Consider the following 137,705-nt stretch of genomic DNA (forward strand, 5'->3'; position numbering starts at 1 on the left):
ATAGTATTTATCAACAAGGCAATTAGATTCCTCCGCGGTCAGGAAGATCCACGACTTGGGTACAGTTAGATTTGTGAAAACCTGCATCAATATAAAAACCTGTTTATGAAACTAAGATTAAACATTTACTTCATTTCTAAGTTACATGGGAACTTCAATTAGGTCTACTTACCCATGTTGCGGTATCTATTATCTATACATATAAAGTGGATACTTGGACACATTTAGGTATTTTTAAACATAAAGCTTATCCAAACTACTTATTTTATTTTATATTATTTTAACTCAGTTTTTATTCTGTTTTTTAGAGTTATTGTTCACTAACGTATAATGTTTTGATTTGTATCATTCTTTTACATGTATATATGTATATGTATATCCTGAAGTATCAGTATCTCTGTACCCACATTTTTTTAAAGTTACCTTATCTATAGCCGTGCTCAAATGTCAGCCATCAGTTTCATGTTTCCATCTTTCTTTTGCAGGCCCATCAAATACTGGCAAAAGTTTCTGGAGTCTGAACAGTGTCACTAATCCAGTTTCATCAACCAACCCCCAAATTTGGAATGGGAAATAATTTCTTCTTCCTCTCTATTCCGGATTATAATTTCAAAGCTACGGTTCTGGGTCATCAACGGAGATGAAACGAGAGATCCTGATGTTTATGACAGAGTCATTTCTTTACTAAACTAAAAAGATGATGGTTTTTTGTGGTTGAAAGAAATCACAGTGTCGACTCTTTTGTGAATGAGCACTGGTCCTCTGCCTTCCCAGATTTCACACAACGAGAGACTTGAAAAGCGGCGCGGGAGGTTACAGCTTACAGTTTTACCTTTCCATCCCCGAGTCCCGGACGACGGTTTCCCATCTCTCCGCCGACGTTAGTAAGCCCCATCGCTCGCTCTCTCTCTCTCTCTGTCTCTCTCTCTCTTGTGTTCTACACAACTTTTAAGCTGCCCTTCCTTTTTCCTTTTCTGGCGTTCAAGGAGAGAGCAAAAATTATGAAGGTGAAGCTCTCTGATAAGCAAATTAGTCGACAAATCTGTGCAATTCTTTGTAGAGTTCGGAGTCGTTTCCTTTTATCCTTTCTCTTTAGGTTGTTCACTTCCGTTTATACGGGAATTAAGTTCATAGAACTGGCATTTCTGAATTTCCAACCTAAATCACCATTAGAAGTAGAGAATGCGGGGACATTTCAGTAGAGGATTATGAAACAAAAAGTGGAAATTGGGAAGCGAAAGAAGGTTTGTGAGCACATGTATATATCTTCTTGATTATGGAGCTTCATGATTGAATTCTAGGGTTTAGTTAAGACGCAAGAAACAGAGCAGCAAATCTCACGGGGGGGTGGGGTGGGGGGCGGGGGAGGGCGGTGTGGGAAGCGGGTAGAGGGACAATTTGGAGCGAAGCTGAGGTGAGAGCTCGACAATTGAGCACTTCCCTCTGCGCTATGTAGCGCCATATATGGTACAACTGTCTAAGCATTGGCTTCTTTGTAATTTGGGCGCCGTGTGTTCATTGGCTTGGAGGATTCCTTACTTCTTCCTTACTTCTGTTGTTCATTTTTTCTTCTTAGACAAATTTTTTCCCTCTCTCTTTTATCGGTTTATGCTTATGTGACTCAAAAAATTGATGGCATCTTTTAGGGATCTGCAATGGAAGCAGAAATTGTAGAAGCTGATATTCTGCTCCCTTCTCTTCTCCCTTTTAAGAGGACCCAAATGTCAGAGAAGTACCCAAAAGGGCATGCGAGGGGCAGGCACTGGAAGCATCTGAAGCAGATTCTTCAAGCCGAGAATTATCAAAATTTTCCTGCCGACGAACCGAATTGTGAGTGTTTTATTGTGCCTATACAGTGGCATTTAGTATGTCGAGTAGGAACAGCCCGCTATTCCCTTTCTTCCCTGCTCCTTAATGCTACTTGTTCCCGTCAGAGTTTCTCTTGAAGTGTTGGTTTGTTCGGTCAACAATAGCTATTTTGCACATCCTTAGTTAAATATGGTTTCCAGGAACATGGTACTGACCATTCAAGTTAAAAATTAAGAAGTTCTTGAATGAGTTATCCTTGTAACGTATATAATCATTGTTCTCACATTTTCACATTTACGCTGTGACGACCAAAATATGGATTAGACGAAAAGTGATGAATTTTTTGGCGAAAAGCTCAAGGATTTACTGTGGATATTCTATTCACTAGTTCATGAATATTTCCTTGCTTTTCTTTAGTAAGCACAAGATTGGCCTTTTAGGTTTTCTCTCTTTTCCTTTTTTTCTTCTCTCTTTCTCTCTACGTATAAAATCGACTGTTTGATTTCACAATGAATCCCTCGAAGGAGGTGGGTCAGCTGCAAACGCAATGTTTGCCACAATCTGGCATCTCATTGGGTAGTGGCGCTAAATGAATAGGGAGACGGTGGAAAGACCGTAGGCAACCAGAATTCTCCATCATTTCAATTCTTCTAAACCATGTTTTTGTCAAAAACCCAACATGGTCTGACTGTTTTTTTCTGACGAATCATAACTGTACATTCCACATGGAAAGTAGGAGGAAACCAATTTCTCTCTCTCTCTCTCTCGATATATATATATATATATATATATATATATATATATATATATATATATATGTAAAATTTATTTTTTAGGAGAGGTAATTTTGTGACTCATTAATTTTTCAAACATTAATTTTGGAAGTACCTAGAAAGCCTTGTTACATGTTACAATGCATAAGCCAAACCTCATCCCTACTAAAGAAATCATGTAGATCACTTTTATGGTCATGTGCAACCTAAGCTAAGTCTATGTACATGCATGTATGCTCTTGATGTCATTGATCAGGTGTCCAAGATTGTATCTAGTGGAAGCTTAATGTTAAAATAATTATGCACCAGAATGCAGTGGGAAAATAATGTAGAAGCATTATTTTTGTTGATCATATCATATGTGCAACATCTGTGTTGGTCCATTTAAAATAATCCTGACATATAATCTTTGCTTATGAAGTGGTAGATAGTATGAGAATTTGTGCATCTGGTGGAACCTTGATCAAACGACCTTGGTGACTATTCTTTGAAGAGGAAAGCTACAATAGGAATTATGCATTTTGGAGGGCAACTGAGATTCTATCCCTCTTTTTGTTTAGACTAAAATGTGGATTCTGTAACTACCACCTCCTAAAGGATCCTAAAGGTGGTAACCGTCAAATGCAGGGTTTGATGCCTCCTGTTTCTCCAAATGCATAAACTCCATTCAGCTGTCAGCTCCCAAGTAGAGCCTTACACTTCTTTGTCGTACATGAACTAATTTATGGAGTCTTGTCTTCGTCATTTTACCTTTTCTGTTTGAATTCTTTTTCACTGAATTTGATATTTGCCTACTTGGGTGCTAACAAAATGATTTTGTTTTTCTCTTGCAGATATAAATATTGAATCTCCTCCTTCTATGTACCCTGCTAAGAAGCTTTGTGATATTACAGGGTTTGAGGTCAGCGTCCATGTTCTTTTAGCAGGCATATGTGATGTTTCTGCTCGCATTCGTTTCACTACCTTGTTATTTTAATGATTGTCTGGTTGGGAACTTGATTTCAAATTTTAAAAAGTTAGAACTGTCACAAACAGTTACATCTATCACTTGATATTTAGCTAATAGCTTGTAGTTTGCTGAAAGTTTGACTTCCTTGTCACCTAATATTTCACATCTATCTATCTTATCCTAACAATAAAGAAATAGTAAAGTTAACAAGAGAAGATAATACGTGCATATAACATACCGATGTTGATAATATGCTTGTAACATAAAGTAAACTACCTAAAGCTTTCTTATCATCATGAGAAGCTTGATCGCTCTAAAGCTTATCGTGTTTAGAGTGAGTCTGACCTTACTTGGATTTGATTATATTGTCAAACGCCTATTTCACTGGATTAATTTATAGATATGAGGTTGATCAGGAAAGAATGTAAAGCTTAAGAATGCAATAAACATTGACATCATGAAACTTTGAGATCACTCTGTTTGATTATTCATGAATTCTAGAAAGTCTTCATGATCCACAAAAGCGCCTAATTTGGAGTTCAAATCTGTACAGCAAATGAAAATGGCTTTAAGTTTTCCTTGCATTCTGGATAGACATCATGAATGATGAGATGAACCTGCAACTTACCTAATATGAACCAAAAGTAGAATGTGCAACCTAAGCTACATCTATGCCAACCTTAATGAAGCATGTCTACTGGTGGACTTTCATGGATTCTGGAAAGAAGGCATCATTGCGCAAGTGCTCCTAGATGGAATTGCACACTGACGTAGCCTGAATTAAGCTAAAACAAGTTTTAGATGAAAACTCTAAGTGTAACTTGATGATTTCATCAGCGTATGTGAGAGATCCTTAAGGGATTAGATGAAAACTCTAAGTGCAACATGGTGATTTCATCAGCGTATGTGAGAGATCCTTAAGGGCGCATTGGATGGCCAAAAAAAAAAAGGAACGGTTTTGAAGAGCTTCTAATGTGTTCTGGACCTATTTGCAGGGACAAAAGAATAGGTTGTAAAGTGGAAATAAGGTCCCCAGTAAGTGTGCCTGAAACTTTTTTTTTCCTACCATCAAAACGTGCCCTAATTGTTTCTATTTTCCATGATATCATGCTTATATGATTATGCCTTAAATCCACGTTTTCTGTCCTTATACTTGCTGCCTGTAAGATGATGAAGGTGAAAAACTTGAGCTCTCTTGTAAGTTCATGATGTTAAAACAAACGGGAGGATGAATACAAGGTGTTGACACAGAAAAATAAATGGCTAAAGTGAAGTGAAGTCGGAGTGCATGGGGACATTTTAGGGAAACTTAAGTGAATTGCCAAATGCATAATATTTGAAAGGGGGGTATTAAGTAAACGAGAGCAAATCAATGTGGATCCTAAGCATGTACACGTTCAGAGAGGTAGCAAGTCAACTTAGAACAAACTAGCGTGGATCCTAAGCATGTGCAAGTGCTAAACTAGCAAGTATCCATGATATAACTATGCTGCTGTGGGCGCATGATGGCGTGGAATAAGTAAGTTTTGTATGGAATGAAGCTAATACATGCGTTTTATAGTTACTGTTTTTGTAAGTCCTTTATGCTTTGATATATAGGATTGCAGCCAATTACATTGCTATAGAGCTATCATTTGCTGTCTTCACTTTATCCTGGTCCGCTTGAGGTTGTCTCCCAATTTCACACTGTTTGTAGTTTTTGCCTTGGGTTTTGCTATATCATGTTTTTGACCTTTTTAAGAGGCCCTCATCTAGTGTGATCTTCATTCGCAGGCTCGATACACAGATCCAAGGACAAATCTGCGATATGCAAACATTGAAGTTTTCAAGCGCATTAGGTCACTACCTAATGAGTATGTGCAGAGATACCTAGCTCTAAGGAATGCTGCAGTGGTTCTGAAATAGTATCTTTATGGTTTACTTGGTGGGTGACTGATAGGGAAGTCATTTAGCACGAATATTAGGAGTTCAAAGGCCATGCAGTCTGTGTCCATCACAATGCGCGGGGGAGTTCAACTGCCATTAAATGTTCCTTCCGTGCTCACCACAATTTTTAGGCTTTACGATGTTAGACTTTTTATTTTTCTGCTCGAAGAATCATAAACATGTCTTCACGCTGTATGTACGCCATGTCGTCATGGATATGTCATCCCAGTTGAATATGGCAACATTGAACATTTATTTTTTGTGAATAGTGGAACGCGACTTCTGCATGACGTGTTTTCAACAATCAATGGTTGGTACACATACGCTATTCGAATATGCAGATGTTCTTTTTCGTCTGGCATAAATTTCCTCCAACGCGCACTTACATTTTAAAAGTGCGAGCAGCTGCATGTCCAATATTCAGTTTTGGCTTGCATGGTGATTGCTACTTCAAGTTTCCACGCTTCTTTATGTATGTTGAAATTATCTTGATGGTCTGAAGATGTATAATGACTGAATGAGTGAGCTGTTCAGGAGAAGTACTTGGAGGGGCTGTGGCCAGCATGGAGCTGATTTCATGGAAGTGGGGAAGTGTTGTTATCAGATTTCACTAGAGGTGGAACCAAACCTCATTTTATTAAGTGAATACAGTTTCTAACCAAGTGGTCTACAACCATAGTCACAAAAAACTTTCTGTTCTTCTCAAGTATAATACGGTGGGCTTGAAAAAAGAAAAAGGAAAAATTCGGAAAAAAATTTGTTAAATTTTTAAAATTAAAAAAAAACTAAAAACAAGGAGAAATTAAATAAGTGAGAAAATAATAACACAAACATAATAAATGAGTGGACGTGCAACAAATAAAAAGGTAAAAAATGTGTTTCTTTTGCGTTTTTTTCATTTTAACTTTTTTTAATGGGGGTTTTTTAAGTTTACACGGCTAATTTGTTTAGTGCTTTTTTTTTTTGGAAAAAAATGTTCTTTGTGACTATGCTACCAAGTAACGTGGTATACTATTCATGAATTATGTGCCAGTGCATCTCATCTATCCATGAAAATTTTAGGAAGACACACTTAACTTTGGAAGGAAGAAAGGAGGAACCTGCTCAACCTTATGAACTATTGGGACATCTGAGCTGTTTACGTTCTGCGCATGCTTAGATGTGCTTTTCCCACATCCTGAAATGTCAATAAAACCAGAATTCTCGTTCATCATTTGATTAGGTCTACAAGGGAACACAATGCCAGCCTGTTGCTGATCAGATATATAACTTGCCATAGATGATATGGCTACCTTTGATGGTCATTATTTTCCTTAAATCTCTATATAGTAGGCGTTGGCATATCATTTCCTAGATGTAGCTGTTAACTGACCAGTTCCATCATTCATGCCTGTTTGACCCTTTTCAGTGTTAAGACTGCTGGGAATAAGTCCCACACTGTTATTAATGACAAAAGATGCTACCCAAAAATGGCGATGAGCCAGGTTCCCCGTTCCTAGGAAGTGGAAATTCAACTCAGTGAAGAGAGCCCAGTTTAGCTTTCTGGGTTTTAGTTCCACATAGTCGACATGGGAGAGTTTTAATTCATACACACTCCTTTGGAGGGATGCAGGAGGCAACAGAGATGTGCAGTCTGTTATGGATACACTGAAACTGCCGGTCTAGTCTTCTGTGCCCCGCAAAAATTCGTGTCAGCCATCTGTTAAATACCTGACCAATCTTGATCCGAACAGAGACATGCATTATCATGCATCGACTAAGGAACTCGAAGCAGGTTTTCAGTACACAGTCCATACGACGGCGTTATCTTAGGAGAGCAAATGTCGTAAAATTTGTCAATCACGACTAGGGAAAAAAAAATGGATTTCTCAATGGCCCATACCAAGAGATTCAGTTGACAAACACTGGCTGGGTGGCTCAACCATCCATCCATCTGCCCCCTGAACACAGGATGCAGGAGATGGACGATATCATTGGCCCAAGATATACCGTAAAAATGATCACCAAGTTCAGTCGTTCCTCAAGCTTACATCTATTGTCTTAATACATGAACAAGTAGACCAGAGCAACCATCAGTTTCGCTAGCCCATATTGCTGAACAAGTCACAGACCAGGAGCGTAAATAGACCAGGTTGAGATACGTTAAGCTCATACGGTACTTCATGCAAACCTGTTTCAAATCATTGGAACAAACAGACTGACAAGAAACTGACTGTCATCATATGGAATAACCAAGTTTAACAATTGATCTAACCATTGTCCAGATCTAATGTTAAATAGTCGAAACTCATAACGATTTAACCTGCGCGTCACTCAGGCATCTGCGATACTAATTTTCGTGCCCAAGAAAACAAAAATTCTGGCCGAACTCAAAAACAAGTTTAAAAACTCGAGAAACGCAGCAAGTTTCAGAATCAAGATCTAGGAAAAATAAGAGGAAGCCTGTTTCAGCATTTACTGTGTTATTCAATTTCCCCTGAATGAAAGCAGAAAATCCATCCCAAGTCCAAGCGCCACCAACAAGATGCAAGCTTGCATCCTTATGGGAGCAGAAGCACAGGATACCAAGTCTCTAACCAAGGTAGAGCCAATGTGGCACAAAAGAAACTAATCAGACAGGAAACTAGAATAAGCAGAACAAATAGAAACAGCCTAATAGAGCAGAATCCACAGTCCAGCAAAAACGGCCCCGGTAATCACAAGATGCATCATCATCAACCACCACCATTCTTAATCATACTTTTCGGGTTCATGGCTTCCACAGGATGGTGGTCTCAGCAATCATGGAGGTGACCACATATGGGTCCATGTTGGAGGCTGGCCTCCTGTCCTCGAAATAGCCTGTCAAGCACAAAAAAACAGGATCCGCGTCATTCTTTTCTGCATAGGACAAAAGCATCATTGCTTCTCATTGTAAACCAGACGAATAATAATAATAATAAAGTAAAAGCAAATGCAGCAAAAAAGAAGGAAAAAGAATCAACCAAATAAAACAGAAATAACATTCACTTAAGAAATTAAACGTGAACCAGGTATCCACCTGGTACACCAAGGTAAAGCCCCCTATAGAGAGAGAGGGAGTAGTTTTTAACTTTTAACACAATTGATCGACGTCCTAAAAAAGTAGTATAAACAAAGCAGAGCTGATGCCAAACTTTGTCTACTGTCCGACTACCATCGATGGATGTGCCTTGATTCCGGGGGGCATGCAATGGCAATCCACAGTTCCGAGCACGAAGAATGGATGCACATGCCTCGTGACGTGGTATGTCATAAAAGATTAACCAAACAGGAGATGGGCCTACCATGAACTGCCCACCTTCACCACAGGAAGTCTGACAGTGACATGCCAACGTCAATCTAATCGGTGATAATATATGGTGATAATGTATCGGCCACTATACTCGAACCTCATCAGTCTTTATCGGCCTATTTTCTTTGTTCAATTAAACATAATTAAAAATAATTTAAATTGATTTAGAAATAAAAATATATCAGCCTGCATAGGCCACAGTCATATCCGCAAGTGGCCGAAACGCTCCATGGACACTTGAGAAAAGATCTATTCGCAGCACCAATACTTTTGCAGAGCATTTTAAAACAGTACTTGGTAAAAACCCGGGTACTGCTTATAAGGAATTAGAAAGGCGTGGTGCGTTTCATCCAATCATCTCGCATAGACGCAGCAACTAGCATCAGAAAGATTGTAATAACTTTCAACATTGCTTACCTTTTCCTGCATGTTCAGTGTCACGACCGACGCGAATTGAGGCACCACGATTTGCAACACCCTACCCATTAAAGGAAGAAAAAGCAAAAACAGAGGAAAGATTTACAGTCAAGAGATGAATCAACGAGCATAATACCGAAAGGTAAAGACCAAATTGTGAAGCATGTAGCCGATACTGAATCGACCAACCGCTTTCACAAACACATGAAGAAATAAAAGGTTAGTTGCATGCATACCCATGAGAAAGTATGGATATCTGCTGTCTCATGGCGCCCTGTCAATCGCCTTTCATTACCCTCTCCATAGGCAGCAATATGTTCCTTGTGTCTCAAGCCGAGTTTCTCAATTGCCTTCTTGATAACATGGATACCACCATCGCTTCTCATGGACTTCGTGCTAAAGAAGCAAAGCAAATGCCATTCAGAAGTTAGTTGCTATAAGTGGAGTAGATAACATAAAGATTTTAGCAGTACAGTCATGCTTGACAAATGTCATCACATGAAGAATACCAGACAAGTTTGCCCCTGCCGGGCACAAGAAAAGAATGCAGGCACTAGGCAAATCTAACGTCAAAAACAAGAAATAAAACAAATGTCATGGGAATCATTATAAAGGGAAGATGCTAACCTGTAGTTGGTATGGGCACCAGCTCCATTCCAGTCACCCTGATGTTCACCAAAAGGAAAATCAAAATATTGCATTTTAGAGCAGAAACCAAAACAAAGAATATTTATGCAAAGTAGCAAACTGCATTGACATTAATGTACGGTCAGAAGTACAAAAGATGAACAATATTTTCCCCAAAATGCAGCATGTGTGTGCATGCGTGTGAGAAAGAAGGGCCAAGAAGAATGTAACATTTTACAAGAACTGTAATGAAAGCAACAACCTCAAATATGCTTAAATCAAAGTTAAGCAAATAAATACATTGCCAATATGAAAACACACATAGAGCACGCTAAGAATAACATGTCAAATGAAAAAGGAACTGAAGTGTTCACTTGAAATGGAACTCATAGTAAATGTATTTCACATTACCTGAATAGGTTTTGGGTCAAAAGAGAGAACGACTCCAGCAATTTCTGTGATCCTCTGTGTTATCAAATAAAAAAGGGTATATCAGCATACATAGAAGTGAAAGAGGAAAAGAGAAAGAGAGGACAATTTTATGAGAGATACGACTCTATATACCTCAAGGAGGTAACGAGCAACCCATAACTCATCTCCAGCAGAAATACCAACAGCAGGACCAACTTGGAACTCCCACTGTCAAAACAGCAGAGCAAATCTGAAAAATGAGAGACAGACATAGGCGAGCAGGAAGGAATTGTCCACGACCAGTGTAGAGGTCAACCTGCCCAGGCATAACTTCACCATTGATGCCGCTTATGTTGATTCCAGCATAAAGGCATGCCTTGTAATGTGAATCGACAATGTCACGGCCAAAAGCCTTGTCAGCTCCAACACCACAGTAATAGGGTCCCTAATCCAAAAGATCAGACTATAAATATCAGTATGATTCCCCATATATCATCTGATAGCTTCATATGGACAACTGATTTTGTAGTTTTATTTCATCCAATTAGCAGGTCAGCACAGAAAACTTAGCACCTGTTACAGTAAAATCCCAACAAATTTCAAAATTTTATTTGTGAAATGGAATTACAGAAGGACGTTTTAACTGAAGATGGTTTCGATAGGCTTGCATATTCTCCTGGTATTAGTTAGCATAATACAATTTGACAACTGGACCGTAATATGGCTATTAAACAAGCAAAGTGAGATTGTGATGTTCTCTGTAACTAATGGGCCCAAGAAATGCTGATATTAGTGATTATGCTGTTCGGAAGGTGGCGATGGTAGGGAAGGGCAGAGCTATATCGTGATCTATGATGATGATAAAGCTAAACGACGGTGGTCAAGGTTAAAAATGCACTATGGTGACCAAGTCAAACGGTGGTGGTGCTGACGGACATTAGAAGCTAGAAAAGGTGAAAATGATGAGCAGAGTATTTCAAATAGTGTTCTGAGAGGGCAGCATGCCTGAGGACCAGGGAAGCCACCAACGGGCCATCCGATGGGCCAGTGCACATCCTTCTGAAGGAGAGTGTATTCCTGCTCAATACCATACCTGAAACCCAAAGACATGGTAGAATTAGAAGGGAATCCCAAATGGAGAGGAGAAATAAGGACAGAGATAAAGAAAGCAACAGAAAACCTAAAACCCAGCAATAAACGGAAAGCTCTCCTTTTTGGCCTTTCTTACGAAAGTTACCGAGAAAGATGCTTGAAAGAGGAATGAAGGCAACCTTATCTCGTCCTCTTAGAAAATTTCCACAGACAGAAAAAGAGAGATGTACAGAGAGAGAAGGAGAGAGCGAAAGAGTTATTACCATGGCACTTCAGCTACAACTTCTGGATGGTTGAAGATCTTGGCAGCACCATGCCTCTTGTTTGTAGGAATTGGATCTCCTTGAGGCGTGTAAGTGTCGCACATAACCTTGACAAAGCAAAAAATTGACGGAAAAGCAAAAACCCATCATGATCCTGATCTTTATGACTAGGCCACCATATAATCACCATCATAATTAGAAAGAAGATGAAGAAAGATGCATACCAGGATGTTGTTTCCCCGCCTAAATGGATCCCTGAAGATCGCTTGAGGACTAAGGTTCAAACGCCAAAAAAAAAAATCCACATAAGAAAAGGATTAAAAAGTCAAAAACAGGGGATGCCAACAAAAGTTATTTACATTCATAGGTAAAAAATACTCACTAAAGGATGACCTCACTGTCATCACCAGGAGCTTGATTCGTGCTTGAACCATCATAGTTCCACTTTGGCAGCTTTGATGGATCGGTCACGGGCCCAGGAAGTGTCTGTCAACACACCATACACACACACACACACACACACACAGAGAGAGAGAGAGAGAGAGATTAACAGAGATCAGAACAGGAAAAAAAAAAAGAAACACAGACGGAAAAATAAGATATCATGCAAACGGAACACCAGAACTACATCAAAAGCGTCACTCACCCTGGCCTTGCTTCTCATATCCATCCCAGAACCGCCGATCCTGTTTCACAAAACCCACATGGAAAAAGTTAAAACCAGGCAAGAAAAACGCATTAGAGCACTCGGATCTACTCTGACAAGCGCTCCACAAATCCATAAGCCAAAAAAATGTGGAAAGAGAAGGAGAACCAACATACCATATGTATTCTGCAATGATCTTTTCCGTCGACTCGGTGAGGTTGAGGTTAACGAGATCGGAGAGCAGAGACATCCTAACTCCTCAGGGAACGAAGATTCGGTGCTGAGGGGAAACACTCGGAGGAGGCAGGGAGAGCGATGAGACTGCGAGGGAAGGAAAACCTTGCTTTATAGCAGGATAGGAGGCAGAAATAATTAAATGTAATTATTATTTGCACGTTATTTAAGAATAAAGAGAATTGGAAATGGAAAGCTGACAGAAAAACATCGATTGGTTTTACAAATTAAATTTGTACCCGGATGCCGCCGAATTTATCATACTTATGAAACCCCTCCCTGATTTGCAGATATTATGTTCAGCTTCCACTTTCCTTTTTCTTAAGTCTTTCAGCCTCATTTAGTCAGTAGAACCAGAAAAGGGCCATGCTTTCCTAAGCAAAGCTACTGCACTGTCCATTTGTCAGTGTATTTAAAGCTTTCCCAAACAATCCAGAAAATAGGATGATGGTTCATTTGTCAAGTGAGTTGGGCAATCCATCATGGTCTCTGATTCCTCTGGATTCTTAAGTCTGATTAAACGAAATTTGAATCTTAACACTAACTGGAACATTTATATCATTCAAAGAGGCTCCTGTGGTTACTGCTAACAAACTTTCTAATGGAAAGAAACCATTCTTTATTGCCTGCATGGGGCGATTGGATGTAACAAAGAAAAGATTGGACGGGTAAATGGAAAAAATACAAAAGCGGAGGGATTGTACGGATAATATGTAGACTTTTCATCCGGAAAAAGAAAAACAGGGAAAAGATCTCCCGTATTGGAGGGAGCACTTCGTTTTAGCTTTGTACACATTGAAAGAGGAATTATTTTTATCGGGAAATCCAGCGGAAAAGCCGACTCGAAGGGTGGCGGGGAGGAGATCCTTTTTCTTTTTTTTTTCTTTTTTTTTACCGCGGTAAACACCGGGGTCAAAACAAAACAGGAAGCGAGAAAATGTAAAAAAAAAAAAGAGAAAGCCGTACAGAGGAGTCGTGGGTGACCGGTTGAGGAGGTCATCGCCACTTTGAGGGACCCCTGCTGGTGACCGACACGAGTAGGCGACGGCGTCCACGACCTTTTGAGGTTGGCGGAAATACCCCAGCAGAGTTTCACGATTTACCGAGCTGACCAGTCTAATCTTTTTGGCGTGGGCCCCACGCGAGGAGGAACGAGAAGCACGGGAGGCTTGGATTTTTTGCCCTCCCTCTGCGCCAATCACAGGTCACAGTGGTTGGTGGGTAACAAACGGAGGAGTGGCGGAGCGGTGACGGAAGCCGGCAGAGTCGTCCACCCCGTCAAACCGATACGCCGGGCGCGTGACGACGTCGCTCGAACGAGGAAAACGAGACATAAAATCCGAGTCTAATGCGATTTCCCACTTTACAATGCTCGAATCCCAGTTTAGACACGAATAGGAGTTAGATCTGAGGAAGGAATCGTGTTTTTAATAATAAAAATTCACTTTTTTCTTAATCTAAAACAAACTATCGTGTTTAATATCATGTTTGCGCAATCGGAGGTGCAAACAAAAATTTGGAGCATTTTAAACACTATTTCAACTACCGTTCAAACACGCCCGGAGATACGTCGTCCCAACCACTCCATCCCAGTAGTCCGTAACTACCGTGGGCCCTTCCCTCGTGGGAAAGTTGGGACAATCGTGACCGAGAAAAGGATGCCAAATTGTCCCACCCCTGAAAAAGCCAAATCCTTCAAAACATCGCACTACTTTTTTACTTCCGGCAACTATGACCAGAATATGTTCCATTGGAATTAAGAGCTTTTTCCCCTCCCAATACCTACTCTTGCTGACTCTTTTTCCCAGGACAAAAAAGTTCCGGAAAAAGAAAGTCCTGCACCGTGACGCTTCCAAAGGTTAAGGTTAAAATAATCTCGCAACTAAAATCAGATTGGAATTGGCTTTCATAAGAAGACGGGTCCGAGCTGAATCGAAGAAGAAAGAAAAGAGAGTGAAGTTCATTTGAGTCCAATGATTCACGCTGCTTTTACTTTCGTTCTAAACAAAAACAAGTTTGAAAATAAATTATATATTTTTATTTATTTTTCTCTTCTTGTCGAAGAAATAAGAAAATGTATCGAGATGAATTGCCGATGTTCTACGCTAAGGACTTAACTCACCTACCAAGATTGGACAAGCGAATGAATGGAAATTGGATGACACTATTTGTCAGTTGACTTGACGAAATTCATGCTTTTATTTTATCGGCGAAGACTTGGAGCTCCGGCGGCGGAAAGGTGTCGGACGGCGACAGTGGGCGACGACTTGACCAGGAGCAGCAAATCCGCTCCCCTTCACACCGAGCCCTCCTCTTAAGCACACTCTCATCATCTCTTTCTTAGCTCTATACAATCTCTCTCCTGTTTCTTATAAACGACGACCAGAATTGTATCATTTGTCTCGATCCGGCGACCGGTAAAAAGCTAGCTCCTAGCTTCGTTTTAGTGGGCGTCAATATTTTGTTATTTAGTTTTTTCAAAGCTGCTTTAGATTTTTGTCGATTTAACTGGTTCTTGATTTGATTTTTATAGTTTTTAAATTTTTTTTTACGCAAAACGAACCAGCTTCAGACCCCGAAGACAATGGAAACTAGAGAAACCTTGACTTTTGGTTTCAACAATTGATTAAGAAGAAACTATTTTTGTGGAAAGACTTTTTTGGTGAAGGGATTCAAATGCTACCTAAGTATTATTTATTAATTCTCAAATGATTCAGAGCATTTTATTTTTTATTAATTAAAAATAAAAAATAGTGTGAATACGGGCAAATGGTATCTTCCGGTATGTCTTTTTGTCTGGGGGACAGAAACATATGAAGGGTGAAAAGACAAAATCTAACAAGCTGCACTATTGATTGCTTCATCGACAACAGTATAAAACTATAGAGAAATGAAGGCAATAATGAAATGATGTTGGGCACAACAGTTTAACAATCTACGATTGCCTCCTCAAAATAAAGAATATATTGGTTTTCGTTGTTTAAGAAGCTGTACTGATGGTTGCCTTTTTCAACAGTGTTCATCAGGAAAAAAGTTGCACGTCTTTCAAATCCAAGCCATGTATTGGAAAAAAAGTTCGAGTAAAAATTTGTCTTATTTGTGGGACCTGGGAAAAAAGATTCTCAGTGTTTGATGCTAAGAAGAAAAAACTTTACAATCCCGAAGAAGTTTTTAATTTGAAGAGTGTTTTTCTTGTACATCAAACGTGTCCTAAAGCAAGGGAAGACACCATAGCGGAGCTACATGTGGGCTGGCGTGGTCCATTGACCACGCCAGCTAATACCAGTCCTTGAAAATTTTTATTAGGAAAAAGCTGGACTTGGGTCCAACCACATATGGTGCCCAGGAAAGGCTCACATCAATGCTTTATAGGAACCCAACCCACTAACGTAAATGTTTTTTTGATAAGATTTCCTGGCTTTGCCACTAGAAGATACTTCCCTGTATGCTTTCATTGGTAGATAGTAACTTATACTGCAATCAATATAAGACTCTTGTTTGCCAATGCACATAAAACAAAATGTCTATTTAATTGACCAATGCATATAGAACAAAATGTCTATTTAATCGAAGACCCAGGTAAGTGAAAACATCGTTTTTACTTTCATTTTCATATAAATTGGTAAAAACCAGACACCTAAGTCAGGGATAAAAACCAAACCCATTGATTCTTTGTTAAAAAACTATTTTAAATAAAATATAAGCATCTTGATGAAAAAACATGTTTTGGTTCAAGCTGTTTTATTATGTCATGGGGCTGTTTATTTTTTATTATTATAGAAACACCATTTAAGTTTAAGAAACGATCAACTTAATATATGTCAACCTATTTTTAAGATCATATCAATAAAGCTTATATTACAAAAAAAAAAACATTTTAAAAATCAAAATTGAAAGGTATTGCTTCTATTTCTAACATAAGTATCCGGTTTTTATCTATATATACATATATATATATATATATATATATATATATATAAAAAGTAAGCATGGATAAATCCAGGGATAAATTTGTATTGGAAAATTTTAGGTGAAGATGGGTTGGTGGTGTGGTTAGGAAGTCACTTCCATCTAACGCGCTTCTTGAATTTTTGTGCCCATTTTATATTGGCTGTCGGTTGCAGTTAAAGTGGGGGGGACGAGTCGACCCACCCAATCATACAACGCCTTAATGTTGGAGCCTTCCCTCTCATTGGTCCTCACTGTGGCCGTGTTTGACGAAATCTCAGCATGCATTTAATATTTCCTTCTTTTTTATTTTCCTTTTTCCCCACACACTGGCCGGTTCACCCTTGTCCCTTGGGATGCGACAGTACCTCGGGTCTGTTGATCCGAAGCAGCATCCCTCGTTATTTGGATCTGGTTCGAATCCAAACTCGTTTAAAACATATTATGGATCCACCATCCATTTGGGGTAATATGGATATCGGATTGTCTTTAATAATAGTTGCTGCTGCTTAAAGCTAGAAATGACTGGCTATGGGAAGATTTAAATTGCGGGGTGTGACCTGGGTCCAGTGAGGGCAGGACTTGGGTCCAGTGAGGGCAGGACCTGGGTCCAGCTTCAGAACCCACATGCCCCTGTGGGTAGTTGCCTACACGTGACCACGTGGAGCAGCCACTGGCGGTAGGTATCGACGCTTATTCAGATTCATCTCCCACTTGGTGCTGTCTGGATCCGGTACAAATTAATCCGACCCCAAGCGTCCCAAACAGCACACGGAATCTTATCTTATCAGGCCCAAGGTTTGGATCTGGATCAAACTCGACCGATTATTATTTATCTTAATATGCTGTTGGAAACCAAAAAAAGTTAAAGAATATTCGCATTTTTTTTCTTTGGGTTGAATCCTGAGGACCAATAAGAAGGGAGTCAATTTGGAGGTTAACAAACAAGCAAGCTCACAGTCACAGGCTTTCTCAAAAGAAGTTGCAATCGGATAAAGGTATATCTGATCCACTCAAACGAATGATAATAATAACCAAAGAATTAAATTTATCTGCGTCACACATTTCTAAACCAGCACCGCGTGGAATTTGAAGAAATAATTGTTGTTTCTTTTCATTAAGATATATATATATTATATTATATATGTGTGTGTGTGTAGAAAAGCGAAAGCCTTCTTGAGAGAGAAGGAAAATTATTTAGGCGGACTAAATATGGATAACTGGGTCGCAAGCAACAGTATCGTTCCAAAAATGAAGTAATTTATTATGTAGACGAGTCATGTGCTGCCCCCTCCGACGTCTACAACGTCAAAACAAAGAACATATTGAGAAGCACAATATCTGCTTTTTAAACCATTGTGGGCTTGCTGTAAGTAGCAGAGGATAGGTGGATGCGACATTTTCTTTAATTTCATGCATCAAAAGGAAAATGGTCGACCGGCATTAGAATATGCATGATCCTTGCTGTTTGTGCAAAGTTGTTAACAATTAATTAGCACGCTAGCCGATAGGAAGTTTGATATTAATGTTGAGGTGTCTTGGCAAACAGCTGCTTGAAGTTCAACCAATTTACAAATACACACTTAAATCTTCACCAGTAACTGCCCGAATAAGGAAATGTTTTTCAAATACCCACTTAAACTTTTAACCTTCGAGTGAGCGGCTTTGGCACCTTCCCCTCATCTTGGGGGGGACTTCAGGGCTGCTTTGAAATCTTGGTGGACCCATGGTACACTCATTAATTAGAGTGTCACATCATTTACAGTTTAAAGAAGTAGCACCTGCACCAGGCTCTAACTGGCCTGCTACGATATGCCCTTTAACCTTGATTCCATCCTGGTTAACTAAGGAAACAATTTCGACCATTCTTGTCAGTACCACTCCATGAAACAAAAGTAATTAGGCATCAACATTAAGAGTTGATGAAAAAAATAATCGCTTTGTTTTGGAAATAGCATCGTCTAAAGCCCAATGAGAACTCAAAGCGGTTTCACAATGATGTCAACTTATAATGAGGGCATGTTTGATTTCCCAGTTAGTGGCTTAGTGAGTCCTAAGTGTACTTCCACTAAGGTGCTTTTGGACCTAAAAAATGAGTGCAGTCTGACCCCTCTCCCACTTACTCTTTTTTCACTTAATTTCAACTATGAAAGTCTTGGCCTTGTTCCAAAGACTGCACCTTTACTCACCATCTGTTTGATTATTTCAAGAACCATTTAGGCAATCAATCGTCATCTAGAATCTAGCAACGCAAGTTGCTTCTAAAGCTATTAATTTTTTTGGCGACGCAATTCGAGTTGAAGGAGTTGGCACAACGGATGAGGTGCGGTTAGTAGGCAATCAGTTTTTGTTTTGAACTCATGTACCGTCCAATATTGTTAAATGAGATGAGGCCAAGCGAAGCACTAGCCTGTGAAGCGAGGTGAAGCTTTCGAGGCAAAGCAAAGAGTAAGCTTCATGATAAAAAAAAAATCATAAAGTATATAGTATCCATTAAAATAATGTTGCAATTAAAAACAGCTATTAAAATAACAAATATGTAAGTAAAGAACAACATAAAAACATACTTGCTTATGTTACTTGTCTCTCTGTGTGTGTGTGTGTCAAGATTCCTATCAACCTATTAGTAAACAATGTGTGTGTCAAGATTCCTATCAACCTATTAGTAAACAATGGAGCAACATCAAAACAGATTAAATGAATCAATCCAAGGTTGTCTAACACTGTCAATAAAGAAATAAAGAAGATAAGAAACAATGCATTCACAACAGATTGAGAACCAGTGCCTACTTTGAATTGAAAACCTTCAGGAATTCCTTCAACAAAATTCAAAGAAACCAAACAATACTGAAGGTTATAATCACCAGCATAAAAACAACAAGTACATCAGAATACACACAACAGTATTCCAAACTCATATAATCCAATGTTAAGCCAAAAAGGCAATCAAAGAAACAGACTGGACAGGGGAACAAGTTTCTATAATCATAATGTGATTCATGAAAACAGCCTTGAGACAAGCTGCCTGAAGTTCATGACTCAGAGACAAACAATATGAATGATATAGTGTAGATAATGTTTGAATTTAGACAAGCAACATAACTGCACCAGTCATTCCATCCTGGCAACCTTGCACATCATGAAAGTTAAAAGACCAAACATGTTAAACGACACAGTCTTCTTAGTTTCTTTTTTGTTTCATATATGATTTTCTCTCAATACATCCAAATAACCAGTGACTCTCTAACATAGGGAAATATTGATGACACTAATTCTGGGTCAATGAAACCTTTGAAAATTCGTCGGAGAAGGGTGTAACCCATTCAACACGTCTAATTTGGAGTCCACGATTTCTGGGATGAAGAAAAGGGAGGACTCTTAGCCAAGTGATAAAATGAAATACTCCTTTTAAGTGATGGTTTCTTTGACACAAAATTTTAAAAAAATGTTCAGAATTGTGATAATTTTCAACATCGTTCATCTAGAACTTGGATTTCTAAGGAATCAACGTTGCGATTCTTCGCCACTTTAAGCTGTTATTGTTCCATAGACTTCTGAAAAAGAGTTTGATGTTTGGGTGTGTGCTTTCTATGTCCACAGATAACTATTTCAGATCTGGGTACCTAAAAATTCTACATATGTCATAAAAATCCAAGTCTATGAAAATTTTCTTCCTCTAAAAGAAAGAAGTGCACGAGTAAAGATACGGTCACGCCCAATCCGTCTCAAGAGAATCTAAATCCAAACTCTTTGAACTTAAGAAAGAGAAACCTTTTGGGCAGAAATAGTAAGCTCCAATATAGACAGATGCCAGGGGAAGAATAACTGATCAAATGAGTTTCAAGGCTTCTGTTTACATCATCCTTTAGAAAGGCTGACCGGCCGGCTGCTGAACCGCACCGTATAGTTTGGCAAAGAGGCCCACCAGGGGCGCAGTATTGTAAGTTGTGGCCTCGCTCTGGTCATACTCCCATCTCTGGTCTACATAGTTGTCGTTCTTGTCCGGACCACCGACCAGAGCTCCGACCAACACGTTGGGATCATTCCCGGCACGGTTGAACCACTCCTCGAACCCTTCGGTGCACCCAACCGGCGATGCGAGCTCAGCCATCGACGTGATCGAAGCTCCCCGGTGATGGACGTGGGTGGGGAAGTTGTTGCCATACCCAACAAAGTAACTCATGGATCTGGGGTTCTTCCCCAGGATGTAATCAGCCTGAAAAAAATATAATAATAATTGGCATGCAATCAGGTGCTATTAATTTCAGTCATGATTAACATATAATAGGCAAGAAAGTTTTGGGTATTTAGCTCTGTGAGCTTTCATGGTGGTTGTACCTGAGATTCTGCAAATTTCAGGAGATCCAAGGAATAGAGTTGGCCGTCAGGGCAACTGAGCTGAGTGTTTGTTGAGTTGAGGTAGTCAGAGTAGACAGCTACAAGGAAGGAAGCGACGGCCACATATTGCATGTTATTCCATTCTCTCCAATACAGCAACCCTCCTGCAAGAGCGGCGGTGAAAATTTTATTTACGCATGGCGTCTTGGTACAGAAAAATTACATAAACAATGAGGTGAACTGGAGATACCTTGGTGGCACCTTCCAAAAGAAATAGTGTTATCGCCGAAATCGCATGTTCATTTATGTATCTTAAGTATTAATTGGTCTCACCTGTAATTGCTTGTAGCACGTAGGCAGGTTCTTTAAACAAAATTTCGAAATAAATTAGAGAAATGTCTTCTTCCTACCAGAGAATCGCAAGAAAAATGTCGGGGAATATGAAATTTCAACAATTCAAGGAAAACTTCAGGACATTTTTTTTGAAGTTCTGATCAAGTTGATTACTCTTTTCTACTGCCATTTTCCTGATGCTCTTTGTGCTGCACTTCATAAGGTCTTTTGTGAACGGTGAACCACAATGACAATGTACAACTAGCATGTACTTTTCAACTTTTTGGTGTCTCAGGGGTCTAAGAAGAGGTGAGTTGAGAGGCCAACCTGGAGTCAAGGGAACGTTGTAGCCACCGTTCTTCTGTAAGCAGGCGCAGAGGAAGTATGCAGCCTTGTCTTGATACTGCTTCAACGTTGGGACGTATGAACCACCCTGTCCCTCCATCAATACCTATAACATATGCGTGTTCAGCACAAAACAAGGAAGAACCACTGACATTTGGCATCAGTAGCATGCCATAGAAAACGGGAAGAAGTCAGGCGATCGCCCGGTGCTGTAGCGTATAAGTAAATTTGAAACACCATTACCATCGTTCTTTTCCTTGTGAATGTTTTAACGCATTAGTAAGTTGTTTGGTATATGTCTGTGCTGCTTAACGCAATGGGTGTTTCCATGTCTAGGGGGCTTTAGTTTTGGCCCTTCCTGTTGGTTGTAATTTCAAAGACGGACCCACATTTCGAACGAGTAGTTAGTACCTAAAAGGTTGGGTCAATAAACTTTAGATGCAAATATGTATCATTTTCTGTCTGAAAAGTACATTCTTTGTGAAATAAGCCAGTACTTGGCTTGTTATGTTAGCTTTCTTTAAGAGTTTCAGGTATGTTTTTAAGTATCAAACCCAATCAGACTATACATTAGATAAGCCGCTTGGGTCAGGTTTGAGTTGGTTCATTGTAGCCAGTATTAGTGTTAGAGCATCATGCTCAGTTCACATATTTAAAGCCCAACATGCAAGCACATGCATTTCTCAGAAAGTTAGATGATAACAGTCAAGGTGTAGGAATAACTTAAAAATCCTCATATATATCCAGAAGAAAAAAAATCATTAATGGTTAATTAGTCTGTCACTATTTTTATATTGAATCATAAGCATCTAGAAGCATCATACTAAAAAGCCACGGTTCCAATGGGGAACTACCAAAATAAGACCTTGGTTCAATTTTGATGAATAATAATTGCTCTGTACTAGTTAAGCCCTTGCATCAAACTCAAAACTCCTATTAAGTATACTGAAAGAAGATAAATTTAAGAATGAATATTGTACCTTTGAGAGGAGGATTTGAAGGCCAGCATATTTGTTATCCCAGGAGAACTCTGTGATCGCAATCTGGGTTCCACCCATCTCAACTGCATTGTTTATCACGTAGTTCATATAGTAGCTATCCCCTGTAGCCCTAAAGAGCCAGGCTGCTGACCAAAGTAGCTCATCCTGCATGCACCCAACATTCATTTAGTACTAGTTACATGCATTGCAATGCCTTTCATCGCGGTGAAACGCGAAGAAGAGTTCATAATCAATCAATGCCTTCCACGCACTACAGGCATGTTAAAGTATTTCCTTCAAGTCCGTCGTCTCTTCAGTGGTCTTCTCCACGAGAACACACCGATACCCTGAATTTGCACTTTTCCAGTCAAGTCAGTCATCTCTATGTTGGTCTTGTCCAAGAGCAACACAGCTACCCTGAATTTGTGTGTTTCCAAGCCTCATTGTGCAGTATCTGCTCTGATCGGTTCCATTACAGTGATCTCTAATATTCTTGGGCTCTGTGTCGGCTTTCGCTTCAATTCAAGCTAAGGGGTCGTTTGGTGACAGGGACACATTTTTATTGTCCCATGAATCTCTTTCAAATTAGTTCCAATGCTTTATCAATTGGTCTCATTTTTTGGGGCAGATTCATGAGAAAACAACAATGAGTTCCTGCTGCAAACGTCCCCTAATGGATCGAACTTGTCCAATTACAAGCTCAGGTTCTGCATTGGCTTGTGTTAATCCATGTTGTTTAAAACAAAATCTATTGTTAGAATGGGTGCCTTTTTCCATCTTCTCCACAAGGAACAAAAATATTGAAAAAAAAAAACATCTAATCGGACTTGTAGTAATCAGATTCTCTTCCAGTTCTGGATTTCAAATGTTAGTCCAACGGACACCCAATTCCAAATAAGAGGAATCTGATTAAGGAGATTAATTAGTTAGCATTGCCTGGAGAAATGTGCTAACAGGTATGTGTGAGCCAATAAATATGAATCCCTTAATCCTTGTCAAGTAAGCCCCTAACAACTGCTGCGCACAGCTTGATACTGGGGAATATATAGGTGCAGTACAAGCAGAGAGAACTTAACTTTATCCATGTCGAACAGTGATTAGCATTGAAAAGCTTAATTAGATAGCGTACCATATATCCAGATGTGGAAGGATAGTAGTCCTTTACAACAGGGACGCTGTCATCATATGAGCCTCGAAACTGATCTGCAAATTCAAAGAGCTACGAACACAAAAATTGGAACCAGGCATAAATAAGCGCATACTTGACATCCAACTAATGAATTTCCTTTCTTCATATTTTTTCTAACTAATAATGAGCGTCTTGTGCAAAGTGGTGCTTGTTTATTGAACCATGTTCATGAAAACTAGGCCCTGCCTAACGTGATTCTGTAAAATAGTCCCTAACTCAGTTTAATCAGTTTCGATGTGTGTGTGTGCGTGTGTGTGTGTGAGAGAGAGAGAGAGAGAGAGGGGTACCTGTTTTGCATGTAAGAGAAGAAGAGCAGAGTACTGAGGGTCATAAGGCTTGAAAGCTAGAGAAGCAGCAGCCAAAGCAGCTGCAGTCTCTCCTGCAAGTTCGGAACCTGGGCTGTTTGAGTCAATCTTGTAGGCAGTCCTTGGTGTTGTCATGCCCTCCGGCCGCTCCCAACAATAATGATCCGTGCCACCATCACCAACCTAAGCCATTAAACCCCAAAAAAGCTTAGTTCATACCTAAGGTTGTGAAAAATCTTGAAAGATTTATAAATAGAGCTTGCTTGCTCTGCTTCTTGTAGGCTGGATCCGCCAAACCGACACTCTCTGTCTATCTCTCTATATTTTCAGTATTTTTTCTGCGAATAGCTAATACAATTGGTGTGTGAAATGAAATACGTTTTTTCTTATAAACATAGAAATTCTATGACCTTAATTCGGCCATTCATTTAATCTGCATGCACACTTGTTTATGAGTCCAACCAGGCAATCTAATAAGCAAAGATTCTTCTAATGGTGCGCTGATAGATTTCATTATGCATGTTGAAGTAGCCATATTTCAGATGCTGTTAACACCAAAAAAGATTATCAAGAGGGCGAGAAGACCTAACCTGAGCCCACAAGGTGTATGGCTGGCTGTGTGCCTTGATGAAGTAGTCTGTGCCCCATTTGATGGCGTCGAGGGCGTAATCTAACTGATTGGTTGCACCCAATTCCTTGGCATATTCAACGACGCTCCATGATAAGATGGTGACGGTGAAGGCCATCGGGAAGCCGTACTTGACGTGATCACCAGCATCATAATAGCCCCCCACCAAATCAACCTGGATTTTCATTTATTCAAAAGCGTAATCAGAATAATTATAAACTAAAAAATTCTGTAAAATTTAGATAAAATTTTGTGCTACATGGAAGGGTTGAAGATAATATAGGAAAGTTGGCAAAAACCAGACTGCTTGGGTTAGAGACAAAAACCAGACCCATTAAAAGTAATTACTAAACTAATTATTTGTGAAATCTAACCTTATAAATATGATTTTAAGAGTGATTTGGTGAGAATATATTAGTTAGTATTAATTTTTAATGAGCAGCTCTTAGAATATCAATATTTTGATAGTAGGAAGAACATTTTTTTTTACAAAAATAATTTAAATTAAAGCATGATTTGTATTAAACTAGCATTTATAAACACACTAGATGGTTCACATTTTGTTTAAAACACTTTTTGCTTGAATTTAAGAGGCCTAATTCTTATCCTTTAACCAAATGGTTTGGTATCTCTCTCTCTCTCTCTCTCTTTCCCTATATATATATATATATATATATATATATATATATATATATATATATATATATTTATATATATATATATGTGTGTGTGTGTGTGTGTGTGTGTGTTATAAAAATCAGCGAGCATGTGAGCTCTCACCCCTTGTTGGAACCCATCCTGCAGCCCGGAGTCCCCCCGCCACTTCACTCGCTGGTTTGCCGGAAGCTTGCCGGAGCGCTGCGCCTCGAAGAACAGAAATGTCTTCCCGAGCGCGTCGTCGTAATCGAAACCAGCTACCACTTGTGTGAAGCACATTGAGCAGGCTAACAATAAGAGGCAGCAGCATGACAAGGGGAGGCGGCGGCTTTGCTTTCCCATGTTGACTGCCGGCGAGTCAGGCATCTGGTTGTTGAAGAAGAGCACAGTCCAGGTTTCAGGCGCTCCTTATAGCAGCAGGACTGAAGGAGGAGGCGTGGTTGGCAGTAGGGAACTGGCGTGCACGTTCACCATGTCATGCAAGCCACGAGCGATTTGGCTGCCGGCATTCCTCTCTAGAGTCAAAGTCAAAGCTGTTGCAAGTCCAAGATACGTGCTATACTCTCTCTCTCTCTCTCTCTCTCTCTCTCTCTCTCTCTATATATATATATATATATATATATATATGCGCATTTAAGTGCATTAATGTCCTCATTTCTGAAAGCAAACACATACAAGTTTTTTTAAAAGTCTAACTATGAATTTTAACATCTTCTAGCTGACATTTTTTACAACCATCTAGCATTATATATACATATATATAGAGAGAATGCATAATGTGGCATAAAATGATAAGTAGAATTTGTAAACTTTATAGTATGTTGGGTTAATTTACTGTCTCAATAATTAGGGTTCCAAAAATGTGGGAATTAATTATAAATCTAATCAAGTGGATTGTTGTTTAGATAATCTCTTTAGAAAAGTAATACTTGACTATGTGCAAATTTTTTTCAAAAAAGTAACTAATAACTAATACTCTAACTGACTAGTGGTTTGAATTCTGAAAATACGTTTTTTTACGTATTATATTATGAATCATATCTATATACACAGTCATCGTGTTTTTATAGTATGCGTATTCTAACTTGTATTTATATATTTCTTTAACTATGTCATTTACAAATGTGAGGGTCAATTCACAATTATATTAGGCTTTTTTATAAATCTAACCGTGAATGAACTTGAAATATGCCCAAGCTTGTCGGAATAAAAAAATTCATGACCATTTAGATCAGAATTTTATGAGTAGATCACGATGTTCACACATTCTCAAACAGATCCAAACACCTTGCTGTTTAAGTTTCATTTTTTGAACTTATCCAACATTATAAATGTGAATTTATCATTAATTTAGCAACTAAAATATGTCAGATTTGAAAGTTTTCATGCTTAAAAGTACTTTCAAGCGAAAACAGCCAATACAATGTCAAAAGTTTTCTATCAAAATTAAATTTGCGAAACTGATGCAGAGTATCTCGGTTGTTCTTGTTCCCGCCTTCACTTTTTATAAATTTACCTTAGTTCTGCTCACGTGATCATCGTTCTACAGCCTTCACAGTTTCAGGGCATGCGGAGCTCGGGAGACTGGTTCCTGCAAGGCAGTTGCAACACCACTTTCACTCTGCGGGCGAGGTAATGGCACCAGAATTTCAAGGCCGAGACCCTTTTGTTTCTTTCACTAAAGCAACTGTGCAATTGCTTCCTAGATAAGCTCGCAAGGGTTTGGAGGATGTCCTTATATAGGTGTCTTTATTACATAAACATGTTTTGTAGAAATGTACATCCCGAAGGAATGATTTTAAAATCCAATTCTTCTTCTATCCCATAGTTTTCCATGAAAGAGAATTTCATTTGTGAACGAAGTTTTTCTGCTTGGATGCCAGACTCTTTGGTGCTCACTCACCAACCTCTCTTCGGATGAAAAATGGTTGATCCCGTGCTTGGTAAGCATGCTTCAAATTTCAAACATGCTAAGGCAGCCTTACTGATTTGATCGCCTATGGGATCTCAAACGATTGATTGCAGCGGTCCATCCGGTGTCACACATGTTTCTCCCTCCACGAGCGGGCTCAGCTCAGTGGCGGAGCTAGAAAAATTGGTTGGACGGGCACTCGTTTAAAATTACTCATATCTAGTTTGGTACTTATTTATATATATATATATATATATATAAGGATAAATGTTTAAAGATGTCCATTTAGAAATAAAAAAATTTTAAGTGACTGGTGTGGCAGTTGCCCACACCAATTACCATGTGGCTCTGCCACTGGCTCAGCCCAATGCCTGGTGTTTGTCCTGCTTCGATATTCTGGCACTTTTCTAGTGCTCATATCTTCTGCAAAAATAGCTTGTATGGTCCAGAGCCAGTGGGTTGATGTCACGCCTGACTACCCAAGAATATGACCAGTCTTTGCCTCTATAAGCTAACATTCTACTGTTTTGGATTCCGCCTTCTTCAGGCAGTAGTGTTTTTGGCCACACACTTACACCAATCCGCTTAACTTAGGACTCATCCTGAAGATAGGTCAACGCCGTGATGTTTTTATCTCTCATCATTTTTCCTTCTTATGCTCCCTTTCATTTATCTTGCATCTTGGTAGCACGTAATTAAAGAGTTTGGCATTTGGACTGAGATAATCAAAATACTCGGTCGATCTTAACAGAGAATAAAAACCAAGATTCCAAAGACGTCACGATTGTTCGCGTCCGTATCAAGTAACAGCGATTTTGCAAATAACAGTTTGCTTCTGAGGGTTTTGTTTTTAATTAGTTTTGTTAAAATAAAAATCAGGCTCTTGATGATTCATCAGTATTTCGGACCCGCCCAAGCATAAAGGATTCATTGGTGCCAACACAACTGCAGTACGTGAACTAGCCCGATTTCAATCTTTCTTTTAATGGATAACTCACCAGCTACTCCATTGCCTCACTTAATGCAGCTTCGCCTCTGCGCACTGACGCATTGGCTGAAAACTATTTCCAATCTCTCTTTGAATGTAATTAAAAATGATTAGCAAAAAAGAAGATTTCAGAGTTCGAACATGAAAGTGAAAATGAAACCATTAATTTACAGTCTCAAGTTACAGCAAGTCACCGACCCCCATAAAAGCCAATGGCTCAGCCTTCAGCCACCATCTGAGAGAAAATAAAACCAACTTAGTGACTGGACTACCTTCCATAAGGCACATTTGAGGAATGGTCTTGTAAAGCTTGAATGCAGTTCCTCCTCACCAATAAAAGTGCAAATGATCATGTCTTAAAGAACTATACCCACAGCTTCTATGCCAGCAATAGTAATCACTATACAAACCTGATGAATTACATTAACATCCTAACAGAGTTTCACAGAAAAACTAACAATGACAATATCAAGCCAAAAAGCAAACAAATTATATGAAATAGTAAACGCCAGCTCGTAAATGGGTGCACGGTTTGTCCAACTTTTATTAGAAGGAAAGCCAGCCTCTCACTGTCTGTTGTAGTAAGGATTGCCTTGCTGAGGGGGATATGATGGAACGTGGTAGGGAGGTGGTGGATGAGCCCCGGATGTTGTGGGCGGTGGAGCCGCAGGCTGCGAATGAGGATTGTAATATGGTGGGCCCCTCCACCCAGAATAAGCAGGTTGGCTGTACTCGAGATTTGGCTGCTGAACAGTTTGTGGCGGCTGCTGATACGGACCAGATGGTTGTTGCACATGGTATGGAGGTTGGTGCGAAGGGTACGAAGGATGAGCCTGAGGCGGGGCAGGTGGTGACATATAACCAGCAGTTGATTGATCAACTGAACGGTAGTAAGGTGGCTGAGGATATGAAGGATGTGGTGCGCTTTGTGGATCAATTTGTTGAGCACCTCTCTGGTTGGGCTGTCCAGCTGATGGGTACGCATAACTAGTTTTCTCGTCTGTAAACTTGAGTCCTGCAACTTGTCTCTGCACATCTTCTATCATTTCCTGACATTGGATGTTTCTGGTCATCACAAAATCACTGCACTGCTGCTTCACATTTTTAATTGCATCCTGTCAAGAGAACCCACAAAATATTAGAAGCCCAGTATTATTATGTGGCAAGCCGCCCTACAAAATGAGTAGATTATTCAGCAAAGACAAAAAGGCAGGAAACAGAATGAAAGATAGGTAGGACACAGCTAAACATGGAAAAATATATTAAAATAAATACCAATCCACATTAGCTGAGAACAAGAAAATACAAATTGGAGCAACGGAACAAAAAGGTCAGTTCCTGAATTGCTGCCAAAAGGCAAAACAAAAGCACATGGATAGTCTTGGCCTAAGAGCAAGGACCATATCAACGTTGAGTTTTAAAGGAAGACATTTGAATGACACGCTTTCACATGGGCGCCAAAAAATTCACAGTCCACGGAATTGAATAGAAGAAAGAAGCTAGTGCATTAAGACTAACTCAAGAAGTGGGAAAAAGAAGAACACATACCTGAAGAGTAACATAAAATTTTAACCCTTCATTGATGTTCTCTTTTATTTCTTGAATCTTTGCTACTGCAGCTGCTATTTGTTTATAGCTTTTCTCACGAGCAGCTAGACAAAACAATTTGCTAAATATTAAGAGTATATACCCAAAAAAAAAAATCAGAAGTGCAAATGCAAATAATTTCCAACATAACACATACAGAAACCATAATGGTAAATAATCCTAATAAAAACTGCTTATTAAACCTGTAACTCGATATTTGATATATTCCTCACTCCTATTTTCTCCCTTGAGCAGGTTGAGAGATGATTTGTCAAGTAGATATCTTGCAATTTGGAGAATGGAATCTTTCACAAAAAAGTATATCTTGCTTCAAAGAAGAAAATCAGATCAAAGTAAACCTGCAGAAAGTCCCAACAGGAACCCCTATGCAATCATAAACGATCAACACAGGCCTTTTGTAGAGCATCTCAGTTTTTGCCAACTTCGCAGACCATAACCTATCCTTAACGGTATATATATGCAGCTCAGCTCTATAATGAGGGCTGCCCAAGCCACCCAGGGAGCAACCTGGGTAGATTTTTCAATACTTTTCAATACATGAGGTTATCCAATTGTCCTTGTCACATAGATGTTTGGCCTGCCTTTAACCTGTCAAGTCAACAATATGATATTTTAGGCTGTCTAAAATTCTAAATACTAGTCTAGATTACTTTTATATACATAAGGTTATCCAATTGTGTTGGTTACACGGATGCTTTTGCCTGTCTTTAACCTTTCAAGTCCATGTCGTAATATTTTAGGCTGTCCAACTAGGTATATTTTAGTGGTTTCTTTGTTGAGAGAAGATATAATTTCCCAACCATAAAATAAAAAAGGAGAAAAAAAATTAGAAGATGAGCAGAGAAAGTAATAAGTATGCTCAAGAAATTCAATAAAGAATAATGGAAAAAACTAAAAGAAAGATATTGCAAGGAACCTATATGTAGATTAGCTATTTGATAACTAGCTGCTCTTTCTCAGCTGCCAGTTAAGTCCCTGTAGGCATCTCCTAGCAATATGAGCACACAGCCCAGTATTTAGATGGGCAAACTCTTAAGCTTCTAACCACACACGAGTAGAAAAGCAATTTCAAAAAAACAAAGATGTGGGGACATGAGTCCAAACTAGATGTGAACCTTATACTAAATAAGACACTATATGTATCGCTGTCAAATGATTTTCGCTAGTGCCTACATACTCTTATGTGACATATCTCTATACTCCACATCTTTCCAGTATTTTGCTTTTGGCTTCTTCAAGTGATGACATAATCACCCCTTAGATGAATGTAATACTTGTTGTCTACAATAAAAGCAGCCAAGAATTCTTCCAGCTACTTTCCTTGACTAGTCAAAAGTGCACTTGTGTCATCTTTTGTTCAGTTTTAAAATGTTTATTTTATCAGAAACTATGTCTATTCAAATTCTAAACAGTTGTATTATGTGTCCTTACTAAAATTGTTCACCTTAAATACTGATTTTCACACATTATCATAAATATCGTTTTCGGGAAAATAACGGCAAGGTTTCTCTTGGGTATTTTTCGTCGAAGTTTTTCTTTTCGGAAAAATTTCAGGAAAACCTTAACAATTTAAAAAAAATAAAAAAAAACAAAAAACATAAAAAATTGTAAAAATTAAAAAATATTAAAATCTCGGGAGAAATCATGACATTTTCATGTTGGTGAGATTTCTCCCAATTTTTCATTTTATTTGATTTTCTCGTAAATATCATGAGATCTTCAAAAATCCTGCGATATCTGTGACACTCTCACAACATTGGTTCGGGAAACTCCAAATATAGTTTGTTCTTTCAACTAATTCCTTTCAAAGATGTCTTAGTGAAATTAGGAATATTAACATCAAGGCTGCACCTAGGCAAGTTTTGATCTCTTAGCAAAAGGCTTCTGCTACCCGAAACCATAATGATCATTTAAAGTTCTTTGTTCTTCTTAATCCTGTGCTTCTCCTCTTCATGCAAAACAAATTTTAACATGTACCTGAACAAAATATAAGCAGAAAGAAGAAAGGAACTTTTGGAAAGCTCTCTATAGAAAATCAATCACATAGAACATATGACATCTCAGAATACTAACCTTTGTAATCTTCCAGATTAAAAACAGCAGCAAAATTGTCATTTTGTGCCTGAAAGGTGAAATGAAACAAGAGAGTAGGTAAATAGATGAAGTTAAAGCTAAATTATTTACTAATGTCATGTACGAATTTCACTAGAAACTATAACACTTAATAAAGTTTTGAATGTAACAGGCTAATGATTCTTTAAAATGAACGGAAAAAAACAGGACAGCAGCATAACCTCTGTCCCATTGTAAAAAAGATTGAGGTTACCCCCCCCCGGAGCAAAAAAAAACCCCATTTTCCATATGACCCCACTCTATTTATCGAACACAAGATTGTCTTTTCTTCCAGAATATTCCAAAATCATGAATTGGACCTCACCATCTGACCTTTTCCAACCTGGTGTAATTTGGATCTACACTTATAGAACAATGGTAAATTATTCTTCATCCAGACTTAAAGAGTTAAACAGGACCCCCAGTTATGATACCAGTCACTCGATCAAGCACAGCCACACACAGATACAGAGACACAAGAGAGAGAGAGTGAGCGACTGACTAACTAAGGGGACACTATGAAAGCTAGAAAAGTACTGCTGATGAGTTTGGAGAGAGCATTGCATGTTTGGGGTCAAAAGCACGGTTCACGTGTTCAACCCCTCACGAGCCACCAAGCTACCTTTGCAAAAAACTTTTTTTTTTTTTTCATTTTTGTCCTCATAGAAGGTAGTTTACCAACGTGCTATTTGTGTAAGGGGCATTTTCTTCAGTTCAACCACTCAAACACTTTCCTGCTTCAATGAGTTTGTTGTCAAGATAGTCAATAACTATTCCCTTACAAGAGAGAAAGAGAGAGGATGGGGAAGAGATGATATAAAACACAGACAGAAACTTTCAGCATAAGCTACATTCCACAAATCATTAGCTTCTTAATCTAATCACGCTTCAAGAGTTCAAAACATTAGTATAAAGAGAAAGACAAAAAATAGGACCTGAATCTGCAGCAACAGTTGTTCTTGTGCTTCAATATTTTGAGCTATTTCTTGACAAATACTATCATACTTTCCCAACTCCTTCTTGAAAAGATCTTCGTATGAACCACTTCTAGCCATTAATTTTGGCAGTATATCATCCTGGATTCAAATCCAACAGAAACCAATACATAAGGCATTCAGCATGCTTGTCAACATATAATGTAGCTCATATAGACAGAACTATAACCAACGCTCTATCGCTCTCTCTCTCTCTCACTCATATATATATATATACATGCATCCATGCATACACACACACACACACACACATACATATAATGCACATTTCAGTGGGGGTTTTTTAGCTTTTTCATTTCTTATATCTAATGCTAAAATGTGACCTACAGAGTATATTCAATGGATATTAGCTTTTGAACTGCTGGCATCCAGTGCACAGCCATACACCAATGATTTTTTGCGATCCAAAAATTCAATGGCTGAAAAAGCATCAAATTTGGCTTCACAAACATATTCTTTGGGTCAAACACACAAAAAAATAGCTAACAGGTTTTCATCATGCTGAACACATCTACACCAATAGATCAGTTCAAAACAAATTGAATTGTAAAATCCAAACTAGACTGCAAATAGAAACAATTGCAGTAAGTGTGTGTGTGTGTGTTGGTGTGTACGGAAAGACAATAGAGTGCATATGGATGGAGATAGAGAAGTGGACGAACAGAGAAGGCACAGATCTCTCTCTCTCTCTCTCTCTCTCTCTCTCTCTCTCTTTAGATATGAATGCATACATACATGGTATCCTATTTTGTTTGCAGATATTCTTTATCTCATTCTGGAATTTGGTGAGAAAAAAATGGAGCAAAGATAATTCCTTTTCCCATTTCACTCTCTCCCTTCCCACCGATTTATACTTTCTTTCCATCCCTCTCTCTCCCCCCTCCACAATCCCCTCCTCCTCACCCAAAAAAATAAAAAATCCATCTCAAACTCCTCCCTCTACCCATGCTCCTTTTCTCTTTCTTACATCCCTCCGTCCTATGAAAAAGCTACCAATAAGTTCCCATAGAAAAGGCCAAGCCAAGATATCATGTCAGGCACACCTTTCGTTTCATGTCTTTTAGCATGTCTTCAAGACCAGCTCTTTGAGCCCCAAGGTTCTCCAACTGCCTCTGCAAGGATGACAAAAACTGGATGAGTACAACATCTTGGAAATAAGTAAAGGGTTTTCTGAAACATAAATAAATAGAAACCACAATTAGTAGAAGCTAACAAGTCCTGGCAAGGAAGCTAAACATGCATTTTAAAGAAATGGAAACAGGGAAAAGATATAGGTCCCAGTCGCCTGTTTTCCTGTTGACATGCAAGAAGGCAAATGGAAACAAGGGAAGAAAAAAAGATCCTTTAAGGCATGTTTTCTGCTGACATGCAAGAAGTAAAAATGTGACATGGAAAACCAACTTTACTGTTTGATAAAATCAATAAAAGAGGATAGCACAAAAGAATAATTGAGTAAGAATTTTTTAAGTCAGAAAGACTAACCATCGTGTGGCATATCTCCATGACACAAAAACGATAAAATGATGCCAAAAGATTAGGCAGGAAACAAGAACCATATACAACTAATAGGAAGTGAACAAATGAGTTGACAGCAAAGACGACCAAAAAAATTATCAAATTACCAGGCTCTGTTTAAGCTCTCCCACAATGGCATCCTCATTGCTGTCCAATGACATAATTGGCCTTGCAAGGTTGGGGACTGCAGATTCTATCTGTGATCAGAAGTACAATCTGGAATCAGTATGTCAGTGGTCCAATCATCTATTCAAATTGATACTTGGCCTGTTAGAATCAGGCGAACTTGAGTGTTCAATCACATTGATATAACAGCATAACTGACAAGAGTGAGCTCATTAACACATCGTGCAATTCATAATCCTGGTAGTTGGTTGATGCATGAAAAAGAAATCGTTATGCAGCAGCTACGCAGAAGCACCAACATTCACCCAGAAACTGGAATCAAGGATAAGAGAACATGCAAGAAAGGAGGAAAAAGAAATACAAAAAGAGAAAGTAGCGTACAGGTTTGCAGTCAAGAATTGCCATTAGTGCAGAGTGATCGCTCACTGCACGTTCAATCCGTGCATCGCTTTCTGCAGCTTGTTTCAGGTTTCCAGCAAACCGGTTTAGCCTATCTGACAAGTTTTTTGTCAAAGTACTAGACTGTGGTCGAGTCCAACGTGTTCCAAACTGGCTTCGGAACTGAGCATCCTCTCTTGCTTCTTTCTGCAATAGCTCCTCTGTCTGAACCAACATCTCCTGATTCACCCTCCTCAAATCCCTCAACTGCTGCAGCTCTGCTTCTAGGCCAGACGGACCCCCAGAAATTTGTACCGCCTCAACATCTTCCTTGAGCTCAAGAGGTAGGGTGAAATTCCCCTCCAAGGCAAGAATTGAATCAGGAAGATCCATTTCCTTGAGCTTCACCCTGGTTATCTCACTCCCCTGTTGCAATTTCTCAGCTTGCGTCCTTATTATGTCATCAACCATTTCAGTGTACCGAGAGAGGGCCTTTGCGCTGCTGTCAGGAACGAGTGCTGCGAACATTTTTTCCTTGCTGGCGTCGAAAATGTCATCCATGGGAGTAGGTTTAACCAGGGAAGCAGCTGGGAGAGGAGCCAAGGAACTGGAAGGAGGAATTCTCATGAGATACACCCTGTCATTTTCCTTTGTGGCCCTCTCTAAGTTGCGATTCAGATTTGTTTCTAGCCGGTTAATGGCGTCGAGTAGCGAGCTGGCAGCACCTTTGGCAGATTTCTTCGCATCTGCAATAAGAGCAATTCCAACTTTGAGTCTGGCAATCTCCTCAGCAATTTCTTCTTTCTCATGCAGTTCCACGCTAAACCTGTAGCAAGCTTCAGCATTGAACTGAGCTGCTTTTAACTGGACGTGTGAAATCCAAGTCTTGTCAAAATGCTGGTTCAGAGGTTGAAGGCTCAAAGCGGAGTAAGCTTCCTCGTAATAAACGCCAACCTGCCTAGAGACCTTTGCGCACAAGCCTGGAGGCTTGCCATCGGCGATGACCTTCTCAAAGAAGCATTCCTGCGCCTGCGCAAGCATGAGCCTCTCCAGCATCCCAGCACATTCCACCGATATGTCGACGGTCGACGGCCCAAGTGAGGCTTTCATGGAGACGTTGTCCCGGATAAACGCATACACGCCGGCAGCAGCCTGGAACGAATTGCAAGCCTGCTTGAGACCGAGCGGAGTCGTTCTGTCAGCCGACAACGCAATTTGGCTGTGAATCGCCGCCAGGTTGAAAAGCACTCCAGCTTTTTCAAAGTGGATGTTCTGCTGCGAAGCCTTCTTGTTCTGCTTGAAAGTGTCGTACCACGTGAAGGTGATAGTATTCACGTGTTCCCTCTCAGGGGAGATGGGGAACCTCGACTCCACGGCACAAAGAGCACGGAAGTACCTCTGCAGCAAGTCGCGACGGGCCTCAAGAGAATCGACAGCCTTATCGACCTCGTTCCTCATCTCCTTCAGGCTTTGGAGATCCTCCTCCATGTCCTGCGCTTGCCTCTCGGAGTAGTGGTAGGAAATATACTGCTTGATGGGCCGGTATAGATCAACTGACGAGGTCCGCTTCTCGTGAATCGCAAGCATGATATTCGTCGATGCTGTTGGAGCAGCCATGTTTCTTCTCTCGCTCTCTAGCGCCTTCAATTCAGTCTTAGTCTAATGAGTTCACTTTTGTAAGATCTACTCTTTGTTAATTTCTTTGATGGGAAGGAAGCAGAAATGCGCGATTATCAACAGGGCCGCCTAAGACCTTCTATCTGCAAATTCGATCTTAGTTGCAGGTCGAAATGGCTCAATTCCCCCGGACTGCATTAAAAAACGCGCCACGAAAAGAAGAAGGGTGGAGGATAAGAAGACAGTGATGAACATGATCATTCCATCAGGGATACATCAAGATTCAAACCGAACGGCTAAAAAACCCGGCTTTCTGGTTTGGTTTTTCTTGCTAAAACAGTGAGATAAAGGATCGAACGTTTACCTGTTTGGAAGAATAATAAGACTGAATCAGAACCCCAAATCTTTTCTCCTGATCTCTACTGGAAATACTTGATCAGTTGGCGTTCTTCTTTTCCAAACCTGCCTTTCAAAAGTCTATAGTTGGGCAATCGTGGGTCGGCCTTTTCTCTGAATCGTCGTAATTTCCCTGGTTCTTACATCCCATTGTGACCGGAACCTCGCCCCTCTGGAGTGTGCGAGAGAGATGAGAAAGATCGGAGGGTAGTCGGAAAACTCCACCTGCGACGCGTTCCTTCCCCTCTAAGAGTCTTCTATATAATTACCAGAAGTGGCTTGAAACCCTTAAAATCGTTGGGAAAGGCTTAAAGTTTACTGAATTCGATAAAAGTGCTCTATTTTCTTCAAATTTCTATTATAACCGGTAAAACTACTTTGAAGAAGGCTTTTCACTGCGGGAAGACGTGTTCCTACGTTCCAATATCCCGGGACTTTGTTTGCTTGTGTAATGGGCAGGCGTCTATAAGGTTTGAACCATATTTACAAATAACGTATAAATTTTTAAACTTAAAAATGGGAGAAAAATAAAATAAGTGATAAATTAATAAAAAAACTATTAGCATTAAAAAATGAAAAAACACAAAAAAAATGCACTAAAAACATGTTTTTCAAAAGATATATTTTTTTATTTTTAAACGGTCATTTAATTTCGTGTTTTTTTCGAAAAAAATGTTTTTTCTATGATTATGATTTGAACTAGTGCTGCCTACTAGCTGTTGTTCCAACTAAGTGTGCCAAACCCCTATGCACGTTATGTGCTACTCATATTTTTATGAAGAGAATGAGTCTTAAATGATCAGAAAAAATGGGTCCGGATCTCTTACAAGAGTGGTTTAGAATATCCAACCTGTGCATGTTTAAACTTGATAAGTACATAGTGTTTCACAAAGTTTCATTTTTAACTATCTTCTTTACTGTTAGCTCTAATTTTTTAAGCTTTTAATGTGAACATGATTTGGTGGGGTCATAATATGTTAGATATTTTTTCTGTAATACTTTGAATGGAAGAAAATGATAACTCTTTAAAAGCATATTAGGAAGCGTTGCGAGAAACTTGGCGTCCATCCGCTTTTGTTTATGGGTACTGAAAAAAGCTATGAAAGTTGTATGTACGCGTTGTTGCTGGACTGGACATGTGGTGCAAAGACTTTCAAGCTCAAAAAATATTGTTGATGGATGCATATTTCTTCCTGATTTATTGTCAAATTGGTGTTCAACTTTAGTTGTCTTCACTATTACAATATTGGTCCAAAGGGTTTCTCGAACTTCTAGTTTCATGCAACAGCTTTCATTATTTTCAAGCTGTGTCAATCCATTGATGGATCTGCCACACTTCGGCTCATTTCAATGTTGTTGATTGGCAATGGCTATCAGTTTTTATAGGCTCGTTTGGCAAACAGAACAGTATGTAACTATTTCGTAAACATGTTCAAGAACAAGGTAAATTAACGAGGCACCTTAAAAGTGTTATATGAATAAATGGTTCATCCCTTCCATTAACTCAGCACAATAGGCATAAGAATACAACTTGTAAGTTCGCAAACATCATGAGAAAAACCATAGTTTCAGCACAAATAATCCAAATGTGGCCCCGAATAATGGACAACATGGTAGATAATCGGGAGCACTAATGCAAGTGTAAATTATCAATCTTGTCAAAATCGCCTATTTGTCCGCCTTGCGTTTAAAGTTAGTTTTTTTGGTTGGAACTTTGGCGCCCTTGAGCAAGATTCATGGCAATAAGTTAACCATTACTTTAATACAACTAATTTTTGCAAGGCATAATTCAAATATTTGTTTGTTATTTTGTTTGAAACAAAAAAATATAAAGAGGAATGAGATATGGTAGTTTTATCGGGATAATATTGAGATTGGAGGAGGAAGCTCCGAGTAAATCATGTTAAGTTTGTGGGAGGGCAAAAGTGGAGCTTCAAATCTGGACTAACTCATGCATGCGGGTTTGCTCATCCTCTTCTTGCTTTCAACAACATATGTCCCACTTAAAAATGAATATTTATTACACATGTATGGTAACCTCAATGGGCCATGTGTTTGGTTAATGGGGCCATCTTTGAACGGCAGTTGAGCTTTCATCGAAATTTCTTACCATTTCCATCAAACAGGTTAATATATTTTCCTCGAGGCAATTGTCTCGTTTTCATTTCAATTTTATTGGATGTCTAATTTACTTCACAACAGAGACATACATTTACATTTTCTCGATCTGACAAACTGGAGAAAGGAGGGCAAGTAGGAGCCATTGATTTTTTTGAAAAAACAAAGATTTTTTTAAAAATTAATAAATTCAGAAATTATTATTTAGTGGGTGGTAGACTCGGAGTCTCCGAAAGCAAAATCCCAACTCCGCCCCCGTATTTCGTCATTAAGAGATTGGAAGTCGCAAAGAGATAAAAGGGCGATAGCCGTAATGTCGGTGGTTGATGACGAAACAACCACGGGAGGGAGGGAGGGAGGGAGAGAGAGATTTTTTTCCTTTTTCTCTATCTTGTGATGGCCGATAAATTTCGCCGTTGGCGGGCTGTTGGACCCGTCCCTCGCTTCCCGTGCTCGTCGATCTCGGGTCTCCCTCTGGAGGGAATCGCCTCGGGAGACGACTCCCAGGACCTCTCGTATTCGGGATATTGGACGGTTGAAAGAAACGATTGGATGGTGGCGGAGGTAGACCGACAATTTGCCGCGAAATTTTCTGCATGTACGGAATCTTTCCCACGCGAGTCCTGCTCTAACGGCGACGAAAATTCTTTGATGATATCGTCTTTTGGGAAACTAGGGTTTGCTCGTTTTTCCTCAATGTGGTTCGTCGCGATCGATGACGATCTCTAGTGTTGTTTTCGGGATTTCGATGCCATCGGTTTTGCCGTAGACGGGAGAGAGATTTTATTTTCTCTTACGTGGATGCACGAGAGGTGGTTTGGTCAGGGCGCTGGGCCGATCGGATCCGCCGGAGGTGCGAAGGCGGGATGGACTCTCAAGGGAGCGGCTCGCTGTTCATGGAGGATTTCGGCCAGAAAGTCGACTTGACGCGAAGGATACGCGAGGTTCTGGTGAATTATCCTGAGGGGACGACCGTGCTGAAGGAGCTGGTCCAGAATGCGGACGACGCCGGCGCTACGAAGATATGCCTGTGTCTGGACCGCAGGGTGCATGGAATCGACTCATTGTTGTCGGAGAGTCTGGCGCAGTGGCAGGGCCCGGCGTTGCTTGCTTACAACGATTCAGTATTCTCAGAGGAGGATTTCGTGAGCATATCTCGGATAGGAGACAGCAAGAAGCAGGGGCAGGCATGGAAAACCGGGCGTTTCGGGTAAGTTCCTTCCTATGGTTGGGACAACTCTAGCTGGATGTAAAGTGATTTGGTTCTATAAGCAGCTTCACATACAGTAGTTATCGGTCGTTTCTGTACTGGGAAGTGGACAAGGCCTGACGTACACTTGCAATAGGGTAGTCAATATCTCGTCGTTGCTACTGATGTACACAGACGCAGCAGCAGTCGCCAATCGTCCTCCTTTTTGCAGTAGCCGCTGTTCTATTCTTCAAATTAAGTCATGGTCCTAAAAGTTTTAATGGGAAGGTTATAGTTACTGCAGTATATCTGGTGAAATGAATGTCATCTTCATCATCGAAGTTCAGTACACCAGTGAAATTCTTTTCGAACAACCTAAATGACAACTATAGCTCCTTGATTAGGATACTCGCTTGGAAGTGAGTAGTGCTTACGGGATCCATAACTAGGAAAATTAATCAAGCATCCTCAGTGGTAGATTAGCTGCTAAAAGAGTAGCGTAATTCTTTGATACCAATACCGTAATGCCACATCCTTTGAATATGATAGTTGATATGCTGCTAAAAGAGTAGCATTATTCTTTGATACCATAACGCTGCACCCTTTGAATATGATAGTTGATATGTCTTGGGACGTAATAGTTGTGGTTTTTGATGCCAAAACCTTTGTACATTTTGTTATGATCGTCAGTTTATCTTGGGTTGTGAGAGCAATTACTGGCCTTTTAATTTAGCATTGAGCATCTATTTTTGGTCAGGTGCATTGCTTTTCCGAATATTCCATAAAAAGTGTGATTTTTGGGATCTTCTCTATCATTATTCTGGTGCATTTCATATACATATTCATATTTTATCATGTTTGTTTTGTGTAAATTTAGCAAAATGGATGTTATGTCTTTATCTCTCTTTCTTTTTGGCAGGGTTGGCTTCAACTCAGTTTATCACCTCACAGATCTACCTTCTTTTGTGAGTGGGAAGTATGTGGTATTATTTGATCCGCAGGGGATACACCTTCCAAATGTCTCAGCTGCTAATCCAGGAAAACGTTTGGATTATGTTAGTTCCTCTGCTATTTCTCTTTACAGTGATCAGTTCTTACCGTATTGTGGTTTTGGCTGTGACATGCGGAGGCCTTTCAGTGGAACATTATTCCGTTTTCCTTTGAGAAGTGCTGATCAGGCAGCTACAAGTAAGCTCTCCAAGCAGGTGTATTCTGAAAATGACATCATTTCCATGTTTAATCAGTTCTATGATGAGGCTGTTTTTTCACTGCTTTTTCTTAAGAGTGTTACATCCATAGAAATGTATACTTGGGATGCTAATGCTATTAAACCACAGAAGCTATATTCATGCTTTATTCAATCACCGGCTAATGACATAGTTTTTCATCGTCAGGCAATTTTGAGATTGTCTAAGTCGGTAAAATCCTCAACTAACCAGATAGATTCCTTTTCGTTGAACTTTTCAAGAGAGAGACTTTGTGGAACTAGCCTGGAGAAGAGGACAGACACATTCTATATTGTAAATGCTATGGCATCTTCATCAAGCAGAATTGGCATCTTTGCAGCAAATGCAGCAAAAGAACATGGTCTACACCTTCTGCCCTGGGCAGCAGTTGCAGCATGTATTACAGATGGATTGGCTGAGGTGGGTTGGACTACCTTTTTTTAGCTGGAACTTCAAATTTATATATGTTTTCATGGTTGGTTGTTCCTGTTTCATGTTTAACATGTATTTTAATTTAAATTCTTCAGACAATTGTCAATCTTACAGTTCATTTATATCCTTGCGGTGTCAAATATGCTTTAAGGTTAAGCATACTTTGCCGTTCAAAGATGTTAAAATGTTATGGTTTGACCTCAACTAGAGCTTGACATCAAATCTACTTGTGTCAGGATGACTCTTTTAAAGATGGTCGTGCATTTTGTTTCTTGCCTTTACCAATAAGGACAGGATTGACAGTGCAAGTCAATGGTTATTTTGAACTTTCATCGAATCGGCGAAGTATTTGGTTTGGGGCTGACATGGATAGGGGTGGAAAACTTCGATCTGATTGGAATATGCTTTTACTGGAGGATGTTGTTTCTGTGGCTTTTAACGAGTTGCTGCTCTCTGTCAGGAAGTTTATGGGTCCTACACAGGCATATTATTCATTATGGCCATATGGTTCATTTGATGAACCATGGAATATTTTGGTGCAACAAATTTATAGGCACATTGTCAACTTGCCAGTTGTCTACTCTGGTGTTGAAGGTGGGAAGTGGATGTCCCTATCTGAAGCTTTTATTCATGACAGAGGCTTTGCTAAGAGCGAAGTGCTTTATGAGGCTCTCATTCTCCAGGGGATGCCAGTTGTTAGTTTGTCAAATTCCCTGGTTGACATGCTATTCAATTATGCTGCTGAGATTCATCAGCGTTTAGTTTCACCTAACACAGTACGCCACTTTCTTAAGCAGGCAATGTGCTTGACGGCATTACCTAGAGATTACAAGTTAGTCTTGCTGGAGTACTGTCTTGATGATCTGATTGATGCTGATGTTGGAAAGCTTGCTTGCGGGCTGCCATTGGTGCCTTTAGCAAGTGGAGAGTTTGGAATCTTTTCAGAGTCCAGCAGTATGCCATCTTATTTTATAGGTAATGATTTAGAATATGAGTTGCTTGCCCAAATTACTGATTTTCTGATCGACCGAAATATTCCGCTTGATCTCTTCAGTAGATTGTCCAATATTGCAAAAACTTCTGGGGCAAATGTTGGTTTGTTCAGTCCCAATTTTTTCCTTCATTTCTTGGACAGATTTATGCCTTATGAATGGAAATGCCAGGATATTGTCGTATTTGAACCGGAAAACAATGTAAGCCAGCCCAGTGCTTGCTGGTTTGTGATTTTTTGGCAGTATCTACGAGAACAATGTGATGACCTGTCGATCTTCCATGAGTGGCCAATATTTCCAGTGTTACCTAGACATTTATGCAGAGCTTCTGAAACGTCAAGATTGACAAATGCAGCAAATCTATCTGATACTTTGAAGAACATCCTAGTTACGATTGGGTGTAAAATACTAAACCCCGAGTACCAAATAGGGCATCCCCAATTGACTCTTTACATTCATGAAGCAAACGGTGCTGGCATTTTGGATGCAATTTTTGATGCAGTTACTTCAAGCTGTGAGGGCTTGCTGACAATATTTCAAAAATTTAGTCCAGCTGAGAAAGATGAACTTCGGCAATATCTTCTTGATCCAAAGTGGTACCTTGGATATGGAGTTTCAAAGTCTTACATCAACAAGTGTAGGATGATCCCAATGTATAGGGTTTACAGTGAAGGATCCACTGATCTTTGTGTATTTTCGGATCTGGAATGGTCTAGGAAGTTCCTACCACCCCTTGGTGTTGCTGACTGCCTTCTTGGTAATGAGTTCATTAAATGTTTGTCAAACAGTGAAGAAGACATCTTGTCTAGATATTATGGGATTCAACGTATGGAAAGAGCTTTATTTTACAAGCAAAAGGTGTTGACAAGGACTGCTGAACTGCTGCCTGAGGTTCGAGATTCTTTGATGCTCTCAATTTTGCAAGATCTGCCTCAACTTTGTGTGCAGGATCCATCTTTTAGAGAAACCTTGAGGAGCTTGGAATTTGTCCCAACACTAAGTGAAAATCTCAAGTGTCCTCAGGTGCTTTATGATCCACGCAATGAAGAGTTATATGCTCTTCTTGAAGATTCAGGCAGTTTTCCCTGTGGGAAATTTCAGGACCCTGAAGTGCTAGACATGCTTCAGAGTTTGGGCCTGCAAACGTCTGTATCTCTTGATGCAGTTGTTGAAAGTGCCCGCCAGATTGAATTGTTGATGCATGCTGATCCTATGAAAGCATATTCAAGGGGCAAGGTGCTTCTTTCATACCTAGAGGTAAATGCGAACAAATGGTTACTTAATAATAGTCCACTGTTACTCAACAAAATGCTTTCAAAGGTTGCAATGACATTCAAGTCTGCTTCCACCTCTCAAGAAACTAATTTGGCAAAATTTTGGAATGACCTCAGGATGATAAGCTGGTGCCCTGTTATGGCTAGTCCTCCTTATGCAGCCTTGCCATGGCCTAGTGCAACTTCAACAGTTGCTCCACCCAAGCTGGTCCGCTTACAAGAAGACATGTGGCTTGTTTCAGCAAGCATGCGTATATTAGATGGAGGATGCTCCTCAACTTCATTATCTGTTGGTCTCGGTTGGTCATGTCCTCCTGGGGGAAACATAATTGCAGCCCAACTACTTGAACTGGGAAAGAACAATGAGAACGTGACTGATCAGATTCTTCGACAGGAACTGGCATTAGCAATGCCAAAAATATATGCAATATTGATGGCCATGATTGGCAAGGATGAGATGGATATTGTGAGAGCCATCCTTGAAGGGAGTCGTTGGATATGGGTGGGAGATGGGTTTGCAACAGTTGACGAAGTAGTTTTAAGTGGTCCTTTCCATCTGGCACCTTATGTACGTGTTATTCCTATTGATTTGGCTGTCTTTAGGGACTTCTTTTTGGAGCTAGGAATAAGGGAAACATTGAAGCCTGCTGATTATTCTAATATACTTTCTAAAATGGCCACAAGAAATGCTGGAAAGCCACTGAACCAACAAGAGCTCAGAGTGGCACTTATGGTTGTGCAACATCTTGCAGAGATTCAATTTCAGGATCAGAACCTTCTGACCTATTTACCCAATGTGTCATCAAGATTAATGCTTGCAAGTGAGCTGGTGTACAATGATGCTCCTTGGTTACTTGACAGTGAAAATGGTTCACTTGAGGAAGATTCAATGGCCTTAACTGCAAAATCAAAGCTTTACAAATTTGTGCATAACAGCATATCCAATGATGTTGCTGGGAGATTTGGCGTGCGGTCTCTCCGTAGGCTGCTACTTGCAGAAAGTGCAGATTCAATGAACTTGGGTTTGTCTGATGTAGCTGAAGCTTTTGGACAGCATGAGGCCTTGACAACTAGGCTTAAACATATACTTGAAATGTATGCAGATGGGCCTGGTATCTTGTTTGAGCTTGTGCAGAATGCAGATGATGCAGGAGCTTCAGAAGTGGTGTTTCTCCTAGATAGAACTCAATATGGAACTTCATCAATTTTGTCTCCCGAAATGGCGGATTGGCAGGGCCCGGCTCTTTATTGTTTTAATGATTCTGTCTTTAGTCCACAAGACCTTCATGCAATTTCACGAATTGGTCAAGACAGTAAATTTGAAAAGCCTTTTACAATTGGAAGATTTGGGCTTGGATTCAACTGTGTTTATCATTTTACTGACATCCCTGGATTTGTGTCTGGAGAAAACATTGTCATTTTTGACCCTCATGCATGTAATTTACCTGGAATTTCCCCTGCAAACCCAGGGTTGAGAATAAAGTTTGTAGGGCGAACTATCTTAGAACAGTTTCCTGACCAGTTTTCTCCATTTTTGCATTTTGGATGTGACTTGAAGCATCCCTTTCCAGGGACCCTCTTTCGATTTCCTCTAAGAAATAAAAATGCTGCTTCCCGTAGCCATATAAAGAAAGAAAGCTACTCACCAGAGGACGTCTGCTCACTCTTTTCATCGTTTACTGAAGCTGTTGTCGAGACATTACTTTTCCTTCGAAATGTGAAAACTATATCAATATTTGTGAAGGATGGCCTCAGCCATGAAATGTTACCTGTTCATCGTGTTTCCAGGCACAACATCCAACAATCTAGCAAACCCCAGTCAATAGACCCATTGCTTGACTTTATCCATGGAAAACAGCAGAATAGTTTGGACAAAGTCCAGTTCTATGAAAAGTTGAGTAAAGTTGTAGACATAGATTTGCCTTGGTACTGTGAGAAGGTCGTACTAAACGAGCAAACTCCTTCTGGTGACAAATTGCATTTCTGGATAAAAAGTGAATGTTTAGGTGGTGGACATGCTAAGGTTTTATCTGTGACTTCAGAAAACAGATCTCTTAATTTCATTCCATGGGCAAGTGTTGCTGCATATCTTCATTCATGTGACAGAAGTGCGCTGGAAGATTGGCTGGGCACTGAAAGAGAAATCAATGGCAACCTTCTGCACCAATTTCAGTTGCCAGCAACTTCACTTCAGAGATTAAGCAAGTTTGAAGGCCGTGCTTTTTGCTTTCTCCCACTGCCCATAAGCACTGGTCTCCCAGTTCATATTAACTCATACTTTGAGTTGTCATCAAACAGAAGGGACATTTGGTTTGGTAATGACATGACAGGGTGTGGAAAAGTTCGATCTGATTGGAATATTTCCCTTCTTGAAGATGTTGCTGCTCCTGCCTATGGATACTTGCTTGCAGAAATTGCAAAAGAGATAGGCCCCTGTGACTTGTATTTTTCATTTTGGCCCACAGAAGTAGGACCTGAGCCATGGGCATCCATGGTGAGGAAATTCTATTCATGCATCACAGGTCTGCAGCTCCATATCCTATATAGCAAAGTGAGAGGTGGCCAATGGGTATCAGCAAAACAGGCTGTTTTTCCTGATTATACTTTTTCTGAGACAGTTGAACTTTCAGAAGTGCTCTCAGAAGCAGGTTTACCTTTGGTTAGTGTGTCTCAGCAGCTTGTGGAGCATTTCATGAGATCATGCCCAGGGTTGCATTTTCTTACACCTCAACTGTTAAGGACCTTGTTGATTCGACGTAAACGTGGATTTAAAAACCATGATGCAATGATCTTGACCTTAAAATACTGCTTGAGTGATATACAAGAACCAATTGTTTCTGACAAGTTGTATGGGTTACCGTTGCTTCCACTTGCAACTGGTCAATTTGCAGTTTTCACTAAGCGTGGACAAGGTGAAAAAATTTTTGTTACCACTCAAAACGAGTATGACCTTCTCAAGGACTTTGTACCTCATCTTTTAGTGGATCTTAGCATTTCAGAGGAGATATTTAGAAAGCTGCAATCAATAGCACAAGCTGGAGATTCAAGCCTTTCCTCACTGACATGCTATTTACTTGAGGAGCTTTTGATTAAGGTCCTACCAGCGGGGTGGAAACAAACAAAACAGGTAGTTTGGAACCCAGGACATCAAGGACACCCAAGTGTGGATTGGATGGGATTGTTGTGGACCTATTTAAAGTTGTCGTGTAATGACCTTTCAATATTTGCTCCATGGCCCATCTTGCCTACTGGGAATGGCTACCTTTTTCAAATTGTTAAAGATTCAAATGTTATAAAGGATGATGGGTGGAGTGAGAACATGTATTCATTGTTGCAGAAGGTGGGTTGTATATTTTTGAGGTCTGACTTGGGGATAGATCACCCTCAGCTGTCAGACTTTGTGCAAGATGCGTCTGCATCTGGTGTTTTAAATGCTTTTCTTGCAATTTGTGGTGAGGTACACAAGGTTGAGGAACTTCTTGGTAGTGCATTGGATGGGGAAAGACGTGAACTTCGAAGTTTTCTGTTGCAGTCAAAGTGGTTTCAAGGAGATCAAATGAAACCACTTCACATTGATCTAATCAAGTCTCTTCCTATCTTTGAAACATATAGGAGTAGAAACTTTGTCAGCTTGCAGAATCCTGTTAAATGGCTGAGGCCAGAAGGTTTGCATGAGGATCTTATGGATGACAACTTCATTCGTTCAGAATCTGATAGGGAAAAGGCTATTCTGAAAAGTTATCTGTATGTCAAGGAACCATCAAAAATTGAGTTTTATCAAGACAACCTGTTGAATCGTATGTCAGATTTCATCTTGCATCCGAATATCCTCTCAACAATTCTGCATGATATAAATCTTTTTATTACAGAAGATTCTGATAGTACACTTTTACTTTCAGAAATCCCTTTCGTTCTCACAGCTAACGGTTCTTGGCAACCTCCTTCTAGGTTTGGTCTTTCTATCCATGTCTCTCTTGTTATCATTAGTATATCTTAGAATATGGTTTCATGTTTTCCAGATTTGTTCACCTTCGATGTTACATTAGCAAACCAAATTGTAGTGGATGGATCCACACAATCTGCTAGTCATCTCACTGATGTATTTATGCATGATATTCAACAATATTCACAACATGCAAAATGCGTATATGAAATCATGCCTATACTTCAGCAGTAACAATTAACTCATGATGCAATTTTAGGTACAATGTGCTGCAGTGGCTCTTACTTGGATCATTGTTATATGTTTATCTTGATTTCCAACAGGTTACTAATCTTTTTCTATTTTTATTCTATTTACTTTCTAGAAAGTAGAAACCAACTCAGATAGATTAATTGAACTTAGGGTTGTCAGTGGGCCCATTTATTAGTAACTGACTAGTGACTTTGAGAGAAAAGAGGATGAGAGAACTTGATTGTCACTGACCAACTAACAATGCCTTCGGTTCCTCATCCTCTGCCTTCAAGTTGTGCAATAAGAGTGATGGCTTTCCTTATACGCATGCACATAAAAAAAAAAGAGAAATAGACCCACTAACGATGCCTTCAGTTCCTGATCATCTGCCGTCAAGTTGTGAAACAGGAGTAATAAAGCTCCTTGTTTGATTTATAGTTTTATACAGACAGACAACCAGTGACATCAGCTGGAAATACATGTCTTCAAGCTTTCAGCAAAGGAATTGGGTTCTACTACGAGACAGTGGGGATGGGCACTTGGAGGGTTGATGGCAGGAAAGCTGATGGTGGAGATGCTTGTGTAAATGTAGAAATATATTTTGTGGAATAGCATTAAAACATTGGTTCTAGGATGGAAGTTAGATTAGTTAATATATAGTTGAATTTGAAGTTAGATTTACAGGAAACTGTCAAAGTATATTCATTGCTTAGGCAAAAGTAGAGGTCTACAAATGCAACATATGGCGGCAGTGAACATTAATGAAATTAAATATATGGTGAATACCTTTTTATATATTTAAATGATGATAGAATCAGGATGTGACTGGGAAGAACCTGAAAACGCCTCCAAAAACTGAGTTACTTTTCACATACAAATGGAAAAAGAGAAAGCATTAAAGGTGGTTGGCCATGTGTTGTGGATTGAATATCTGACCAGACTTTGACTTCAAAGAAACTGCCAAGCTTTTAAATCAGAGTGCACTGCAAAGCTCATGGAGTGGTGATAGACTGATGCTAAAGAAGTGAGTAAAGCATTTTTAATGATCAGTTAGATTTATACTAAGATGAGGTCATGCATAAAGTAGTGACAACTGTGTCAACCAAGTCTCAGTCATTTGGATTGTCGAAATGTGTAGCTGAGATCCTCAACAAATGGGAGTCTTTCTTTTCTTTTTTAGGGCATTTCACCATCTCATAAATGGAGCTCATATTCTGACCTTTTTTTTTGCTTGGGCCATCTCATCCACACATCTCCGTGCATCCAATAATGAATATATATATATATATATATATATGAAAATTTTCATGCATGACAAAATAGTAACCTTTTCATGCATTAGCACTTGAAACAAACCTTTGTTTGTGAAAGCTACTGATTGAAGGCTTATTTGCTAATGTTTGGTTTCCTTACAGGTTATTATCCATGTATCACTGATGCACTGTATATTTTTTAACATTTTCTTTGTCCAGTCATAGGTACATTGTTATAAGTTTTAACCTACCTATGCACTTATGGATGTTAGCTGAATTCTTGTGTATACCTTTACCCATATTTTTCTACCTGCAGGCTGTATGATCCACGAGTACCTGGTTTACTGAAGTTATTGAATAAAGAAACTTTCTTTCCTTCAGAGGAATTTTTGAAGGCGAACGCTCTTGATACTTTGGTTAGTTTTGGGCTTCAGACATGCTTGAGCTTTAAAGGGTTGCTTGATTGTGCCAGGTCAGTGTCTATTTGTAACCCAGAGGATATTGAAGCACTGCATGGTGGAAAAAGATTGCTCGCTTGTTTGGATGCTGTTGCTTTTGAACTTGAAAAAACTAAAGAAAATAAAGGTATCAACAAACTTCATGATCCAATTTCTCTGCATGAGACTGAACAATTAACTACAACAGAGGATGTTTCTCCTGGGAAAGTATATGAAGCTCCACCAAGTGGGTTGGATTTGGATATTCAAACTTGCCTACACAGTATGGTCTATGACCAATCAGAACAGGAATTTTGGTCCGAATTACTTGAGATTTCTTGGTGTCCTGTTTATATTAATCCGCCAGTGGAAGGATTACCTTGGTCTGCTTGCAGCACCCGAGTTGCACCACCGAATTTGGTGAGGCCCAAGTCACAGATGTGGCTGGTTTCATTCACTACTCGAATTCTAGATGGCGAATGCTTTTCAGAGTACCTTCAAGAAAAAGTTGGTTGGTCCAAAGTGCCGGATATTAGTGTTTTGTCCTTTCAGTTGGTGGAAATATCAAAGTCCTATTGTCAAGCAAAAATGCAGTCTGATGGTAGAAGACAGATTCCTGATGCTTTATTACAGGAGCAGATCCCAACTCTTTACTCAAAGTTACAGGAGTATGTTGGAAAAGATGATTTTGAAGTCTTAAAATCTGCTTTGGATGGAGTCCCATGGGTTTGGATTGGTGACAACTTTGTTTTGCCTAATGCTCTGGCATTTGACTCGCCAGTGAAATATCATCCTTACTTATATGCTGTACCCTCTGAATTGTCTAGATTTAGGGTTCTGCTTTCCAACTTAGGTGTGAAGGACTCCTTTGATCTTTTAGACTATGTTCAAGTTTTGCAAAGAGTGCAATGTGATATGAATGGTTCACCGTTATCAGCTGAATGTTTAAGCTTCGTCCATCGTGTCCTTGAAGCTGTAGCAGATTTTTATGCAGATAAATCATCTCCTGATGCACTGGTGACTTCACTATTGGTGCCTGACTCTAATGGAGTTCTGACACGTGCAGCAGATCTAGTCTACAATGATGCTCCCTGGATGGATAAAATCGCTCTCGAGGCTAAAAAGTTGGTACATCCAACTATCAGCAATGATCTAGCAGGCCATCTTGGACTGCAGTCCCTTCGGTTTATGTCTTTGGTTAATGAAAATATGACGAGACATTTACCATGTATGGATTATGGAAAGGTACATGAATTGCTGGAACTGTATGGGGATGATAAATTTTTGATATTTGATTTGCTAGAGTTGGCTGATTGCTGCAAAGCGACAAAGCTGCATGTGATATTTGACAAACGTGATCATCCCAGGCTGTCCCTTTTACAACATAATCTAGGTCAGAATAATCTTCACGCTCTCTGTCAATTAATGTTACTTTATTTCTTGACTACTTGTCTAGGTGCAGTTTTTACACACTTAAAACATTATCCTGTGCAGCATGTCATTGGCACTTACTTTATGTCTTGAGTATTTGTTTAACTGCAATTGTTTACACACTTAATTATCTTGTGCAGCATGTCATTGGCTTGAGAACCAGAAGTGTAGACTAACTATTGGTTAATGTATCAGGTGAATTTCAAGGGCCTGCTGTGACTGTTGTCCTGGAAGGGGTGACATTGAGTATGCAAGAAGTATGCAACCTCCATCTTCTTCCTCCTTGGAAGCTTCAAGGAACCACACTTACTTATGGTTTGGGGCTCCTTAGTTGTTATTGGATAAGCAATCTCCAAGTCATTACTTCTGGTGGTGCTTTGTACATGTTTGATCCTCACGGTTCAGTTCTCAGTCCAAGTCAGACTTCGTCTGGGAAAATGTATTCTTTGTTTGGTACGCAATTGAGTTCCCTTCTTTTGTATTTAGTTGCTACAAGGATGAAATGGATGTGTTAGACAAACACGCTACACATGCATCAGTTATTTAATGCTTGGCATAATTTGGAAATCTCCCCCTTATATGCATCAATCTAAATTTTAAGTTACCTTGTGTAATGCAAGCATGTTTATATGGAGCTACAAAACTTTTTAATGAGATGTTAAATGCAACAAGTGTAACAAACTAAACTAAATAGGAAATTGACTGAAGGACAATTATATATGCCGACCTTGGATTTAATTCTTCTATTGATACAACAGATATAGCTAGGATCACCACGGCATAACAAGAGGGCAAAGGGAAAAACACTTCCTTATGTTTGGGTAAATCAACTAGTGAACCGATCCAGTTAGACTTCACATATTGTTCATCATGAAATTTATTCATGTCTGCTTTTGATTTTTGAATTGTTGATGAGATGTGCATATGTCTGGCTGAGACTTTTGATTAATGTGTCAGTAAAAATTTTGCAATTTAGAAGTTCAAGTGAATTTTTCTTGCTTTTACATGTGGTTTTCTAGATATCTCCACAATTTTTACTCTGATCTGTATATCTACCAAGATTTTCAGTTCAGATGTCTCCAAAACTTTCGTTTTAATCAAATATGTTTAGATAGTTACCAGTTGGAACTGGTATTATGCTAGTTTGCTGAGTCAAGTACCATAAACTGTTGGAGCTGAATCTGTCTTAGACACTTTTCAGCTAAATTTTCAAGCTTTGGTATATTATTTGAGATTAACACATGCTTTCAATAATCAACTTTATGTCTTTATCATTTTTGTATTTGAAGAAAAACTGTGTTTTTTGGTTTATGTTTATTTGTAAGAACGAGGAATCTTTAATTTATTTTCATACTAAAATATAGGTTTTTGTTTAAGTTGGATATGACATGAAAACAAATAGTAATTGAGGTAGTAAACACAAGCAATGAATGCATCTTCCAGGAATCATATATATTATTCACTTTTTGTTTAGTAATAGTTCACGTTCTGTTCACTTCCTGTTCATCTTTATTTTGGCATACATCTAATTTAGTGGGTTGTGAGTCTTTTGAGTCTTTGTTTCATGCTTTAGAAGCTGGATCACATTGATGTGCTAGTCAAGCTGCTGAACCTATGTTCAATAGTTCATTAATGTGGGTGCTACTGCAGCTTGGGTGCATAAAGTTATGTGGTGCACAAACACAAAGTATACTTTCATATACATGAATAAAGACATTATATATGTTGATGTATTCATTTAATGGACATACCTTATGGGCTATGTATCTGGTCAAGTGGTGTTGATATTGGTGTTGCATACCTGATTTAGATATGCTGGATATGTAGGAATATCCATACTGCGGGATACGAGTGTAAGACAGCATACTAACCAGTCTATTATTGATGAGTTAAGGTAATCCAGGATATTACAAAGGGCTTAGTCAGCAATGATTGGTGAGTCCATCTACTAGCTACTTGTGGGTTCATCAAAGATGTCATGCTACCCAAAAATTCATTTTCTTGTTAATCATTTCCTCTGTTGCCTTACAAGAACTCACTCCATAGATACCTCTGATCTTAGGTATCCTTGAACCCTTGATGACTGGTAAGGATCTTCTCAAATGTTCAACATCCTAACTTTCCTTGTCTTACTCAAAAGCTACCAGGCAACATGATAGTAACCAGAAAACAGATTTGTTCTCATGCACATGCATTCTTATAATGCAGTTATTTCTCTAAGGTTCGTGTGCGATCTTTTTAGTGGCATCCGCCGAACAATCTGAATGGGGTTTCAACTGAAAATGGTGGTGCAATTGTCTGAATTATATTTGAATACATTTCAAACCCTCAATCCCTCTGTGCAGTTTTTGGGATGTCTTCTGCTGATCTTATTATGCCACTTCTGTGTATCTAGAAACTTTTTAGTAGAAGTAGTTGATTATTTCAAATATACATGATCAAACAATCATGCAGGAACTAATCTGATGGAGAGGTTCCGAGATCAATTTCAGCCAATGTTCATCAATGAGAAACTTTCATGTTCAGCGGCAGATTCAACTATTATTCGCATGCCCTTGTCATTGCAATGCATGTCAGAAGGTCTTGAGTCTGGTTCTAAGCGGATAATGGGCATCTTTGAGAATTTCATTGCTCATGCGTCATCATCTCTGTTATTCTTAAAGTCGGTTCTTGAGGTATTTCTATTCTGCTGCTATTGTAATTTTTTTTCTTATTGAGGCTGGTGAATGTGCATCTTCTCTCAGTCAACTTGCTATGTGATAGTTTGACATGGAGCTGCTGCTGCTGATCTCTTGGGATTATTAATTAATTTCATTTTCTTGCACACTTGGAAATGATGCGCTCCTCTTGGATACACCATTTGGATATTTTGTGGATAAAGACTAATTCTGTTATCTACTACATTATGCTTGATATTGTTGACTTTTTCTCATGTTTCCAGCACATTCTGATTTCAATGTTATCATCTATTGACTTCAGGTCTCATTATCAACATGGGAAGAGCCAAATTCGCAGCCATGCCAAGATTTTTCTGTTCATATTGATCCGTCATCTTCTGTATTGAGGAATCCTTTTCCAGAAAAGAAATGGAGAAAGTTTCAAATATCTAGGTTGTTTAATAGCTCAAGCCCTGCAACAAAGCTATACACCATAGATGTACATGTTTCTCATGGTGGTAATGAAGTAACTAAGAAATGGTTGGTAGTGCTTAGCCTTGGTTCTGGACAAACAAGAAATATGGCATTAGACAGGTATATTTACAATTGAAGCTAATGCATTTGTAACATGGATTGGAAACTCATGCTCTGATTTTTTTTTTTTTTATGTAAATAAGGTTGTGCCATTACATTTTTTGTGGTGTTAGACAAAAAGCATGCTCCTTATTGCCCTTCACAACAATGAAATAAAATATTATGTATATATATGATAAGTTAATTATGTTATCAATGATTTAGTATTCCCTTGGATAAACAATGTTACAACCAGCAGTTTCCAGGGAAAGATCCTTCATGACAAACTCCCATATGACGTGGGTGGATGGATCCATGCTACTTACTATGGTTTATTAGGACTTAGGAGTCATACTGAAAGAGCCAAAAGGACATACTACAGAGTGGTTGTAGTTGAGACTGCAGTTGCCTAAGTAATTTATGTTTTGATAACCAATTGCAAAATAAATATCTTTCAGCAATAATTGTCTTTTCAATTTTGGATGTGGGTTTGAATTGGATTTCCTTGTCATGTCTTCCCACCATTTTAGTGTGAAACAATTTCTTGGGAAAATTCTATATGTATTGAGTTTGGGTGTATTTGTGAATCTGTGTAATGAGAGTCCGACATTATCATCGGTGCAATACGGTGCCCTCTAATGTTTTAAGAGAGCGCTTGAAATTCAAGGCCTCTAAGCTTGAGAGTTTCTTACTTTTTGCAAACCATTACATCACGGGTTTTCATAATTTCTTCAGAGTCTCGCTGTTTTTTTTGTCTATTCACTAGCAGTGGCTATGAGTAAAAAGAAAATGCAGGAAAACTGCATTCTTGAGTAGTAAATATATTATGGAAAGACAAAGATTTTGGGTGCAAGATGGGAAAACACATGAATCTTGGTGGAGCCTATCAATAAATGTGACTTGGCTATTGATCAAAGTTCAAACCATTGGAATAGGGCAAGGACTTGCATACTTCTTTCAAATTTATTGCTTTATCTCAAGAATCTTTTTTACAAAAGACCTGCAATAAACTTATTTCTATTAACTAAGCTACAAATGTTCTACTTTGGAACCTCCACAAACTTGTTGTTGTCATTTGTTATTTATACTGCAGCTTTCTAATTCCTTATAATGGTTGTCAGGCGTTATCTGTCATACAACTTAACACCAGTTGCTGGCATAGCAGCACTTATATCTGAGAATGGACAGCCTGCTTCTGTACATACATCCAGCTGCATTTTGTCTCCTCTACCCCTTTCTGGCTCTATAAATATGCCAGTGACTGCTGTTGGTTATTTCCTTGTGTGCCATAATAGTGGACGGCATCTCTTCAGATCTCAAGATGGTCCTGCTTTGACTTTCTCACAATTAGATATGGGGAACCAGTTGATAGTTTCATGGAACAAAGAACTGATGTCTTGTGTCCGTGACTCCTATGTTGAAATGATTCTAGAATTTCAAAGGCTTAAAAGGGATCCTTTGACTTCCCTTATGGATTCAGGGTCAGCTCATGCTGTGAGTTTGGTTTTGCATGCTTATGCAGAACGTGTCTACTCATTCTGGCCAAGGTCATGGATTGGTGTTTCCTCTTGTAAGGGATCAGAAACTGCTAACTTGAAATCACTCAAAGCACCTGATGCAGTCTGGCGTTGCTTAATTGAACAAGTGATATCACCTTTTTATGCACGCCTTGTTGCTCAGCCGGTTTGGCAACTTTATAGTGGAGGCTTTGTCAAAGCTGAAGAAGGTATGTTTCTGTCACAGCCAGAGAGTGGTCTAACTGACCCTTTCTCCTTAACTACAATATATAGCTTCATCAAGGAGCATTATCCTGTGTTTTCTGTACCTTCGGATTTGGTCCGAGAGATTCAATCTGTTGGCATTTCAGTGAAAGAAATCAAACCCAAGATGGTCAGAGATCTGCTGAAAGCTTCCTCCATCTCTACTATACGATCTGTTGAAACATATATTGATGTCCTTGACTATTCTGTATGTGATATTAAGCTGGACTTACCTAGTTCCTCTGATGCTGAAGCATCTCGAGAGCGAAATACACTGCAACAGATGAATATGGAGCAGCTACCAGGAACTAGCAATTCAAATAGAGATGTTAATGCTCCCAGGTGGAGTACAAGCATGTCAACGTCTCATTATACAGTTACTCGGAGAGCTAGTGGTTCTGACGATGCATTAGACATGGTAACAAGTCTTGGAAAAGCGTTGCTTGATTTTGGTAGAGGAGTTGTTGAAGACATTGGCAGGTCAGGCACTTTTTCAGTGGAACGAGAGGGTATACCACCAGTAGCTGCTGAGCTGAAGGGGTTGCCATTTCCCACTGCAACAAGGCATCTGGTGAAGTTAGGTGCTTCTGAACTATGGATTGGGAACAAGGATCAGCTACAATTGATGTTTCCATTAGCTGGGAAATTCATCCATCCACAGTGCCTTGAACGAAAAACATTGGCATCATTTTTCTGTGAAAAAATCATCCAAAGATGTTTAAAACTCCAGGTTTTCTCCCCTCTTCTTTTATCAAGTCATTTAAGGTTAATTTTTGGGGATCCATGGGTTAAGTATGTTATGGATACATGTAAAGATCCTTGGGTTATCTGGGGAGGAACTACAGAACCGACAACCTGGGGTCCATCATGTGATTGGATACAGCTTTTCTGGAGAAATTTTAGTGGATCTCCTGATGACCTTTTACTTTTTTCTGATTGGCCTCTCATCCCTTCATTTTTGTCTAAACCAGTTCTATGTCGGGTCAAGGATAATCAAATGGTGTTTATACCGCCCATAACTCAACCGCCTTCTGTCGATGTGAACTCAAACCATTCTACTGAAGGGAATGATATACCGGATAATCCTGTTGCAGTTTCTTCTGAAGGTGTAAATGTGGAAAGTTACATCATATCATTTGAAGAGATTAAATCTAGATATCCTTGGCTATTGCCGCTGATGAATCGCTGTGGTATACCTGTATATGATATGGCATTTTTTAACTGTGGTGCACCAAGCTGTTGCTTTCCAAAGCTTGGTCAGTCACTGGGCAAAACAGTTGCTTCCAAGTTGGTAATTGCAAAAGACGCTGGTTACTTGTTGCAACCAGTTTCTCTTGCTGATGTTGACAAAGATGAACTCTTCTCCCTCTTTTCATTCGATTTCACTCCTCATGGCTCTTCATACAGCAGAGAAGAACTGGATTTGTTGAAGATTCTCCCCATGTTTAAGACAGTTACTGGTACATATGTGGACTTGCTTGCACAGGAACAATGTATTGTATCATCTGGTGCCTTTTTTCAACCTTATGATGTGAGATGCCTTTCCCAGTCGATAGCTTCAAGCGGGAAACACTTTCTATCTGCACTTGGTGTACTGGAGTTGCATAATCGGGATATCTTGGTGAAGTTTGCACTACCTGGATTTGAAAATAAGACTGAGCATGATCAGGAATATATTTTGATGTATATTTATTTAAATTGGGGTGACCTTCAATCTGATACTGAAATACTTGATGCTTTGAAAGAGACTAAGTTTGTTCAAAGTGCTGAGGAAAATGCAACAGAACTATTCAAACCCAAGGAATTGCTTGATCCTAGTGACCCTTTGCTGAAGTCTGTTTTTGCTGGAGAAAGAAATAAGTTCCCTGGTGAAAAGTTTGCTGCGGATGGTTGGCTTCGTATTTTGAAGAAGACAGGCCTTCAGACAGTGCCTCAAGCTGATGTGATGCTTGAGTGTGCGAGGAAAGTGGAATTCTTAGGCAGCAAACTTTCAAAAACTGTTGAAGATCCTTTTATGCTTGATTCTGAGCTTTCCAAAAGTGATGTTACACTAGAAATATGGTCTTTGGCTGGGTCTGTGGTGGAAGCTATCTTGAAACACTTTCCTGTGCTATATGGGAATAATTTCTGCAGTTTACTCAGTAACATTGCGTTTGTGCCTGCTGAGATGGGTTTGCCAAGCATTGATGGGAAAAATGGTGGCAAAAAAGTCCTTTCTTCTTATAACAATGCAATTCTATTGAGAGACTGGCCTCTAGCATGGAGTTGCAAACCTATAATTTCCAGGCGAAGTTATCTTCCACCAGAGTTCTCCTGGGGAGCATTACACCTAAGAAGCCCCCCTACATTTTCAACAGTCCTGAGGCATCTACAGGTAATTTGCACAACCACATATATTGTACGGTGCAAGCCCTACCAAGATGCATTTACATTATGACCACATGCTAAAAGAAAGACGAAAAAGAAAGAGAAAATTGTAAAAATAGAGAAGAGAACCAGAATCATGGCTCACAACCACGATAGCCCTTTCTAGTGTATCATAATAGTCACAATGTGTATAAACTCATGAAGGACAAATAAATTTCACAAGTGATACAATGTACACAAAATAATCAAGGAGGCTTTCTCATATCCCTAAAGCATTAGAAACAATGCTAGACTACAAACAAGAGAGGTCTCTTATTTATAAGACATGAAAGCTAAGTCACACGTATGGTGGCGCACCCGCACCCATACCCGCATGGGTGCGGGTGCTGGTGCAGCTCAACATGGCGTCAAATGAGTTTTGGCCGAGTTTTCATTGATATATCAATTCAAGGTAACCTTGATAAAAAAAATTAAAAATATAAACAAATAAAATTACTTATATAACAAATAACACACACACACACACATATATATATATATATATATATATATATATATATATATATATATGTTCTAACCGCACCCGCACCTAATTTTTTTTGGAACTTGCCTCATTCCCACCGGCATCCGCACCCCGCACCCATGTGACATAGCATGAAAGCCAACTAGTAGCGATTACGAGTGCCAAAGAGCTGGTCGGCTAGCTGTGTTGGATACTCCCAATGGCTAGCCCCAAAGCATTTTGGTTGATTACAGAGGAATGGAAAAAGAAAAAAAAAACAAAAAAGTAGAAAATCATAAAAGGAATATGTGCATGTGAGAAAATATCAGTGAACATATAGATGCATGTATGTATGCATCTATGCACACATATACACATATATGTAGTTATATATATATATATATATTTATAGTTTGATAATTATTATCTTTAGCAATTTAATAATATAGTAAGTATTTCAGGTTTTGGAACTTTGGAAGCAACAGTGAGGAAGACATTCTTGCATTGTATATAGTTGGATAATCGTTTATCTTTAACAATTTAATAAAGTATTTCAGGTTGTTGGAAGCAACAGCGGGGAAGAGACTCTTGCACACTGGCCAACATCACGTGGTGTAATGACCATAGAAGAGGCTTCATGTGAAGTATTGAAATATCTGGACAGGGTTTGGGATTCCCTCTCAACTTCAGGTTTTCCTTTATGTTTTTGTTCATCATTATTGAGTTTTTGCTGATATGTCTGTTTCTTCCATCCTAAGCATGACATCTTACCAAAAAGTCACTAAATAAGTTTGTTGCATAAAACATTGGTAAATACGTCTTTGGTTATTTACACTAAAAGAAGCTTTTTACTCTCACAATGAGGTGCCTGGCACACCACATGTGGATCTTGTGTGGATGAAGTGTCTTTCAAAGATATGGAACTTACCTTGTGAGGCCATCAAAAGATATGGAACTTATCTTGTGGGACCCTCAAAGCTTTGTAGTCACAACTCACAACATGAGTGTCATCTATATTGCAAATAATACATTTCATGAGAGGATTAAACATATTGAGATGAACAGGAGTCAATATATCCATGAGACATATATATGTTCAATTATCTTATGCCTTTTCACAATTTAAAATGGCAAATTTCTTCAGAAACGCCCTTCACACTGTTTTCCATTTTTTCTTCACAAACTTTAGGTTATGACCTTGTGGGTTTGATCAGTGTTAAATTATGTACGTACACATAATTATACATGCAGACACATATATCCATACACACACACACACACACACACACACACATACATTAACTCAATGGGAGTGTTAAATTCCATACCTACACACTTGTACGCAGATAGTGTATACACTACATATAATTTACATAATACCTAAGTATATGTTCTCTGTTTTGTATTTAATGCATGTAACTCTTTTATATTTTTCTTTCTTTGTGTTTTTCATGTTTTATATAACTAAATATGTATTGAAAAGGAATGTAATTTCTTTTTTAGCTTGTGCATTACAGATTGAGTTTGAGTGGTGACTTTATGTGCTCTGAATCTCTTAATTTGCTCACTTTTAGAGCGCTTTTGCTTTTCATTATGGAAATAAAATTCCGTCTATATCATTTCATCATGGAAATAGCCTTTCATGACAATACCAGATATCTTCTTGTCAAACTAAGCCTGGGCTGGCCCGGGTGGGCCTAGTTGGGCCTGATAAAAATTTTTGAATATTATTTTTATTGATTTTATATATAATTATAATATTTTATTATGATTAATTGTATTTATATATTACTTTATGTTAAATATATATGCATTAAGTTATTGGGCCTGGCCCGGGCTTGGGTTTCGGGTGTTGGGCCGGGCGGCCCAATGCCCAAGCCTATGTCAAGCTTTTTGGTCTCATTATTGAAAACCACACATTTAATACATTTTTTGTTTGTAAGCGTAATCAAGTTGTTGTGTGACATGAATTGTTCTGCATATAATATATAGAGATAACTTTTTATATCTGTTTTGGTTTCAATTGGCTTAATCCAACTGTCTGAACTCTTTATTTGTAATTCTATCCTAAATTTTAGTATTTTTCTATTAAGTTATTCTTTTTTCTAGCTAATGCATCAAGTTTTTTTATTTTGCATTGTGGACATTGTTCTTTTCAGATGTATCCGAGTTGAAAAAGGTGGCATTCATTCCTGTAGCAAATGGTACGCGTCTGGTGACGGCAAACTGCCTGTTTGTGCATCTACAAATTAACCTCTCACCACTTGCATTTGAGCTCCCTGCCCTGTATCTGCCATTTGTAAATATCCTCAAGGTTCTTGGGCTTCAGGAAGTGCTTTCTGTAGCTTGTGCAAAAGGTCTTTTGGCACACATGAGGAAATCTTGGGGATATCATAGTATGAATCCAAATGAATTCCGTGCTGTTATGGAGATTTTGCACTTCATTTGCAATGAAGCTGGTCAGGACATTACTGAAGAATCTGGTAATGAATTAGATGAAGCAATCATCCCAGATGATGGACGGAGGCTTGTTCTTGCAAGATCTTGTGTTTATATTGATCCTTATGGCTCAAGATTTATTAGCAGCATTGATGTTTCAAGCCTAAGATTCGTTCATCCTGCAATCCCTGAAAGGATATGTGCATTCTTGGGTGTCAAAAAGCTCTCGGACATTGTTATTGAGGTATATGGATGGTTCTTTTAACATGTCCAGTTGTGTTTTCTATCATTTTAGCCTTCACTGTCAATGGCATGGGTGGACACTGGACAGACTTAAATATGTCGACTTATACATATCTTGTCAATCTTTTATAAAAAATTTTAATTAGTTTAAAGTTTTATTATTTTTTTAATATAAAAAGTGAAAAATGATTGAAATTTCAGAACTTGGCTTATGTTCTAAACTGAAAAGTGGATTCTGATTTGCAAGTTGATCCTGTGTCATCCCTCATTCTGTCTCTGTACTTCCAAAGTCTTGGTCACAAGTTCTCTGCTAGTTTCGTACAATAGAAATTTCAGTTTTTTTTTTGTCCTTATTTCTTTTCGGTTGATCTAACCTTTTTTGTTAAGTCTTTTTGAGGCTTTTCAGTGTTATTTCAATCTAGAACAAATTGTTTTCTATTTCTTCACCTCAGGATTTCAAGTTTTTCCCTTGTTCCTCTAACTACCAAGATGCTGCATTCACAAGCGCTTCATAGACCTGGGAAGTGGGTTAGCTTGAAATGTTGAAACTGAAAGAGTTTGAGTTCAAATAACCCAGGAATTATGCCCCTTCCTTGCTTCAAGGTGGAGGCAGATAAGGAGGCTTCCCTAGTGGACGAGAGATGGATGGGCAGGGGTTTTACACCAGACGTAGATTAGATTAAGGTGCTGCAAACATGGATTTCCTGGGTTTTATGTCAGATACATGCAAAAAATTTTGGCAGCTCAACCCCCAACCCTTCCACCCACCACACCCAATTCCTAAAAGCTTCCTCTTTGAGCACATGAGCTCCTTCCTCCAAGTTAGAAGGTTGGTTAAAATAATTAATAAGTCTGAGTGCTGGATGCATCCCCTTGGCATAATCTAGTTGGATCTTTCTAAACTGGACTTGCAATAAAAAGAAAAATCTCTTTGAGGACCCATTGGTTCTATTACCTTACCACCATGAGTAAATTATGTTCTTTTTTGTTTTCAAATATGTTATTTAACGTAGATATTTGTTGCCCGTTGCAGGAATTGGATCAGCAGCAACCGATAGAGTATGTGGATCAGATTGGATTGGTCTCACTGAGACTGTTGAAAGATAAGATCCAAAATGAAGAATTTCATGTAGCAGTGTGGGCTATGTTTAATAGTTCGAAGAATTGCGCAGATACAGTTAATGGTTTTTCTCAAGAACTGATATCCGATTCACTGAACTCACTTGCTGAGAACTTAAAGTTTGTCCACAGCATATATACTCGTTTTTTGCTTCTCCCGAAGTTGCTGGACATAACACGATCAACAGAATCACATGTTCCTGGGTGGGGGCATGGACCTGGGCATCGTGCTCTTCACTTTGTTAGTAGATCAAAAACAGTCATCCTAGTTGCAGAGCCCCCATCTTTTTTGTCTTTATTTGACACCATAGCTGTTGCAATAAACGAGGTGCTAGGAGTGCCAAATAGCATACTAATCGGGCCACTTCTAGCAGCCCCAGAAAGTTCTCTGATGGCAATACTTCATACGTTAAAACTGGGATATGAGAAAGAGAAAATTGATTATGGAGGAAGTGAGCAGTTACTTGGGAAGGAAGTAACTCCACAAGATACACTTCAGGTGCAATTTCATCCCCTGCGCCCATTTTATACTGGTGAATTTGTGGCTTACCGTCCACAGGAGCATGAGAAGTTGAGGTATGGAAGAGTTCCTGAAAACACGAGGCCATCTGCTGGCCAGGCTTTGTACAGATTGCTGGTTGAAACACGACCTGGAGAGACACAGTCCCTTCTTTCTTCACAGATTTTCTCTTTCAAAAGTGTTTCAGCGGCTGATGGAAGCACCAATTTCGAACGAATTCAAATGAGAAAAGCTGGTGTAACTCAAGGTCAGACACCCCAAATGGGTCCTGAGAAAACAGGGAGCACGGTGTGTATTCCTTCACTTTTTTTATTTGCCTTTGATGCCTGTTTAGAAATAATTGCCTGGCATAGAAAATTACAAATATGAGAGAAGCCTTTACATCCACGATTCAGTGTGTACACCCTCATAATACATGGTACTTCATTCCCGTCTTTGTCAGCATGTCACGTCTTGAATAGAGAGCTATCTGGTCAAACGACTGGGTCTCCTAGATCTTTGCTAGATGAAGAGGCATTCATCTGTGAATAACATCTGGGAGGGAAATCACAGTTCTTCTTATCACACGAAACCAGAACATGCATGTCACGTTGGCTTACCTTGTTTTGGTCCTCCTTGGTGTGAAACCCCCACGGACCAGGAAAGTCTCTCTACTGCTTTGCCTACGTCCTGGCTACTGAATTTTAGACAACTTTGAGGCTTTTAAGTCAACTACCTAGGCAGGTGCAAGAAGCATGGTGAAAGGCTTGGTTATCTACCTTCGGTTTGTCATGAGTCCAGCATATAGGTCTTTCACATGCAGTTTTCCATGGAAAACTGACAAGTGTGTCATAAAACAGTAGAAAAGAAAAGGATAAACTTACCATCTTGTTATTGTTTTCGGGAGGCAACTAACAGTGTTGTAAGTATGTTATCAAAGGCATAGCGTATCGCGTATCAGTTGGGCCCGACCTATACGCCATATCGTAATGTATCGTAAAATTAATTTTTTTAATTTTTTAAAAATATTAAAAATTCGTAAAAAAAAATTCCAAAAAATTTGAAAAAAAGCAAAAATCAAGAAAAATGTATTTAAAGGAACATTCATGTATATGAAGTATGAAGTATGAACAACACATTCCAAAATAAGAAATCAGACATTCAAAATAGCATAATAAGCAGCTGAAGAGAATTCGATTATATCACAATTCATAAGTTCAGAAAACCCTCTTTCTCCAAGCTTCCCACCGTCCTCAGACTCCCCACAACGAGAAAGAAAGCTTCTTCACTGGCAAAGCTTGATGCAAATGGAGAAAATCTCTCCCTCCCACGTCTTTTGCAGTGTTTAGAAACAAGAAAAGAGAGAGAGAGGAGCGTAGGTTTTAAAAGAACACGCAAAAAAGGGGTCGTCGGGCCCCTTTTTAATTTTACTCATGTATCGTACGATATGGGGGTGTACCGCACGTATCGTGCGATACAGGCGATACGCGTACGACACGCACGCGTATCGCGTATCGAACGCGTATTGTAATGGCATTGTTAGATAATTTTAATGTACACTCTGACTTTTTAAGTGAAGTCCGTGTCCATTATGTTTACATTTTCTGACATGGGTCTAATTTTTCTTAATAATAGATACTCTATCTGGTTCTTTTAGAACACATGGTTGACTCTCAACTTAGTAAGAACCTGCATTAACTTTGGTCTGCCACTGCATGTGCTTTCATTTTTATATTTCATTTGATTGGTTTGAGAAAAAAAAAACTTAACAAGTCACATATTTATTTTATTTTTTACTTAAATTACAAAGTTACTGTTTAGAATATAAAATCATAAAAAATAACATAATATTTTAAATATAAAAGTTGTAAAAATCATAATAAAATGTTAAAAAATTTTGATGTGATAAAAGTTGTTGTTTCACCTTCGAGAAACACAAAATTGTACTTTATTGGAAAAGAAAGATTTATACCCTTTCTCTTTTAAGTTTGTGCCACCTGGCTTGAGTTTCTAGCTCAAACACTGTCTCCCTTCTTTTTTTGTAAAAAAGGGTTTTGCATCATTATCTTGTTTGCCGACTAGTAGAAAATGGATCAGTATGAAATATATGAGCGCATTAAGTAGGACCCATTTTCATTAGATCTCTGCAAAAAGTAAGCTTTTTCTTTTTCTACTTTATTTTAACTGTTAAATGTATTTCTTTCTAGCTCTGCTGTACTTGACACGACCTCATCTTGGTGATGATGTTTTCACTCACAGTAGAGGTGTTCTTTAAGTTGTTGATTATCGCGGTGACCCATTCTTTTCGTTTAGGGTTTATGGAAGTCTTGTGGGGTTCAAGGTAAACTAACATTAAAGAACACTTATTGACTTATTGTACAATATGTTTCCAAGCTGGGTTTGGTTGCAAATATGTGAGGGTCCAATTAGAGCTACTCTAGCTCTTTGCTTTTCTACGTTCCAAAGAATATTTACGTACTATTGCTTCCAGTCTGTTATTCAGAGTTCAAATAAAGTTCGTTCTCTTTTGCTTTTGGCAGTCTAAAGAACTCCAGCACTCTCCAGTTTCTGCAGCAGAATTGGTGCAGGCGGTTCAGGATATGTTATCTGCAGTTGGTATGCCTATGGACGTTGAAAAGCAGACATTGTTACAGACGACACTCAGTCTCCAAGAGCAACTGAGAGAAAGTCAAACAGCACTTCTGCTTGAGCAGGTTTGTTTCTAGCACTACATTACTAAATAAATTATGAGCTGCTTTTGAGTAGAACAACCATATCTACAACTAGTCACCCATTATCGATGCGTACTTCATAGACGATATTAGTCTCTCTTGTTAGTACATTACTCAGCAATATGCTTCTGCTCTGGAAGTAGTTAGTTTTAAATGTGAAATAAGAGGTTAAGGAGCACCAATGTTGATCAGTAAGCTCTATATTGGCGAGTTCCTTCTGGAACCATATAGGTGCTGATGAAAAGGCAAAAACTTAAGAGAAAGAACTTCTCTAGTTGCTTTTCCAAGGTATGTAGTAAAGCTCAGGTATACGATTCATTGACTGTTTGTGTTTTGGGGTAAATGGCCTAAAAGCTTTATCCTGGCCAATTTGAAAGAAAACCATGACGAATCCTGCAATTGTGGAGTGCATGCACCCATCTGGCTTGCAGCAGTCTTTGCTGGGCAAGTTTCAGTCAGCTCGGCTCAGGGTCCATGCACTATCAGATAAGACGACCGTTATGTTATTCTTGAGGAAATAGTATGCGCCTACAAATCTTCGTTCGACAGAATGGTTTTGAGTTCGGACTCGTCACACCTTTTGATCTTTACGCGCGCTCGTCATTAACTATCGCAGGACCGTTCTATTTGGGTGATGCACCGTGTTGTGGGCGTGTGGCACAGCTGGACACGTGCTTATCTGGGCACATACTCACACACGGTTAAAGTGGTGAATGTGGTCAACTCACCAATGTCTGTTTTGATAAAAAATTGGGATAAAAAATTGGGCTCCTCTGTAGTTTGAGTCTTTGACCACGTCTAATTCTCTCCAGAAATGCTTTTTTTTTTAGACCTTTTATTATACCTTGTTAGTTTACAAATACATATATCTTTATGTTAGTCATTTGATAGTTGATAGTTTAATAATTTTTTCTTATAATATTTGTTCTTTCATATTTACATTCCCGCTTCTGAGAAAGAGATGCGAACTTGATAGGTTTTTTTATTGTTACTTTATTCTCTGTAAAACGTGCTTGTAGCTGTAAAATGTGAATAGCGAAAGTTTGTCATTCAATTTAGTATGTTATTTATGCTACTTTTGTTGACTAAAAAAATACTAGAGCAATTTAACAATTTTTGTGACTGAGTGTATGACTTTCTGTTGACAATTATTTTATATATGTTATCTAGAGTCCTAAAGGGCCCCTTGCAGTTGTTTCTAGTGAACCCAAATTATGCATGTATGCTTAAAATGTACAAACTTATAAGGTTAGAGAAGGAAAGCCATGAAACAGATCGAAATTTATGAGCTGTCGAATTTTAAATCGTTAAATAACTCATTTTTTCGTTTTTTTAAATCAAAATTTTTTCCAGACTGATAATTTAAATCCAATCCACATTTTTTTTTTTTTTAAATCCTATAATTTTGAACATTCTCCCACCGCACTCAGAGTAGTATATTTTAAGAATTTGCACCTATGCCAGCACCGAACCACCGACGTGACATAAGTCATACAGAATACGTAAGGCATCAAAGAGATTACTTCTATAGTTTAGCACTTCTCATTTCTTTGTTTTCAGGTTTCTATCGCTTTCCCTCCTCCCACTTTGATGAATTACTTCATACTCGGTCCAGTGCTAAGTTTATTGCCTTCATGACTGCAGGAGAGAGCTGACACAGCGGCGAAAGAAGCAGAAACAGCGAAAGGAGCATGGTCTTGTCGGATTTGCCTTAACAACGAAGTTGATATGATGATTATCCCCTGTGGACATGTGTTGTGTCACAGATGTTCATCGGCTGTTTCCAAATGCCCTTTTTGCAGGCTTCAAGTTTCAAGAACACATAGGATATACCGCCCATAAGATTGAATGATGGAACACCGTTACATGCATAATTGTCTTGTTATATTACATACATAATATATTTCTTGATCAACGGACTGAAGAATGCCTCGACGTCATTTCTTACAAAAAGAATTACATAAGCAATGAATGCACATATACGACACCAGCTTGATCAGCCAAGGTACCGGAGCAGCACGCCGTCATTCCCCAGTACGTAGCCTTTGTTGCTATCAATGAACCTGTACCTCAAAGTAAGACAATTCAGATAATGTAAATATGCATGCGTCTATTCATTGGATTTATGTACAGTACGTGGTTTGATTCCATTTGATGTAAATACAGAACCTATTGTAAATATGATTTTCTCATTTCAGTCAAACTATACATGTCCATGTGCTCTTCGAAACCTAGTGAAATGCATAAGGGAGACTTACTTGACTGAGTACAGGTTAGCTGCAATATTGTCTGCAGCCTTATCACGATTCCATGTTTTACCGCCATTTTTTGTTCTCAAGAGAACACCACTGCCTCCAGCTGCCCAAGCTTCTTCCTGACATCAGCAATAACATAGTTACTGAGCAAAAACCTGTTGTCGTTTCGAGTTGGTACACTACTAGACATTTCTCAAATCCTTAGATGAGATCATGTGCAAGCCACTCCTATGCTTGTAATTTAATAGTGATTAGAAGGTGCATATCTCTCATTATATGTGTAAATGTATATTGTGAGGAAATTGAATGGTGTGCCCTGATCTTGAAACCTAAACATGTTAATTCTACTAGTCGTGAAGGTGGGTGCTTCTCAACCAGAGGTACGGAGAACCGAAGTGCACGCTAAAGCAATAGGCGTGCTTCATCTGACAGCATGTAAAAAAACATTAAACAAACATCCGATTCGGATGAACCATTCAGTCTGACCTACACTTTTCCTATTGCTCCCACCTAGAGGTTCTAAAATCTGCACTCATACTAAGATGGAGCATTTCTATCCATGGGTTCTAAAATCTATACAATAGTGAAAAGACAGCCTTCTGATGTAAAGATCCAAGTGCTGAAAAGAGGTGTTTCAACTTGGAATAAGACTGACAGATAATTCGTAACTGATGCTCCTTCGCTTATTGCCCAATAATGAAGACCTACCTTAGAACGATAACCAACATCAAGAATGCCAAAACCTCGACTCTGAATTGGAACTTCTTCAAAATCTTCCGTGATCTGAAAAATAAAAATCACAGGGGGGTTCAACCTCTTGCTGAGAAACTTAAATTGTTCTTGAAAGGGAACATAGTTGCAGTAGTTTGTAAAAAGTTATATGCCTAGGGAAGCAACTGAAACTCAACAAGACAACCGTAATATCTTTCCTTGCAATGTAAACCACAAAAAATTTCATCTATGCAGAAAATCGATCATATCTAAAGGGTAACAATAACATGGAGCACAATTCAGACGATATCTCATCCATGCAGATGGATGACTTCACAAATGCTTAAATATATAACTACAAAAAATAATAAAAATAATGCAAAAAAGAAGCCAGGAAAGTTGTTTCAAAAGACATTGTATTTTGTTGCTAATCTAATTGCTCAATAGAACTCTCTGTAACTCGAAAAGGTTGGTTCCCCTATAATTTAACTGTACAGATGGATGCAAACTATCAAAAAATGAATGAAAAAGAAAAAGAAGAAAATCAAATGCCTATATTAGATTTTATAAGCCGAGACAGCTTCTTAGACTTTTGACTTTCATGAACTTTTTGGCGGGAACATATAGTTTTAAATATTCTGCACCCATCTGCAGTGTTGGATTTGTGAAAAATGGTTGGAAATTGTCAAAAACACCAGATGCCTGCAAGACTGCAGATAAAATAGATGGTGGAATCCAAGGGCCCACTACCTATCTATCTATCTATATATATATATTGGAGAATTCTTGCTGGATGGCTAAACAAAAAAAAGCATCACCAAAAGCACCATGAATCGTTACTAAAAACACCATAACTTGTTGCATCATAAACTGTCACTAATGCTAATGTGACAGCTAACCATGTCATGTAGCACTGAGAAGCCACATAATATGCAGTTAAACACCAGAATAAGATAAATTTTAACATTTGAATGGTGAAGCATATATATATATATATATATACATATATATATATATATAAGAATTCTTGCCGAATGGTTAGAAATAAAAAATCTGTCACCAAAAGCACCATGAGTTACTAAAAATACCATGAACCATTGTTGCATCATAAACCGTCGCTAAAGCTAGCCATGTCATGTAGCACTGAGAAGCCACATAACATGCCGTTAAACACCAGAAGAACATATTTTTTATCATTTTAATGGTGAAGCATAAAAGCTGACAACCTTGTCCGCATTCTAGTGTAAACATGATACTAATAAAGCAAGTGAGAAGAATATCTCATGAAAATAAAAATACAAATAGATCATTTAGCAGAACTTACACCAGTTCCTCTGCTGAGATATAGTCCCCCACCACGTACAAGAAGCCAAAGTCCACCATCAGCTCTCCAGCCCATATTTTGTATTCGCCGGGCAACAGCTCTGTTATGGGGTTGCCAGTATGGCTGATTTGAGAAAGAAGAGAATATGTAAGCAACTTTTACAAGATTGCCACTGTTTATGAACAGTTGTTTACTGCAGATAAATGAACTCATTAAGTACATTTCAGGAGACGCATGATAAAAAGATCCTTATAAGCAAGTCATTATTGCTGTGCATTTCAACCTTGAAGAAAGCATATGTTCTGAAACCATTTCAAAAATTATGGGCCAAATTCTACAAGAAAATAACTTGCAACATCTATCCCAAGGGGCGTATCATAGCTGGTTGGGCAGGCAGAGCATTGAAAGTATGTCATTAGCTCGATTCTCATGGGTGTTACTCCCCTGGAACCGCAAAGGTGGGCTTGCAACACTCCTTGAAGGGTGTACCCATACCCCACCTAGGTCCCCGACATAGCTCAAGACCTAAGGTAGGGGGAAGTGGGTGGGTGGGGGGTGGTGGGGTGGAGGTGCATGCGGGCCTCTTTTCCAGGTAGTGACCTCTTGACTATGTTGTTAAGGCCTTACCTAAGCCTCGCCTAGTCATGGACTAAGCCTAAGTCCCGTCATCTAAGTCCACCACTTAGTCAACGGGATACGTGTTGGCGCCTAGGCACCAACACGCCTAGTCCATGAGAAAGTAAAAAGTCATCCCTTTCAATTAAAATTTTTTAATTGAGTATATATTGTTATGTACTTTATTTTGTACTGGTACTGGTTATGTATTTTTAGGTATTTTTATATTGATTATGTTGTTATATGTATATTGTTAGTCACTTAGTAAGTTAGTATGTTAGATAGTATTGTGATACCTCATACCTGTATATGAATACATTAGTATGGTTATGTTATGTACTTATATCATATAGTTATATATATTGTTAAGTTTAGTATTTTTAAAATCACAAATTGTTGTTCTCTCCAAAAACTCTGACTGGTTTCAGGATGACATGCATATATCCACTGGAACTGCAGTAACTAAATATTGGCATAAAAATACAAATACAGAATCATATATTTTCTTTGACATCTCATATATGTAAAATAATGTTTCTATTAATTTTAGTACTTTTAAAATCACAAATTATTGTTCTCGGCAACTCTGACTGGCTTCAGGATCACATGTATATATCCACCGGAACTGCAGCACTGACATGTATGTGGTGCCTTTGACTTCAGAGATTGACTGTGGATGAAAAAATGCATCAGCAGGAAAATATACACCACGTGCATGACAAATTTTTTCTTCAACAGACATAACCTCAATAGTCAACCAAGAGAAATGATAAACATTTACTACAGCCCTAGTCTACCAGTAGGATAACGCATGCACAGCACGAGATAATTATCATTATGCATCCTTACCTGCCCAGGCTCCCAGGTGAGATAAAAGTTTCCACGACTTGACACAGCAACATAGTTTCCATCAGGAGATCGGTTTACTGAGTTGACAGTTCCCGTGTAATAGCTTGCTCCACTGATACCACTAGATACAGTTCTGTAAACACAAACAACAAAATCTGTTGAAAAATCAGACGTGCCTTGATTTGTTAACAACCAATCAAGGATGGAAGTTATGTCCATGCATGAATGGGCTAAAAAGTGAAACAACATTATAGTCAAGTCATTGGAAGGATGGAAGTTATGCCCATGCATGAAAAGGATAAAAAGTGAAAAAATATCATAGTCAAGTCATTGGCAGAAAATTTAGATCACACGTTAAATTTACTATTATCTAGTAAAAAGAAGGTAGTCATCGTTCCTTATGCAAGATATTGGAATTCAGAGACTATAGAAGCACCAGAAGTTACATTAAGTTAATCTAGTCAAAGAAGAAATTACAAATAAACAGGAGTACAAATTGCATAGCAATAGCCAAAGATAATTGAGCCCAAAACATCAAAGGAACTTCTAAGCAATCCACAGAGAACTTAAAATAATGGTAAACCTGTCATTTTTTCTCTTTAGCTTGTCCAATTTGATCCTTAATCTTGACAACTAGTAGCAAAACATGTCATTTCCTAAACCAGAAGACTGAACAATCCTAAAGCATGATAGTCACTATCCAGAATGGAGCATCCAAACTGCTAACTTTTAGGTACTGTTATGTCTTTCCTACAAAGATGTAACGATGATACCATTTAGTGCTAGTGGAAATTATGTACATTTATCTACTTGAGTTGTAATGTTTTCTTTTATTGAAGAACAAATCGAAGGAACATATAGTGTACAGAGTAGTACACAGTGAAATCACCTGTTAAGTGTTGCTGAAACAGTCTCTTGGACAGCAGCCTTCCAGTTGTACCCCCTATTTGATGTAACGTAAATTGCACCTTGGTCCGTAACCATTTCTGCACTCTTTTCCCCAGTTGCCTTTACATACACCTACAGAACAACAGGACAGAGAAAAGATACCATAAATTGAAGAAAACAAATTTAGTGATCATTCACCTAACTATAATTTGAAATACCATATCTCCAGGAAGCTGAGCACTCAATGGTATCCTTTCCCAACTTTCTCCTGCATCTGCAGTGTACAATAAAATTGCTGGTTTCCCAACAATCCATCCCTCTTTCCCCTTGAAACTAATAGAATTGAACCTGTAATTAAAATCCTCATCTTCGGCAGAAGGGATTGATCGAGGAACCCAAGTGTTACCGCCATCTTTTGTCTCCAATATTGTTTGCCTTGTGCCCAAAAGAAAACCTGGATCATGGTTATTCAAGTCCTTAAGATACAGTCTGTTCATAGCCACTGTTCCACAAATAACAACTACGATGTAGTTGCTAATGCATTACAGTCTAAAAGTTATGTATAATTTAGAAGTCAATGTCTAACATTCAGGACCATGAAGTCTTTAAAATGGTCTGACCAAGGGAACATAATCACTTGTGACATACTTCTTGATGTGACATGGCCAAAATGTTATATAACATGCTAATAAGCAGGATTCAACTCTTTCCATGTCATAACCAATGCAGACTCCAATGGAGATCAAAGGTTCATGTAGTTGAATGCTCAGGTCTGGTGTCACCTACCACAGGCAAAATAATTCCAGCTTCTTAAAGGAACAGACAGCTGAATAACTTTCTTTATGTTTTACACCAAAAGTTCGTGAGGTGTTGGGTAAGACCCAGGCTGATATTTCCTGACATTTAAAATGTCATATGCTTATTGATCCCACATGGTAGTGGCAAAATTTCAAACATGAATAGTGCATCTTATACATACATACATACATACATACACATATATATGTGTAAAATGCATTATTCATGTTTTTGAAGTTTTGCCTCTACCATGTGTGTGTGTGTGTGTGTGAGAGAGAGAGAGAAAACAGTGACATAGCTATAATGTTAACCTTTGTTGAAGTATGTTAGATGGGTCTCGGGACCGGGTCCGGATCCGTATCCAACTTGTAGCCCTTGTTGGGCATTATTTAAGTTGTGTAACCCTAATCCTTATTGTGTGAATGAAAGACAAAGGAGAGAGAGAGTCTGGCGGCTAGTGGGCACCGGCTCCTCCTCATTCGTGGTTTTTTTCCTCTTGTTGAGGGTTTTTCCACGTTACATCGTGATCGTTGTTTCTCTTCCTCTTCTTGTTCGTGTTTCTACATGGTATCAGAGCCGACGAGTTTGGGAAATTTTTAGGGTTTGTGAAGTTCCAACCCTAATATCTCTCACCTCTACCATCGCCACCACTGCAGTCACCGCCGCCTCTGCCGCTGCCACCGCCGCCGCCGCCGCCGCCGCCGCTGCTGCCACTGCTGCCGCCGCCGCCGCCGCCACCGCCGCTGCCGCCGCCGCCGTTGCTGCAGCAGCCACCGCCGCTGCCGCCGCCGGTGTACCCAATACCACTGTCGCTGTTTCCGCCGCCACCGGTGTCACTCTTTGCGCCATCGCCATCGCAGCCACTCTTGCGGCGTCGCTCTTGCGCCGTCGCTCTTGTGTTGTTGACCGTCGCCGTCACCGTTGTCCCTTGCGCCACTACCTTTTGTGCCGTAGTCTTGCTTCCCGAAGAAGAAAGAAGATATGCGTGCTTAGGCGCTTCCTAAGCTTGCCTCCCCCTATTCATGTCACTTCCTAGGGGTCTTTTGCAAATCCGGTGAAGTGCATCCGCCTCTTACCTGCAATATATTGCTTGGTTGATCTTTGATTCCATCTTCTTGTTTTTGTTTGGCGCCCACCGTGCAAGAAGAGGTGGCTGGTCCGTGACTTGGTAGAGGACATATAGGAGGAGAGGAGCGTAACTTGAGGATTGCCTCAACGTCTGCCGGCGCTCCGACGATCGTTTCCCCCAATCGACGTTCTGTTCACTCTTGGGGCTGATTGGGAATCCGGATATTACTGCCCGTTGGTGCTCTCTGTTGTCATCGGTGCCTCTCTTGTTGCCTCCTGTTGGACTATCTGTGATTATGGCAGCTTCTTCATCTATAGACGTTATGGCGGATTGCCGTATGGGAGAGTGGATCATTGATAGTGGCGCTACTCACCACATGACCGGCGATCCTAAGGTCTTTCATGGGTATAAGCTTTCATCAGGAAAGGATCGTGTTTCCCTTGCCGATGGTTCATCTATCTCTGTGGCTGGAAAAGGGAGTCTCCCACTTTTGAACAAGTTCTTAGTCCACAATGCTCTACATGTTCCTCATATTCCCTTGAATCTCTTGTCGGTTAGCAAGATCACGAAGGAGTTAAATTGCGAACTTATATTTTCCGCTGATCGCTGTGTTATGCAGGACTTGGTGACAGGGAAGAGGATTGGGATTGGCCTAGCTTCTGACGGGCTCTATCGTTTACCTATGTGTGCTGCTCAGGCTCTCATGACGGCAGTCAGCCAAGCCACGAAGAATAGAGAGGACTCCCTTCAGTTGCTTCTACGGTGGCATGAGCGCCTTGGACACTTGCCTTTTGGCCTTCTTAGACAGTTGTTTCCTGATATATGTTCCAGGTTAGATATGACTATGGTGTCTTGTGATGTCTGTCACCTGGCCAAACATGTTAGGGCTTCGTACCCATTGTCTAGCCATCGGTCTAATGAGGTATTTGCCATGATTCATTCTGATGTGTGGGGGCCTGCAGGGATTCCTTCTTGTCATGGTTTTCAATATTTTATCACCTTTATAGATGATTATTCTCGTAACACTATTGTCTACTTGCTAAAAGACCGTAGTGAAGTTCCTACTGTCATAGAGACTTTCATTGCCTATGTGGAAACTCAATATGGAGCATCTGTTAAGACATTTCGATCTGACAATGCTCGAGAGTATATGTGCCAGTCTGTTGATAGCTTCTTTCGAAAAAAGGGAATTGTTCATGAGACTTCATGTAGTTATACCCCTCCTCAAAATGGAGTTGCTGAACGAAAAAATCGTCAGTTATTGAATATGACTCGGGCTTTTCTTTTTCAACGTCATGTTCCAAAAAAGTATTGGGGGGATGCTGTGTTGACCAGTGCGTATCTTATAAACCGGTTGCCTAGTCGCGTGTTAAATGGGAAGACGCCTCACTCTCTGTTACCGGGGACTCGTGAACCTTTCTCTCTTCCACTCAGAGTTTTTGGTTGTGTTTGCTTTATTCACAACCATAGTCCTCACATTAAAAAGCTTGATCCAAGATCTATTAAGGGCATTTTTTTAGGGTATTCTCCCACTCAAAAAGGGTACAAGTGTCGAGACCCTTCCACTGGTCGGGCCTATGTTACCAAAGATGTCACTTTCCTTGAACATGTTTCCTATTTTGGTGAGAATCCTCTTCAGGGGGAGTACTCTATGTCACGGGAAGAGTATTCTCCGAGTCAGGAAATTCAGTTTACAGATTTTTTGGACTACAGGCGTGACTCCGTTGGTCCATCTAGTGAGGTGCATGAACAAGAGAAAAATGGTCCATCTAGTGAGGTGCATGAACAGGAGAAAAATGGAGAGTGTTCCACTGAGGCAGAAGAGAAGTGCAATCGTTTATTTGGGCAAGTTTACTCTAGGCGAAAAGTTTGTACAGATGAGATGACAGGTGGTGAGAATTCTACTCCCAATCCAATTAGTCCTTCCCTGGATGACCCAAGTCGTGCGCAGAAGCAACCTGTTGAAGAAGAGATTCAGACTGTTGCTGCTAGTGAAGAGCTTCCCATCGCCCTGCGAAAGGGTGTCAGGTCATGTACTCAACATCCTATTGGTAACTTTGTTTCATATTCTAGACTGAGCAAGGACTACAAATGCTTTGTATCTTCTCTTTCTTTGACTATGATTCCCAGGAATGTTGCTGAGGCTCAGGGTGATCCTAAGTGGACCTATGCTATGCAAGAAGAGATGGAAGCCTTGCGAAGAAACATGACATGGGAAGTTGTAAAGATTCCTGAGGCGGCTCACTTGGTTGGATCTAAGTGGGTCTACACCATCAAGTACAAACCAGATGGGAGTGTTGAAAGATACAAAGCTCGCCTTGTGGCCAAGGGGTTTAGTCAGAAATATGGGATTGATTATTTGGAGACCTTTGCTCCTGTTGCGAAGATGAAGACGGTCAGAGTCATTATCTCTTTAGCTGTGATGAAGGAGTGGAAGATGTACCAACTTGATGTCAGGAACGCTTTTCTCAATGGAGACCTTGAAGAGGAAGTATATATGTGTATGCCTCCAGGATATGAGGAACCTGGAAAATGTTGCAAGCTAAGGAAGGCTTTATATGGGCTCAAGCAATCTCCTCGAGCATGGTTTGAACGACTCAGACTTGTCATGAGACAATGTGGATACCATCAAGGGAATGGAGATCATACACTTTTTGTGAAGAGAAATAAGCAAAAGGTTACTATTCTGTTGGTATATGTTGATGATATGATTGTCACAGGTGATGATGAAGATGAAATAATGAAGTTAAAGAAACTGTTGGCGATCGAGTTTGATCTTAAGGACCTTGGTAAGTTGAAATACTTCCTTGGCATAGAAATTGCTAGGTCTGGGACTAGCCTTGTGCTAAATCAACGGAAGTACACTCTAGACTTGTTAAAGGAGACTGGGAAACTAGGGTGTAGACCAGCTTCTACTCCTCTAGATGCTGGCCATAAGCTAAGTCTGAGAGACGGGGAGCTACTCTGTGAAGAGGCAAAAAGAAGATATCAATGTCTTGTAGGAAAGTTAATTTACCTTACTCTCACTAGACCTGATATTACCTTTGCTGTGAATGTGATGAGCCAGTTCATGCATGCTCCCACGGATGCCCACTTGAAGGCTGTTGACAGGATCTTGTGCTACTTGAAGAGGAATCCTGGCAAAGGTCTCTTATATGTCAAGCAAGACACTCTTGGAATTGAAGGTTATTCAGATGCAGACTGGGCAGGCTGTATTGACACTAGGAGGTCCACCTCTGGCTATTGTATTTATTTGGGAGGGAATCTCATAGTGTGGAGAAGTAAAAGGCAAGATGTTTGTTCGCGTTCCAGTGCTGAAGCAGAATACAGAGCTGTTGCTATGGGAGTTTCTGAGCTTTTGTGGCTGAAAGTATTGTTGACTGATATTGGTATAAAAGTTGAAGAACCAATGAAGATGTATTGCGATAACAAGTCTGCAATTAACTTGGCCAACAACCCTGTGCTTCATGACAGAACAAAGCATGTTGAGATTGACCGACATTTCATTCGAGAGAGAATTGATGCTAAAGAACTTATACTTCCTTACATGAGATCTGAAGACCAAACGGCTAATGTTCTGACGAAGGCTTTATCTTCGACCTCATTTGAGAGAAATGTATCCAAGTTGGGCATGTTTGATATGTATGCCCAACTTGAGGGGGAGTGTTGAAGTATGTTAGATGGGTCTCGGGACCGGGTCCGGATCCGTATCCAACTTGTAGCCCTTGTTGGGCATTATTTAAGTTGTGTAACCCTAATCCTTATTGTGTGAATGAAAGACAAAGGAGAGAGAGAGTCTGGCGGCTAGTGGGCACCGGCTCCTCCTCATTCGTGGTTTTTTTCCTCTTGTTGAGGGTTTTTCCACGTTACATCGTGATCGTTGTTTCTCTTCCTCTTCTTGTTCGTGTTTCTACAACCTTATATCAGAAACTTTAATGACAGTCATATTGGCTGATATGCATCTTCACTAAGTCACATGGCAGGTGGCAGGTAAGGAGTGGGAGCAGGTATGGCAGAAGCTGCGGAACAGGTTTGGACACAGAAATCTTAGTAAATGTGGGTACATGGGTAGAACAGGGTATACACAGATATGCAAACACTTTATACACATATGACACATAATCCACAAAAATTCAAAATTGAAGCAAAGTTCATGCAGAATAATGTATTAAAGTATCAAAAATATACTTTAATAGTTCATGCATATACTAATCAAATTAAAGTTAAAAGACATGCAAATCACACTACCACTGCATTTCTATTTTGCATTGTATTTACCTCATAGTATTGCAACAGTGCCTATAGAAAAACCAAGCAAAATTGCAAACTATATAAACAAGAGTCCAAGAGCACATTTCAATTGAATGAGGCAAACAAAGCTAAACACTGGTCAAACAAATTTGATAGCTAGAACTTTGCAGCTTCTCTGGTTATTGATTAATGAAAAGAAACAGAAATTGACAGAAACAGGAAATTGAATATAAAAATTTTTAAGTTATAACATCTCTGATCCACACTACGTCCACAACATACCCAGTTGCCCTTCCACACCCATGTCAAAAATGTGATGCCAACACTGGTATGGCAGGCTAGCTTGCATACCCATGTTATACTTAAATCACCACACTAGAACACATTTAATTTTCTTTTTTTTTTCCGAATAGAAGTGTGGGCTGTTATCACTTGAATAAGCCCCCTATCAGCTGAGACTTGGAAACCGGAGTGTTGGCTGTATCATCATTGCAATGAGGGACTGATAGGCACGACTGTATGCTACTATGAACAGTTGCTACAACCTAGCGGTTCACTAGGCAAATTAGCCCTAACTTACTCCTATCCCATGTGCATTCAAAATACTCCTGGGTGCATCTTGTGATGCTCCATAAATAGCTAAGCATCTACTGCCTTATGCACTTATCCAAATACAAAGTTATGTGCCTGACTTAGCTTCTTATTGATCCACGTGCTTTCCAAGCAATGCCAAAATTTTGGCTAGTCAAAAATCTCGCGCCATTCACTCGGTTGAGCCACGGACCGATCAGTGCACAACACTAACCATATGCTTCTTTAATATTTAACTCTTAGGATGGAGAAATACATCAGGACAGTAGATGCAGCTTGAAAAACCCCTGCTTGTGCCAGTAGAGACACTGAATTGACTTCAATCGTCTGTTCAAACAAATAACTATCAATTACTAAATATCCAACTCGCTATAGCAATTACAAGAAATGACAAGTAATTTGACTAGAAATGGGTGCCTTCGTTACTCGTGCAATTATGGATAAAAATGGCTTTGAGACCTAGCGAACTAGTCTTTCCTCCTCAGCTCTTGTTTTATAGTCACATTTTGCATCAAAATTAGAGGCGGAAACCATGCTAGAGAGTTTCTTTAGGTTCAGAAGTTCCACTAGCCATTACTCTGGAAGTATAAGTAAATGCAAGTTGATTTGGTAGAAACTGTATGATTTTATCTCGCATTGGACTTGAGAGTTTCCTATCCACAGGCATTCTTAAGAGTGTAATTAAATTGAACGATTCGACTAACTTGTTTGTGCCTTAGAATTGCGTGAATTCATAACCGCAAGAGAAAGCCTTTGAAAAATCCTCAAATTACTAAAAAATCGTGGATGTCTGACCATGAGTCGGATCGTCGGGAACAAACGCAATGTCAAGAAGGACGACGCCGGGGTCAATGGGGAGGTACACCCTCTCCCACTCAGAGAGCCCCTCCTCCGCCCTCGCAGCACGATCGCTGCCGCTGCCGAAGCCGACCAGGGGAGCGACGGCCACGGAGAGTGCAGCCGCGGTGGAGTCCGTCAGGAACTGCCGCCGGTTGGAGGATGGAGGGGGTGGGGGGAGGGCGGCCCTGAGGACAAGGAGACGGGAGGGAATAGGGCGGTGCCTTCTGGGAGGGTGATTAGCTTCCAGCCCGCGCTTCAGAGGGGGGGAATTGTGGAGGATGGTGGCCATTCTGGCTCCGGTCAGGTCTTCTCCTCCTCCTCCTTCTTCTTGCTCCACTGCTCCTGCGCTCTCTCTCTCTCTCTCTCTTATCCGAGATTGCTCAGTCTGGAGTTGCCACTTATTCTTCCGATTCCCGGGCAGTTGGAAGGGGTGTAGCCATCATATCAAATGACCTTTAAGCCCCTGATCTTTGACAAGGTAGAGAGCCCTTACCTGCCTTTTCTTGCTTTGGTTGCCATTGCTTTTTCCAACGGCACTGAGTCGCAGCTTGTGGCTGCGCCCATTTCCACTTGTCACACTCGGGATCAGATTTTACTAACTAATAAGAAAAACAAATGAAAGCAATACAACCAAGAATCTCCATATATAGGAAGATATTATATATGGATAAATAACTTATAGTGTTCGACGAGGTAGAATATGAAGGAAATTGAAAACCCAGTTTTGAGTTCTCACAAATACAGACATGAGCCATTTCACTGGTTGTGAGAGTCAATTCTTTCGATGGGAGTGTAGTTTCATTAGTCTGTTGATAATTCTTTCAAAAATCAAATGTATGGTCCAAGTTGTTAATTACCGGATACAAGTGCTAACCTAATAATCTCAATCATAAGAAAATAAAAGTTTTCGCTTTATAAGCAGAAAGCTAATGGCTATGAGCTAGAGTTAAACTGGTGTTTATGTTTGCAGCTACGAACAATGTATTCGATAAGAAAGTCTTTTTTATAGGCGATGTAGGGAAACAGGTTGGGATCTCGTACTATCAATTCGATTCTCATGAGTATTATGATTTTAGGTCATACGGGGCAAACATGGACTCTACTCTAAGTCTCATTGACAAATAAGGTTCCTCCAAAAGTGTTTCGAACAGATGTTCTCATGACACCTTTCAAAAAACAGCACATTATCTCTTTCTTCAAGAAATGTAGAGGAATTCTGTCGTGTTTGATTGTTAAAGTTATAAATTAACAATATTCATATTCATATCACGTTTCCTTGAATAAAAACATGGTGCTTTTTATGGGCCGTTTGGCATTAGGAACACAGTGTCAGTGTTTTATGAATTTGATTTACATTGGAGTAGATTCATGAAACTCTTGAGCAAGTATTCTGCGAATGTGTCCTTATTTTGGGGTAGATTCATAAAACACGGTGTTTCCAATGCCAAACAGCCCTTTAGCAACAGGCATTCTAAGAATATGCTGTTATTTTTTTGAAACACATTTTAGCAACCCGAGATCGCGATATTGCAGGATAAGTTTTCTGCTGGCAGTCATCTGCGATGATTCATATGATTGCTTTTATGAAACTTCAGTTATTTGACTCAAACTAGCTTGTTAGATAAAAATGTAACTCCATGTAAGAAGATGAAAGCAATACATAACCTAGTTTTCCAAAATTAATTACATTGAAGAAAATTTTGATACTTGCAAAACTGACATTGTTGATACATGATAATGTTGTTTAAAAAATTCTGCTTCATTTTCATAAACCCTTGCCCTTGTTTTGAATAAGAGATCCTCATCATCTGCTACAAATCCAATCTGCTTGCAACCTTTTCGCACTCTGTTTCAAGTTTGAGGTCTACCCCAAGTTTAATGGTGATATTCAAAATATTAAAATGGCATGTATAGTCCAAATCAGATGCTTGGATGGCATCTATGGATTTATTAAATCTTTTGCTTTAATTTTTTTATGGGTTTCATGCAATCCCTTGAATGAGCTCCTGCACTGTGAACACGTTCTCGCATATAAAGTTTCGGATGAAACACTTTTTTTCAAATACGGATCATGCAAACATTCCATGAGAGATCCACAAAAACAATATGTTCATGTTAAAGTTCCATGAAGCCTAGCAATATGTTCAAAAGCTTGAAAGTAAGAAAAATGATTGGGAAGGTGATAACAGGAAAGCAAAAGAAAGGATTCAATTTCATCTGCTGATAACCTCTTGTTTAGATTGATATCATCTCCAGCAATTGAAAAGCTTCCAATCTTCATGTTAAACCCAAAAGATTCATCTACATATTAAAGATCTTCAATGAAAACTCAAGGCGAAAAACAAAAATTTCAGTTCAAATTGTTATCGTGGTGTCGAACTGGTGCTTAATTAGCTCAGTCCCTGCTTCAATGAAAACTCATGGAAATGGACTATAAATTTGGAGCCAGCACTAAAGATTATCTTAGGGGCAGGCTGTGAGTTCAGATGATATTCGGATCTAAATTGAGTAATGAGGACCTAAATTTGCCGGGGTTAGGGGGTCTATGGCAGGTGGCACTGTAATGACTCGACCTACTTCCACACCATACTCAGACTCCTAGCCCGGCGGATTCTAACCTGCCCCATACCGTGACTGAGCAAAAAAAAAAAAAAAAAAAAAAAATCTTGGGCATTGATTCACAAATTTTCATACTTGAAGGGGTGCTTACATATATAACAAAGTATATATTAGAAGACCTTAATGTAAAAATGAAGGACAATTCAAGGGCTTGTGTGGGCAACTGCCCACACCAGCTTATATGTAACTCCACTGCTGGCTCCATAACAGTTTTGGTTCCAGTCTCAAAGAGATCAACCAACACACCAATCACTTAACCACTCCCTTTATAAGTCCACCAAGATTATTCGCAATCTCAGATATCCAAATATATTAGATGCAAATTAGGTTTGTCTTGGTTGGTGAGAATGAGATCACATCTTTGGCACAACTTGGAGTTGCACCACTCCTATCATTGTTTAACACTATCCAAATAAATCTTGCCCACTTTATAGTTCTTTATAGTTCTGGTGTGATGAAAAGACAAACCAAAACCCAAGAAACAGGAGCTCAATGTAGATCAAGGAAGTTAATCACAGAATGAAACATAACTTGAATTTGTCGACGAGAAGATGCATGTTGGCGAAGAAAGAAATTTGGGTCTTCAATTAGACACTAAACATGATGGATAACAAGGTTTATAACGACATAAAAGATCTCTCTAACCTGCAAGTCATCTAGCTTATGCTGGATCTTTATCCCTTGAGCTGGAGCCTTGGCCATGTTGGGGTCTAACTTTCTTCTGCATTTGACAATCTCACCTGCTGTTGTCAGCTACTTCTGCTCTGCTTGCCATTTGATTGCAGTAACTCACCTGCAATGCTCTGCCTTCACCAGGTTGATGATGAGCATAGCCACAGAAAAAAAAAAAATTGAAAAAACGTATTGAAAACGTTAAAAATAAGTTAACCAAATAAAGCGGCAAGAAAATGATTTTTTAACGCAAAAAAAAAACTACTTGTTTTTTTATCTACTTATTTTTATATTGTCTTATTATTTTCTCATTTAGTTTATTTTTAATTTTTAAAATTTGCCTTTTTTTTGTATTTTTTTTCTTTTTTTAACTCACTGTATTATACTTGATAAAAACCTCGTCATAAACGATATTTGTAACTATGGTTTTTTGTATGACTTGGGATATTTATTTTCCAAGTAAAGATCAGGGCTTGATTGAACATGAAAGCTTTTCCAGTTGTCGCCTGTGATGGGACTTTCTTCCTTGATTTCAAAGTTGTATGGTTTTACTCACTCCTTGAGGATATATTCGTTTAAAACCAAAGTGACATGATATCACTGATGATGTCAGATCCAAAATCTGATTATTTAAACATTAAATGAATTTGAATCTAAGAAATTTGCTTTTTTTTAAAAAAAAAACTGTAGGTCCCATGCACAAACTGTGGATTTCATATCAGCTTCATTTTTTTGCTTTTGTTGCATTTCAAAATGTTTACCTCCAACATTTTACATCATTGAGGTGATGTGATAAGTAGCTAAATGGTTGTGTTCGTTTCATTGTGGATATGAAATCTGTGACATGGATTTAAAACCGGACCCTCTTTCCATCCCAATTCGATCTTAAATCTATGGCTTTTAACACTTAGCATGAATTTCATGGCTTGGTAGCCAATTGAAGGCCCTAAGCTATCAAATGCAACACCTAAGAATGGTTTTCTTTTTCTTCCTTAAGCACTAACTAGCCCGAGGTTTGAACTAACCACGGAGACATTTTGTTTGTCCAACTTTTCCCCCTTTTTTTTTTCTTGGGGGTTGATGAGAAATGAAATATTACCGGCCCCAAGCTGCAGCAAGTGGCAGAGCTACATATAGGCTGGTATATAAATTTTTATCTCAATCAGTCCCATAAAATATCTTGATTTATATATTAATACTTTCAACAATTTGTTGATCGTCTGGAAGAATCTAAAAACTGTTGGAATGAGTGACCCTCGGTTCTGCACTGTTAGATAATGTTATCGTTGACTCGAACGAGTCGATCGATCTCGGTCCAACGAATACTTCTATTTCATTGGTCCGCGAACACTTACCTTCCAAAACTAGTGCCAAATTTTCTTTCCTCCCGTAGAACAAGTTTTTCATTTTTTTCTTTTTTTAGAATATTGGAATTTATCAAAGAAACTTTTTTATTACTAAACGACCATTGTATATTCAATGGGTGTGTTTCTTTCACATCTCTCCCTAAGACATAAACATAAGGGGAGTTAGAAATTTTTTTCATGAAGCACTAAATATAAAAAAACTCTTTCAGTTTTTGTTCTGAATAGTGGTGAGCCATGGGAAGTAGTGACCCAGGTCTCGTGAAACCGTCTCATAAAACTAGACTCAGGTCCACTCAAGTCCAACTACAAAATTAAGCTTTCAAACTGGGCTCAATGAAAAATACACAGCCCTACGAAGCCATGGCGGAGCCAAGATTTTTCTTCAATGGAGCACTTGTGTAAGTGAGACAATTTTGGTGTGGACACTACATGTAAATGTAAAGTCATAACAATGTAAAGTTAAAACATTATAATAAAAATCGCCCTCCATGGATAGGTGCATGGAAAGTGATAAAAAAAGCGAAAGTTGAGAAGCGAACCTTATGTTGGATTTGGTTGTGGTATATATTCCAGAAAGTGGTAGGAAACAGAATATAAATTGAAAAAATTCGAATTGAACTGCCTAGTAGCCATTTTAAAATTTACCTAACAATGCTTTCATAATTCAGATGGGGCGTAAACTGTTTGAGGTAAATTATCATTTGCGTCCTTGCCTGACAATATTTTAACAACGTAGGTCCGCGTCAGGTATATTTTTAAAATCATGGAGCTTAAAAGTTAGGTTTCGGTTCGAGTTCGGTCGATGATGCATGTGCTTGTTCGCGTTGAGTATTGACTCGGTGTTTTGGGTTTGCAAAGCAGCAAAAGCCAAAACTTGGTTTGTGAGCGTCCAAAAAACTCAACCGGCCGCCGAGTTAGGCTTTGACTAAACCACGCGTTGACCGTTGACTTTTAGTAAGCGCGTGTACAGCTGCTTGTCTATTAACAGGCTGACCAGGAACAAGTTTTGGGCGGGCCGATCCATGACAAAGCTGTCCGGCCGTTCTAGCGACACATCCTTCTCGCCTGACGTTCCCAAACAACTTTTCACAGATTCAACACGGTAGTCCAAGCCTGGGGCCTGAGCTCACTGGACACTGATTGGGTGTTTGACTCTGGGAACAAGTGCATCCATGGAATACGCATGTTCCACATATTTTCCTTTGATGCACGCTCGTGTACGTCTCATCAATTTGTTCGCATTATGTTTTCCAAAACAAGGACTGGACATTCTATTAATGAGAACCTTCATGTATTTTTTTCATGAAAATTTGGGTAGATTTATAAAGTATTATAATCTGCTCTAATGTTTGAAACAATATATGTTATTATTTTCATTGTCAAATAACTCTTTAAAACCTAGACAAAAGAGGGCTTGGTAGGTGGCGAGTTTTCATTTAAAACTCTTGTTTCATCAACTCTCTGTTGTAAGTAAAAAGGATAACAATGATATGCAAGTTGAAGCATAGCGAATGGTCTTCTGCTTAATATTATATTATTAGATGACATGTTCTTATAAAATGCATCGTGTTTTTATTATAAAAAAACAATATGTAATAAAATCCACCCTTTGATTGTTTTGGCTCCATAACAACATTTCTTAATCGCGTTATGTTTTCTTAAACAAGAACTGGACATCCCATTAATAGGAACACAATACGATTTATGAAAGTACATTCATTGTAATTACTTTAGGCGCCATTTCTGCAGCTGAGGTGACCATAAGGCGTGCAGCAGAATTCTGTGTTGCACCAATGCCGTTCAGATCGAGGAAAAGCGGTTGGAACAATTATTTCACAGTCAGAATGAATCTTAAGAACACTTGGATGCTTTCTGAAAAGATTCAAGTGATAAAAAAAAAACTGATTTTAATAGAAGGCAATGGGTGCATAACTTAATTAGAATAACGAGATATTATATTCTTCTAAGGGACAAAAAGAGGAATCATCAGTAATAAATTTTAAATTTTTAAGGGATATCAATGTGCAAATGAAAAAAATTATCATAAGGTGCCAAAATAAAAAATAAATACTTCTGTATGGGCGATTGCCCACATGTTACCGACACCTACATTCACCCCCAGCCCTATAGTGCGATATAATTTGTAATTTTAAAAGAGAAATGTAGCTGTTTGACTGGGAAAAATTTGTCTACAAGTGCTTCGGTCGAACAATGGGCTGCTCAGTGCTCACGGCGAAAAATTCTCTTGTGCGGCAACGATTCCTGCCGTAGAATCTGAAGAAAATTTAAGTGAGGAACATCGAAAGTCACGCTCCATCGTTTGGCATAATTAGTTAGAAATTTGACAACTTATGTTGCGATTTTTTGCCTTGAAGATGGTGCTAATGTTTCGTTACCAATCAACAAGAGACTTTTCTCAAATAAAAGAAGCAGTGAGTTGCGTCCGCAGGTGGTCTTCTTTCTTGACTTACCAGCAATTGCAGCGACTTTGCCACTTTATATATATATATATATATATATATATATAAGCAATTGAAATCTGCCGACAATTTAAAAATCCGGACCAAAAAATGGTTGTACATAAATTATGTATATACATATACCAACTTGCGCTTGCGACGTGGATTTGATGGGGTTGTTATCTCAGGCCTTGTCTCTTTATAATTTGTATCTTGACCAAACGGACCACTATGAGCTGCATGTAGTGTTATCAAATAATGAATTGATATTTGTATTCGATTGGATTATTGCAAAACCTAACCGACACATAATTTGAGGCCTTTATTCAAAGGCCAATCAAACAAGATCTCTCCCTCTCCAAGAAGAAGGAAAATGTCCCCACTTTAGAAAAGACATGTCGCCTCCACAATTATTAAAGGGGATATACAAAGTATCAACCTTAAATATTATTATTATTGTTGTTATTATTGGTACTAGAAGGCAATTTACGCTCCAATTCACATATGGATGTACGTGGAACTATAGAAGACATTTTATAAGAAATGATTTGCAACACCTTTTTCCTATTTTAAAGAAAAATAAGATGGTTATAGATGATATTCCTGAACTCAACAATCAAACGCTCGACGTAATAACCCCCAAAAAAAATCTATATTATATTAAAATCTGACTTTTAAATTCACAATCAGAATTTGACCGATTTTTACATTCTCAACCAAATGAATTTAACTTCACAACCAAATCCTCACCACATTATATATGATATGTTAAAAACCGACTTCTGATATTAGATACACACGAAAATTAGCTGGTTGTTTTGTTGGTTATTCGATCATATATTCGTTTTAAAAACTAAATCTAAAACGATACTATGAGCATGAAGCAATTTTTCGGCTAGAAAATACGAGAGTCGGTTTTCCCTTTTTTTTTTTATTCACCTTTTAGACATTAGACATGAACCATTTTGATATTATTTTAAAATCCAAATTGGCCTGAGGACTGAGGAAGTTAATTAAGAGAGGGGAGGTTCTCTCCATGTCTAACAAACCCGTGACTCGGATCTGGATTAACAGATAATTGGGTCACTGGCTCAACGAGTTGACTCATCGACTTAGTCAAGTATTCAAATAACCATAATGTAAATCACTACTGCCCATGAGCCGGGCCAAACCTTGACTCATGGTCAGATATATTAGCGATTCGTGCTGAACCTGAACCTGAACCTGGTGAGTGTTCAGTCAGCCGGATGAATTTGCCAACCGTAATATGACTTGCTTGGGCAGAGCAGAAACAAAGCGGCCAATTTAAGAATTTTCAAGCTTGGATTTGGAATTTGGGAGAAATGGTAACGTCACGAAGGATCAAGTGAAATGCATGCAATGCACGTCATTTTCGATAAAACTGTCTAAGACAAAAAACAAAAGAAAATTCGTTGCCATGGAGGATTGACAGCAATATTTGGAGAAAGAATTATTATATTTAAAAAAATTTACGTTTTATGAAATTCTTCCGATCAGATTTATCTCAAGTTCAGATCATCCGACCCTCCAAGAAAAATCCGGTTTTCATGTTAGTTTCCATTTTGACAAAGATGTATATAATATGTAACACACACATATATAATATAAATCAAATTAGCTAATTGGCAATAATTTTTTTTAAGTCCGATTGCTTTAAGTGTTAGGAAAAACTCAATATTTTTCACGCACTCTCAAAAGGGAGTTACAAAGAACAAGAAAGAAGACAAATATTTAAGTGGTTCGGAATAATAATCTCCTACGTCCACGATCGCACAGATCTTTACTATTCACTCTCAGATGAACACAGACACTCTCAGAAAAGAAGCACAGAAAACTGCGGCCCTCCTCTCAACATAAAGATTAGGGCAAAACCCACATTTGTACTCCGCGAAATTGCATATGATTGTCTAGTATGGATCAAGTTTCATACACCAACAATCTCTCACTTGGAATTTGATCCATCCAAGTGCTTGTATATTACATACTCAACCTGCGCGACGCCTCCTCATCAATCAATCTTGGAGACCAACTCAGCAGTTACTGGCTTTATCAACATGTCTGCTGGATTTTTTGTTCTACGAACCTTTACAAAAGATGAATTGCATATAAGTGTCTAGTATGTATCAAGTTCCATACACCAACATTAAGTAGATTCGGCACAATTTTTTGCTGATCAAATTCTAACCGATGTGTGATGTGTTTGATGTGTTTTTAGTGTTCAAGGTATGTGTTTTTAGTGTTCAAGGTTTTTTTATTTTTATAACAATATTTTTTAAAAAAAATTGTGTATATTTCTGCCGACAGGCGCAAAAATAAAAGCCATTTCTTGGAAGTTTGAAGGCGGTCGCTGTCTTCGTTCTCCTTTTGGCGCTCCATCGGCCTCCCATGTTCAATGTTTTCTTAAATATTATCGTAGTTTTTTTTTTATTCTTCTCAATAACTTTAGATTTTTTCAAAAGGCACATGCTTTTCAAAGGAATTTCGTTATTTGTGTGGTACCGACAGAAAGGAAAAAGTTGATCTCCTTCGGTTCTACTTGAGTGCGCCGCTGCGTTTTAAAATTAAGCAAAAATTCCACCGACGCCCTACGCTTTGTATTGAATTCCAAATTAGACGGTTCTAAACGAAACGCATGAGAACGATGACTAACGACTGTCACTTGAACATCTTGCTGGTTAAAGGGAAGACTAAAGCGGTAACATATATATATATATATATATATATATAATATATATATATGGTGGATGATTAATAAAAAAACAAGAGAAAATAATGATAAATCATTATTTATTTTTTATCATTGTACTTTTTTTTTTTTTGTCTTAATCATTCATCTGTTTCAACGAAGGCTCTCATTAAATGGTGATAAGATATGATAGCCATTTTCGTTTATATAAAACTAATGGTGCCCACCAAAATGGCACCATCAAAACAACCAATGCTTTTTAAATGATGAAACTCAAAGTCTAAAAGGATATCCGATCTAAGGTACTCAAACGACCTAGTGATTTTGACACTATCTTGTCCTCTAGCTCAACTAGTTCCATCATTTAATTTATGCGTAGCTAATCCATATTTCCTTCCTGCTCGCTAATTTTCATTGATATGCCGCATTTATACTTTGAGTATCCCATTTTTCTCTTTAGCCATAATGCGTGGTATTTATTCCATGGGGCTCAAAAGTTCAGGAAATTCCCATAACAAAAAACAACATGAAAGTTTAATCATGATTGTTTTTGCTCAATCCTGGTCTTTTTGTTTCAGCATCATCAAAGTGAAACAAAAGTTTGAGGTCATCATATAAGATGTGGTAGGTTTTAAACTTTTATTTCATATGAGAAGTTGACAACTACTTGACACCAAATGGCTAGCTAGCATTTTAGTATCACATATTCAAACATGGCCTTGAAAGAATCTTTTAGGGATGTAGTATCAATTCAACTTCTATATGCGCTATGCTCTGGAGCAATGTATACCAAGTTAATGGTGCAATATTTCCACACCAAACTCTGATTAGGGCAGCAATGTATGTAAATCAAAAAATATTTGAAAGTCTCTATATAAAAAAAAAAATTGTGAAGTTGGTGGGGCCAACTGCCCACACCTACCAACATGCAGCTCAGCCACTACTTTAATGCAAGTCCACCGGAGAAGACCACTTTTCTATATAATAGAAAAAGAAGTTAGTAGGTTCTGAAATTATGCGGAAAAAAATGGCCCTCGCATGAAATCTTATACATGGTTTCAAAGTTTGGGAAGCTAATGGATGTGCGGGGGGCTCGCCGCTTTGTTTTGAAATGACATAAATACCCCCAGACGCGTTTTCTCTTCTCGCGGAACCAAAGACCCGCATCATTCCGCTCATGTTTTTCGCCGCTCGTAAAAAAAAAAAAATATTTTTTAACTGTCCGCTGGGCACGGCGAAGGTTCGGACTCTCGCATTTTGTGTGCCGAAACTGCCCCTGCAGTAATCGCGAAAGTCTCTTCTTGATTTATGCTTTTGCTGACGGGCATCTTCGAAGGTAATTTTGCTTTCCGGGTGAGGATACTTTTGGAAATCGGTCACGCGGTTGGTCCCACATAAAAGCCCCGACGGTCGGTGTCGGTGGCCGGTGGGCTGAAGGGCAACCGTGGTCCGTCGCGGTATTCGGTGGGTTGGGAACCACCGGCGATGAAATAGGTGGTTTGCCAATTATGCCCTCAATCTTTACACTCATTCCGATTTCCCCAGCCCGGGGATAAGTTTTGGATCCAAATGGTTTGGATTGGTGCAAGTTAAATACATTACTTTTAAGCTATGAGAGAGATCCATTATCTGAACAAACACCGGAAACCCGAACCGACCAAAAACAAGGCCTCAAGTTCAAATTCAGTTAAATTTGAAAGAACCAAGGTCACAAAAACCAGGCCTCAATTATGTGTGCTTATTGATGGATCACATGCGTGCTTGAAATGGAGGTGGGTCGCCCCGCCTCTTAAATTGAAGCCTTTCTGTCCCGCAGTAGACCTCTTGTTGTACGTCAAGATGTCACATGATTCCAACTCATGAGCGTGAACCTATTATGTCCGGGCCAATAAATGTGCCATCGGCTCTTTTTTACATTGATATTAACGCGAGGGAGGCGTCAATATGGGAATATAAAGTTCAGCCGATATCTATGGTCAATAGCTCACCCACCCATAATAGCCGATATATTAACAAGAAACTGACTGAAGATTTATTTAAATTTTCTTGTTATTTTGCTGTATAGAGACGGATGAGGAAGAAACATCAAAGATAGAGAGAGATCTCAACTAAAAGAAACATTTGAGTTAATAAGGATCGAGTTTGTTAGGCACCAACAAACCAAGAAGATAAACTCAACAAAGAGACAAAAGATAAACTCGTGGAGATTCACACTCGGGGAGTTGGAGGAAAAAACTTTCAAAATTTAAGATGAGCATAAGCCGCTCTTGAAGAAGCGCCAAAACTCTCCTCTCTTCTTTCTTTCTGGGTTAAGAGCTCAGTCCTAAAGCACACTTTTTACCACATATTTATGAGTTAACTTCTGCTTAACCTAAGTCAGAGCATGTTATGTTAGAAACTGCAAGTTTTTGTATTGCTTTTCTTTTTCAAATCGCATACAAAAAAAAATTACCATGGTAAATTAGATGGAACAAGATAAATTTACCCTAAAAAAAGTCGGACCTCGAATTTTTTCATGGTAACTTTAACATTCTAAATTCCACACCTCACTGGCCCACTGTTGGGCCGGTCTGGACATATGTCCATGGAGGGTGGTCTTTCACTTTGTCTCTTCTTACGGCTGAACATGCAAGTCGACCTCACCCAAGACACAAGCGGTTAAACGGAAAAAGGGAAGTTTTTTGGGGGGGAAGTTGTTAATAGGCAAAAATTCAGACGTTTTTTGTTATAATTGTTCTTTTCCCGTCGATAGGGTAAACCTATAATTTTCTTTGGCAAGGAGAGGGACATAGGCGTCTTTTCGGGATTAGTTAAAAGCAAATACGACAATTCACTAGGTAGGTGGGATTACGCGGGGTAGTTTTAAATTAATTTTTGTATTCGTGTTTTTCATTTTTGGACCTTCCTACAAATATGATCTTCCCTCGGCATCAGTCGCGATTTGCTTACCGTCTTTTCTGAGGGAAAAGGTCTCTATCCTCGCTCGCTCTCTCTCGTTCCGTGAGATTCGGTGGAAACTCTCGGATTTGTGGACTATAAGGCACGATTCAGGGAAATCCTTGTAGCTTTTGTCGTCAAACGATTGAGCGTCCGCCTTCTTGCGGGCAATCCACGGCATCCGTAGCGCGAGAACGCCGGATTTCTCCCGGAAATGCGGAATAGAAGAGGCCGGACCGGGAAATCCCTCTTTTCTGCCTCTGCGTGTGTCGTAGTATTGGAGTCCTTTGCATGCTTGGATTTTTCTTTGGCTTTTTGATTGAAGAAAGCAGAATCACGGTTTCGCGGTGGGTTTTCAGGCGGAAAGAAGCACGTTCGGCGTGGGTTTTAAGCTGCTGCGGTTTCGCCTTTGATCTAGCCTGTCTATGCCAAATTGGTGGACTTTTTTTTCCTTGGTTGCCGGACCATCTGGATTTGTAATGTGAAATGGTTTGGCGAACCACGGTCGTCGGAAAATCGCCGGTTTTGAAGCAATTCTGAAATTTGTGGTCGCTGGAGACAGGTCATTTGGATGAGGTTGCAGGGGTCGGGAGGCGTAAGGATGATTAGTTTAGCTATGGACAACGGCCATCGGAATGGAAATTGCCATGTGATTTCCGGGGACTTATCTCACCGGAGATTGAACCCGATGCCATCAAATTCCTCGTCCGTTGTTTCATCGTCATCGTCTTCTAATGTCAATTATATCGAGCATCACGTTTCTAAAATGGATACCCTCGCGGGAGTAGCCATCAGATACGGTGTCGAGGTGAGTTTTTTTGCCCTTTTAGCTTCTCTTTTCCAAGAAGGATTTTATCTTCGAACTAACTTACTATATTCATCAAGAGAATCATTTCCAATCCCGAGTCTATTCCGTCACAGCAATATAGTTTTTTCATAATGCCTTCAAATAAATGCACGCATGGATAGACTCCATTTTACTTCTCGTTTTTTCTCTCCATGGTTAAGATAGAATCTCGAACCTTGTCAAGTTGATCTTTGTGGTTAAAATGTAATAAATTAACTTCTAGATTAAGTCTTTTCTAACGTGTTAGAAAAGATTTACCTGAATAAAAAATTTTAAGACTGAAATTTTACTTCATATAAGTTTTGTCCATGAAATCACAAAACGTGTTTTGAAGCGCTGACTCGGACAAGTCAAGTTTCGCGAGAAAAAGAAAAGGTCGGCCTCTCTAAGTTCTCTCTCTGTGTAACTATGGGACTTTTCTCCCCAATTTTTGTATCTAAGGGACGGTTGTCCCCCAATTTTGATATACATTTCCATTTTATGGGCTCTATCTCTCTTTTAAAATCGTTCGACAAACCGTGGGAGTGTCCTATCTTAATCGAAATTCTCTCGCCGACCGAAATATGCTTTAAATCTTAAGACATATGCGAGGGAAAGTACGGTTCATCTTCAAGCGTATCATGTCCGTCCTTTATATCAACAGTCAGTTCCTTGATCTCCTCCCCGTCGAGTTAAACTCGACAACGCTGTAAATGCCAATGCTTCTCACTCCGACCATTTTATCTTCTCCGGCATTCAAGTAATCTCTGTTTTCATCCATTTCATATCCTGGCTCAATTACGAAATTTCACCAAAATTGCATAGAGGAGATCTAGGTTCACAAGAAAAGTTTGCCTTTGGCTTTTTAACCAATATCTATGATGCCATTTTGAGGCAACTCCTTGCAAGTTGAAATTCACTATTTTTGCCCTTTTGTAATTTTGTGTTTCGTAATGATTCAGCAAAATAGAACTGGAGATTTTGTTCTTCAGATTGGGAATCTGGGAGGGTTCCTGTAACGAACAGTTCAATTAACAAATCACGAAAATATATGGGTGTTATGATTTACCATGTTACCTGTTTCCCTTTTTTCGTCTGTTCTTTTCGGAAAGATAGTAACACTGGTGCATCTTGTCAGGTTTCCGACATAAAGCGCTTGAATGGTTTGGTTACAGATCTTCAAATGTTTGCTCACAAGTCACTGCAGATACCTCTACCAGGAAGGCATCCTCCGTCTCCAATCATAGCCAATGGCTCTGTTATGCAAGAGTAATCTCCTCTCAATGCTCTTCCTATTGAGTAATTTTTTGACAGTGACCTCATGTTAAGTTTGATTTTGCTACTGTCTAAACTTTTTTACTGGGTCACTGCTATGTTGGCATATGTTGCATGTTTGTTCCGTGCAAGTTTAAGTTGACGTATTAATCATTAATTACTTCCTTTTTTTGCATTTATATGAAGAACAAATGACACATTTGTTAGCCGCCTTGCGGGAAAACGCGATCTTTCTTTGTGAGTTTTCTAAAGAATTATGACTATCGCGTTGGTCATGAATACAACGTTAATAATCTGTTTAGGCATCAGTACTTAGATGTATGTCCAAGTTTTGTTTGTTCCGTACAATTTTAAATTGACGAAATCATCATTAATCTGTTCCTTTTTTTTTGCATTTATATGAAGAACAAATGAAACATTTATTAGCCGCCTTGCGGGAAAACACGATCTTTCTTTGTGAGTTTTCCAAACAATTATGACAATATCGCGTTGATCATGAATACAACGTTAATAATCTGTTTAGGCATCAGCAGTCAGATGTATATCCAAGTTTTGGTCTACTTGCTTCTGATTGTTGTGTTTGAAAGGAAATAAAACTGATTCCTGATTACGCTTTCTGGCACATAAGGGAGACGACAGAAAGTGAGAAAGAGAGGTAGAGCTTGTTTGCGTTGCGAGTATGCACTTTCTGCATGTTGCCCACCATCTGCTGTCTTTTCTTTTCCTTTTATTCTGTTCACCATATGGCTCCAGTTATTTGGTTTTCAGTTCTACTGTATTCGTTGCACTTATGCTTTCTCCAGCTAAAATTGATAGGCGTGATTGTTCCTTTCTACAGAAACGGAAACAGCAGCAGAGTCCCCTCAAGATATGCACCGCGAAAACTGTTTAAAGACCTCCCACCAGTTGAATTGAAACCACAAGAAGCCAAAGTTTCTGCGGCCATGAGCAGCTTGCAGGGCTACTATGGCCTGATGTCATCCGCTGAGAATGGCAGTAGCGGTGATGAAGGAACAGAAATGACACTGTACAAGACTAAGAGAGGGCATTTCACAGCGGATGAACCCCCCTCACCTGTCAGGGCAAGTGAAGATGCTGATTTCTGCCTAGGCAAACACTGGAATTCCATGAGCATGCTGAATGGGTTTTCTGCAGGAAGCAGTGATGAATCACTAGATATCCCTGTTGCAGAAGCTGGCAACAATGATACGGAGAGATCAAATGAGAAGCCAGTAAGAAGGCGTCAAAGAACTGATGTCGACCCGGCTTATGCGGGATCAGAGCTTGGGGAAGACACGACCAGCGGTGGACTGTTGGGCAGGTCTGTTAAAGGTCTGGCGCTCAGGCTAAAATCTGCAAGCAGAGTAAACCTTGCGGGTGCTGACGCGGATTCAGCTAACAATCACGCCCATCCTTTTGGAGACTCTCTCTTCGCCAATGGCTTTGCTGGAGTGCGCCGGTCGTCGAGCACCTCCAACCTGCAGGAGCCGTTTGATGGCGCTGCATCAAACCGATCGGCATCCAAGTGGACACTAAGACCCGACCTGCAGGTTCTCACAGCAGTTGCAATCCCCATATTTGATGGGCTGCCAAAACCCATAAGTGGCAAGCGTAACAAAGCCGCTCTGGACTAAGCTTTTCTCTACACCAAAATGGACCCAGTCCAACTACAGCTTCAAGGAAGCGATTTTCTGGAAGGAAAAAAGAAAGAAGAAAAATCGTCCAGGAATGTCAGAATGCTCTACGAAATAGTTTTCTGCTAGAGCTTTTCAGCTTATGAGTGCAGTAAATGAATGTAGTATGAAGGAAGGAAGACGAATAAGACGTCAGACGGCATGTTTTGGTCAGGTCGTCCTCTGGTTCTAAGAGTAAGGAATGGTACATGTTCCTTATTACCGGTTTTAAGGAGAGTTTGTTGCTCCAACCTCTTTTTTTCTTTTCCTTTCTACAATGTAGTGTAATTGTTGATAGATTGTTCCTGAAACTGGGAAACAAGTGCAGATAATGGAAATTGATTGCCGATGCTATTCTTAGAATAAGTAGTTTCAAAATTTTTGTCGTTTACAATATGTGAAGATTTGCAATCGTTTGACTGGAGCCACAAATTTGGCTGCGTAGCAAGAGCTTCATGCCTTTCATCCACCTGCCCAGCGGGCTAATCATGAAGAGTTTCAGGTTGAAGGTAGTCACTAATTCTAGACTATTCTAGTGGCGGTGAAATAAAGCTTTTGCTTGAAAAGCCCTTGTTCGCTAACAAGTCGTCGTTGCATTTGATTGTCCCAAAAGAAGAAAAATCAGTCCTGTAGCTATTTCGCAAGAACACAAGATCCTGCAAATCGCAACGGGAACTGCAGTTATATACAAGAGGGAGTGATATCTTAGAATGTGACGTCTAGTGCCCGACACCGCAGGATGTAAACTGTTCAGAATGTCGAATAATGTAACTTGAAAAATTGTGCCAGACTCTTTGGTACTAGACTTGGAACAACCATCTCACCATTTGATTTAGCCATCTAATATCAATTCACATATTCTCCTTTTTCTCTCAACTAGAAAAAAAAATCAAACACTCAATGGCTCCTTACAACTCTAACACCTGCTCTATCTCTGTCTCTCTAATGTGTCCCTGCGTAAGCATGGACAGATTCTATAACAAACACACACACACCATGTATGTATATATATATATATATATATATATATATACACACACAGACACACACACACATGCAATGAAGCTATATTATATGTATATATATACACATACAACGAAGCTATATTTGGAAAGCAGAATCAAATTATGTAATATGAACAACCGATTTTGCTTCCCACCAGCTTAAAAGAAGTTAAAAGGGAACATGCTGAGGCTTTACAGTCGCCATAATCACCTGAAGGTTATTAGTAGCACATGCCAGTTCGACCACAAAGTCGAAGGCAGCTACAAGAATGGGAATGCTTTCTAAAGCTGGCAATCACTAAGAAGGCTGGATTATTTCATAAAAACCAAAACGTCACAAATTTTAATAATCTTGTTAGTTATTTGTCAGAGGAAATGATTGCTTGGCTTAAGTATTATATCAGGCAACCAGAAAAGCACGTTAGTCAAATATATCATCAAAACCTTTTAATATCCCATAACTCAAATATCAAAAAAATATTTTCAAAACTTCATAAATTATGTGTTCGAAAAAAGCCGCATATTTGGCAATACTATTACATATAGGAAAAACAATACCTAACCATCCGGTCACGTGACAGAATTGAGTGCATGATTCCAGTGTGCCCCATCCGCGCAACCGTGTGGTCGAGTGACTGGACGGTGAAAATATCTATCGCCGTAAAACCGGATGGTGCAATTTCTACCAACATAGATAACACGTTCTTCTTAATAAAAATACATTTTAGATGGAAAGAAAGGGATGAACAATTATCAGCCACGAAAAAGGTCCACATCTCTGCCAGGGTTTTCCTTCTTAAAGGGCCGCTCGCAAACAGAATATTATCCAAAGAATCATTTTTAGTAAATAAACTATGTAAGCGTACCGATTGATTTGACCAAGGATACACAATGTATTGGGACTTAGGCATGTCAACTAGGCCGTGTTTCCAGACCCACTAGTGCCCTCACGGTTCAGTGCAATATCTTAACCCAACCTACTAAAGTAAAGATAGGTAATTCGGCTTGAGGTCGGATTTAAATTCAATTATATTAGCTCTAACTAAAGCCTGGATCCCGCACTAAAGTACACGCTTTTAAGAGACGAAAGTTCAACAGCTCTGAAGGCACTAAAGTTTGGCGATGAAAATTAAAAGCTTATTCTCTATACTTGATATTAGCTCATGCATTAAGTAGTAACACAAAACTCATCCAGTAGTTCAGATTAAACAAAAAAAACATCCCATTCCATCCTTCCGAATGACCCTCACCTCGTCCACACACAAAACAAAGCGCATTGTCTTGGCCAAAGCATTCAACTCTTCCATCTTTCACCACCATAGCCGCTGCCTTCATAAATCTATAAAACCTTTACAAACGTAGATAGCCAATTGTAGGATAGACAGTCAATTGTAGAAGCAACACCGGACGATCATAGACAAAAGTAACATTTACGATTGCCGGGGCTTCTCTTGCAGAAGGCAGTACAAAAAGCAATTGTTGAACTAGTTAAGCGGTTTCCTTTTGAGAGACACTTATTGAGTTTCCCATGATGTCGGATTGCAGTTGGCTGTTGCAGGAATCTAAGCTAACCAACAATTATTTCTGATAGCATCTCCCCCAAAAAATTGGTAGTAAAAAGCTAAAGAACTATGAACAATGACAAGTAACTAGAGTTAAACAATCAATCAGCGGAGGAGACCATTAACGAGACTTCGGATCACGCAAAATCTCTTTTATGATATAATGTTCAAAATGATACGCAAGCAATGCATAGCTGAACCACGCCTGAAAGGTTCGATGAAGGGAAATGTTTTACGGTTTGATGGCTTTCTTCATCTGTGGGGAAAAGTAAAAAAATAGGTATTTCCAAAAACAGTTACTGTGGGCAGACTTGAAGTCGGTGGAGTAAGGCAGCCTGTGGCTACAATGCTGGTGCCCAATATACACGTAACCAATTGAAAGCACCATCTAAAACCCTTTAAAATCTTTCCCACATAAGCAACAATCGCTGGTAAAAACAGCATCCCCTGTGAACAAGACTTGAGACCACATCCGATCTAAGAACAAGTTTTTGCACTAGCCAACCTCAAAAATACAAGAGAGCACAAGGCTTTGACTAGCGACCGAGGATGCCAAATGGGAACCCCTTTGTACTTGGTAAGCATGAGCTTCTTGCTATATTTGATCCAACTCGTAGCTCAATACTTCTTAGAATTTTAATCCATGCCGGTAAGTCTGACCTCCAATCCCTTAGTAATCTTCCCGGAAAAATCCCTTGGTAACTATCAGTACATATGAATGAGAAACCGTACCAAACAATAAACACGGGTAAACTACAGAAGGAAAAGTGAAAAAATCCTCTATGAACTTTATAAAGAGGAGTTCCCAACCATTACTCCCCAAAGACGTTAAAATTTAATGAAGTCTGAAAGCAGGAGAGTAAATCCGAAAGGAAATAAAAGTAATAAGCAACATCTAAAAGCAGCAGTACTGGAGAAAGCACAGTTGCTCATAGATACAGCACTTAAAAAGACGAGGAGCGAGGGAGAGAGACCTATAAACCGTAGTTGGCCAATCTAGCAATTCAACTTGAGATCGCTTGAATTGACTCGGATTGCCACGGGACTGGGTCATGAGTCAGGTACTGCCTCAAATACAACCAAATCCTAAAGGACTCTGTTCTGGAACAGATGAATCGGTAGGATCTGCTCCGGATCACTGGAACCTAGACTGTTTAATTCAACACAGGCAATTAGAAAAACAAAACATAGGAAGCACAAGAAACTGACGCACCGGATCCACTTTAGCATGTAAATGATATTAGGAAAGACAAACAAGTTCCCAAGAATGGTGATGAATGACGAAGAAATTGATGGACTAAACATGATAGTTAGCTGTGATTTTGCATTTAATAAATTCGTGAACAAGTTCCAAGAAAATGATTTTTTCTACCTATATTGTCCTTGCCAGCTTAACACTACTTCATGCAATTTATGATTACTTGACATATCCTCTTTTGGCCTAATTTTGTACCGACTATGGTTTTTCTGCAAACATAATCATTTTTAATTAATTTTTAGAAATTATGAATGTTACGAAAGGGAATGGTGTATGAATGTCAGGAAAGGGCATGATGTGCTATAAATTTCAAAATTGGGAATGACCAACATAATTAATACACATTTTATAACAATTGGGTGTAGCGAAAGTATTAATCTGCCATGGTACTAGACCAGGCAAGAGTAAGTGCCATGAAATCTAATACATTGATCCACGCTGTCATATCTCTTGTTTCCTCTAGCATGCGTCCTCTTTTCTTACTGCTCTTCCTTCTATTACGAATGGCTTCTAAATATGGCTTACATGTACCAGATCGTGTCAAGGCTTTTATATAGGGTCAAATTCCTTGACAAACTTTTGATGAGCTGTAAGCACTTGGCAGTACACATTTCTATGCCTAATACACTTCCTATAACTACCTCAAATAATTTATCAAATGTGTGGAGAGGTTAAAAAAGCTCCAACCATTACTGACAGTCTGCCCACACATACAAACATCCTAAATCTTTGCGCCTACCTTATCTTCTAGTGTCTGCACCATTCAGACAAGTGTCTATCCAAATAAATATGGAATAGTTTCTTCAACATTCAAAACCAAAGGCACAGTTAGCTAGTCCACATATTCAAATTAGGGCAATATCTAGTTTGCAGCGATCATCTTAAAAAGGCATTTCTTATTGCTCCAAGGGTAAAACAGCAAGCAACTAACCAAATGTTGTCAATTATAAGGTTACACTATAATTATCACAAGGAATGGAAAATCGCATGCACTCTCTTACAGGACCTGTCATCACTCCTGGCACATAGAAGCCCTTGCATCTGCCTGACAATTTACTTGCTCACAACAATCAACATATTCTTGTGTGTCCCAATTGCTTGATGAAATCTAACTACCTAACAAAATGCCTTTCCACTTTTTCATTTTCTATGAACCATCTGGAATGCAAAGCAAAACTTCAGCATGGTCATCCATGCTCAGGTCCAAATCTGTCACTCCAGCAACCAAGTGCCGCTGTGACATAGATGACTTGACTACTACACAATAGCTTCATTGAAATCCAACTTGCTACATGATAGTAATCCCTAGATTGACATAAATGTATATGCCTTTATAGAGCAATCTCCTCATTTACAGGAAGGTACCTTGCTTCACATAAACTATAATAGTACGTCATATAGGTGCAGCCATGCAGGTATTGGTGTGGAGACCAGTACGGAGCATTTTTTTTTTAAAAAAAAGGAAACTCGTGTGTGTGTGTGTGTGTGTGTATATATACACATAGCAACAATAAAATTTTAAACAAACGAACATATACATTATTTAATATTTATTACATAAAATAAAAACGCTAAACAAAAATCACCAAAATATGCCAAAAATCAAAATATGAGTCTGCCTCCCTATGTGGGGCCCTTGCAGTCATGTATGTGTGACGTAGATTTAAAGAATATCATTATGGCTTGATATAAAAACCCAAGCCCAGTAAACCTTCAACGGGGACTTGTTCTTCCTTGTGTCTGTCCATAGTCCCTCATCATAGGAAGTGCATCATTACATGATATACATATATATATACATCAACAGGATGGAAGACTATGAAACAGTATGTCCCTCAATTGCCTTCAACCCAAAGTTATTAGTTCATCAACTAGACAATGCATAGACATCGACATCGTCCCGACTTAACCAATTTGAGATAGAAGAATATAAAAAAGAAAATCCCTCGATTGCCTTCAGTCCATAGTTATTAGTTATCAACTAAAGCACTGCAGCATCTCATTTTACAAGATCTAAATCGGTTTTAACAATAGACCAAGTTACACCATTTACACATTTAGCTAGTAGGAGACATCGATGCAGCCAATAGGACATCCTGATATTTCAAACATATAACTTCATTCAGGCGTATGACAACTTCAATATGTTTTTATATTTCCTATTCTCCTTAGTCACCATTGCCATTCGGGTTTCCTATTGGGCTAGAAACCCATGTACAAAGATTTGTGGCAATATGTGAGTACTTTTAGGACACTCTGTGTGGTGATTGCAAAGAAACATAAGAGACCACCAAGGACGGAAGTCCTGTGTAAGCTGTCACAGTTGAAATCTCGATATTACTAAGCAGTAGGCACTACTGGTTACACCTTTTACATCAACATTTAGCCATAGAAGAGTCATTTCAATTCACAGAAATCCTGTACAACTTTGAAGATGAAGCCCATGGATGTAATCAGCAACTTGTTTGTGAAAGAGTAAGAATGAAGGGTTACAAACCCTTGCTACCAATAATAAAGAGCAGATAGCAGACTTATTTACCAGGTCCTTAACATTCAAAAGCATTGTCTTTTGGAAAGGCAAACTCTTGATGTTTCTCAACAAACTATACCATTTAAAGGCAAGCTACGTTTGTTGTTTAATCTCATAAGAGCAACATGGGGCACACGTGTGACTTTTGGCGTTATGCTCATAGAAGAGGATGTCATACCATACAAAGCAGATTATTTTAATTTAAGCCATAATGAAGAAGAATGTAAGGAACATCAAACCAAAATGCGAAATTTAATCCAATTGGTTTCGCCCCCATCTCCATGTTCCAGTTATTCTTTTCTGTCCTTCCATTGGGGTGGCAGGGAACGTAACAACAAACAGCAGGTGGGCAAACCATAAAACATCTAGATACAGCAAAAAAATACTTGCAGAAGCTAGCACTAAGATATCATGGAACAGCCAAGATAGAATACGGATTTCGGCTTGGGTGGTAGCAATATCTCAAAACCACTCCTCACATACTGATACAGTTAACAAAACAATACTTCTTTACTGACTGAAGGCGGGGAAGGCAAGACGGACAAGGCAAGTCTTTTTTGGGACTTTTGGATTTTCTTCGCAAAATGTAAGAAGTTCAAAAACTTAGAAAATATAAAAAGCAAAAAAAAAAAGTAATAATATAATAGCTTTCCTTGTATCGTTCTTAAAATATAAGTAAATAAAATTTTAGAAAATATCAATGAGACAAAATGAAAAAACCACATGCTTAAATATGAAAACCAGAGACTTCTGGGAAGGACTGGCAAAAGTATAGGGAATATCCAGGGATAACCATGTGATAATATCATTACATGTTCTGGTACTTCCAATATGCTGGAAATATTTGCAGCTGTGCTTAAAAAAACACATCGCAACAGAAGCTTCTGTTTTCAATTTGCAGTCACGAGATACTTGATGGAAAAAAAAAGAGAGTTGAGAACAATGAAACGGATTCAAGGAAAAACAATGTTCTGCTGGATGAGGTTCTAAGAATGCACAAGCATTCTTCTACTACAATTCCATCAATCATAAGGTCGACACCAATATCAATATTCTATCTTTAGCCAAGAAAAAATAAGGAAATAGCATTAATTAATTTGACCAACTCATGGTAGCATCGAAACATATCAGCAAGAAACAAAGAAAGCAAAGCCATTTAAGCTGCTCATCTTTTAGGCAAGAATTTTACTACTTTGTATTTCATTGCAAATACCAAATTGGGCAGAAAAGGGACCATCAAAAAGCAAATGACCTCCATTCTGTTTTTAACCTGTTATGCTTTAGAGAATGTACATACCTGATATTTTATAGTACAGAGTTAACAATAACATTCTTAAGATTTTACCTCCGCAAATTGCAGCAGTTTCTCAATCAGAAAAAAAAAATGGAACTTTACATATTGAGAGGCCTACACCCGAATTGTGCAAATTCCACCTCCAGCCATCTGCTTCCAGCTTCTCCTAGGCTGTATCAAACACGAAAAATTTAACCACGATATAGTAATTGGTGAACCTTTATGAACACCTTCTCCCAAACAACCACCAAGCAATCAGGAGTTCTATCATTCAAGAAAGTGTAAACTAACACTTAGAACTCAAAATCAAAATATTCCAGAAAACATCGAAAGTGGAAGAACAGGAAAAGGTTATGCGAATAGAAGTAGCCCCATCAGAAGGTTAGTAGTATGTTCCAGACACTAGTCAATCTTACTCAAATAAATATACAGCACAAGAGCAAAAAGCGTATAATCAGATGAGCTTTCAGTCATAGCATCTACAGATTCCCAAATTAACTGACAATGGCACCTGCTATCCAGCTGTCGGATACTAAAAGGCCACAACAAAGCAGTTTCACTATAAGCTTCTCAGACAAGAAATGGTTCATCAAACGTGTACTGAACAATGTTCTCCAGCTCAAATGGTTACCCAAAGGTAAAGCGGAATATGGCAGTTGAAATAATTTTTCTAATCCACATCAGGAGCAATTCATTCATTAAGCCTTGAAGGACCAAAATATGTGGCAAGACATAGAGATGACTTGTACATAGGAGTCAAAAGACCAACCAAGTTATCTACAGCTGGCTTTCAATGAAACCTTTTTTTAATAGAAAATATAATGTGAATGGTGAAACATAGAGCACAAAAAAGCCATGATGGCCCTTCCGCTACCTCACCAGCATCAAGGTAACTCCAAGTACAGGCCTAGGTTGTCCACACAGACAAACTCTTTAACTGCTGAGACAAAAACCGGAAAGGAAAAGACCCCAGATCATAGTATAAGGCTTCTTCACAATCAGTCAGTGAAAAAGCAGTGGTCAAGTAACAACAATTTGCATACAAGGTCCTACATGTCAAGACGCTTTAACAATATTGGTAGAAGTTGGCAGTAGACAGGTAATTCAACATTGCAACTTCCATATCCTAGATTGACTTTACCAAACCGTCTTTAAAAGTGAAAAATTATCACATGGATAAGATGTCTATCTCCACATGTTATTTCCCACAATGACAAAAACAGCTTCCAGGATGGTCCACTCAATAAGTATCCCTTGAGAGACAACTTACAGATATTGTCCGATACCAGCTCGTTGAATATCACAATCCCTTAATGGAAGACATATGTGGGAAGAAATTAGCTCATCACTAAGCTAGAAGCAAGTTTGTACACCAAGCTTAGTAGCAAATTAGCAATTATGGTTTTCAATATCCTGCAATATAACATAACTTTGTAAAAGTCTTCAATCACCATCCATATATATCCACATAAGCCAGAGTGTGGCTGACCAGGTCACTTCCTAAAAAGCTTGTCCAATGACTCCAATCCATTGAACAGCCAGGCTACCCCTTTTTATAGACAAACTGGGGATATGCAAACAGCTAGCAATTTAAAGAAAAAACTCAGCACTGAATTTAGTACAAGGGAAAAACTCAGCTAATAATTCTACCAATAACTCAGCAGGTGCAAGGACATGTGCAACATTAGTGGCATGGACATGATTGCTTAAGCTGGCACTGGATATAGTACACATATTAAACTATGACAAAAAAGATAGCATAGTTATTTACTGGAAAGGTAATCTTACATGCAGCAGGAGACGTGCATGCATGGAAGGCGAGGGAGATCAAAGTGATTATATACAAGTCCATCCAGGAGTCTTGCCAATGCCAGATCTCAAGGTTGCATTAGCAACAACCAAAAACTTGAAACCATAAGCAAGGCAAAGACTTTCAGCATCCAGCACCTCAAAACAGTAAGTCAAATGCAAGGGACCATATTTGATAAACTCGTTCAACAAAGCTGCATTGGACATAAATAAAAGAAAATGAAAATTAAGAAAAAGTCATATCAATCCATTCAGGGTAACATAAGAAACATAAAACCCGTACTTGCATACATACAGGCTAGGCATCAACACAACAGAAAATAACTTCACCTTAGGAAAATTTACAAAAGCAGGTTTTTTTTAATTATTATTAAACTTAAATAATGAAAATGTAACACTTTTAAAAATTATTTGACTTCCCTGAACAACACTATAGAACATGACAGTAATGTAAAGATTTATTGTGAGAAAACCACGAACAATGAGATCTACAAAATGTTTTTGCATCACCAACAGAACAGAAATGACAAGTTCTTACGTTAGTATGATGGACAAGCACACAAATGTACCTGGCAGTTGTAAGCAATTTCTATTTGAATAGTAGAAAATACAACTTAATTCTATTACTCACTGTGTCAAACTTAAAAAAAAAGTTCACCTAAAAAATAAATGCGGTTTGCACCCAATGATATTGCTGCCACTGTTACTCCAATAATCAATGATTTATGTACAATTGCAGAGAGATCAGTCATTAGAATCAATAGGTGTTCCCCTCGGATACAGTCTCGTAAGTTGGCAGTCTTGATCAGTCTGTGTCACTAGTACCTAAAGGTTTCTTTATAAATCCTCTCTACAACGAAGGGTTTTGATGTTCTCTGTATGCTCCCAACTGGTTAATGTACAATAGCAAAGAGTGCAGACACGGTTTTGTAAAGCTTCCAAAAGAATGCTTACTATATTTGACATCAAAGGTTTTATCTTTTGCTGAAGAGAATAGTGAATGGACCAAATTGAACAAATATACAAGGACAAATTTTGCAAAATGGGTTGGCATGATAAAGCATGCATTCCTTAATTTACCATCCGCTCATCAAATCACACACACACACTAGAGGGAGAGAGAGACCATAACTCATGTTGTATCAGTATAATCTTCAAAATAGAAATTAACCTTCTGATCACATTAGCATGCTTACGTTCATGTCTTGAAATTGTCTTGAACCTGATTTTTGGACCACTTTTAGACACCATTCATTAACTGTGAGACCTCAACCTTTCACCAACACAAATTGAATGTTTGTAATGCATCAATCATGATAAAACATTTTAAAATAGGAAACAGACAATGCTGAATGCTCAATATGCCATTTTTTAACGTTTTCATGACAAACACTTTTTATGCAATGGCAAATCCCTGATACTTCACTCTAGGAGTGCTTTTGGTCTTTTAATTTAGAAAATCAGAAAAAGATATCCATCTTACACCAAACAGTAACAAATAACTGCACTGTATCACTATTTAGATCCACCTGATAAAGAAAGAGAACTTGGGCTAACATTTACAGAAAATTTACAAATTGTGATACATTAATATCGAGCCTAACATAATTTTCTGGACCATCGCAAAAGCACCGCCATGTTCACTAATTGTGCTCCATCCAATTTTCTATGTCACAATTCAAATTGTATATTGCATTAACGGTGATTAGACCTATAGCATGGTGAATAGGTCCTATCAAACATATCCACAGACAGACACATAAATATAATATATATATATATATGAAAAATCTAAAGATATCAGATTGAAAATGACTTCCACGATCTGATTTTTACAAAAAAAACGGAGGACAGGGAGAAAGATGCATAAAATGGTTGGGGCAGCAGTAGCAACATGCCTCCAAACCTAATCGATATTATTAAACATAACTTCACATTTTTTAGACATATATACTCAATGGAGATACAAGATACAAAAGAGCCACTAATGAAGGAATTCAGTACATGTGGAAATAAAAGGAAGTGTCTAAACAAAGAAGGAGGTCTAGGTCAGACATGTCTGGATCCAAAACCAGACACGTTAAACTGTACATATTATCACCCTCCCTTAAGTTGTACATGGTTTTGAATCATGTACAACTTGCTCTTCAATCGCCAGAATTGATATCCTGTCAGCCCTTTTGTAAACAAGTCTGCACCTGATCTTCTGTCCTTACATGCTACAGCACTATCACTTTAAGTTCAACTTTCTAGCATATGAAATGTTAGTCAATTTCAATGTGTTTTGTCTTGCCATGTTGAGTCGGACTAAAAGCAATGTTCTATAGCATTGTGACTATCACATAATCACACAGTAACAAGGACTGACCAATCTCTTCTCCCAAACCAGCCAATAAATGTCTGATCCATGCAACTTATGTTATCCCAGTAGCCATTAGTTTATACGCAGCTTCTGTACTAGATTGTGTCACCACCATATGGTTTCAATTACTCCATGATACAAGATTTTGACCAATGAAAATACAGTACCCAAATACGGATCTGCTCTCATCTAGTCACATGCCCAATCTGCATCAGTGTAAGTTCTAAAGTTTATGCCCCTTCTTCCCACAGTCACTTTTATGACAAACCAGGCCATCCTTTATGGTTCCCCCAAAGTACCTTACAATACGTTTCATAACTTTCATTTGGCCTTCTCTTGGAGCATGCATAAATTGAGAAACTTGATTGACTGCACAGACTACGTCTGGTCTAGTAAAAGTAATATACTGCAGTATTTCAATAATGCTACGATAGCTCTTGGAATTGGCACAAAGCTCCCAGTCTTCTGAACTTAACCTCTGATGCAATACACAGAGTATTCACTGGCCTACAACTCTTCATAACCGCCTTGTCCAAAAGACCAAGGTGTTCTGTTGCATGTGTGTCAACACGTCCCCTTGTCCAATCTACCTCAACCCCAAGAAAATATTGCAATTCCACAAAGTCTCCATCAAGTGTTCTTTAAATTCTTGCACATGATCATTTGAGTTCCCAATGACCACAATATCATCAACACATATGAGAAGTAAAGTGATGATATATTTTCTGACAAATAAATAGAGAGTGGTCAAGTGAACATCTCCTGAAGCCATATCATTGAATTTTCAGGGAAAAGCTTTCAAACCACAACCAAGAAGATTGTTTTAAAGTTTAAACCATGTAAGGACTTTCTTAACTTGCACACCCAAGTGGAAGCATCTCTCTCTGCATATCCAAGGGGGTTGTAAATATATACTTCCTCTTTCAAGTCACCATGTAGAAATGCATTCTTGACATCCATTTGCCTAAGCTTCCATCCCCAGTCAACTGCAAGGGATATGATGGAAAAGGATGGTATCCATCTTAGCTACCCCATTTTATTGAGAGGTATGTGGCTAAGACTCTTGTCACCCTATTCCATTATTTTGAAGAAACACAAGAAATTTGTCTTATGAGCATTCTCCCCACCATCACATTACAAATGCACAAGGTCACATGAGAATCTAACTTTGACCATAGAATGGAATCCACAGGATATTAGAAAAACTTCATGTTTATGTTTCATGAAGTATGTCCAGCTGTGATGAGAATACGAGTCGATGATATAACATAGTATTGACTTCTAGACAAAGAAATCAGTGCACACTCACCAAACATCAAACAAACAATTTCAAAAGGCCTCGAAGTTCTTTTGTTTATAACATTGAAAGGAAGCATGATTCTTACATAATTTGCAACTAAAAGATTTCTTGACCTCAAAAGGAGAAAATAAACTAGACTCTAAAATAAAACCATCAGACACAAGTTTTTCAATAAATCCCCGACTACAATGACCCAAACGACCATGCCAAAGATTTGGCTCATTACAACAAGATAAACTAGAAACACTCAACAAACACATACTAGAACTAAAGACAAAAGATTATGAAGATGAAGGCTTTCTTGGCTCCAACAGGACAACTAGAACTGGAGAGAAGCAGGAACTTCTTCTTCTTCTTCTTCTTTTTTTTTTTGGAAGAGGCACAGGTTTCCTCATTGCTCCCCTTCAGCAAACGTCTTCTTCATTCGAAGGTCCTCGACATAGACAGAAGATGGAATAAATTCGACTGACAAATTCATATCGTGCATAAGTTTAGCAACAGAAACAATATTCTTTTGAATATTTAGTGCAAGTAAAACATTGGACAGGAAAAGGGAGGACTTGAGCATGGGAAATGTGCATTACCAGCATGACTAATTGAAGGGTGACTACCATCTCCCATAACAATACAACCTTTTTCAAGGTAAGGAGCTAGGCCAGGCAACTTAAGCGCATTGTCTGTGTGATCCTGAATCCACATAGCACTCTTCCTATTCATTTTGCTTGTCATTTATGATAGAGTTGACAGGACAACCTACCATACATCACCAGGTGGCTTCGCACTCTCACTGGAAGCTGCTCTATTCTCGAAGTTACTCATTTTCTTTCCCTTTATTTTATGGATTATACAGCAATCAGCATTCACTTGCCTGTTTTTGTTGTACTGGATGCAAATGAGCACTCTCTTTCGGTTCCCTGCATTAAAATCACCTGGGACAATAGGTGTAGGCAATATTCCATGGCCACCTTGCCCCCCCTCATCCTCTACCACCTTAATGCCCTCCATTTCCACATCCTACACCTACTGAGCTGTCTATTGCCAGAATAGTATGATATTTGATCATGTCATTTTCCTCTACCCTTCTCTTCATGGTCATCTCATACTAAAGGAGTTTTGCTTGAATCTCCTCAAAAGTAGGCAAAGTGAGCTGACATGACAAGGCTGTAGTAAACATATCAAAATCTGAGCCCAGGCCATTAAGAGTTTGTTGAACTTTATCATTGTCTGGAACGGTATTCCCAACAATAGCCAACTGATCAATAATGTTCTTCGTGTGATCTATATAATCCATAACCAACATTGATCACTTCCCTAGATTCAGAAGCTCCAATTTTAAGAACAACACCCAAGCCTCTGACATCTACGAATAATTTTTCGTGAGCATACCCCACAACTGTGCAAAATGCAATCATCTGAAATTGAAGTCATTTCTTGAGAAAGTATTGATGTGATGTAGGCCACCAAAGACAGATATCCTTCAAGTTGTGTATTCTTGATTCTTGACCGAACGTGTGGATATCACACTTTTCTCATCCTTGGTTTCCTGCAAGATGAATCGTGGTGATACATGGATAGAACCATCCAAATGCTCACGAAGATCATGACTCCGTATAAACAGTATTATTTGCCTCTTCCATGTTAAGAAGTTGGAGTAAGAAAGCTTTTCGGAAACCAACTAACTGAGAAAATTTGTTGAAATGTCGGATTGTGAAGAAGAGTCCATAGGAAATAAACAAGGATGAACAATTGGAAGCAAAGACAAAGGGAATATTCAGCCACACAATCAAGGAAGTTCTACCAGCAGGGATACAAACTCGCCTATTTTTCTCCTTCCTTTTTTTATATAATTTTGAATTTTTTTTTTTTTACAGACTTCGATCAGAAATTGGGCCTCACTTTCTGTCTTGCAAGTTTGACAAGAGTCTGCTGGAAAGAGTTAAGGTTCGTGCAAATATTTTGATCTGACATATTTGCATCCACACTACTGATTAGAGAGAATATGACAGACATGAATTTCAGATGAAACGTGAACCAGTGTACAAATATAGAAAGAAAACAATGTATATATCACGACAGAAACATTTCAGATATAATATATACATCAGAGTCAACAATGAGCAAGAGAAATATGCATGATAGTATAGAGAGATTTAGGTGCCAGAAGAGAAAAATGGACACGCCTGAGGTGTGCAGGTGGCAAAAAAATATCTATATGCACACTCAGCAAAAAATAAATATACAACAGAAAGTATGCAGGAACAATAGACAAACGACTTTATGAACTAACGACAGAAGGAAAGGGGAAACTAGGGCAGACATCTTTAGACATCAGAGGTTGAAGGAAGGGAGGATCAGAAAAGAGATCAGAACAGATATTAAGAGGAAACAGAGTCAGATCTTTCAAAGCATACCGTTTGGTAAATCCTTGCAGCACCACCGTAATACCATGAAAAATCTGAAGATATCAACTTGCAAATGGCTTCCACAATCTGATTTTTACAGAAAACTAAGGAAAGGATGCATAGAATGGTTGGGTTGGCAGCAGCAACACATGCCTCCAATGCCCAATCATATTATTAAACATAAATTTACATTTTCTGGGAGTATATACCCCTCAATGGAGATATGAAATACAAAAGAGCCCTTAATGAAAGGGTTCAGCACATTTTGAAACATAAAGAGGCGCCTAAGTCAAGAAATGGGTATGGGCCAGACTGGTCCGGATCCAAATCCAGACACGTTAAACTTTATCTTTTAACTCTATATAAGTGTGTGTGTGTGTGTGTGTGTGTGTGTGTGTGTGTGTATATATGTTTGTGTAGATATATGCAAGCATATTGCATATGCACAAGTAACCTTTTTAAGTTCCAAAACACATTAGTCTAAGTATTCTGTAAAACTAACAATTGGAATTCGTTTTTTCAACAGTCCAAAATTCTATAGCTCATGAATTCATCTTGATATAGCAGAAAAAATAAATGCTCAGATCCTATCAAAAAAATAAATGCTCAGATCCTATCACCAGGTGTTTGAGTATGGACAATACTAGAATCTTGTTATGTTATGGACCATCCTTCATGCTTTCAAATTGTATTGTATGTTGAACTACTAAATCTTGTTATGTTATGGACCAGTGTTGTGGTCGAGAATAGAAGTGAGTCGCTTCTGTTGTAGTGGTAGTTTTGTAGCCGTAATAGTCAGCACTCCTACATGGATGAATGCCTCCATACTCTACTTTCTAATGCCCACTCTGCCCTCCTTCCTTGCCTGAAGCTTTTCTTCATATGGTCATCTTTTGAGGGGAGGGAAAAACTAAAGAATTTTGACTGGGATTTAGGCATGCAGCGGCACAAAATAAAACATATATCTGAGTCCAAGTTGAATCTACACATACGTCTGAATATGCAGACAATGAGAAAGCAAGAGATTGAACACTAGGAAAATATTGATCAGGGGAACAAAATGTGAAGGTATCTCTAAGGACAACTACTTACCTAAATTTTTAAGGTTTCTGAGAGAGACAAAATTGGTTTTACATAGGCCTCCAACAATTAAAGGGTGCAACATCTGGCCTGCAAGGTTGCACCTGATTGACGCCGTGAGGAGGGGCAGCTACAGAAAAACAAAAGAATATACAAAGTATGTAAATAATAATAAAATTGATCAATTAACATATTATTTCAAAAAAAATAGAAGTTTGTCCCCAGAATGATTTCAGGCATGCACAAGTCACCTGGAATTGAACCACCAGAGCCAACAGAGTTCTGTACAGGATACTGATAGCCCATGGGGCTTAAGCAAGGCCTTTCTACTGGGGGTCGAAAGTAACCTGACGGTGTAAAACATAGTAAGAACCAGACACAAGCAAGGTTTTAGCACCCCATAGGAAACTCATGCTATGGTATATAATAGATAATTTACGACAACAAAAACTACACACCATCCTGTACAATAGGTGGGCCTGAGCATGATGGTGCAGACATTCCTCCAGGAACCCACACGTTCTGCTGACTATTAGCTTTGGCATCATTAGGATGTGGTCGCCATTGTTCCTCATTAACAGGTTGCCTCCAATTGTTTGGGACAGAGGTCAAAGGATACTGGTGATAAGGTTGTGGAGCAAAATGCGGAGCAACAGGCCTAGGATATGCAAAATGATTTGAAGGTGGCTGTGGAGGAGAGAAGTGATTGGAAGGTGGCTGTGGATGTGGATGTGGATGTGGATGTGGAGGTGGAGGTGGAGGTGGAGGTGGAGGCGGAGGTGGAGGGGGATGATATGGTCGTTGCTGGAATGGCACATTACCAGGCTGGAACTGCTGAGTAACTGCACTGGGCTGGAACTGCTGAGTAACTTGGGTGGCCTGAGGGACTGAATGAATATTACTTTTCCCATATTCAAAATTAGACGGATGTGTATTTGGAACATCTTGGACATGGCACTGCCCAGATGTTGCAAAAGAAGAATTATGTGGAATCCTTTCATTTCCCAGAGGCGTAAGATTGACATGGCTTTGAGAAGGAGCAGGTCCAGCAGTTTGGACATTTCCACCACCCTGCAAAGTAAAGATGGATTAGTACTTCTAACTTCTAAGCCAGATACAAAGTTTAAGAACAATATATATCATAAAAGAGTTGCAGAGCTTACATCTGGAAGCCGATGATAATCTTGCCGACTCAAATCTGGAGGCCTAGGATAATCTTGAGGCATAGAATGACCATAGACATAGGAAGGTGGGGAAGATGCTGGCAGTGGTGGCGGCGGCGGTGGTGGTGGAGGTGGTGGTGGTGGAGGTGGAGATGGAGATTCCGGGGGTGGAGGGGGAGTGGGAGGAGGGGAAGAAGGTAAAGGTGGCAAGGGGGGAGGAGAATCCACAGGTAGAGGTGGAGAACCAACTTCTAGTGGGGCATTCTCAGTCGTATCATCCCTCGAAGAACTTGGAACATTTTGCTGAGGTTCTTGTTCAACAGGAATGCTACGGGCTGCAGCTTCGTCTTTGGAAGAGGCAGATACATCTTCCATTTCAAGCTCCCCATCAACTTCTTCTAAAATGTGGTGACGCCTATCACTTGGAGTACCAGCATATGGTAGTGCCTCCTCCAAAACTTCAGTGGTACCCAATGACAACATTTCAGTGGCTTCCTTGATTTGAAAAGTTTCTTCCTCTTCAAAGAATTGAGAAGATAGGAAACCAGGCAATTGAAATGTTGCATTGCTGAAAGGAGTGGAAGATCCAAGTTAGTAACATCACCCATCCATGTAAGTTCACGCAGCTTGAAGTGGCAATAAAAGATCAATAAAACGCATTTTTTGAAATCATAGCATGCTAGAATCAGAAAACCACAGTAAACAAAAGTGGAAAATTTGTAAATCCAAAATACTGGGGAAAAAAAACTTGCTGAAATATCAACCTCCCCGCAATACATATGCAGACCAAACCAAGGTTGAAGAAAGTTTGATTCAGAAATTGCTAAAATATTCTAAAACCATCCCTAACCTACTCAGAATTAGGAGAATATAATCAAGTTAACAAGCAGCATACTTGAGGACATTTTCTCTAAAGACACTGTCAAACAAGAACCTCAATTAATCAACTCAGGTCCACACATTACATATACTAAGTTACGAAACCTTACAAATAGTAGCATATACAACGCAAACTTTTCAAAGCTCAAAAAACATCTCTCTTTGAATCTCGACCTTAGTTACCAACAACTCCAATATTGCAAGATAAGAATTCTTCACAATAACTCACTTTAGCCCCTCTTTAGAAGTTCCTTTTAGCATTCCATGCATGAACACTTGGTGGATTCTTTATCATGGCTGTTTTCTGGAACAATTCTCTTGCTTAAACGCCATTCCTACACTGTAGCAGAATATTTTCATTGATTTCAAAACCAGGACATCTCCTTCCAGATGATTTTGGAACATGGATTCACCTGTATATGTTTTGACAAAGCCTGACATTTTGGCAGTTTTGATGTAACTGGTGATCATCTTAGCCAAATTACATAACAGACTGTCTCTTAGTACAATTGGACTAATCTTACATTCGCATATGTTAGAGATGTATAGGTACTGCCAATGTGAAGAAGAGGTAAACCAAAATTTTTAGATTCACATACGCCTGCATCTTGGTAGACTCAGAACCTGTGCATTTGCAGGACCTCAAGACATTAAACTATTTAACGATGTTGTTATGGTAATATAAGGGCATAGTTAAAAATTTAACACCATCATTTACGCCTATAGATAACATAAACAACATAAATAAGCTACAAATGTAAAAGTAACTGCACTTATCAGGGATTGCACTGCCGCTGAACCTGCTCCACCAAAGAGATGAAGCATAAGTGTGGCTTTGCAATATTTGTGTCATGCTCTTCTAGGCAGCAAGGCGAGAGATTATGACTCACCTGCCATACTCATCAACAAGCATTCCTTCCATTTCTCTGAGTGGATCATCCACAGCCCTCTCTGCTCGAGTCGGACGTCGTAAAGACAAACTGGCAGTAATTTCATCATTTGAAGATCCAATTTCATCCATGTGACGACGAAGAACTGATTCTGGAAGGATTTTCCTTTCAAGCCATAACCTCAAAACCTACCAAAAATAGAGGACAGCATTTAGAATCCAAGTAAAAAGAGGACATGATAATCACATCTCCAAGGGCAAAAAATGATCACCTTCAGGCATTGACGACGATTTTCACGTGCAGAAGCTCCAGGTGGAGCAGCAGCACCTAAAAGTCGTGGAAGAGCTGCCTGTACTGTTGGAATGTATGAAGCCCCTGCAATACCTGGAACAACCTCCTACTTTATAAACCAATGAAAATTGACAGATGCATTTAACAGGGATAATGTTGCTGTTTATCCATGAAATATAAAGCCAAGCATGCTGAGATGTGTATCATAAGTGGTCAAAATATTGCCAGTCAGGACCTACATGAAGAAGCCCAACAAAGGCCTACTCATTGCCTAAGAACTGGTCAATGTAATTTGGGACCCAAAAACAAATTTAAATTGTTAATTCATAAGTTCCAATTTTAGCTTAAAAAAATTAAATGCAATTGAGAAAAATTAATGAGACACTAAAGCCATTGAAGGTGACCTCTATCAACAAAAGCAAAAAGACAATAAGAAGCCTAAGCACCCCTCGTCTAGCAGTCACTCAAGGTCTTAGGCAGAGATAGGGAGTTGACTTGCATCTAAAGACCCTAGATGGCCTAACCAGTGCCTAAGCAGGGGCTTGTGACTGCCCTCAGGTATTGGATGATGGCATTGGAGCCTGCATCTGCCATACATAAATTACTTGGCTACAAATGCTTCACAAAGCTTAAATGCCCTTCAGAGGGTTTCACAGCTTGATATCCAGGGTACACGTCCTTTTTGCTTCCAAGGTCAAAGTAGGAATTAGGCACAGTTTCCAAGTGACAAAGGTAGCACAGAAAAGCAAATCTGGTGCTCTTTGAAAATGTCAACGCATAGTACACCATGCATTTTTCATTTACAGCAAGTTTGTTTCATGCCCATCTCAGTTCGTACATATTAAATTCCTTTGTCAAAACCAACCATGTAAACAAGTACCATAAGGCCTAAAACTAAACATTCAAGACAGAACTGAAGACCCTTTTGACTTCATGATGCACAATCTGAATAGAAAAATTGCAGTACTGTTTGTAGTGTCCTGCATCAAAATGTTACTGTTGTTTGAAATAATAAAACTTAAACAACATTGCAATAGAAAACCGATATTTTGGAAACAGTGACAACATATTAGCGAGACTTGTCAGTTCACACTTTACAGAAATATAAGTGGATGGCATATGTTTATCTCTCATAGGAAAAATATTTTACAAAACCAACCTCAAGAACACCAAGATCAATACCTCTCTGACTGTGTGAGCATTGTGTGATTGAATCAACAAGAAAGAACAAGTCAACTCTTCGATGAAAGCTAGCCTCAGTTTCCAACTTCCGAATAAGAATATCCACAACCTGCACATAACACAGACACAAAGTTCTCAACTTCTGCCATAATGCAATACGTTATGGTAAAGCTAGTGCCAGTAAAGATTTGAAGTCCTAACAGTCAACATTGACAGCCCAAATATACAAAGTTACAATCCAAAACAAAGGGACTCATTAAGTCTGTAAATTCCAGTTAATAAGGCAAGTGCGACAAAAAATAAGTGTAATGTAAGAACATCAGCATCCATATAAGTGCAAATTAGTCCAACTTACTTCTCCTGCAATCCCATACTTGGCACAATCAATTGCAAGACGAGTAGCTCGGCCAATACTATCTTTTGTTCTAGATAGTGTTTCCACCATCCCCTCGAAAGCATCACGAGCAACAGCTGCTTCAGTTCCACCACTCAATGACCCCTCGATTCCTCTGTTTTCTGACCCAATTTTAGTTTCTTCATATTCTTTTAAGTCCGTCTGCTGTGGTAGTATGAACTGATGGGCATGATTTGATGGTGATGTAACCGATGAATGGGGAATAAATCCCTTTGAATTGTCCTGCACACCATTGCTCAAATGAAAAGGCTGAAATGAAGGAAGAGGACTGAAAGCCTTCCCCTGTACAGGGGTGGTGGACATAATAGCAGGGACAGAAACATCAAATTCATCATGCAAAAAAGACTGAGGACGAGACTGCCGCCTCTTAGCCTGAGCAGCTGCAATAAGGTTTCTCATGGATGGAGATGATTCTGCAGCCCTTATTTCTATGGTTGAATTGCCAGCTATAAACTCCTTTGCCAATTCAAGATTTCTGCAAGTAATAACCAAAATAAATAAATAAATAAAAACAAAATGGGAACCAGGACAACAACTGCATCAATGACAATCCAATAACTCAACAGCAATTTTTGCTCACCGTTCTTTAGTCAGACCATCTCTCTCAGCATTGTGCTCTGTAGAAACTGCTGTCTTGGACCTATTCTCAACTCGCAAACTAGCTTTTTGGGAAAATTTCAACTTTTCAGATGATGAGTCAACCTTATTTCTTTGTGGAGTAGTAGAATGCCCACGGCTTAAGCTTTCTGGATCCTGGTAGGAAGTTCTATAAGATGCAGACAGAGATTTCTTCACCGTTGGAGAACCTAATGGCTTAGCATGTGATTTGTTAATTTTCTGATCAAGTGGCTTAGTTGCAGGTTTGACGTGTCCTACCAAGGTATTTGGAGAAGGCGATGGTGAGTTTGAGGGTCTTGAAGATGATTTAGATTCTAAAACAGCAGCCTTAACCCTCTTTTGTTCAACTTGCTTAGGACTAAATAAAGGCCCCTTTGTAGGTCCATCCGGTGATACCATAGCGCCGAATGATGTCTGTGAATCATCAGCTGAGTTTGGATTTTCACCCTTGATGTTACTGGTCTTCAATGACTTGTCAGAATTTTCTGATTGCACACAAGCAGTCTGAAGAGTATCAGCAATTGCTTCAGAAGATGTATGAGGAAGACTTGTAGTGTCATTATTAACAACTTTCTTGCATTCCCTATTATCATCAACAGCAACAAAAGAAGCTTCCCTGTCATCAGCTCCAGAGGCAAGAGATGCATCATTCTCTACTTGCATGGAGGGAATGCTTTTGGCCAAATTTGGGCTTCCCGCATGTACATCAACATCGCTATCAGCAACAGCAGTTGACATGGCTTCTAGTGCACGACGCCGTCGCTTTGTCAAGGGAAGAATATCTTCATCACCTGAAGAATGGCCTCCACCTTTGCATGTATTAGATTTCAAAGCTGCAACAGTACTTAAGTTTTCAGAACCTATAACAAGCTCACCTTTCTTGTTAATCGCTACATTTGGAGAAGTGCTGAACTTATCATTTCTGCCAACTAATGCTGATTCGTCAGCAATGTCATCATCCACCTCTGTGATTCTTAATCTCTTGACTGGACGAACCTTTTCATCCACATCTATAATGCCTTTCCCTCCTACTTTAGTGTTTCTCTTTTGATCCTTTGATAACAATGCCTGACTGTTTTTTCTGTCCTCCAAGTGATCAAAAGCTTCCTTACTAGGATCCCTCACATTCAGCAGATTCTCTGTTCCTTTCTTATCGTCTGTATCAACTTTCTTGTTATCCTTCAAAGAACTCTTCGACTTTTTTGAACCTATTAGATCCGCATCTGATGTTGAAGATGGTTCATGCATCCTATCAGAGGAGGATCCTTTATGTAGCATGCCATGGGCTTCTTCTTTCAAATGCTTTGATAGTGTGTGTCTAGAACTCACATGGTCTTTAAGTTCTGTTTTGGGAGATCCAACAGCCTTTCCCTTTACCTCAACAGATGTCTCAACTTTTACTTTAGACACATGGATTCCTTTCCTAGTTCCACGAGAAGTAAAAGGCTTCAAAGAAATGGATTTCATCACAGGTGATGATGCTGTATGTTCCTTGTTATCAGGATCAGATGTGTCAGAAACACCAGGACTTCTATCACTAACTTCTGCACTTCCATTTTTAATCTTACTGTGGTCATGATCTGGAGAAATTGCCCTGGGAGATACCACACCCTTTTTTTGTGCACGAGAGGCTCTATTTGCTGCTTTAGCTTTTCTCTTGACGGATAAAAAAGGAGATCTATGTCTTTCAACAGACCCCAGAGGCCCATCCTTACCATCCAAAGATGTCGAACGACTCAGAGAACAGCGTTCTAACCCATGAGCACCATCTGGAGACTTATTAGGAGTAACAGTTTCATCGATTTGCTCCTTGGGATAACTTTCCAAATTATCATCCCTTGCTACAGACGAGTTATGACCTTCCACACTCGTCATATCTTTGGCATGTCCAATTTGAGGTGGATGTTGCTTAAGTGGTCCATCAGCATACCCTTCTGGACACACCTTTTTCTGCTGCAATGCTTCAAATGCCTCACAGATCTCTTTTACTGCTCGTGAGAAGTCCTTGACAGTTTTTCCCTGACATCTAGCTAGCAACTTGTTCTTACACTCAACAGTGAATGCTTGAATATCAGCAGGGGCTACAAATGCACTGTATCAGAAACCAGATAAAGCCAAATCAACATAGATATCATGCTCAAATGCCTGCATCCATTTCCTTGTAAATTGCAAACACATAGTAAAGCATGTAAACTATGTCTTACGGCTGAACAAAGGGAAGGTATTAAGTAAATATTCCACGGAAAGAATTCATGGAGAAGTACTGATAACATATAACACTAGCGCGTAGCAGTCAGCTTGCATCAAAGTCAACTCTTACAAGCACAAGTGCAATTAACTGTATGCCCCCTGGCTGCTGATTGAATTTGGTGAAACAGTGCAGCATCCACACCAGTCCAATGCTGGTGCAACACAGACACAGTGACCTCCTAAACGTTCCATGTAAGATAGTTGGTAAAATCATTAATGAACTTCTCTCTCTTTCTCTCTCTCTCTCTTTCTCTCTCCCCCGCTCCCTCTCCCTCTCCCTTTCCCAATCTGCAAGCACTAGCCTGACAGTAACCGACCACCCCATGGGTTTCAAACATGTGAAATGTCATATTCGGAAACAGTCACAAATTTGCCAAAACAAAACAAGCAGAATACTCATGGTCATCTTCTAAACAGAAATTTGAAAGTGTTTGTTTATGAAGATAACTAGCTCAAACAACACCAGAATAGAGCGACCCTATCAACCACCAATAAACCCGAAGACACATTTACATAAGGAATATGATGTACTCTTGAGATAGACGGCAATAAGCTTAATGACTGCTGAGGATAAAGTTTCAAACATCAAAATTTTCCAAAGTAATCAAAAAAATCACCTAGAAAACATAAATAAGTAATAACAAAATTAAATACAATAGTCAATAGAGGAAAACCAACCACAATTTTTCAAAATCCAAACACTAATAAATTGGAACTTATGCAATCATAACTATTAGATAAGTGCACATGATTGTTGATTTTTCATATGCAATTTGATCATTATCAAGGAAATATTGTGCATAACAGTATAAGCTTATAAGGGTACTTGTGCTAAATATAAGTATATAAGAACATGGAGGATCTTTATTTGAAAACTGAACACATTTTTACTTACTTTCATTTTGTTTTTCAATTTTATCATTTTAAATGCTATTTACTTACACAACATCAGACACATAAATTCAGAAACTTAACCTAATCATGAAGAAACGCTAACCATGACAGAACCTAGGGGTGTAGGCTATTAGAATGTATAAATGTACCGCACAAAATACCAAACATTTGCAATTGGAATGACAAATTTGTTAACAAAAATCCAACTGAAATAAACAGATATATAAGAAATGCATATGCATCAGAATGCATAAGCAGTTATGGCTTTCTTGCTATAACCTTGCACAACAAGACAGAAAATGATACATCAATAAAAGTTTGATAACCTCTATATGCGTGTAAATAATCAATTTTGAAATGTAAAATATAGTCTAATGCATATTATTACTTAGATAACAACTTTTGAAGTGTTAAATAATAGTCTAATTCTAATGTGTCTATTACTTAGATAACAATGGGATATATGAAGGTAGATTAAAATCATAAATTCATAAAGGCTCATGTATCACTGCAATATCATTAGGTAAAACTTAAAAAGTAAGTTATACACTGAGATGCATGTCATAAAAACAATTAGATCAGCATGTGAGTTATCATTTATATTGCTTGCAACAGCATTTTGCTTTTAACATAACCAAAATTTCAAAATAATAATTGTGCTGACCTTTGATAACAAATACATGACAAAATCTGATGATGTAAAACAAAAGTCTAATGTATGTTGGACAGACAATGTAGATCAAAATCATAAGTTTATAATATGACTTGTGTACATTGCAATCAATACTTAGGTAAAATGAAAGCCACCCATTGACATGCAGATCATGTAAACAATTAGAGTCGCAAACATAAGCAACAACATTATCATTTTTAACGTAACCAATATCTCAAGATAATAAATCGTATTGATCTTTGAAAATACATAATGTAGTTAAATAGTCCAGTGCAGTTACTAAGATCGTAGTATTGTAGAACATGCAATTGACAATGTAGATCAAAACCATAAATTTGTAAAAGGACTCATGTGCGATTGTAATCTATCATTAGGTAAAAGACTAAGTTACGAACTGACATACAGATCATGTAAATAATTAGAGTAGCATTGATATTGATCGCGACAACATGATCATTTTAACATAAAAAACATGTTGAAATCATAAATTGTATTGACCTTTCGTAATACATGTAAAATATGAAGGAACCTTTACAATGCAACAATCCTCTATTCAGGAAAAATAACCAGGGGTCAAAAAGAAAAGACAAAAGCATAATAAGAAGTGCATGAAGAAACTATCACAGAAACCTAGATGGCTATGATTTGATCAAAAGAGGCCAACTATGATAACTGATCACATCATTGATGTCATGATAGTAACACTTCACCTGGCAGGTGCATCCCACATTTGAGACATCAGAATTACCAAAGTAGATACTTCATGAACATGGCCGAACGCAAGGGCTTGTAGTCAGCAAGTCATTGGTTAAAACCTCAGTGGTGCCAGACCCTTGCAAAAGAAAATGCATGCCAAAACAATGTGGGTGGAGGAATGGCCTCGGGGTTTAAGTATTCTAATTCTGGTGAAATGGTGTATCATGTACCAAGTGTTTCTGTGTTGTATCTGCATTTGCATCCACGTTCATGTGATATCACGGGTCAACCTGATTTGAGTTCAAGAAAACCCTAGCTAATGATATCAGAAACATGCTATATAGAAAAATGAATTAATCCACAATACAATAAGAAATCGGGGCCTAGAATTTGCACACAAACTAATGTGCACAGTACACTGCTGTCATCTTAAGCACGGAAAGGAACTGACGGATCAGCTCATTTCAAATAAATATTCACAAGGATAATGTAGGCCTTTCCCTTAGATTCTTCACGATTTTTTTTTTTTTTTGCAACGTCACATTTCAATTGCAGGCTAAGCATATACTGCAACAATAACAAACAGAAGATCGCTCGGAGAGAATACGCTCAACGATGTCAACCTAAAAAAAAATAGAAAGGTCCCAAAAGAAAATCAACTTACATTTCAGCAGTGCCAAAGAACTGAACAAAGTATTTCTTGGGATCCGGCGGCCGACTCCAGTCCTCAGGTTTGCTTATCTATATCAGAACCGAAAAGGTATATAAAAGTGTTGCAGTAAGGTTTCATTGTGAATCAATCACAAAAAGGAAAATGTAGAAAGCAGAAAAGCATTGATTCCTCTAAGGTACAAGTACAACCTAGAACTAACAAAAATAAGCTTAACAACAAAAAAATGCAACCTTATAGCATCCAGATGAATAAAACCCAAAATTCGTCGCATAATCCAATTTATTAAAAGGGAAAAAGTGGGTTGAAAATCGAAAGTGAAAACAAAGAAAAAAGATATCCAAAAGAACTTATCATATGGAACAAACATAACCATGCCCATTGCGCACCATTTCCTGCCTATTACCTCATTCATCAACAGTTTCAAAATGAACATCCATCAGATATCCGTAATATGACCTTTAAGCGGAAAAAAAAAATCCCAGAGTTGATGAAAAAAAACGAAACAAAAGCAGCATATCAGCAGTGAAATCTAAGGAGTACCTTTGCAGGCCACGCCGGAAACCCCTTAACCTTGGCGAGGACGAGATCCCCCAGGCTCAATTGGCTCTGCTCCTTGGCTCTGTTGGCTCCTCTCTTCCGCCCCCCCGCCATGGGGAGAAAAACCCTAGCCCGGCCTCCCTCCGGTGGAAGGAAACCCTAGAACCACTAGAAGAGCAATGGCGACGATCGAGAGCTGGAATGGTCCGCTGTTGCCAGATAAAGCAGTCTCGTGTAGAGTTTTCGGGAGTCCAAAGCCCTTACGCCTGCCCTCGGACGATAGATACTGGCGCGGACGTCGAATTCCGGTGATAGGGAGCGGCGGTGGCCAGGGCGCTTATGATTCGGCCTGATTTTTTCTTCTATTTTTTCCCTCTATTTTTCCCACCATTTCTTTTTTTTTTTTTTTTTTTCTCCTTGCACGCTCAAGGGAGAAAGAAGAGGAGGGAGAATGAAGTCCCTGCTTAAATAGTTTCTCAGACTATTAACCGTGGTTAAAATGTTAACCGCAGTTCAGAACGGACCGCGGCGGTTTAAGTCGGTCCTCCATGAGACGGTTCTTGGCTTCGGTTCCTCTCCAGTGCCCAGATATCGCCGTCCTATTGATAATGCTTGTGCGATGCTTATTCGCGCTATCTTAATTAATGAATCAGTGCCGTTTTAGATCCAAAACTGGATTCAAAAACAGTTGTAGCTTTGTAATTCAGTATCTCAAATCGAAGCTGCAATTAGATTTATAGGATAATGATAATTCACCTAAATTAAAATGTTTTATCGACAAAAGATACTGGCCTGATTATTTGAGATATTTAACAAATAAAGATACACACGAGAGTTCTATGTTGTTGTGTGAACACTGTTATCAATTTGTTAAAATTTAAATTTTTGTCACTAAAAAACATTTGTTCTACGAACATTAGGAGCGATTGTGATGAACTAGCGGTTTATTAAGTTTTTAGCAACTATTTATGACTTTTTTAGCATATTTTTTTGCGGTGTTTTTAGCAACTGTTTATGGTGCTTTTAGCTTCTTCTTTTTTGTCGTCCCACACATGGTAGTATAAAACCTCTCTCCGGATGGCCGGAAAAATCTATGTCTCTCTCTATATATATATATATGTATATCAACAAAAAGTTATCAAATGTGTTACCCAAAATATCGAAAAATTCATATGTCCAATCACATTAAATACCTGTAAAAAACGAAACAAAGTATTTCATAAAGGTAAAGCAAGTTTTGTACTACGTTAGTAACCATAAGCACGCTGTCGTGGTGCTTTTCTGACCTTATTATTATAAATTAAAACCATAATATGTTGTGTCATGTTTCTATCTCTCAGCCACCGTCTCAAGAAAACCTGAAGAAAAATAAGAAGAAGAAAGTATGCAAAGATTTTTTATGTAGCTTGAAGACCAAAGTTCTCCTATGTCCATGGCCGCATTAGGTTTTTCAATAACTCATGATAGAAAATACAATAGATAGCACTCCCATTGAACATGGATATTGGAGCAACAATGCAAAACAAATAATTTTTGTTTGTTAACACAATTTCATAATATGTGCTTCAAAAACCATCATAATTGTGCTTCAAAAAAGATGAAAAATTCTAAATTGTAGAATCATAATTCCAAACTATGAAATTCCATAATAATTTTTTTTTGTTTGTTAACACAGTTTTATTTCATAACAAATGAGAATTTTCCTTGTAGAATTCCACATATCCGACCTGATCAAACACCCTACAAATCCGATTATCTTTGAACAAAAGACTTTGTTCAGACGGATCGACGTATGGTCATTATACAACAACCTCATATTTTGTCAATTACTATCATGTTGCTTCTCAAAAAAAATTATCAATAATATAATGTGTCTTCTAATGTGCTTTATCGTATTTTAATAGTATTTTGCCGGAAAACGTACTTTATTAAAATCTGGCATGATTTTTTTTTATCTGATATTTCATTTTGGTCTAGGAAATGCAGTAGATTCAGACTTGTCATATCAACCTTTGCTCTGGCGTATGCCGGGCGCTCTGACTAGTTTATTGATGTGAATCGGTTTTTCATGCGGATGTTGAGCACAGATTCATGCTTCCTTCACCACGTTTTAGATCCAACATCCACCCCAATATCTGCAATTAGATCCAGATTACTCAGACGAACCTTATCTGGACAAAAGGGATCGCCCGCTTAGCGGATCAGATTGGGTGGGGCACCCACTCCGTCCAAGCATCTGTGCGTCTTCTGGTTCGTCTTCCCATCTCCGCAGGACTCAGAGGGGGTGAGAGAGAGAGGGCGGCATAGTACTGGTATGAGCGCGAGCGTGAGTCTCGCAGGCGCGTTGCCGGCCGCGGCGAGTGGAAGCCGTCGACGTATCCCTCGCTTTTCTTCGCTACCTTTCAACCGATGCCTCCGTTCTTTCACATCTTCTACTTCCAGAAACGCCAATGTGGTGCGAGCTACGACGGCGGGTGAGGACGGCCGGGACGGAGCCCCAAAGGCACCACCATCGTCATCCGCCGCCGCTGCGTCTCCCAAGGGAGAGAGCATTGGCGGGGTTGGATTCGGCAGTGGCGGAAGCGGCGGTGATGGAGGCAAAGGCAGCAGGAAGAGGAGGGTCGTCCGACGGACGCCAGTGCAGAAGCCGCTGATTCAGTCGGCGGCAACGGCAACGGCGACGGCAACGGAGAAGGATGATGGTGGTGCATTGCCCGAACAAGAAAAGGCATTCATCCTCGTCTGGCTCGGTCTCGGCCTTCTTATACTCGTTGAAGGCATTGCTCTAGCGGCCTCAGGTATTGCCTCAATTCTCAACTATAAATTACTTGGAAAAATCTCTATCCAATGCAAAAGAGTTGGGAAGGGGAAAGATGGAGAATCCCCTATTAAGAGTTTCTTTAAGCCAATTTTTGGCAGGCTTGTGTGCTTAGGGCGGCTGTAGAAGTTATTCTCTCTCTTTTGCTGCACAATTTTGTTGACCATGAATCGCAGGGAGGTACGCTGCTGTTCGTAGAGCCTGCCAAGTATCCAAAGGCATATGTTTATATCTCCTAGGAATAACTTTACAAAAGCAAACTCATCGTCATCGCGTTTATTCGATTGGAAAATGGGAGATGGTTAAATGATTTCAAAATCGAATAGTTACATACATTTTTATATCATTTCAACTATACAATTCATGGCACTAACCAGGTTGTTTATTTTCCTGTCATTTTCATGATTTGGTGGGTAATCTTCTTCAATTGATAGTTGATCCCCTAATGTTTGAGGCTGCTTGTCAAGATTCAGGGCTTCAATTCCCCCCTTTCATGTCCCTGCAAAAATATATGGTTTACTCAGACGGCCTTTTGAATCACTTTAATTTGATTAAAGTGCTTGGCGTATCATCTATTAACATGTGATCGGGCATTTCTTTCTGGGCCAGCGGGTTGTGATCTCACAATTCTTAGTACCGATACCCTCTTTTCTGTATGTAGCAAATGGGATGAATGCTGATGCATGATTGTGACTTAAAGTCTCGATGAAGGAGAAGCAACAAATCTTAGCCCAATATTTCGGGTGCTTATTGCAACATTTGATGAAGCTCCTGGAAGAACGCATCGTATAGTCTTCTATGTTAACAGTTACGCTAAAGCTTTCAGAAGAAAAAACAGTATCTGAAGCACGTTTCCGTTTTGTTTTGCAGGTTTCTTACCTGACGAATGGGACAACTTATTTGTAAAATATTTGTACCCATCGTTCACTCCAACAGTTGTCTTGTTTCTAGGTGGGACTGTTGCATATGGAGTTTTCAAGTATCTGAAGGCAGGACAGAGTAAAAGTTAGACAAAATTTGATTCAGAAGCCTCACCTGGGCTGCATTCAACTGGAAGTTTCATCTTTTTACTCTTTTTGGCCACTCCATCTTCCATCTTGGATCCTGCCAAGCATAAGGTTTTCTGTAACTGCCAAACTTGAAGATAGAAGGCTTCTTCTCGGCACTTGCATCACTTTGTTTTTGATGTTTCAATCTGCTCATAGACCGTCTATAACCTCATCAGGTCAAGAAGCAAACTCACAAAAGTGAAAGAATATATGAATTCCCTAGTGAACTGTATCGAACCCGCGTGTAAGAAACCCTCTCTAGGGTGCCCATGTTGTACATGTGTGTTGAAAAGAGTAGCTCATACTATTGAAAATAGGTGATTGTTTTGGTTGCAGAGAAAGAACATGCCACTCGAGCTGCATTCTCAGCTTTCAGATGCATTGCTATGCTTCAGTAACCAATACGACATATAAAGTGGAATCTTATATCTGTCTTCAGAATCCTTCAGGTCTCCAGCCTTCAAGTAATGGTTGGCTTCTGGTTCTAGTGGATGCTCATAGACCAGCTAAATACTTTCTGGTGAGAATGGTTAGGTAATGTGGAGAAAAGATGATAAATGCAGATCGTCCTCATTAAATCATCCGTATTTTCTGTTGCCAGGGAATGAAAGTGGAAATACTGTAAACGATTATACCAGTCACACTTCATGAAGTTGGTGCCTTTTTTCTATGTTGTATAAGGAACACCCATATATTTTCGCCAGCAATGAAAGGTAATAAGTTGTATACATATAGATGGTGCCAATTATTTAATTGCATTAACTATGTCAACCAATCCTAAGTTCTTTATAATTATATTTATGTTTAGGTGAAACACTTTCAAATAAATAAATATTTTTTCCTATTTTTTAATTTTCACAAAGTAATTAAATCATCGAAATCATGGATTTTAGCATGGATCTTTTGCCACTTCAGCAAAAGCATGTCATGTCAGATCTACATAAGATTCATAGATTGATTTCAAATATAGAGTAATCAAACAACCCCTCGAACGTTACATGCTATGAGGCAACTAGTTATATGAACTTTCCACATCAATTACTCGGGTGGTGCCAGCCACAATCTATCTTTTCTTAGATAATTTAGTGGTTTTGATCTTCGTTTCTTGATAGCCAAAATAACAGCTGCAGTTCTTGGCAGCATACTAAACCTAGTTGTCTTTGCATGCAATACTTACAGCAATAAACAGCAGTAGTTGTATGTGTATAACTAGCTGTGGCTGGAGTGGTCCTCGGAGCACAATAGGTACCAATCTGGTGTCTCATGATTGACGTTGGGCTCCCTCTTCTAATCACCAATTTCGAATCAAAGTTATTAGGCTAGGACTAATAATCTTCATTATACGAACAATATACTGATACTTCACCTATATGCTGACACCTAGGCATATTCTTTGTGTCTGTGACAGTGTATACACAAAGCCACTATCATGCAAGTGCTTCACAGAATCATCAGAAAATGCTGCAATGGCCGTTAGTACTAATGAGGACTTGTGGAAGAGCTTGAGTTTCAATATACAATTTGAACCATTTGAAGGTAGAGAAGACATCCGTTCCCTGGCTTGGAGTAAAATATCCGAGTGCATTGGCTTTAACTGTGAACAGGTGGATCTGAATGTGGATATACTAGAATTGGATGTAACAAATCATAATGCGTGAACTTCATTAGAAGTGGATATTTATTTGACTTGTCATCAGAAAAAGGTTCATAGTTTTACAAGCAACTCATGAATCAGTTTACTCGAACGATATCTCATCCATTAGATATCAGTTCAAGTTTGTTGCACTGAAAAACCACAAAAAATCGCTAGATTTCCATCTTTTTCGTTTTAGGTGCAACTATGTCAGCTTCAACTAGGTGCATTGCAGGAGGGAAGATAGCTAATTCATCATTGGACTCGATATTATCAATTCTGGGGGTTCATATATTCAGATCTGGATTCGAATAAAGAAAAGTCATATTCGAATCCGAATCTGAAACCCGATTTTACAATCTGAATCTGATTTTTATATTTATATTTGAATCCGAATTTTGAATTGGATTTTGCCATTTTTCAAAATTTAATAGCATTAGATACATGATATTTGTCTACAAATGAATCCGATCTGAATCCGTATCCGAATCCAATCGGATGTTTATGTATATCTGAATCCGAATTCGATCGGATGCCATTTATTAAAATCCGAATTCGATCCAATTTCTTAATCGGATATTAATTTTTTTTTTTATATCCGATTTTTTCGTATCGGATTGGTCGGATATCCGATTCAAATCGGATATATTGACATCTCTAGTTTAACATGGTAGGTTTGCTTTGACCATAACCTTGTGGAGGCACTCACAATATGTATTGAGATAGTTCAGGGACAACTTTTCTAAAGTAAATTACACTAATCGTCAGAAATTGCTTTCGACCTTTGTTGCTGGTTTTCACTTGGTTTACTGAATCTAGATATCAGCTGCCAATGGGCAATACTTTGAACTCATGTTTTCTTAACAACTTGCTGATGTTCTCAACTCACCTCTGAACGAGAACTATAAAATCCTTCAAAGGAAGAGATAAGATCTCTCTCTAGGCTTCGATTTCTCCCCTTCAACCATCGAAAACAGTGGGGCGTATTCGTCATTGGATATCCTTGAATACAATGTTCTACATCACCAAAGATATACAACTTAATCGTTGAAAGTGGGCAAGAGAGAGGATGATCCGACAAGCTTTTCATCTCCCCTCAAATTGAAATGGGGTGGATGTCAGGTACATTTAAATACAATTTGCAACATCACCCACGATATTCTTCTTCACATGTAAATGAATTAGAAAAGACAGGATGCGTTTTACATATTAACCACTATCCCCAGCCATCGTCATTGATATCATCATCATCTCTGTGCTGACCAGCAGCTTCTCTGTTCCTTGCATGACCTTATCCTGCAAGAATGATATGGACCCTGATTTGGTTAACTAGCTGTTGTGTGGGTCGCAAGGGTGTAGTATGCCATGGTTAGCTGGGTAGGCGGCATATGAAAAACATGCTTCTTATTCGATTCTCATAGGTGTTATTCTTTTAAACTGTAAAAGGTGTGATCATGATACTCAAGTTGAAGGGTACAACATACCTTGCTCAAGTTCTAATGTAGTCCAAGACCTTGAAAGCAGGGGAAATAGGAAGGACCTTCGGGTCTTTGTCGGGTGGTGTGTTGTTAACCTCCTTCTCACCCGGACCAGCTGTTGTGTGTAGGTGGGTCAGTTTCAGGTCAAATGTTCCGTGGGCTACAGACCGATCCAGGTTTTGGAAAAGAAAGCACGCTGGATCCGATATTGAACTCTTGACCTCCTTCAACATGAACCGACCTTTAAGTCCAATAGCTTGGTCAGGTAGGCAAAGCTTCTGTGTTGCGGTCGAGACTGGGATATACGATAATAAAAGTGATCACAGTTTCCACGATGACAAAGGTTAAATATGCCAGCGGCGCTGGTTGTATTTTGACAAAGTGAAAGCTTAAGTTCTCTATTCAAGTAAAGTGCTTAACAACTAAATTTCTAACAATTTTTTAGCAATTACAGTCATTAATTGCAATAAATATGAGAGTTGAACTATAAAACGTGCTTGGTTGAAAAGGATCGTAGGTCAATTTGAAGAGTGCACTATCTGAAACAAGTTGGACACCAAGTAAATACACTATAGATAACAACTAATATCAGACTCAGAATTGGCTGGATTCCGATCTCATATCAGACCTTATTTCCTCTTTTCTATTTCCAGCAAATTAAGATGATCTAGGAATCAGCTACTTGGTTTTGCATGTAGAACAAATATGAGCAATCTGTTGAAATTCCTGGACCTGATATCATAACATTGTCAAACCATAAAAATTCAAAAGGTACCTCGAGATGTTCATATTCACACTAGGTCGATCATGATTTTATCATGGTTTTCCACTTCGCATACTGAAATTAAGGAGGAGTTTTTGAAAGTAGCATTGCCGATTGCTAATTATACATTGCACCAATCATGACGCGTGCTCATACTTTTTCATTATGTCTCCATGTTCTTTAACAACTTAAAATCTGCAACTCTACAGAGTTTCTCTTTCACCATCTTCCCAATTATAACAATAAATTTACAGACATCTCAAGAATTTCTTTCCTGCTATACAAAGATCCAAGGACATGACATCCCTATCTCATGCCTGGAATGGTGAACCGAAAATACAGGATTGTGTTGGATATATCCAAACACGGTTCATCACTTCATCTAACACGGCTCCCCTACCTGGCATCCTAGAGTCCACGACTTATTGGCAACATTCCCACTTTTTCCGGTGAGGAAATGCTGCTATGCTACACCTTTCCTCCATTCTTAGCTCTAGAGTTTTAGAAATACTTCAGGATCTGGGTGGACCGGTGGTACACTTATCAATTAGAATGTAGTCAGAGGTGGCCCTGACCCCACTTCAAAGCTTTTTTTTTTAAATTACATGTAAACTTTTTAAAAAAATTTCTTGTTCTATATAAAAATTTTGAAAAATGATATTTCGGCCCTACTCAAAATTTTAAAAATTTAATTCGGCCCGCCTCATGAAAAATTTCTGGCTCTTAAAGTTTGCTGTTTAAATGAGTCGAACCCACCGCCAACCAACTATGCTATACCTCTCGAAAAGCAACTTCCCTACTTCTTAACATCTATTAGAGAAAAAAATAAATAAATATTGGTGGGAGAAAAAATGAAACCAAATATCTCAGCTACCAAACGCAAGCGAAGAATGGGATCCAATACAGTGGACAACCTCATCTTCGCATCCATTTCCACCCTTGCTATGCATTAGAGACATTAATATTCTTTGAAAACAGTAAGCAACCGTAAATTTCGTGCCAAAATGAATTCTTATTCACACGTATCAACAGGACCATGGTAATAAAATCCCTTTGAAATTCTCAAAATGGGAAAAAAAAAAGAAACAAAGAGAAACATAAACTCTTTAAGATCTCAACCCAATTGAGCAAAGACCAAGAAAAGTTAGCCTTTCTACAAAAAATAATTAACAATACCTCTCTCTATATGTTCACCTTTTAAGACTATGGAACCAATAAGTTAGATTCAGTTCTTGTGGTTCCTTTTGAGCATGCCTTCCATGATCACCTTCTTCTTGTACTCATCTGAGTCCATATCCAGCTGAGCATGACCGTCCATCTCGGCATCGGCTCGGTGGGTGGTCTCCCGCCTCCTTAGTCGAGGGACCAAGCACAGACAGGCGCTGGTCCAGAAGATGGAACACAGTCTGCCGCATAGAAGCAGTGAAGTAAGACTTACAAGAACGATTGACATCCCTACCATAGGCCCGAGTTCGTAATCCGACTTCTTCCTTGCTCTATCGATCCGATTCCGGGAAAAATCCGGTGGGAGAAGGGATTTCCGGGGCTTCTGCTTATTACGTGCACTAGTTTTCTCAAAGCTAGAATTCTTTTCCGAGGAAGTTGTCGCCGGATCTCGACCGCGTGTTTCATGAACTTGACTTTCCGGTGCCGCTGTCACTTCTTGAATTTCTCGTATGGCAATAATTTCTTGGGATTCTGATCTATTCGGTCGGAAATTTGCCTGAGAAAGTTGAACCAGAAACGTAAATGAACTGGATAATTGATTTTCTAATTTCGTGCAACCACGCATGAGTTTAAGTACTGCTTAATTTGACGAAAGCAGGGGAGATAATTTGGCCGAATGAATGACGTAATAAATTAAACTTGAATTTATTAAGTTGTTGATTTCTTGCGTGATACGTAATATAAGATTGAGAACTCCCCTTCGAATTTTGTTATGAATGAGGAGCCGAATCATCAAATTTGGATTTCTTCTTTTCACTTTCTGCCTTTCTAATTCTTATGCATTTCGAAAAATCTATCTGTTAGAAAGTTGTGAAAACAAGCAGTTGATAACCGCAACCAAGAATTTTAGAACACGAAAGAAAAGTCTAACCATCACACATATTCTGTCAAAATCAATGCGGAAGTTTCAAAGTACTCATGAGAAAGTGGCAACCTGGAAACATAATGAAAGTCTCTCCGCTGTCAGTGTAGGGGAGGGAGAGGAATCAGGGCACTTTTTCTTCTCCACGCGCCGAGAAAATTTTCATGTGAGAACCTTAGTTTCTTGGAATGTTCGTGGGAAGAATTTGCCTTGTGATTGAACTAATTAGAAAAAGTTAACCTTTTTTGCCACTTTAATTTTCCTGTCCCTTTTTTTCTCCTCCTTACTAAACGTATGTTCTTCAAAATAGGGACGAGTTTTTTTTCTGATTTATGGATCCAGACTGGTACCTTTTGTTGGCTTTGATCTGCCGACGAGTCGCCGACTGTTGTTTTAGTTGGAAATATTGTGGCTTCAGGTCTAGATTGGTGGCCGGAATTGTCATCTGCAATGCCATTTGAGCTCCCGGCGATCTTCTGATCAGCTGTGGACGTGATCGCCCTCTCTGCATCCTTTCGTCCGACTTCGTGCCATCCTAGCATCTGAGCGATTCTCGGATTAAGTTCCGGCAGCTGTTTCCGGCCAGATTTCATCGGCTTAAACCAAGACCACTTCATCCATATTCTCCCTTGCTTCTCAGGCCTATCTTTCGAATCGTCAGGCTTTCGTGAAACTCGTGGATCAATCTGTGCATGGGACTTCTTCTTCTTCTTCTTCTTCTTCTGTTCGCTGAAGAAGCTGGGAATTTGAAAACACGAAGGGAAGCAGGAACACCGTGCTCGGGATTTCTGGACTTTGGTGGCCATGGAGTCATCCGTGTTGGTTCCGAACTCGTTCTTATTTCGGGCTTTTTTTCTTTTTCAGAACACTGCTCACCATAATATCTATTTTCCAAATTCATACTTCACCTTTTGAGAAGTTATGGAAGACCACCCCCTTTGAAGGTTCGCAGGGATGGGTCTTGCCATACTTAAAAAAAAAAAAATTATATCTAAATTTTAGAAAATTTGACTTGTTTTATATAAAAATTTTAAAAAATTGTATTTCCGGCCAATCAAAATTTAAAAACTTTAATTCAACCCTCTCATGAAAAAATTCACCGCCCTTGAAGGTTCGAACATTCTTCTTGGCCGCTGCCATTCAAATAATTTAAGAAATCGACCTGAGACACAGAATTTTTATATATGTTTGACTGCTCATAACAGATAAGACATGCACAATTGTTATAATTTTCAAATGCTTATTTATTTGATTAAGTTGGTTGTGGTTGTGGATGGCCGGTTCAGATATAAATGTCAACATCTTCTATAGGCGAACAGGCTCTAGACCCTGAGGGCAAGGAAAAGGAGAGTTGAGTTAGGTTTCTCTCATCAAACCTTGTTAGTTAATTACGGGAATTGAACTTCAGACAAAACATAAGATTTACAAGGCAAAAAAAATGGATCCCCATTAATTTTTTCAAATTTTCACTAAATTGTGCTTATACATTAAAAAATCATGTTTTATGTGCATGCTTATCCTTAGGTTTTCCATCATGAAATTCTGACCATATGTTTATATGGTTTCTGTGCTGTTTGTTAGGTTTACCAATGCTTATAAAGGTTGAATCAATTGTCCCGATTAGCAAAAAAAAACAAATGATAAATTAACATATCTTGAAAATAAGGACATATAAATTTAAAAAATGGTCGACAAAGTCGGAATATAATTATAGAACCCTTATAATTTTATGTCAAACACAACTCCTTGTCAACGAAGTGAGATGTTGTGGGTAATTGCCGTGGTCAAATATACAAGCTATGCCAACCGATAGCAGAAGTGGCAGCAGGATCACACGAAAAAGGAAATTCAGAAAGAAACGATGTGTAAATTAAGTTGAACATCTAACGGGTTCGCACTTGCTTTCTCATGAAGTTTCAGTAGAAGCATGGCAATGACGAGGACTCATGCACTCAGGGGTAGAGTCAAGGCTGTTCATGATTCAGTTGTTTTTGTTTTTAATTTACATGTAAATTTTTAAAAAATTCATTTGTTTTACATAAAAATTTTGAAAAATGATATTTCGGTTCTAATTAAAATTTAAAAAATTTAATTAGTCTCTTCTCATACAAATTTTCTGACTCTACCTTACATGCACCCAATGTTTATCTTTCTGATGGACCCACCGAAAAACAAAAATCCGGCAACTTGGTGACGTATAAGAAGAAACAACGTCGTGGTGCAAACTATTCAAACAAAGCCGGGGAAAAAAAGTCAGGTGGCCCCTTTTATTTTTCTGAAATTGGTACCCGTTCTATCACCCTCTCTATGATCTGTCAATACATTGATGTTATTAATGGCACTAGCTAACTTACCAATGAATCTTAATTCTTAGGGTGTTCTTGATTTTCTGCTTTCTGATCTAAGTATGAAATAAGGGTGAAGGCAAATATGATATGATGAATTTCATCATATGTAGACTTCTTTATGTTCAAACGAGGACAGAAAAAAGTAGGATTCGAGCCTATGATGGAGCCAGAAAAATTCGCTCGAGGAACACATGCATGTTTAGAAACATTTATGTCTGAAAGTGCACTTACATACGTATAAAAATAAATATTAAATTCCCCAATCTAAAAATGAACAAATTTTAAAGAGTTGGAGTAGTCAACTGCCCACCTTAGCCCACAACGCCACTGATCAGAGTTGGTTAAAGTCGTCAACTACAACAAAGATGGGACTAAGGACGAGTTTGCACTTGCTCCATACACCATGTATGAATTTGTGAGGAAACGTTTTTGGTGGATTTATCCATCTCATCAAACACGCTGGCCCTTAGGGAGTGTTTGATCATGGGGTGGACAGCTATATTTTTTAGACACTCAATTTCGAAAGTGCATACCCATAACCAAACACAAACGCGGAGCCATAACTTGAGTTGGATTTCTTATTGTTTTTCGATACTTAACAAGAAATGTCACGGAAATCTTTCTCACATGGACAGAACATTTTAAACGGATCGTCTATCGCACTCCTTCTTGCGTTTTCAGACCCGAACACAATGAAAGTTGCAAAAATAGCGCTTTTATTTTTATAATGACATAGAATAGCCCTTTGTCTTACGAAAGCAGAAAATATATTTTTTTAAAAAAGCTTTTTTT

At 38.9% G+C, this 137,705-nt stretch overlaps 10 protein-coding genes across 19 annotated transcripts; 4 read left to right on the top strand and 6 right to left on the bottom strand.

The window, feature by feature from the left end:
* The first annotated feature begins 493 nt into the window (after positions 1–493).
* LOC116259834 (uncharacterized) lies at positions 494–5,744 on the top strand. 3 transcript variants are annotated; one of them, XM_031637781.2, is made up of 4 exons: positions 494–880; positions 1,647–1,830; positions 3,416–3,483; positions 5,305–5,744. In XM_031637781.2, the coding sequence occupies exons 2-4, from the start codon at positions 1,656–1,658 to the stop codon at positions 5,434–5,436; spliced, it is 375 nt and encodes a 124-aa protein (XP_031493641.1). In that variant the 5' UTR covers positions 494–880; positions 1,647–1,655; the 3' UTR covers positions 5,437–5,744. The 3 variants fall into 3 exon arrangements, with proteins under 3 accessions (XP_031493641.1, XP_031493640.1, XP_031493639.1); XM_031637780.2 differs by having other exon boundaries at positions 497–884; XM_031637779.2 differs by having other exon boundaries at positions 880–1,007.
* Positions 5,745–7,888: 2,144 nt separating this feature from the next.
* Positions 7,889–12,547, bottom strand: LOC116260329 (glutamine synthetase nodule isozyme-like). Its single transcript, XM_031638576.2, has 13 exons — positions 12,403–12,547; positions 12,227–12,266; positions 11,963–12,066; positions 11,805–11,853; positions 11,581–11,687; positions 11,231–11,318; positions 10,542–10,670; positions 10,379–10,453; positions 10,226–10,279; positions 9,815–9,852; positions 9,424–9,583; positions 9,188–9,248; positions 7,889–8,298 (listed from the first exon to the last, which is right to left on the bottom strand). The coding sequence occupies exons 1-13, from the start codon at positions 12,474–12,476 to the stop codon at positions 8,207–8,209; spliced, it is 1,071 nt and encodes a 356-aa protein (XP_031494436.1). The 5' UTR covers positions 12,477–12,547; the 3' UTR covers positions 7,889–8,206.
* A 7,726-nt stretch (positions 12,548–20,273) lies between these two features.
* LOC116260592 (endoglucanase 5-like) lies at positions 20,274–25,462 on the bottom strand. The gene is made up of 8 exons (XM_031639045.1): positions 25,307–25,462; positions 24,489–24,701; positions 23,881–24,081; positions 23,534–23,623; positions 22,405–22,569; positions 21,407–21,530; positions 20,747–20,910; positions 20,274–20,624 (listed from the first exon to the last, which is right to left on the bottom strand). The coding sequence occupies exons 1-8, from the start codon at positions 25,460–25,462 to the stop codon at positions 20,274–20,276; spliced, it is 1,464 nt and encodes a 487-aa protein (XP_031494905.1).
* Positions 25,463–28,225: 2,763 nt separating this feature from the next.
* Positions 28,226–37,069, bottom strand: LOC116260281 (vacuolar-sorting protein BRO1). Of its 2 annotated transcripts, none has more exons than XM_031638485.2 (8): positions 36,799–37,069; positions 34,821–36,458; positions 34,421–34,510; positions 33,842–33,910; positions 32,739–32,879; positions 31,765–31,813; positions 29,632–29,735; positions 28,226–29,198 (listed from the first exon to the last, which is right to left on the bottom strand). In XM_031638485.2, the coding sequence occupies exons 2-8, from the start codon at positions 36,432–36,434 to the stop codon at positions 28,650–28,652; spliced, it is 2,616 nt and encodes an 871-aa protein (XP_031494345.1). In that variant the 5' UTR covers positions 36,435–36,458; positions 36,799–37,069; the 3' UTR covers positions 28,226–28,649. The 2 variants fall into 2 exon arrangements, with proteins under 2 accessions (XP_031494345.1, XP_031494344.1); XM_031638484.2 differs by having other exon boundaries at positions 34,821–36,626; positions 36,799–37,068.
* Positions 37,070–39,322: 2,253 nt separating this feature from the next.
* Positions 39,323–68,174, top strand: LOC116261037 (uncharacterized). 4 transcript variants are annotated; one of them, XM_031639624.2, is made up of 13 exons: positions 39,323–40,158; positions 41,057–41,783; positions 42,032–48,009; positions 49,805–51,318; positions 51,552–51,809; positions 53,811–54,031; positions 54,336–54,607; positions 55,708–58,720; positions 59,773–59,905; positions 61,375–61,898; positions 62,931–63,824; positions 66,056–66,229; positions 67,892–68,174. In XM_031639624.2, the coding sequence occupies exons 1-13, from the start codon at positions 39,815–39,817 to the stop codon at positions 68,087–68,089; spliced, it is 14,250 nt and encodes a 4,749-aa protein (XP_031495484.1). In that variant the 5' UTR covers positions 39,323–39,814; the 3' UTR covers positions 68,090–68,174. The 4 variants fall into 4 exon arrangements, 3 of the variants coding, with proteins under 3 accessions (XP_031495484.1, XP_031495485.1, XP_031495486.1); XM_031639625.2 differs by lacking the exon at positions 39,323–40,158 and having other exon boundaries at positions 41,193–41,325; positions 41,532–41,783; XM_031639626.2 differs by lacking the exon at positions 39,323–40,158 and having other exon boundaries at positions 41,209–41,325; positions 41,606–41,783.
* LOC116261038 (photosystem II stability/assembly factor HCF136, chloroplastic) lies at positions 68,071–80,837 on the bottom strand. Its single transcript, XM_031639628.2, has 8 exons — positions 80,394–80,837; positions 73,108–73,343; positions 72,891–73,021; positions 72,002–72,134; positions 70,538–70,660; positions 69,211–69,285; positions 68,506–68,621; positions 68,071–68,310 (listed from the first exon to the last, which is right to left on the bottom strand). Exons 1-8 carry the CDS (start codon positions 80,725–80,727, stop codon positions 68,244–68,246), a joined length of 1,215 nt encoding a protein of 404 aa, XP_031495488.1. The 5' UTR covers positions 80,728–80,837; the 3' UTR covers positions 68,071–68,243.
* Positions 80,838–93,187: 12,350 nt separating this feature from the next.
* LOC116261307 (uncharacterized) lies at positions 93,188–97,327 on the top strand. The gene is made up of 3 exons (XM_031640005.2): positions 93,188–94,007; positions 95,164–95,294; positions 96,139–97,327. The coding sequence occupies exons 1-3, from the start codon at positions 93,771–93,773 to the stop codon at positions 96,932–96,934; spliced, it is 1,164 nt and encodes a 387-aa protein (XP_031495865.1). The 5' UTR covers positions 93,188–93,770; the 3' UTR covers positions 96,935–97,327.
* Positions 97,328–104,557: 7,230 nt separating this feature from the next.
* Positions 104,558–125,157, bottom strand: LOC116261449 (ENHANCER OF AG-4 protein 2). 4 transcript variants are annotated; one of them, XM_031640208.2, is made up of 14 exons: positions 124,739–125,157; positions 124,190–124,266; positions 119,888–121,104; positions 118,975–119,803; positions 118,335–118,869; positions 117,980–118,088; positions 116,778–116,890; positions 116,507–116,694; positions 114,738–115,305; positions 114,033–114,645; positions 113,826–113,921; positions 113,587–113,704; positions 106,410–106,624; positions 104,558–104,792 (listed from the first exon to the last, which is right to left on the bottom strand). In XM_031640208.2, the coding sequence occupies exons 1-12, from the start codon at positions 124,847–124,849 to the stop codon at positions 113,625–113,627; spliced, it is 4,536 nt and encodes a 1,511-aa protein (XP_031496068.1). In that variant the 5' UTR covers positions 124,850–125,157; the 3' UTR covers positions 104,558–104,792; positions 106,410–106,624; positions 113,587–113,624. The 4 variants fall into 4 exon arrangements, with proteins under 4 accessions (XP_031496068.1, XP_031496064.1, XP_031496065.1 ...); XM_031640204.2 differs by having other exon boundaries at positions 118,975–121,104; XM_031640206.2 differs by lacking the exons at positions 104,558–104,792; positions 106,410–106,624 and adding exons at positions 110,029–110,557; positions 110,677–111,635 and having other exon boundaries at positions 118,975–121,104.
* Positions 125,158–126,926: 1,769 nt separating this feature from the next.
* Positions 126,927–129,045, top strand: LOC116259874 (protein LPA2). The gene is made up of 2 exons (XM_031637845.2): positions 126,927–127,533; positions 128,424–129,045. The coding sequence occupies exons 1-2, from the start codon at positions 127,050–127,052 to the stop codon at positions 128,561–128,563; spliced, it is 624 nt and encodes a 207-aa protein (XP_031493705.1). The 5' UTR covers positions 126,927–127,049; the 3' UTR covers positions 128,564–129,045.
* Positions 129,046–133,530: 4,485 nt separating this feature from the next.
* On the bottom strand, positions 133,531–135,371 carry LOC116260593 (uncharacterized protein At5g23160). The gene is made up of 2 exons (XM_031639046.1): positions 134,916–135,371; positions 133,531–134,199 (listed from the first exon to the last, which is right to left on the bottom strand). Exons 1-2 carry the CDS (start codon positions 135,369–135,371, stop codon positions 133,702–133,704), a joined length of 954 nt encoding a protein of 317 aa, XP_031494906.1. The 3' UTR covers positions 133,531–133,701.
* Between the last annotated feature and the right edge of the window lie 2,334 nt (positions 135,372–137,705).

The sequence above is a fragment of the Nymphaea colorata genome, chromosome 9 (assembly GCF_008831285.2).
Source record: "Nymphaea colorata isolate Beijing-Zhang1983 chromosome 9, ASM883128v2, whole genome shotgun sequence".
Lineage (NCBI taxonomy): Eukaryota > Viridiplantae > Streptophyta > Magnoliopsida > Nymphaeales > Nymphaeaceae > Nymphaea > Nymphaea colorata.

What these genes read in the sequence shown, in the direction of transcription:
- LOC116261038 (XM_031639628.2), bottom strand. Translation starts at nt 80,727, where the DNA reads ATGGCCACCATCCTCCACAATTCCCCCCCTCTGAAGCGCGGGCTGGAA. An exon ending in CTCAGCTTCCTGGAGATATG is followed by an intron (nt 73,022 to 73,107) that starts GTATTTCAAATT and finishes GTTGTTCTGTAG; the next exon opens with GTGTATGTAAAGGCAACTGG. An exon ending in ATGTTGGTTATCGTTCTAAG is followed by an intron (nt 68,622 to 69,210) that starts GTAGGTCTTCAT and finishes TGCTGATGTCAG; the next exon opens with GAAGAAGCTTGGGCAGCTGG.
- LOC116259874 (XM_031637845.2), top strand. Translation starts at nt 127,050, where the DNA reads ATGAGCGCGAGCGTGAGTCTCGCAGGCGCGTTGCCGGCCGCGGCGAGT. An exon ending in CATTGCTCTAGCGGCCTCAG is followed by an intron (nt 127,534 to 128,423) that starts GTATTGCCTCAA and finishes TTTGTTTTGCAG; the next exon opens with GTTTCTTACCTGACGAATGG.
- LOC116260281 (XM_031638485.2), bottom strand. Translation starts at nt 36,434, where the DNA reads ATGGCTGCTCCAACAGCATCGACGAATATCATGCTTGCGATTCACGAG. An exon ending in TAAAAGACATGAAACGAAAG is followed by an intron (nt 32,880 to 33,841) that starts GTGTGCCTGACA and finishes ATTTGAATCCAG; the next exon opens with GATGATATACTGCCAAAATT. An exon ending in AACTGTTGCTGCAGATTCAG is followed by an intron (nt 31,814 to 32,738) that starts GTCCTATTTTTT and finishes TTCACCTTTCAG; the next exon opens with GCACAAAATGACAATTTTGC.
- LOC116260592 (XM_031639045.1), bottom strand. Translation starts at nt 25,462, where the DNA reads ATGTGCTTCACACAAGTGGTAGCTGGTTTCGATTACGACGACGCGCTC. An exon ending in CATACACCTTGTGGGCTCAG is followed by an intron (nt 24,082 to 24,488) that starts GTTAGGTCTTCT and finishes TTAATGGCTTAG; the next exon opens with GTTGGTGATGGTGGCACGGA. An exon ending in TTCTCTTACATGCAAAACAG is followed by an intron (nt 23,624 to 23,880) that starts GTACCCCTCTCT and finishes TTGTGTTCGTAG; the next exon opens with CTCTTTGAATTTGCAGATCA.
- LOC116260593 (XM_031639046.1), bottom strand. Translation starts at nt 135,371, where the DNA reads ATGGCCACCAAAGTCCAGAAATCCCGAGCACGGTGTTCCTGCTTCCCT. An exon ending in CAGATCAAAGCCAACAAAAG is followed by an intron (nt 134,200 to 134,915) that starts GTACCAGTCTGG and finishes CAACTTTCTCAG; the next exon opens with GCAAATTTCCGACCGAATAG.
- LOC116261449 (XM_031640204.2), bottom strand. Translation starts at nt 124,849, where the DNA reads ATGGCGGGGGGGCGGAAGAGAGGAGCCAACAGAGCCAAGGAGCAGAGC. An exon ending in TTCCGGCGTGGCCTGCAAAG is followed by an intron (nt 124,267 to 124,738) that starts GTACTCCTTAGA and finishes GTTCTGATATAG; the next exon opens with ATAAGCAAACCTGAGGACTG. An exon ending in AGTATGGGATTGCAGGAGAA is followed by an intron (nt 118,089 to 118,334) that starts GTAAGTTGGACT and finishes TGTTATGTGCAG; the next exon opens with GTTGTGGATATTCTTATTCG.
- LOC116261307 (XM_031640005.2), top strand. Translation starts at nt 93,771, where the DNA reads ATGAGGTTGCAGGGGTCGGGAGGCGTAAGGATGATTAGTTTAGCTATG. An exon ending in CCATCAGATACGGTGTCGAG is followed by an intron (nt 94,008 to 95,163) that starts GTGAGTTTTTTT and finishes GCATCTTGTCAG; the next exon opens with GTTTCCGACATAAAGCGCTT. An exon ending in AATGGCTCTGTTATGCAAGA is followed by an intron (nt 95,295 to 96,138) that starts GTAATCTCCTCT and finishes TCCTTTCTACAG; the next exon opens with AAACGGAAACAGCAGCAGAG.
- LOC116260329 (XM_031638576.2), bottom strand. Translation starts at nt 12,476, where the DNA reads ATGTCTCTGCTCTCCGATCTCGTTAACCTCAACCTCACCGAGTCGACG. An exon ending in ATATGAGAAGCAAGGCCAGG is followed by an intron (nt 12,067 to 12,226) that starts GTGAGTGACGCT and finishes GTGTGTTGACAG; the next exon opens with ACACTTCCTGGGCCCGTGAC. An exon ending in TTGCTCGTTACCTCCTTGAG is followed by an intron (nt 10,280 to 10,378) that starts GTATATAGAGTC and finishes TTGATAACACAG; the next exon opens with AGGATCACAGAAATTGCTGG.
- LOC116261037 (XM_031639624.2), top strand. Translation starts at nt 39,815, where the DNA reads ATGGACTCTCAAGGGAGCGGCTCGCTGTTCATGGAGGATTTCGGCCAG. An exon ending in TTACAGATGGATTGGCTGAG is followed by an intron (nt 41,784 to 42,031) that starts GTGGGTTGGACT and finishes TACTTGTGTCAG; the next exon opens with GATGACTCTTTTAAAGATGG. An exon ending in GGATTCCCTCTCAACTTCAG is followed by an intron (nt 59,906 to 61,374) that starts GTTTTCCTTTAT and finishes TGTTCTTTTCAG; the next exon opens with ATGTATCCGAGTTGAAAAAG.
- LOC116259834 (XM_031637779.2), top strand. An exon ending in TCCTGCCGACGAACCGAATT is followed by an intron (nt 1,831 to 3,415) that starts GTGAGTGTTTTA and finishes TTTCTCTTGCAG; the next exon opens with ATATAAATATTGAATCTCCT. An exon ending in GTGATATTACAGGGTTTGAG is followed by an intron (nt 3,484 to 5,304) that starts GTCAGCGTCCAT and finishes CTTCATTCGCAG; the next exon opens with GCTCGATACACAGATCCAAG.